General features: G+C 42.7%; 5 protein-coding genes across 7 annotated transcripts; 4 read left to right on the forward strand and 1 right to left on the reverse strand.

Annotated features, from left to right (window-relative positions):
- Positions 1-10,573: 10,573 nt before the first annotated feature.
- Positions 10,574-19,550, forward strand: cnrip1b (cannabinoid receptor interacting protein 1b). The gene is made up of 3 exons (XM_021564642.3): positions 10,574-10,871; positions 12,841-12,985; positions 17,985-19,550. Exons 1-3 carry the CDS (start codon positions 10,699-10,701, stop codon positions 18,147-18,149), a joined length of 483 nt encoding a protein of 160 aa, XP_021420317.1. The 5' UTR covers positions 10,574-10,698; the 3' UTR covers positions 18,150-19,550.
- Positions 19,551-22,343: 2,793 nt separating this feature from the next.
- LOC110491294 (calcineurin subunit B type 1) lies at positions 22,344-61,773 on the forward strand. Of its 3 annotated transcripts, XR_016487108.1 has the most exons (7): positions 22,345-22,580; positions 42,113-42,152; positions 54,841-55,017; positions 56,832-56,891; positions 57,137-57,321; positions 58,983-59,663; positions 59,776-61,773. XR_016487108.1 is itself a non-coding variant. In XM_036946069.2 (6 exons), the coding sequence occupies exons 1-6, from the start codon at positions 22,578-22,580 to the stop codon at positions 59,028-59,030; spliced, it is 513 nt and encodes a 170-aa protein (XP_036801964.1). In that variant the 5' UTR covers positions 22,344-22,577; the 3' UTR covers positions 59,031-61,773. The 3 variants fall into 3 exon arrangements, 2 of the variants coding, with proteins under 2 accessions (XP_036801964.1, XP_036801963.2); XM_036946069.2 differs by having other exon boundaries at positions 22,344-22,580; positions 58,983-61,773; XM_036946068.2 differs by lacking the exons at positions 22,345-22,580; positions 42,113-42,152 and adding an exon at positions 53,493-53,612 and having other exon boundaries at positions 58,983-61,773.
- Positions 61,774-61,856: 83 nt separating this feature from the next.
- Positions 61,857-65,813, reverse strand: pno1 (partner of NOB1 homolog). Its single transcript, XM_021564644.3, has 7 exons — positions 65,526-65,813; positions 65,016-65,165; positions 64,847-64,930; positions 64,250-64,310; positions 63,584-63,701; positions 63,386-63,456; positions 61,857-62,354 (listed from the first exon to the last, which is right to left on the reverse strand). Exons 1-7 carry the CDS (start codon positions 65,724-65,726, stop codon positions 62,287-62,289), a joined length of 753 nt encoding a protein of 250 aa, XP_021420319.3. The 5' UTR covers positions 65,727-65,813; the 3' UTR covers positions 61,857-62,286.
- A 177-nt stretch (positions 65,814-65,990) lies between these two features.
- On the forward strand, positions 65,991-80,457 carry dnaaf10 (dynein axonemal assembly factor 10). Its single transcript, XM_021564643.3, has 8 exons — positions 65,991-66,374; positions 66,788-66,888; positions 68,817-68,947; positions 71,719-71,820; positions 72,072-72,187; positions 75,829-75,963; positions 79,031-79,128; positions 79,456-80,457. Exons 1-8 carry the CDS (start codon positions 66,189-66,191, stop codon positions 79,661-79,663), a joined length of 1,077 nt encoding a protein of 358 aa, XP_021420318.3. The 5' UTR covers positions 65,991-66,188; the 3' UTR covers positions 79,664-80,457.
- Positions 80,458-88,610: 8,153 nt separating this feature from the next.
- c1d (C1D nuclear receptor corepressor) lies at positions 88,611-93,742 on the forward strand. The gene is made up of 5 exons (XM_021564646.3): positions 88,611-88,689; positions 89,397-89,539; positions 91,050-91,116; positions 91,267-91,322; positions 92,685-93,742. The coding sequence occupies exons 2-5, from the start codon at positions 89,402-89,404 to the stop codon at positions 93,078-93,080; spliced, it is 657 nt and encodes a 218-aa protein (XP_021420321.3). The 5' UTR covers positions 88,611-88,689; positions 89,397-89,401; the 3' UTR covers positions 93,081-93,742.
- The last annotated feature ends 11,843 nt before the right edge of the window (positions 93,743-105,585 follow it).

A 105,585-nucleotide genomic window follows, 5' to 3' on the forward strand; every position in this document is an offset into this window, starting at 1 on the left:
GTTTTTTGGCCAAAAAGTTTTTATTTTTATTTTATTTATATATTTTTTTTTGCACACTTTAATCTAATACCTGCAACTTTAGGAGAGTAATGTCAGAATGTGAGAAAGCCAGTAGAAGCGGGCGGAGATCGCCTAGACAGATTACGCTTTTTCTTCTTCTGCTTAACTAGATCTCTGGCTCCGTCTTAACTAATGTGTGTCTTATTTCATCAAACAGTGAGCTTAAAGCATCACACAAGCTCAATGCATATATAGTTGATTTTCTTAAAAGAAAGGTTACATATGGAAAAATACATGTTTCGATTGGTCGAAAGAACAAGACTACTTTCGGTTGGCCAATAATTTGTTTAGTCTAGGACAACCCTACTGTTATTTCTGCTATGATTCAATTAACTTATTTCAGTCATTTGAGTGTTTTTTTGGATAGTTATCTAATGTTGGTGGGGCATATTATTGTGTTTTAATGGTATCACAATGATAAATATAATATCCCTTAACCACTGCGCCACCCGGGAGGCTGTTCATAGACTACTTACAGGGTAAGGAAATCAATTTGTCATTTGGAGGATTTAATACTTTAATCAAACATACCAGTATATCTGCATCTGTACTTAAGAACAAACAGGGCATAAATAATATTTATATCATGAACAACGATAAAGTTGATTGGTACTCACCACTAGTTCTGTTCCTGAGCTATAGCGTTAGTAGAATGAATGATTAGTCTACTGAAGGATGAGAATGAATGATGAATCTACTGAAGGAGGAGAATGAATGATGAGTCTACTGAAGGAGGAGAATGAATGATGAGTCTACTGAAGGAGGAGAATGAATGATGAGTCTACTGAAGGAGGAGAATGAATGATGAGTCTACTGAAGGAGGAGAATGAATGATGAGTCTACTGAAGGATGAGAATGAATGATGAGTCTACTGAAGGATGAGAATGTGTGCTCTTGTCTTTTATACCATCTTTCTGAAACAGGGAGACAACCCTCTTCAACCTATGCAACAACTCCGTTGACGTTGGCTCACATGCTTCAAAAGCATAGATGATAACCAGGACGATAACCAGGACGATAGCCAGGATGATAACCAGGATGATAGCCAGGATGATAGCCAGGATGATAACCAGGACGATAGCCAGGATGATAGCCAGGATGATAACCAGGATGATAACCAGGATGATAGTGGCGAGTGATTACTAAGGCATGTAGTTTCAGGGTCAATACTAGTTAATGGGCCGACTTGCTAGCCGCTATGCTTTTCTTGCTATATTACCCAGGTTGAAGGTCGCTGAATCATACACATTACACAAGTTAATTGGGGGCCACTTGGCACACATCTACAGGTAGAAGAAACGTGGGGGTGGGGGGTGGGGTGGGGGGGGTCATATAAGGCTTGGGAAATCAGTTTGAAGGCCACATTGTGAGCACCACAACATAATTAACATAATTTACGAAATAAACATATGAAGATTTGAAGTAGACTATTTATTTTGCATTCCCCAATTTTTCAGCAGCCACCCAGTACCACATACAACACCCACGGTCACAGACACCACCCAGTACCACAGACACCACCCAGGGTCATAGACACCACCCAGGGGCATAGACACCACCCAGTACCACAGACACCACCCAGTACCACATACAACACCCACGGTCACAGACACCACCCAGTACCACAGACACCACCCAGTACCACAGACACCAACCAGTACCACAGACACCACCCAGTACCACATACACCACCCAGTACCACAGACACCAACCAGTACCACAGACACCAACCAGTACCACAGACACCACCCAGTACCACATACAACACCCACGGTCACAGACACCACCCAGTACCACATACACCACCCAGGGTCATAGACACCACCCAGGGGCATAGACACCACCCAGTACCACAGACACCACCCAGTACCACAGACACCACTCAGTACCACAGACACCACCCAGTACCACAGACACCACCCAGTGTCATAGACACCACCCAGTACCACAGACACCACCCAGTACCACACACACCACCCAGTACCACAGACACCAACCAGTACCACAGACACCAACCAGTACCACAGACACCACCCAGTACCACAGACACCACCCAGTGCCACTTCACCACCCAGGGTCATAGACACCACCCAGTACCACAGACACCAACCAGTACCACAGACACCACCCAGGGTCACAGACACCACCCAGGGTCATAGACACCACCCAGTACCACAGACACCACCCAGGGTCACAGACACCACCCAGGGTCACAGACACCACCCAGGGTCACTCACATACACCACCCAGGGTCACAGACACTACCCACGGTCACAGACACCAACCAGTACCACAGACAACACCCACAGTCACAGACACCACCCAGTAGCACAGACACCACCCAGGGTCACAGCCACCACCCAGTACCACAGACACTTGGTTAGAACAGAAATGTGTTTTTTCTGCCTTCGAAAATGTGTCTTCTATGTTGTGAGCAACAAGGTCAGCCGCTGAATGGAGAGCTATTTTTGGGGTTAAGTGCCTTGCTCAAGAGCACAACGGTAGTGGATGGTGGCAATAACCTGACACCAGCAGCCCTCCAGTAGCCAGTTCAGTCAGGGGTTGGGAAATAGGAATACAGTAGTAGGCTACAACAACATGTAGTTTTAAGAGGGAGTATCCCTCTCAACCAGCATGACCACCGTGTGACAATCTAGTTGCTGCAAGCCTTCCCCTCCCTCAGAAACAACCCATGAAATTGACACTACCCACGGTCACAGACACCAACCAGTACCACAGACAACACCCACAGTCACAGACACCACCCAGTAGCACAGACACCACCCAGGGTCACAGCCACCACCCAGTACCACAGACACTTGGTTAGAACAGAAATGTGTTTTTTCTGCCTTCGAAAATGTGTCTTCTATGTTGTGAGCAACAAGGTCAGCCGCTGAATGGAGAGCTATTTTTGGGGTTAAGTGCCTTGCTCAAGAGCACAACGGTAGTGGATGGTGGCAATAACCTGACACCAGCAGCCCTCCAGTAGCCAGTTCAGTCAGGGGTTGGGAAATAGGAATACAGTAGTAGGCTACAACAACATGTAGTTTTAAGAGGGAGTATCCCTCTCAACCAGCATGACCACCGTGTGACAATCTAGTTGCTGCAAGCCTTCCCCTCCCTCAGAAACAACCCATGAAATTGAAAAAAAAAAACAAGTCTTTCAAGTTGACGACAGTTGGCCTGTTGTTCGAAGAAGGTAGGGCAGGACTTTGGCACAATTAACTCATCAACAATGGTGCAATTAAGTTTTGTTTATTGGAGCTTTCTTTTTTTTCTCCATAAATCAGACGACTATAGCAGGTGGAGACTCCTTTACCCTGATTAGCTTGTGAATGAACAATAGAATTCTAATCTGCCACGGCCACTATGGGCCCAATCCCAGACCTCAGATGTTTTTATCCAAAGCGATTTACAGTAAGTAGTATATGTGCATACATTTTGATATGGGTGGCCTCAGAAAGTAAACCTTACAACCCTGGTGTTGCTAGGTGCCATGCTCTACCAACAAATTTGAATACTACTGAATAGAGATCGAGATTTCCAGGATGTTGTCTGTCTGCCATCCAGCACACCACTGCACCTTCACTGGCCAGTCATCCCAACCGTAACCTGAGAACACCTCTCCCTGCATCCCTGCACCATGAAAGCCAGGGCCTCAGGTGGAGGCAGGAGTACTCTCACATACAGTACACCAGGGGAGAAATATTGAACCCATATATTTTGAACTGCATTAAAAAAAGTAGCACCTTTATGGTGTTTCAATGGGCGAGCCTTTTGGCAACATTTGGGCTGCAATACCGCCTTGATACAATACATTCTGTTATTTAGACATTTCCCCAAACCAGATATACAGAATTGCAAAAAAATTAAAGGATAAATAAATGTGATAAATAAATATATATATATATATTATTTTTATTTTTTTTGTGTGCATTTTTAAAGGATAAATAAATGTGTATATATATATATATATATATATATATATATATATTTGTTTAAATACACAAAAAATATATATTAATTAGATAATTTAAAATACTATAAATTTAAAAAAATAATAGTAATCAAAACAACAACAAAAAACTAAATACTAACAACAACAAAAATATATATATTGGGAATTGCATTCAAAGACACTAGTCATGAATGTGCACTAGATGGCGCAATTGGTCCTAAAATAAATCCTCAGATTAAATCCTCAAGAATTATCAGGACGACTGAAGTACTAGGAACACGGTTTTCCAGTTACAATTGGTGTCATTGTCAAATAGTTTAAAATCACTTTTATTTTAAATCATTTGTTTTATTCCAAAAATATATCCCTCAGAAAAACGATTTCAGTCCCTTTTCTAAAACTTTTGTTGTCGATCTTTTACAACAGTAATTCGGCCTACTCACTCACCAGCAGTACAAGACAGTTTGGATGACAGTTGAGAAAAAACAAAAACAAATCGCTTGCTGCCTGTTTTAAAATATGTCCCACATACAACAATGTTGACCACAGTGCAGTCTGAGCTAAAATTAACCAGGGGGTTACATATTATTATTTGCATTCAAGAGAATTGACTTTCATTTCAAATCAATTCCAATAACGATATACTCTGCAAATAATTAAATATGTCATCTATTGACCACAGAATAAAATAGATGATGGAACATCCTCTATAAAATATATAATAGTTGTAAGAAAGACGGTCCCTTTAAGAGGGAATGATGACGTCACAGCTAGCGCAAAGCTGCAAGTGCAGCTGGCCATTGAACCATTATTTAACTAGGCAAGTAGGTTAAGAACTCATTCTTATTTACAATGACGGTGTACCGGGGAACAGTGGGTTAACTGCCATGTCCAGAACGACAGATTTGTACCTTGTCAACTCGGGGATTCAATCCCTTAGTGCTCTGACCACAAGGCTAGTTTATCTGTTTATAACTGATTGTCGTCATTGTTTCAGCATGTAGCATGCTTTGTATCTCGTTTATATGTTAGCTCTGTACCATTGTTAGCTATATTTTCGCCCATCATTATTAGCTGGCTAGTCTTGTTGTTCCTTAGATACCTGTATTTTTTTCGTTTCAGTCATTTTATTATTATAACAAATAGATGAGAGCTGTATCTCGTTTTGTTATTGCTAAATTAAATGTATTTCATAGTAGTGATGCCATTGTATTCATGTTTAATAGTTCCAGACCACGTCGTGTAGTGATAAATGGGTAGTTCATTGGATAATCATAACTGCACAGAAGTGTGATAATTTGTTAATCTACAATCAACGTTAAAGAACCCCAAATAGAGGAACTGTCTCTCTCACCTTGTCTCTTAATAGTACAATATCTCTGCCTACTCAAACCAGAGTAATAATCTCAGAAGCTTCATCCTCTTAAACAATATTCATTCCCAATGCAATAAGAAAATAACATAGGTATTATATTTAAGGGTCAAGTCAATATAGTTTCCATGCAGTACTGCTGTCTACTATGACCTGTCTGGCCACACAGAATGGAGAAGCTTTGGTGTGTCATGTGTGATGTAGTACACACACGATAGTGTTCATGAACCCAGATCAACTAATCACTTAGTTAAAAGATCTTCTGAAATCCCAGTGCAGAATACTATCATGAGTTACACACGTAACTCAAAACTATTATGGAAATTGCGGATTTTCATGTCAATGAAAGATCTTTTGCAGAACTAATTTTAGGATGACAACATGATGGCCCCTTAATCCCAATGGGCCCGTTTTCACAAAGACTCTCAGAGTACTGTAGAAGTGCTGATCTAGGATCAGTTTTCTCTTCTAATTCATAATGATTTTTGTATTTTTATTAGATTTTTATTTAACCTTTATTTAACTAGGCAAGTCAGTTAAGAACAAATTCTTATTTACAATGACGGCCTACCAAAAGGCCTCCTGCTGGGAAGGGGGCGGGGGCTTGGGATTAAAAATACAAATAAATGTAATAAAAATTCAGGACAAAATACACATCACGACAAGAGAAACAAAACTACATAAAGAGTGACCTAAGATGACAACACAGCATGGCAGCAACACATGACAACACAGCGTGGTAACAACACAACATGACAAAAACATGGTAGCAGCACAACATGACAACACAGCATGACAGCACGACAGCATGACAGCGTCAGGCTAGTCACATTAGAAGGGGTGGGAGATGAGGAAATGTTGGACAGGCAAGGAGGAGTGGCTGAGTCAAATAGGAATCCTGACTTAATGAAGTGGTGATTAAAGAGCTCAGCCATGCGCTTCTTGTCAGTAACAACCACATCATCAATATTAAGGGACATGGGCAGCTGTGAGGAGGAGGTTTTATTCTCCAGGTCTTTAACCGTTTCCACAGAGAGAGAACTGCTCCTTAAAGTGACCAACTTTGGCCTTCCGGACAGCCTGAATGCACTTATTTTTCATTTTCCTGAACGAGAGCCAGTCAGCCTGAGTATGCGTGTGCCGAGCCTTTCACCAAATGCAATTCTTGAGGTGGAGTAACTCTGCAAGATCACAGTCGAACCAGGGGCTGAACCTGTTTTTAATTCTTATGTTCTTTATGGGAGCATGTTTGTTAACAATACCACTGAAAATATCCAAAAAAAGAAGGTCCAAGCGTCTTCGACAGAGGGTATCAAGCTGATTCTATACCATTTTACAGAGGCCAGGTCATGAAGGAAGGCTTGGTCATTACAGTTTTTTAGCAAGCGTCTATGACAAATCAGGACCGGACGTTTCACTGAGCAGCCATTACGAACACAGGCTGTAAAACAGTGACCACTAAGGTCATTACAGAAACCAGCAGATGGATACCTATCAGGAATATTTGAGAGGAAAACAGGAGAGGAGAGCAGCATTTCCTGGGTGTTTGGAGTCATACAGTACCTTGTGGGATTGGTAATAATCTGATAAAGATTTAGGGAGTCCCATTGCTTTAGGATTTGGTCAGGTGGTTTAAGCATTTCCAAGTTTAGGTCACCTAGCAGGACAAATTCAGACTTGGTGTAAGGGGCCAGGAGAGAGCTTAGGGCAGGTAGGGTACAGGCCGGTGCTGATGGAAGACGATACCACCCCGCAACAGTCAACAAAGAGTTATTTGAAAGTTGAATGCTTAAAACCAGCGAATCAAATTGTTTGGGGACAGACTTGGTGGAGACAACCGAGCACTGAAGGTGATCCTTGGTAAAGATTGCCCCTCCCCCACCTTTGGAAGAACTTGACGAAAAAGGTTATAGCCAGAAAGGTTAACATCAGTATTCAAAACACTCTTTATTAACCACATCTCAGTAATGACCAACACATCTGGATTGGAGCTGTGAACCCACACTTTCAATTGATCCATTTTAGGTAATAAGATTCTAGTGTTGACGTGCAGAAAGCCCAGGCTTTTACGAGAGCAGAATAACAGGGGGGACCAGGGGACGTATTTATCAAGCCTTTCAGAGTAGGAGTGCTGATCTAGGATCAGGTCCCATTCGTCCATGTAATCACATTCACAGTGATCTAAAAGTTCTGATCCGAAATAAGGCTTTGGGGATACGGGCTATTTTAAAAATGTAACCTTTATTTAACCAGGAAGGGATCATTGAGATTTGAAATCTCTTTTTTTCAAGAGCCTCCTGGCCAAGATAGGCAGCAACAAGTCATTACACAATTACAGACAGACAACTTGAAAAACTACAAGTTTAAAAACTACAAAACCACAAGCTTTGTGGATACGGGCCCTGGTCTGTCACCATGTTCTCACTATCAAATCAAATCACAGTTTATTTGTCACGTGCGCCGAATACAACAGGTGTAGGTAGACCTTACATGCTTACTTACAGGCTCGAACCAATAGTGCAGAGAAAAAAAGGTATGTGTGTGTGTAGGTAAGTAAAGAAATAAAACAACAGTAAAAAGACATTTGAAAATAAGAGTAGCAAGGCTATATACAGACACCTGTTAATCAGGCTGATTGAGGTAGTATGTACATGTAGGTATGGTTAAAGTGACTATGCATATATGATGAACAGAGAGTAGCAGTAGCGTAAAAAAGAGGGGTGGTGGGACACAATGCAGATAGCCCTGTTAGCCAATGTGCGGGAGCACTGGTTAGTTGGGCCTATTGAGGTAGTATGTACATGAATGTATAGCTAAAGTGACTATGGAGAGAGTAGCAGCAGCGTAAAAGAGGGGTTGGGGTTGGGGGGGGGCACACAATGCAAATAGTCTGGGTAACCATTTGGTTACCTATTCAGGAGTCTTATGGCATGGGGGTAAAAACTGTTGAGAAGCCTTTTTGTCCTAGACTTGGCACTCTGGTACCACTTGCCATGCGGTAGTAGAGAGAACAGTCTATGACTGGGGTGGCTGGGGTCTTTGACCATTTTTAGGGCCTTCCTCTCAGTTGTTGAATCTTATGTTCAGACAAATATTTACATATGTTAAGTTTGCTGCCACTGCGAGGACGATCAGCTGTCTGTCCTGTCTCCCGGTAGCGGCGTCTCACAGTACGGACATTGCAATTTATTTCCATGGCCACATCTGCAGTCCTCATGCCTAAGGCACGGTCAAGCAGATGAGCAGGGACCCTGGGCATCTTTCTTTTGGTGTTTTTCAGAGTCAGTAGAAAGACCTCTTTGGTGTCATAAGTTTTCATAACTGTGACCTTAATTGCCTACCGTCTGTAAGCTGTTAGTGTCTTAACGACCGTTCCACAGGTGCATGTTCATTAATTGTTTATGGTTCATTGAACAAGCATGGGAAACAGTGTTTAAACCCTTTACAATGAAGATCTGTGAAGTTATTTGGATTTTTACAAATTATCTTTGAAAGACAGGGTCCTGAAAAAGGGACATTTCTTTTTTTGCTGAGTTTAGGTCACCTAGCCACCCTGAGTTTTCTAAATAAACTAAATTTGATCAAATTCACATTTTCATCTTTACACAAATAAATAAGCCTATTTTAGGCTATAAATACATAGCTTGGACTATAAATACATGACGTTACTGCTTCGTTTCCCCTGGCCAGAGGGGACCAGAGTGCATAGGCTTCTCTAGGCTCTCTGCAGCTGTGGTTGTATTCATTAGGCTACAGTTGATCAGACTGAAGCGCAGATTAATTGTGCACGAGTTGACAAACCATGAAGCGAATCAAAAGTAATAGGGAAAATGCCAGCTCACCCTGCTGTACCATAAATGGAAATAAATCTTCACATAATGCTACAGATGATAAACATATGCTACAAATTATAAACGTAATGTATGCTACAAATGATAAACATATGCTACAAATTATAAACGTAATGTATGCTACAAATGATAAACATATGCTACAAATTATAAACGTAATGTATGCTACATGAAGAAACGTAACATATGCTACAACTGATAAACACAATGTATTCTGGCTGTCCTCTATTCCACTCTGGTCTCCCAGGGCCTGGTTGTCCTCTTGTCCACTCTGGTCTCCCAAGGCCTGGTTGTCCTCTAGTCCACTCTGGTTTCCCAGGGCCTGGCTGTCCTCTAGTCCACTCTGGTCTCCCAGGGCCTGGCTGTCCTCTAGTCCACTCTGGTCTTCCAAGGCCTGGCTGTCCTCGAGTCCACTCTGGTCTCCCAAGGCCTGGTTGTCCTCTAGTCCACTCTGGTTTCCCAGGGCCTGGCTGTCCTCTAGTCCACTCTGGTCTCCCAGGGCCTGGCTGTCCTCTAGTCCACTCTGGTCTCCCAAGGCCTGGCTGTCCTCTAGTCCACTCTGGTCTTCCAAGGCCTGGCTGTCCTCGAGTCCACTCTGGTCTCCCAGGGCCTGGCTATCCTCTAGTCCAGTCTGGTCTCCCAAGGCTTGGCTGTCCTCTAGTCCACTCTGGTCTCCCAGGGCCTGGCTGTCCTCTAGTCCACTCTGGTCTCCCAGGGCCTGGCTGTCCTCGAGTCCACTCTGGTCTCCCAGGGCCTGGCTGTCCTCGAGTCCACTCTGGTCTCCCAGGGCCTGGCTGTCCTCGAGTCCACTCTGGTCTCCCAGGGCCTGGCTGTCCTCTAGTCCAGTCTGGTCTCCCAAGGCTTGGCTGTCCTCTAGTCCACTCTGGTCTCCCAGGGCCTGGCTGTCCTCGAGTCCACTCTGGTCTCCCAGGGCCTGGCTGTCCTCTAGTCCAGTCTGGTCTCCCAAGGCTTGGCTGTCCTCTAGTCCACTCTGGTCTCCCAGGGCCTGGCTGTCCTCGAGTCCACTCTGGTCTCCCAGGGCCTGGCTGTCCTCTAGTCCAGTCTGGTCTCCCAAGGCTTGGCTGTCCTCTAGTCCACTCTGGTCTCCCAGGGCCTGGCTGTCCTCTAGTGCACTATAACAAAATGCAGGTTTATTTTTTCTCTACAAGGCGTTATTGTTTAGAACGAATCTTTTATCTTTTGTCTCGTTAGATTGCATGTATAGGAGGATTATGTGTGTGTACATGGGATTACGCGCTAGGGCAGTGAAAATTACTTTAGGCTCTGCCTTCTGCCGTGAGTTATGACATTGTAAACCCGTGCTTTCACGTCACAACAATATTCTACATCAATCGTTCTGTTGGAATTCAGCGTGCAGCCGCGGTTTCACATCTGCGCTTCTCTGTTGTTCACTTAGGTAGGATTCTATTTGAGCACAAACGCATACCTCAACAAGAATGGCTATCGCAATCGTCAAGATCGGAATTTCATTGAAAATGCTACCAAATAACAGTGCCGTGTTCTTCAAATCGGACGGTGGGAGATTTGGCCAAACCAGGACGATTAAATTGCTAACGGGGTCAAAGTACAAGATTGAAGTGGTTGTCAAACCTGGGGCTGCAGAGGCAACGTAAGTATGGTTGGGGTGAAATGTTTACAGGCGCTCGCGCATCAGGCAATATAATGTCTATCCACTTCAATAGGTTAAATTGTGACAATTTCTCTGTTGAGGAAAACAATATTTTGTCACTGTCCATCACTGCCTGTTTATGTTTTTTCTCCGTTTTTATTATACTAACTCAGTGTTTCATAGTGTGAATAATATGATTCGGCATATTGTCTTGGCAAAGATCACAACTCGTGGATATTATGTCGCTGCTTTAATCTAATTAAATGTATAGGTTAATTAAATTGGTCATTGAGAACATTGATAAGACACACGCCGTAGGAGGTTGTGATTCGATGTTGGAGTTGTGTGAGAGAGTGCGCGGTTAGAGTTCGTTAGACGTTAGATGTTCAAACTGCAGTCTAAATTGGCAAGGCCTATATCATAGACTACAAATGTATAAGAACAAGAATACGTTTTTGGACTTAATTTAAGGTAAGGGTTATGCATAATGTTAAGCAGTTTGGTTAAGGTTAGGGTTTGGTTTAGGTTTGTGTCCGGAAGGTGCAGGGAGACAGAAGTCGCTGCCAGATTGTGTCAAATCCACTACCGATTCAATTCTAATTTTATTTGTCACATGCCGAATACGTGTAACGTTAAGACTTCACATAGAAATGCTTTACTTACGAGCCATTTCCCAACAATTAAGAGTTAAAGTAAGACCATTTGGCTAAACTAATTTTATGTAATAGTAACACAATAACATAACAATAACAAGGCAATATACAATGAGTACCAGTACCGAGTCAATGTGCAGGGGTACGACGTAATTTAGTTAATTGAAGTAATATCTACATGTATGTAGGGGTGAAAGTGACTCGGCCATCGAGATAGATAATAAACAGATTAGCGGCAGTATGTGTGTGTTGGAGTGTCAGTGTAGTATGTGTGAGTGTGTGGGTATTGATTGAGTCAGTACAACAACAAAAAGTGGGTTATACGCAAATAGTCCAGGTGGCCATTTGATTAACTGTTCAGCAGTCTTATGTCTTGGAGGTAGAAGCTGTTTATGAGCCTTTTGGTCAAATACCTGCCGTGTGGTACCGCTTGCCTCGCGGTAGCAGAGAACAATCTATGACTTGGGTGGCTTGAGTTTGACATTTTTTAGGACGTTCCTTGCTACCCTCTTTAGCGCCTTACGGTCAGATGCCAAGCAGTTGCCATACCAAGCGGTGATGCGGCCAGTGGTTCAGCTGTAGTTTTTGAGGATCTAAGGGCCCATGCCATATCTTTTCAGCCTCTTGAAGGGGGAATATGTGTTCTCCTGCCCTCTACACAACTGTGTTGGTGTGTTTGGAGTGGACCATGATACAGTAGGTCCTTAGCGATGTGGATCATCTAGGAACTTGAATCTCTCGACCCGCTCCACTACAGCCCCGTCGATGTGAATGGGGGCGTGCTCGGCCATCCGTTTCCGGTAGTCCCCGATAAGCTCCTTTATCTTGCTGACGTTGAGGAAGAGGTTGTTGTCCTGGCCTCCAGCATGTGTGACATTAGGCTTCCAGCATGTTTGACAGAGACCAGCATGGTTGAAGGCTATCTAGTTTTTTGTGCATTTTCTACAGTAGTAGGATAAACATGCACTCAAATGTGTTTCTGTATTTGGTTATTCATTCCTGTCTTTGTAATTTATCATTCCATTTATTCTGGAATGATAGATCAGTGTAATTTATCTTTCACCTCTCTATCCACACCCTTTCATCCATCCGTTCCTTTGACTGATTCATCTACAAATAATAAGGAGTAGTTACTTATGATGCAAGGTGATTTGTAGGTCAGTTATTCGACAGTCTCCTGTGCTGTCGGCTACAATGTCAAACAACCCCAGCATCACCAATCCACCCCCCACCCCACCCCCAACCCCTGCCCCAGTCAAGCGGTCACCAAAGTATTGTCTGTGATGTAACTGTTATGGTTCCTGTCCTGTCCTCAGCACTATGAGTGTAGGCGGAGTCATCTTCCCCTTGGAGCAGAAGTCTAGAGACCCCCAGTCTGTAGTCTACACTGGCGTCTACAACACAGAGGGCGTGACTCACACCAAGAGTGGAGACAGACAAGCTGTACAGATCAGCTTGCAGGTAATAAAGGCAAATTATGACATGACGACGGGTGTCGTCTTCCTGGGATAACAGACATAAAGTACTTTTACATATTTTTTTTTTTTATGAACAAGTAGACAAAACAATTGACCCTTCGCTAAGCCCCGCCCACCTTGGTTACTGTTGCTACCTCGAACAACATTTTCCCAGAAAGCCCAATTCCTCATTCAACTACTGGCGAAATCCCCTCACAAAGATCTCAAATTGTGTTTCTAATACACAATGAAATGAAACACAGACTACCCCTTGCTAATAAGGAAACTCTTGGGTGTGTTGTGGTGGACTGTCATTACAATTACTTCACGGGAATCTAGTAAAAAATACGTTTATAGTGTAGGTAGCCACTGAATGGCTCTCAATTCACCATGCCTGCATGTAGTCAAAGCTATAACCACTTTGGAGATAATTAGTGCTCTCAAATCGTATCCTCAAGTCAACAGCAGATGGAAGTTGTATTCATTTTAGCTAGCTAAAATACATTTTGAGAAAACAAGTTATATTAAGTGGCTGGCTAGCTAGCGTTAGCAACGTTTGATGGTCAATGAGACTGAGAGCTAAGCAGTTTAGCTTGCAAACAATGTAACACAAGTATAATTTGGGATTAGAGAACTTCTCTAACAGGCTCAGGAATCACAGTAGCAACTACTCCTGTTAGCAAGTACAGTAGAAAATAATTGAACAAACTGTTAAATTATTTAGCCATTTAAACATTTACTTTTGGAAGAAAACTCTTTAGCCCTCACTGGCTTTCATGCGATTTAATTGTGAGCGTGTTATCCATTGGAGCGCTGTGATTGGTTGCCCAAAATTATGGGGCGGGGCTTAGCGAAGAGTCAATTAACAAGTAGACAAAACAATTAGCAAACAGACAAAACTATTAACTAGTAAACAAAACAATTAACTAGTAAACAAAACAATTAACTAATAGACAAAACAATGAACAAACAGACAAAACTATTAACTAGTAGACAAAACTATTAACTAGTAGACAAAACTATTAACTAGTAGACAAAACTATTAACTAGTAGACAAAACAATTAACTAATAGACAAAACAATGAACTTGTAAACAAAACAAATAACTAGTAGACAAAGCAATTAACTAGTAGACAAGTTAATTCAGAGCAGTTCACCAGTCCCATTACAAATACCTTAAAACTTCAATGACTAGCTTGGGCATTTATTTGCTTAAATCACTGAACACAAAAGCCATTTATTAGAGCTAAACCAGCTTTTTGCTCATTTGCATAGTTAATTGTTTAATTTCAGCATTTACTTCCTGCATTTAAAAAAAAAATTTTTTCATTTCCTGCACTAATGTGTTATCATTTACACACGGTGTCAAAAATGTTTAGTTTGTCTTAGTATGCCTCTATACTGGGAGGCTCATGCACATCCCCGATACTGTATGTCAATATCTGTTCTATGGATGGGTGTGGGTGTGTCTGTGCATATGAATGGGAGTGTGCGGGAGGGTGAATATGACTATTATGTGTAGGAGGCCGGGAGAGAATGGGATGTGTGGATGCATAGGTTATATGTTGTTCTGCATGTGAATGAAGGAGAATGGACGAGTAAGTCCATCGATGTATGAATTGGGTGTAAATGTGTCTGAGAATAAAGGGAGGAGGAGCTTCAAGCCCTATAAAGGCATAGCAATTCACAGGACAAAGAAGTATTTGCTTTGTGTGTTCTCTGTTAAATGTTTGCTCAGCCTACATGTTCACATATTTTATATGTGTAATGTACACAATAACTATGTATTCATACTATGACTATTATCCATGGGATGTCCACCGCCCTCATAAGACATAAGTCTGCATCAGGTTTTTAAACATTTAATTAGATTGCCAGCAGATGTGGTTTTCCTGCAAGAGCTACACTTCAAAAAAAGCAGAAATAGAATATTTAAAGAGGAACTGGGTTGGAGAGGCCTCTGCTGCCACCTACTGTAGTAACAGCAGAGGTGTAGGCGTCCTGATAAATAAGAACACACCCTTTCCCCTTATATCCCAGCACACGGACCAAGAAGGACATGTTCAAATATTTTGATTGTTCCTTAAATAGGGATAAAAAAACACATTGACTCCATTGTATATGCAGGGGTAAACCTTGTGTGTTTTTTTTTAGATATAATTCAAGCTATATTAGATCAAACCCAGACAATATATTTTTTTTTAGCTGGTGACCTAAATCAAGCATTTAGCAAATTAGTCAGACATAGCAATAAAAAAAAGGGAAATTCAGGGAGTCTCCAAAGAGACTGAACAATATAATCTCTACAAATATTTTCCAGGACATCTGGAGATTATTATTCCCAATGACAAAAGACTTACCTCTTTTTTTTTACAGACCCAAACGTTTAAACAATTGCGACAATAAAATAACAAAACCCATAAGCAACAGAATGGTAAAAGTCTTACCAGTCTTGTTACATAATAATCAAACGAGGTTTATTAAAAATAGACACTTACATACAAAAACATGTTTCAGTGTAATACAATTCGCTAAAGTACAAGATGGTAGATTTCTCAATAATTGCTGCTGATGCTGAAAAGGCTATCGACCGGCTTGAGTGGCCTTTTTTATTTATCTTTGGAAGCATTTAACTTTCCAGCTGAAATAATACATTTTATAAAAATAATATATAAATATCCTAAAGCAAAAATATACACAAACAATACACTATCCAGTGAAATAGCTTTAGAAAAGGGCACGGGACAAGGATGTCATCTCTCCCCCCTCCTGTTTGCACTGGCAATTGAACCACTAGCAGAAAGAAATAGACAGGACCCAAACGTAACAGGTATTGGTAAACACGAATGTAAAATAAACTTATTTGCAGACGATATCCTGATATAATAAACTAATATTGAAAACGCAATGTCCACCTTATTAAAAATATTTTCGGAATACTCTAAAATCGCAGGATATAAAATGAACGTGGGAAAAAACAAAATAATGGCAATGGGAAAAAGAATAACTCATGATCCACAGCAATCCTTTAAGTGGACCACAACAAATATTAAATACTTAGGATGCTTAATAAGTGACAACAAACAAATATATAAAGATGACTTTATCCCATTACTCAACAATATGAAAGCAGACCTAATTAAATGGAACAATCTCCCCATAAATCTTACAGGTAGAATAAACCTCTTTAGAATGGCATGGCTCCCATTTAGAATGGCATGGCTCCCATTTAGAATGGCATGGCTCCCATTTAGAATGGCATGGCTCCCATTTAGAATGGCATGGCTCCCATTTATTTTCGGTAATACCAATTACCTCAGCGAAGACATTCTTTAAAAAAGTATATTCGGCCATAACAGACTTCATATGGGCAAATACAATTCATAGAATAAATTGGAAATATGTCCCTAAATCTGAGGGTGGTTTTAACCTTCCAAATTTGGAATTGTGTCAACTCGCCACCCAAGGCTTTTACTTGCGATATATTGTTAAATGCACTAAAGAGGAACAATGGGTAATTTAGCTTTTCAGATTCCACCGATAAATTGGCCCACGTGGAAAAATAAATGCATAGAAACCGTAATTGACATGGTAATAGGAAATGTAATTATTTCCATGACAAGTTGTCCATTGTTTATGTCTATGTATGTTTTTGTTTATTGTAAAAAAAACAAAAAATAAAAAAGACCTACATAAAACATTACAAAAAATTATAAAAAATATGCCTCTAGTAAAAAAAAAAGTTATCCTCTTTGACTGTTATTACATTTGTTACTAGAGGGCGATCGGACGATTTGTTGGGGTCTGTACTCCCGAAGTTGTTGACAGTTTTTTTTGCTTGCCAGCATTCTTAACAGCCAATGGCTAGCAGTTTCTTCCTGGTGATAAAAACGAATGATTGACATAGTTTTTTAGTCATTACTGTATGATTTAACGTTACAAATTAAACCTGGCAAAACAATTCATGATAATTAATGCTGACCCCGTAAACAATTCATTTAGACCCTGCGTTAATTTGAAACCCGGCGTTGATTTGCTGAAATGTGGGCCGTTGCCCGCCTATTAAAAGGGGCAGGTGGCTATTTGAGACTTCATTTCTGTATATCTACATTATATAGCCTGGTCCCAGATCTGTATCAATATAGCCTGGTCCCAGATCTGTTTAATATCTGTATCATATAGCCTGGTCCCGGATCTGTATCATCTAGCCTGGTCCCAGATCTGTTTGATATCTGTATCATATAGCCTGGTCCCAGATCTGTTTAATATCTGTATCATATAGCCTGGTCCCAGATCTGTTTAATGTCTGTATCATATAGCCTGGTCCCAGATCTGCTTGTGTTGTATAGCCAACTCCTATGGGCGTCATCATGCCATGACCATAGGTGTTGGGGCAAGACAGCACAAACAGATCTGGAAACCAGGCTATGCATGATCCATACGAACACATTCACAACAATCCCGATAGCCCATTACACATGTAGGATATTCATTATCAGGCGTCAACTGTTCATGATGCAAATTATGAGGAAAGCTCTGAAGCAGTGCCTGTTTATTATTATTATTATTATTATTATTATTATTATTTGTCTTTTCTTACTAGACATGACTTTGCTTATAGCTAGCTACTTTATTGAGTAGAAATGTACTAACTGTGACTGTGACAAGTGGTTCTCTCACCTAGTTACCTTAAGATGAATGTACTAAATGACTAACATGTAAATGTGTTGTGTTTTTAGGGCTTTTAGGTCACACCTTCTTTAACCTCAATGTCAACTTGTTTTGACATCGTATTTTTTATATTTTTTTATAGTATATCTTTTTTATTATTTTATATATTTATATTTTTGCTGTATAGATTATGTATTTTGGGATGTTTTCAGTGTATTTTGAGCTCTTTCTGACAATCGGAAAATATAAAAAAATGTGTGCACTTAAAATGACAAAACGTTAACTTGCGTTAACTGATTCACTCTGACAGACCTAAATATTTTCCCTCGCAGTTCACAGAGGTGGGCTCTTTTGAAGTGGTGTGGCAGGTGAAGTACTACAACTACAATAAGAGGGACCACTGCCAGGGAGGCAACAGTTTCAACAGCATCGAGTACGAGTGCAAGCCCAACGAGACGCGCAGCCTGATGTGGGTCAACAAGGAGCTGTTCGTCTGATGGACCAACCAACACAGACAGCATCAGGGTTGTGTTCATTAGGCACCAAAACGGAAGTTAACGTAGTGAAACTGGGCGGTACTACCTGAAATTACAAAAGCTGAAGAACATACGCACATCCAGGTGCTTTCCGCAGGTACTGGAGTTGTAGGCAAACTCATGGAAAACAGAAAGGAAAACGCCTCACCCGAAGTTAGCCAATGAAAATACCCGTTACAGTTTTCCGTTGCAAAATGTTTTGCTACGGTGTGCCCTAATGAACACGACCCTGATGTCACTGAAATGAGAGATGGATGACAATCAGCTGCTGTGTGTTTCAGCTGTAGCCAGCCTGTAAACCCCTCAAAGTGGATCATTTGCTGACTACTCGTGAAACTGTTAACCCAAACATCTTTTCCTCAGAGTCTGTTGTGGCATAATGTTCACCCTCAGGTGTATTCTGTTCCATGGAGGGCTTGTGTGTGTGTGTGTTATCTATTTATATGTATGAAGGCTGTGTGTGTGTGTGTGTGTGTGTGTGTGTGTGTGTGTGTGTGTGTGTGTGTGTGTGTGTGTGTGTGTGTGTGTGTGTGTGTGTGTGTGTGAGTGAGATATCTATTTATATGAATGAAGGCAGTGTGTGAGTGTGTGAGTGTGTGTGTGTGTGTGTGTGTGTGTGTGTGTGTGTATCTATGCGTATGCATGAAGGCAGTATGTTAATATGTACACTATGTGCAGATGTTGCGTGTGTTATAGTACTGTAATGAGCAGTCTGTGTTTTTATTTTTATTTTTATTTTTTAATTCGCTTTTTTTGTTCAATTAAAATGTTGTCCCATGTGTCGTTTTCCCATGTGTTGACAGAGTACAAGTAGTATAGGACATCTGTAGAAGTGAGTGTTTACATTTAGAAGATTTTACTAAATATTTTCACTAATTAAATCATTAAAATTATCTTATTTTTGAATTGGGCTGATTTTGACTAATCAAAAATCGATCCTCAGAATATCATATTTCTGTAACAAGTTGTTAGCCAGCACTTGTGTATCTTATTTCTCTCTTTATTTTTGTCAAATTAAAAGTTTTATTATATTAGTTGGGAAAACACTATCAATACTGAACAACAATATATACGCAACATGTAAAGTGTGAGATAGATTTGGGCCAAACTGTAACTCAGTAAAATCTTTGAAATTGTTGCAATGTTGAATTTATTTTGTTGTTCAGCATATATATTTTTTGAAACAATATAACTTACTCTGAGATATGTAGTGAAAATGCAACAAAATGTTGTTTAATTATCAGAGCACTGTGCAATGTTACGACATCTTTATTAGATTGTAGATATGTTGTTAATATAATTCATGGTAGTTTTAACATTTTGTGGAGGTATTTGTAAATATAGTAAATATATTTGGGAAGACATTTGTGTGCTTTTTTTTTGTAATTTGAATGCTAGGAAACAACAAGTAAGTCTTAGGTTATTACTATGTAATTACTATTTTCCCATGTAATTTCTTAATACCTGGACATTTCTATACCCTAGAATATAGTAAAGTTCAACCCAGTTAATTGTGGTTTTGGGTCAGTTGCATCTTATTTTTTATTTAAAAAAAAAAAAAAAAAATCTTCTTAGGTTTTACAGTCCAAGAAAATATGAAAGAAGCGTGCTATGTATCCATCCGTAGCATTCTGGTATGACGTCGGGGACTTGCATGCCTTGGAAATGAAGCATGATAACATTCTGCTGTGATGAATCTTGCATGAAAACGCACTCTTTAAGTAGGTTGATTAATAATGTTGTGGTCCTCTGTGGCTTGCAACACCAGGATTGTGTGTTTGATTCCCACTGGGACCACCCATACAAAGAATACATGCGGCAGGCTAGTGGTTAGAGTGTAGGGGCGGCAGGTAGCCTAGCGGTTAGAGTGTAGGGACGGCAGGTAGCCTAGTGGTTAGAGTGTAGGGGCGGCAGGTAGCCTAGTGGTTAGAGTGTAGGGACGGCAGGTAGCCTAGCGGTTAGAGTGTAGGGACGGCAGGTAGCCTGGTGGTTAGAGTGTAGGGGCGGCAGGTAGCCTAGCGGTTAGAGTGTAGGGACGGCAGGTAGCCTAGTGGTTAGAGTGTAGGGGCGGCAGGTAGCCTAGTGGTTAGAGTGTAGGGACGGCAGGTAGCCTAGTGGTTAGAGTGTAGGGACGGCAGGTAGCCTAGTGGTTAGAGTGTAGGGACGGCAGGTAGCCTAGTGGTTAGAGTGTAGGGACGGCAGGTAGCCTAGTGGTTAGAGTGTAGGGACGGCAGGTAGCCTAGTGGTTAGAGTGTAGGGGCGGCAGGTAGCCTAGTGGTTAGAGTGTAGGGACGGCAGGTAGCCTAGTGGTTAGAGTGTAGGGACGGCAGGTAGCCTAGTGGTTAGAGTGTAGGGACGGCAGGTAGCCTAGTGGTTAGAGTGTAGGGACGGCAGGTAGCCTAGTGGTTAGAGTGTAGGGACGGCAGGTAGCCTAGTGGTTAGAGTGTAGGGACGGCAGGTAGCCTAGTGGTTAGAGTGTAGGGACGGCAGGTAGCCTAGTGGTTAGAGTGTAGGGACGGCAGGTAGCCTAGTGGTTAGAGTGTAGGGACGGCAGGTAGCCTAGTGGTTAGAGTGTAGGGACGGCAGGTAGCCTAGTGGTTAGAGTGTAGGGGCGGCAGGTAGCCTAGTGGTTAGAGTGTAGGGACGGCAGGTAGCCTAGTGGTTAGAGTGTAGGGACGGCAGGTAGCCTAGTGGTTAGAGTGTAGGGACGGCAGGTAGCCTAGTGGTTAGAGTGTAGGGACGGCAGGTAGCCTAGTGGTTAGAGTGTAGGGACGGCAGGTAGCCTAGTGGTTAGAGTGTAGGGACGGCAGGTAGCCTAGTGGTTAGAGTGTAGGGACGGCAGGTAGCCTAGTGGTTAGAGTGTAGGGACGGCAGGTAGCCTAGTGGTTAGTGTTGGGACGGCAGAAGGCCTAGTGGTTAGAGTGTAGGGACGGCAGGAAGCCTGGTGGTTAGCGCGTTGGGCCAGTAACCGAAAGGTTGTTAGATCAAATCCCCGAGCTGACGAGATAAAAATCTGTCTTTCTGCCCCTGAAGGCAGTTAACCCGTTGTGCCGTCATTGTAAATAAGAATTTGTTCTTAACTGACTTGCCTGGTTAAATACATTTACAAACTGCATGTTTTTTTGGGGTTAAATGGCTGATATTATACACAGTGTGTTATGTTAGACACTTTACTGTTGGCTATGTGAGATTAGGCAGGATTTGTAACATCTATTTATCTAGGCAAGTCAGTTAAGAACAAATTCTTATTTTCAATGACGGCCTAGGAACAGCTCGGGGGTTTGAACTTGCAACCTTCCGGTTACTAGTCCAACGCTCTAACCACTAGTCTACCCTGCCACCCCAATACAATGACGGCCTACCGCGGCCAAACCCGGGCGACGCTGGGCCAATTGTGTGGCCGCCCAATGGGACTCCCAATTACAGCCGGATGTGATACAGCCTGGATTCGAACCAGGGACTGTAGTGATGCCTCTTGCACTGAGATGCAGTGCCTTTGATCGCTGTGCCACTCACAAGGATATGTGAGAACTTTAGGGATCAATGCTGGATGATAAAGCCCATAGGACCCCCTGTCGCTAACGAAAGGGATGGGGGGGACTGGACACGACATCCACATGGCCCTTATGGCTCCTGTCAAAACATAGCGGTAGCCCAACAGTAGGTCTGGACAATGAGGATATTCCTGCATGCACTGCACAGTTTCCACCACTGAGTGGTGCACTTGTGCAAACAGACATTGGATGAGAAAAAAATAGACCTGAGTTCCCCGGATGTACTGTAAATCTAGTATTTTACGAGTTTACGAGTTTCCCACGTGTTGTGAACGCAACATTAATCCACAACATGGCGTTGAGGATGTGCTGAGATCTTCAAAATAAAAGTGCTCTGTTTCACATAGCACTGAAGGGAGAGGAGTGTGCATGCGAGCTGTCCTTCCATTGTGCCCTTGAACATTGGCAGAACCCACTCTCTTTTTCTATTTGGGGTAGGCTACATTGGAAGACTGGCAGTGGCTAGACCCAAAGCATGAATTGCAGTCTTTCCTTGTCCATATACTGCTCTAAAGTAAGGAAACAAATAAGTGATGTTGAACTTTCCCTTTAAAACATATGGACTTTTATTTAGAAATGCAGGCTGCATGCTGGCTCCTCTCACCCCCCTCCACACCTACCTTGTCCCTCCTCCTCGTTACTGACCCGCCCTGCGGGTTTCCCTGTGCCACTGCGGTGAAACCAACTGTAAAAGAGGATCTGGTTAAAAAAGTAAACAACAACCTGAATATCACGAGCGCCGTGTTTTGTAATAGCGAGACCCCCAGTTTATATAGTTATTTTTTCTTTTCGTTCACATCTCCGGGTCAACCTATTTCATCATCCAACCGGCAAAATGGTAAGCAAACGGCCGCGACTCTTATTGTTACCCACCAAACGACAGAGAAACGCCACAGTAAATATGGTCAAATGTCTGCAGGTAGAGGGACTATAGTCTACGGGTTTTTTGACAGTTTGTTGTGTTATTACCGTGTTATATGTGTCGCAGAGTGAGACGAAACCATACCGCCCTCCCTCGCAAGGGAAGAGAAACGCTTTCTGTGCCAATTTCGCCTCTGTTTATTGGGCAGTGCTATGGCCGAGATATGCCCTTCCCAGTCGTAACCCTGTCTACGCTGTAAATCCTGCGATATGTTGTTATCCTAAAGTAGATACAAGTCAACACTCTCTATCATAACATGTTGGGGGAAAAAACCATATTGTGCGACACTAGGAGATTTACATGTTCTGCTTTCATGTTGTTTCCCCTGACCGTGAGTGAGTGGCTATCTTGACCGATCTGTAGCCTACCCTAATTTGCTGTAATCTGCTTTATAAATAAGATTACATGGTGTGTACGTTGCATTTAGCAGGCAGGACTAGACATAAACAAATCAAGGAGAGGGGATGAGAAAAGACCGAAGCATGTAGCCTTGGTGTTGCAACACTCAATAACCCCCTTTCATTTCGTCTCGCTACAGTGTGACTTAGTTCTGATCAAGATTACAAGGCAGCTACTGTCGCGCTCTAGCAACTTTATTTAACCTTTATTTAACTAAGAAACACATTCTTATTTACAATGACGGCCTACCAAAAGGAAAAAAGGCCTCATGCGGGAACGGGGGCTGGGATGAAAAATAAAAATATAGGACGAAAGACACATCTTGACAAGAGAGACAACACGACAAAAAGAGAGACCTAAAACAACAGCATAGCATGGCAGTAACACACGACAACACAGCACGGTAGCAACACAACATGACAACAACATGGCAGCAGCACAACATGGACACCTGCTCGTCCAACATCTCATTCCAAAACCATGGGCATTAATATGTTGTTGGTCCCCCCCCCTTTGCTGCTATAACAGTCTCCACTCTTCTGGGAAGGCTTTCCACTAGATGTTGGAACATTGTTGAGGGGACTTGCTTCCATTCAGCCTCGAGCATTAGTGAGGTCGGGCACTGATGTTGGGCGATAAGGCCTGGCTCGCAGTCTCCGTTCAAATTCATCCCAAAGGTGTTTGATGGGGTTGAGGTCAGGGCTCTGTGCAGGCCAGTCAAGTTCTTCCACACAGATCTCAACAAACCCTTTCTGTATGGACCTTGCTTTGTGCACGGTGACATTGTCATACTGAAACAGGAAAGGGCTTTCCTCAAACTGTTGCCACAAAGTTGGAAGCACAGAATCATCTAGAATGTCATTGTATGCTGTAACGTTAAGATTTCCCTTCACTGGATCTAAGGGGCCCGAACCATGAAAAACAGCCACAGACCATTTTTCCTCCTCCATAAAACTTTACAGTTGGCACTATGCATTAGGACAGGTAGCGTTCTCCTGGCATCCGTCAAACCCAGATTAATCTGTCGGACTCCAGATGGCGAAGTGTGATTCACCACTCCAGAGAACACGTTTCCACTGCTCCAGAGTCCATCGCTGGCGAGCTTTTATGCTACTCCAGCCGACGCTTGGCATTGCGTATGGTGATCTTAGGCTTGTTTGCGGCCGCTCGGCCATGGAAACCCATTTCATGATGCTCCAGACAAACAGTTCTTATGATGACGTTGCTTCCAGAGGCAGTTTGGAACTCAGTAGTGAGTGTTGCAACCGAGGACAGGTGATTTTTACGCTCTACGCGCTTCAGTACTCAGTGGTCCCATTCTGTGAGCATGTGTGGCCTACCACTTCGCGGCTGAGCCGTTGTTGCTCCTAGATGTTTCCACTTCACAATAACAGCCCTTACAGTTGACCGGAGCAGCTCTAGTAGGGCAGAGTTTGATGAACTGACTTGTTGCCACATTGAAAGTCACTGAGCTCTGCAGTAAGCCCATTCTGTGGCCAGAGTTTGTCTATGGAGATTGCATGGCTGTGTGCTCGATTTTATACACCTGTCAGCAACGGGCGTGGCTGAAATAGCCGAATCCACTAATTTGAAAGGGTGTCCTCATACTTTTGCATATATAGTGTAGATCATTTTAGGCTAGCCAACAGGCTACCCCATCGATGGGGGCTACACGGCTAGGCTACTCTGGGTTGTGAGTGACTGAGGCGGGGTGCAAGGAGGACGGCGGCACTTGCTTAAGCGTGAATGACCTGATATAGGGACCGTATGCTGCCTAGCAATCGAGCACCACCCACATACATACATATCGACTGAGCGCTAGCCGGGTAGCACTGAACTAAGAGATAAAAGACGTGGCTAATTACCAGCACAAGTCATGATTCATCCTGCCTGGCTGCCTGGAGACGCTCCCTGTGTGGTGCCTGTCAGTGCATGTCTGCCCACTCACACAGGATTTATTAGCATAACTGTTGCATTGCTTCTTAGCACAAGGAGCTAATACAATTGTGAACAGGCCTATATGATCTCATGAGTCCAGGTGAGCTAATGAAACATGCACCTCTGGACAAATCTTGGCTATAGTATGATAACTGTGCATTGAATGGGTTCTAGAACAAGGAGCTAAGGTTGCATTTACACGGGCAGCCTAATTCTGACATTTTGCCACTTAATTGGTCCATCAGATCAGCTCTTCAGTCACTTAATTGATATTTTGACCAATCAGATCAGATCTTTAGCCACTAATTGGGCAAAAGATCAGAATTGAGCTTCCGGGTGTAAACGCAGATCTCTTGAGTCCAGGTAGCCCAATGAAAGGTGTATACACCACCCGTTCTTGGAAATGTGATTTTTTTTTTCAATGAGCTTTGAAGACCTCCTGCCTAAAAGGTATCAAACAGTCCAACGGGCAATCAATCGATCAATCAATCGATCAATCCTGCATCTCAGCTTTTTCACAGTCTGGACAAACATAAGCCAGTATATACCATATAGAGCTAGCTTTTACAGTCACGGTGCCTCGTGTAGGCCTTCTCACCTCTGTGCCTCAGACTTGGACTTTACACTCAGGCAGTTTATTCTTAATACATACCAATTCCCTCTTGACCACCCACCCAAACCCTACCAAATCCACACCATCCACCAACTCTGACAGAAGCATCCAATGGAAGGAGGAAAGTCAGCTGGTTTACAACCTTTCTTCAGGAGTATAGTTTGACACCCTGCCCTAAACACCCACCCACACACACACACACACACACACACACACACACACACACACACACACACACACACACACACCCACACACCCACACACACACACACACACACACACACACACACACACACACACACACACACGAGAGGATTAGCTAGTGAGAGTATTTAGCCTGCTGATATTTAGATTATTATTTTCAGATTAGCACGTAATCCGTCCACATGGTGTTTCTCTAGCTCTCTTCCATTCATGTGGTAGCAGCCAGGAATCATGTTCTGACTGGTGCTGCTACAGACAGTTCATTGAGACAAGAGGGCCAAAATAATAACCTCAAAGATGGCAAATGGTAACTATTCTGTTAAAACAAATCAAGCAGGTTAGTTGTAATCAAATGAGTCATTATAGTAAAGAAAGAATGGTGCTATTTAGCAGACGCTGAAACCAAAATAGTCTCACCAAATCGCTTTGATCCAACAGTAGTCCATGCATACATTTTAGTGTGGCGACCCCGGCGGGAATCGAACCCACTAACCCACGACCGACAGGCAGCCCAACTCTGATCATCTTCAACTAACTGGTCTTTTTACCAAACAGATCAGAGTTTTTTTTTTTTGCCAATATTTGGACATAATATCAGAATTGGGCTGCCTGTGTAATCGCAGACTTAGTTTCAACCTCCACCCCCCCCCCCCCCCCCCCCCAAAGAAGTGCTTGAAAATCAGTCTAATCAATATACATGCTCTCTGCATTAGTTAGTCTAACATATCATCTGTGTAAATACATTTCCCGTGTGTACTGCACAGACCTTTGATGTATGTCGGGCGTCAGGCCAGGTGGTGAGTGCTAATGGTGCCAATTATATATGGAAGTTGGCCCTGCATCTACTTACAATATTATCTTATAATTGGCATGTGTAATATACAATACTATTATGAGATACGGTCAAAACGGGAGATTATTTTGGCGTTCGTTTTGAAGGCCTGATTGTGATTTGGACGACACGACTCCTGCTTGTTTGGACCGGAATAGAAATAACAAGGAGAGTTAGACCAGACACACATCCTCTCCCTATGGGTTCCCTTTATCCAGACAGGTATCTCTTCTAATTAGCTAGGCGTTGTTTGCTGTAGAGATCCATCAGCTGAACCAACAGTGTTGCCAGATTGTTAATCATGAAAAAAATGTGTGTTTTGTGCTGTGTGCTAATTGATTCTGAATGAAACATACATTATTGATGAGAAAACACAGTTGGTGGCTCTCTCTCTTTCTCTGTCTCGATCGCTCTCTCGCTCTATCAATCCCTCTCTCGCTCTCTCTCCAGCTGCCTCTTTCTCTGTCCCCCTCTCCATAACTCTACCCTCTGAGAGGCTTCATTTACATTTTAAGCGGCATATTAAGATATGAGCTTAATTAACACAACTTGTTTATTGATGAGAGGAAAAACAAAACAACCAGCCATGTTATTTCTGACACAACCAACCGTGTAGCCTAGTGGTTAGAGCGTTGGGCCAGTAACTGAAAGGTTGCTAGATTGAATCCCCGAGCTGACAAGGTAAAAATCTGTCGTTCTGCCCCTGAACAAGGCAGTTAACCCACTGTTCCTAGGCCGTCATTGAAAATAAGAATTTGTTCTTAACTTAAATAAAGGTACAATTAAAAATTAAAACAATTCTGACACAGAAGAGGTGTTACTTCTGACACAACCAGCCTCGTTATTTCGTACACAACCAGCCGTGTTATTTCTGACACAACCAGCCTCGTTATTTCTGACACAACCAGCCGCATTATTTCTGACACAGAAGATGTGTTACTTCTGACACAGAAGATGTGTTACTTCTGAAGCAACCAAACGCTAGACAGTTGACCTGAGGCCTAAACTTAGTAACTCTATAATCCTAAACACTCCCAATCTCCTTTCCTGTAGGCCTAAATCCTTACCTCACTCAACCTGCATTTATTTGACCAGTGTGGGCTACATACGCCCAGAGCATTTTTATAAACTGACCTTTATTTAGAAAATAGTTACATCATGCGTTGCCACGTCTTGAAATGAGACTGACCTCACCTCCTCTGGCTAAACTAGTATTCCACATAATTCTATACATCCTAAAAAACAGCTCTCTTTCATTAACAGATGTAAACCTTTATTTTGAAAACAGGCCTAGTTGCATGCGTTGCCACGTCTTGAAATGAGACTGACCTCACCTCCTCTGGCTAAACTAGTATTCCACATAATTCTATACATCCTAAAAAACAGCTCTCTTTCATTAACAGATGTAAACCTTTATTTTGAAAACAGGCCTAGTTGCATGCGTTGCCACGTCTTGGAATGAGACTGACCTCACCTCCTCTGGCTAAACTAGTATTCCACATAATTCTATACATCCTAAAAAACAGCTCTCTTTCATTAACAGATGTAAACCTTTATTTTGAAAACAGGCCTAGTTGCATGCGTTGCCACGTCTTGAAATGAGACTGACCTCACCTCCTCTGGCTAAACTAGTATTCCACATAATTCTATACATCCTAAAAAACAGCTCTCTTTCATTAACAGATGTAAACCTTTATTTTGAAAACAGGCCTAGTTGCATGCGTTGCCACGTCTTGGAATGAGACTGACCTCACCACCTCTGGCTAAACTAGTATTCCACATAATTCTATACATCCTAAAAAACAGCTCTCTTTCATTAACAGATGTAAACCTTTATTTTGAAAACAGGCCTAGTTGCATGCGTTGCCACGTCTTGAAATGAGACTGACCTTACCTCCTCTGGCTAAACTAGTATTCCACATAATTCTATACATCCTAAAAAACAGCTCTCTTTCATTAACAGATGTAAACCTTTATTTTGAAAACAGGCCTAGTTGCATGCGTTGCCACGTCTTGAAATGAGACTGACCTCACCTCCTCTGGCTAAACTAGTATTCCACATAATTCTATACATCCTAAAAAACAGCTCTCTTTCATTAACAGATGTAAACCTTTATTTTGAAAACAGGCCTAGTTGCATGCGTTGCCACGTCTTGAAATGAGACTGACCTCACCTCCTCTGGCTAAACTAGTATTCCACATAATTCTATACATCCTAAAAAACAGCTCTCTTTCATTAACAGATGTAAACCTTTATTTTGAAAACAGGCCTAGTTGCATGCGTTGCCACGTCTTGGAATGAGACTGACCTCACCTCCTCTGGCTAAACTAGTATTCCACATAATTCTATACATCCTAAAAAACAGCTCTCTTTCATTAACAGATGTAAACCTTTATTTTGAAAACAGGCCTAGTTGCATGCGTTGCCACGTCTTGAAATGAGACTGACCTCACCTCTGGCTAAACTAGTATTCCACATAATTCTATACATCCTAAAAAACAGCTCTCTTTCATTAACAGATGTAAACCTTTATTTTGAAAACAGGCCTAGTTGCATGCGTTGCCACGTCTTGGAATGAGACTGACCTCACCTCCTCTGGCTAAACTAGTATTCCACATAATTCTATACATCCTAAAAAACAGCTCTCTTTCATTAACAGATGTAAACCTTTATTTTGAAAACAGGCCTAGTTGCATGCGTTGCCACGTCTTGAAATGAGACTGACCTCACCTCCTCTGGCTAAACTAGTATTCCACATAATTCTATACATCCTAAAAAACAGCTCTCTTTCATTAACAGATGTAAACCTTTATTTTGAAAACAGGCCTAGTTGCATGCGTTGCCACGTCTTGAAATGAGACTGACCTCACCTCCTCTGGCTAAACTAGTATTCCACATAATTCTATACATCCTAAAAAACAGCTCTCTTTCATTAACAGATGTAAACCTTTATTTTGAAAACAGGCCTAGTTGCATGCGTTGCCACGTCTTGAAATGAGACTGACCTTACCTCCTCTGGCTAAACTAGTATTCCACATAATTCTATACATCCTAAAAAACAGCTCTCTTTCATTAACAGATGTAAACCTTTATTTTGAAAACAGGCCTAGTTGCATGCGTTGCCACGTCTTGAAATGAGACTGACCTCACCTCCTCTGGCTAAACTAGTATTCCACATAATTCTATACATCCTAAAAAACAGCTCTCTTTCATTAACAGATGTAAACCTTTATTTTGAAAACAGGCCTAGTTGCATGCGTTGCCACGTCTTGAAATGAGACTGACCTCACCTCCTCTGGCTAAACTAGTATTCCACATAATTCTATACATCCTAAAAAACAGCTCTCTTTCATTAACAGATGTAAACCTTTATTTTGAAAACAGGCCTAGTTGCATGCGTTGCCACGTCTTTCGAATGGGATTGATGCTGTCCGTATGACAAAGAGTAATGTATGTATGTATGTATGTATTAGAGGTCGGCCAATTAATTAGGGACGATTTCAAGTTTTCATAACAATCGTTAATCGGTATTTTTGGACACCGATTTTCCAATTTTTATTTTACTTTATTTAATTAATTAATTATTTATTTTAATTTACACCTTTTATTTAATTAGGCAAGTCAGTTAAGAACACATTCTTATTTTCAATGACGGCCTAGGAACAGTGGGTTAACTGGTCTAGGAACGGTGGGTTAAGTGCCTTGTTCAGGGGGCAGAACGACAGATTTTTACCTTGTCAGCTCGGGGATTTGTTTTTGCAATCTTCCAGTTACTAGTCCAACGCTCTAACCACCTGCCTTACATTGCACTCCACGAGGAGCCTGCGTGGCAGGCTGACTACCTGTTAAGCGAGGGCTGCAAGAAGCCAAGGTAAGTTGCTAGCTAGCATTTAACTTATCTTATAAAAAATAATCAATCTTAACATAATCACTAGTTAACTACACATGGTTGATGATATTACTAGTTTATCTAGCGTGTCCTGCGGTTGCATATAATGGATGCGGTGCCTAACAAGCGCATTTGTGAAAAAAGTACTGTCGTTGCACCAATGTACCTAACCATAAACATCAATGCCTTTCTTTAAAATCAATACACAAGTATATATTTTTAAACTTGCATATTTAGTTAATATTGCCTGCTAACATGAATTTCTTATAACTTGGGAAATTGTGTCACTTCTCTTGTGTTCCGTGCGAGCAGTCAGGGTATATGCAGCAGTTTGGGCCGCCTGGCTCGTTGCGAACTGTGTGAAGTCCATTTATTCCTAACAAAGGCCGTAATTAATTTCCCAGAATTGTACATAATTATAACATAACATTGAAGGTTGTACAATGTAACAACAATATTTAGACTAATGGATGCCACCCGTTAGATAAAATACGTAATGGTTCCTTATTTCACTGAAAGAATAAACGTTTTGTTTTCGAAATGATAGTTTCCGGATTCAACCATTTTAATGACCAAAGGCTCGTATTTCTGTGTGTTATTATGTTATAATTAAGTCTATGATTTGATAGTGCAGTCTGACTGAGCGGTGGTAGGCAGCAGCAGGCTCGTAAGCATTCATTCAAACAGCACTTTCGTGCATTTGCCAGCAGCTCTTCGCAATGCTTCCAGCATTGCGCTGTTTATGACTTCAAGCCTATCAACTCCCGAGATGAGGCTGGTGTAACCGATGAGAAATGGCTAGCTAGTTAGCAGGGTGTGCGCTAATAGCGTTTCAAACGTCACTTGCTCTGAGACTTGGAGTAGTTGTTCCCCTTGCTCTGCATGGGTAACGCTGCTTCGAGGGTGGCTGTTGTCGATGTGTTCCTGGTTCGAGCCTAGGTAGGAGGTAGGAGAGGGACGGAAGCTATACTGTTACACTGGCAATACTAAAGTGCCTATAAGAACATCCAATAGTCAAAGGTATATAAAATACAAATCGTACAGAGAGAAATAGTCCTATAATTCCTATAATAACTGCAACCTAAAATGTCTTACCTGGGAATATTGAAGACTCATGTTAAAAGGAACCACCAACTTTCATATGTTCTCATGTTCTGAGCAAGGAACTTAAACGTTAGCTTTCTTACATGGCACATATTGCACTTTTACTTTCTTCTCCAACACGTTGTTTTTGCATTATTTAAACCAAATTGAACATGTTTCATTATTTATTTGAGGCTAAATTGATTTTATTTAGTTTATTGAGTTCAAATAAGCGTTCATTCAGTATTGTTGTAATTGTCATTACAAATACATTTAAAAAAACGTCCGATTAATCGGTATTGGTTTTTTTTGGTCCTCCAATAATCGGTATCGGCGTTGAAAAATCATAATCGGTCGACCTCTAGTATGTATGTAACACCAGGGAAGTAGCCAAGTTAGCGTTGTGTTGTTCTGAGAAAAGGGAAAGTTAAATTCTAATAGTCTAATCCCATGTATCCCCTTGCTCTTCGCTGCTTAAAATACCTTAGCACGTCTGGACTGGAGGGAACACAGTGTGTGTGTGTGTGTGTGTACGTGTGTACGTGCGTGTGTGTGTGTGTGCAGTCAATTTACATACACTTAAAACAGTGAAAACATTACACTTCACAACACATTATTACACACTACATCTACAATACAAAATCCATAGGTACCTGTGTGTAAAGTGTGTGTGTGTGTCTCCACAGTCCACGCTGTTACATAAGGTCTAGTTTGATATTTTTCTTTAAATCTGATTGTACTGCTTGACTGAGTTACATGATGTGGAGTGGAGTTCCATGTTGTCAAGGCCCTATGTAGCACTGTGTGTTTCCCGTAGTCTGTTCTGGCCTTGGGGACTGTGAAGAGACCTCTGGTGACATGTCTTGTGGGTTATTCATGAGTGTCTGAGCTGTGTGCTAGCAGTTTAAACAGACAGCTTTCAATATGTCAATAGTAGTGATGAAGTCAATCTCTCCTCTACTTTGAGCTAGGAGAGATTGACATGCATATTATTAATGTTAGCTCTCTGTGTACATTGAAGGGTAAACTGTGCTGCTCTGTTCTGGGCCAATTGCAATTTGCCTAGGTCCCTCTTTGTGGCACTTGACCATGTGACTGGACAGTAGTCCAGGTACGACAAAACTAGGGCCTGTAGGGCTTGTTTTGTTGATAGCAGTGTCAAGAAAACAGAGCAGCACTTTTTTACGGCCAGACCTCTCCCTATCTTAGCTACCGTTGCATCTGTATGTTTGACCATGACAGTTTACAATCCAGGGTTACTCCAAGTAGTTTAGTCTCCTCAACTTGCTCAATTGCCACATCATTCATTACAAGATTTAGTTGAGGTTTAGGGTTTAGTTAACAATTTGTCCCAAACACAGTGGTTTTAGTTTTTTAAATATTTAGTACTAGCTTATTTCTTGACACCATTCTGAAACTGACTGCAGCTCTTTGTTAAGGGTTTGCAGTGATTTCAATTGCTGTGGTAGCTGATGTGTGTCGTGTTGAGTCATCAGCATACATAGACACACAGGCTTTAGTCAGTGTCAGTGGCATGACATTTAGTTAAGATTTTAAAGAAGAAAGGGGCCTAGATAGCTGCCCTGGGGAATGCCTGACTCTACCTGGATTATGTTGGAGAGGCTTCCATTAAAGAACACCCTCTGTGTTCTGTTAAGACAGGTAACTCTCATTCCACAATATAACATGGGCTGTAAAGCCATTGCACAAATGTTTGTCCAGCAGCAGATTTTGATTGTTAATGTCAAAAGTTGCACTGAATTCTAACAAAACAGTACTCTTACAATCTTCTCTCAGCCAATCATCAGTAATTTGTGTAAAGCACAGTACATGTTGAATACCCTTCACTATAAGCGTGCTGAAAGTCAGTTTTTTAATTTGTTTATTGTGAAATAGCATTGTATCTGGACAAGCACAATTTTGTCCAAAAATGTTGGTAACACGCTGATTGGTTGGCTGTTTGAGCCAGTAAAGGGTGCTTTGCTGTTCTTAGGTAGTGGAATTACTTTTGCTTCCCTCCAGGCCTGACGGCACACACTTTCCCTGTAGGCTTAGTTTGAAGAGGTGGCTAATAGGAGTGGTGTCATGCCTACTCCTCCTCCTTCCCTCCGGTGCTCGACGTCGCCGGTCTACTAACCACCGGCCCTGTCAAATGTCATTACGTACACCTGTTCACCATCATTACGCACACCTGTTCACCATCATTACGCACACCTGTTCACCACCATTACGCACACCTGTTCCCCATCATTACGCACACCTGTTCACCATCATTGCGCACGCCTGTTCACCATCATTACGCACACCTGTTCACCATCATTACGCACACCTGTTCACCATCATTACGCACACCTGTTCACCATCATTACGCACACCTGTTCACCATCATTACGCACACCTGTTCACCATCACTACTTACACCTGTTCACCATCATTACACACACCTGTTCACCAGCATTACGCACACCTGTTCACCATCACTACGTACACCTGTTCACCATCACTACGTACACTTGGACATCATTATTTCCTTGATTACTCCCCCTTTATTTAGCCCTCAGTAGCCATTAGTCATTAGGTAGTATTGTTTTAATGCACATTCTGCACACGTCTTATGTTTTGTTTATCTGCATTTATTCATTCTTAAACTCACCTTCTGCACCTGCTTCCTGACTCCCGGCGTATACGTAACAAGTGGCTTGTCATTGTTGATAGACAGCACAAATTGTTTTTCACCTCGTTCACATGCACTTTACTGAATATAAATTACAATTCTTGTCTTGTAGGTTTGGATTTTGTTGTTATCATGTCATGCCTAAGTTAGCTAATCTTGCCAATGAAAAAATAATTGAAGTAGTTGGCAATATCAGTGGGTTTTGTGATGAGAGGCATCTGATTCAATGAATGATGGCGACGAGTTCGCCTTTTTACCCAATATTTCATTTAACCAATCAGAGTCTAAGCCCTGTCTAAGCCAGGGGAGGGGGGTTCTACAAAGCTATATGGAATTGTTTTAAGAAGGTACTAAGCTATTTGGAATTGTTTTAAGAAGGTCATACCAAGGATCATTTAGCTCATTTTTTATTTTAAGACCCCTTGAATGCCTTCCTGCTATTAGCCCATTCAAACGCATGGAACAACAGATAATCCCCCCCAAAAAATATCAAAAGGAAGTTTGTTCTGAAGTGTCTCTCCTATATCTTAGAGATATAAGAACGATTGGGAATTTTTATTTTGAAATCTTTTTTGTCTTATTTTTTCCCCCCCACATTTTTGGCATTAAACTGTCCCCATATATACTGTACTTCCATACATTTTTTCAACTGGTACTGGCGGAGCTTCAGACAAGTTTTGTGAGGCCTGTGAGTATCCTAGAGCAAAACATGCACAGTACATGTTCGTGAGAGTCACCGTTGCGCAGAGGGGGGGGGGGGGGTCATATTAGAGTCTAGCCCGGAAAGGTTTGAATGCTACGGAGACACGAGTTTCCTGACACTTGAGGGGGCCATAGAGCAAAACGGAGAACACCATTGTGTTCGTAAGTGTCTCGTCTTTCCATTGAGGGTCGCACTAGGTTGTAGGCTAATAAGTTTGTAGACCGCTTGGACGATACAGACTGATTCTCAGGATGTCACAGGGTCTGACAAACACCTCTCTAGCTCTGTCACCTTTCTCTCCAGATGTGGAAGTGTTACATAGGCTGTGCAGCCGGTCTGATTTGCCATTCCTTTGTTTGTTCTGCCGTTAGTGATAATAGAACGTAGATCGTCTGAATGACTATCTGAGGAATTCTGCCTCACATTGTAACAAACCAGCCTGTTGTGTCTTAAATGGGTGGAATTTACACCAATGAGCAGTTCTGCTGCGTTTGTGACAGATTTCAGACCAGAGGCTCTGCACACACACACACACACACACACACACACACACACACACACACACACACACACACACACACACACACACACACACACACCTCTCTCTTTCTGCTCTGGCTCATTTGCACAGTCCGGCTTTGGTCTATGTCGGAAGTCACTAACATTCAGGCTTTGGTCTATGTCACGCTATGTCATAATCAGGCTTAGGCCCTACGTCACTGCCTTGTTTCAAGCAAGCTAATGCAGAAGTGACCAGACCTGGATTCATACACTATTTAGGGTGACTTACAGACAGTACCAGACCTGGGTTCATATACTATTTAGGGTGACTTGTATATAGTACCAGACCTGGGTTCAAATAGTATTTAGGGTGACTTATATATAGTACCAGACCTGGATTCAAATAGTATTTAGGGTGACTTATATATAGTACCAGACCTGGGTTCAAATAGTATTTAGGGTGACTTATATATAGTACCAGACCTGGATTCAAATAGTATTTAGGGTGACTTATATATAGTACCAGACCTGGGTTCATATACTATTTAGGGTGACTTATAGACAGTACCAGACCTGGGTTCATATACTATTTAGGGTGACTTATATATAGTACCAGACCTGGGTTCAAATAGTATTTAGGGTGACTTATATATAGTACCAGACCTGGGTTCAAATAGTATTTAGGGTGACTTATATATAGTACCAGACCTGGGTTCAAATAGTATTTAGGGTGACTTATATATAGTACCAGACCTGGGTTCAAATAGTATTTAGGGTGTTTCAAAGACATTTGGCATGTATTTAAAACTACTTTTGTATACTTTTGTATACTTTCTAGCCAGTAGTTCTGAAAGTAACGCTCACGAGACAAAAGTGGTCCCCGAAAATGGTGTACTACAATCAGTGTAGATGAACGGGAGGAGGCAGGTTAAAGAAGGATTTTTTAAGCCTTGAAACAGTTGACATGGATTGTGTATGTGAGCCATTCAGAGGGTGAATGGGCAAGACAAAAGATTTAAGTGCCTTTGAACAGGGGTATGGTAGTAAGTGCCAGGCGCTCCAGTTTGTGTGAAGAAATGCAACGCTGCTTGGTTTTTCACGCTCAACCGTTTCCCGTGTGTATCAAAAATGGTCCACCATCCAAAAGACATCTAGTCAAATTGACAACTCTGGGAAGTATTGGGAGTCAACATGCATCCCTGTGGAACGCTTTCGACATCTTGTAGAGTGCGTGCCTTGACGTATTGAGGACAAAAAGGGGCGGGGTCAACTCAATGTTAGAAAGGTGTGTTCCTAATGTTTGGAAAACTCTGTGTATATACAGTAAAAAAGTTTGGACACACCTACTCATTCCAGGTTTTTTATTTATTTTTTACTATTTTCTACATTTTAGAATAACAGTGAAGACATCAAAACTATGAAATAACACACATGGAATCATGTAGTAACCAAAAAAGTATTAAATAAATAAAAATATATTTGAGATTCTTCAAAGTAGCCGCCCTTTGCCTTGATGACAGCTTTGCTCCCTCTTGGCGTTCTCTCAGCCTGCTTCATGGGCCCCTGAGTGGCGCAGCGGTCAAAGGCACTGCATCTCAGTGCTAGAGGGGTCACTACAGACTCTGGTTCATTGGTCTAAGGCACTGCATCTCAGTGCTAGAGGGGTCACTACAGACCCTGGTTCAGCGGTCTAAGGCACTGCATCTCAGTGCTAGAGGGGTCACTACAGACCCTGGTTCAGCGCTCGAAGGCACTGCATCTCAGTGCTAGAGGCATCACTACAGACCCTGGTTCAGCGGTCTAAGGCACTGCATCTCAGTGCTAGAGGCGTCACTACAGACCCTGGTTCAGCGGTCTAAGGCACTGCATCTCAGTGCTAGAGGCGTCACTACAGACGCCTTGGTTCGAATCCAGGCTGTATCACATCCGGCCGTGATTGGGAGTTCCATAGGGCGGCGCTCAATTGGCCCAGCGTCGTTCGGGTTTGGCCGGTGAAGGCCATCATTGTAAACAAGAATTTGTTCTTAACTGACTTACCTAGTTAAATAAAGGTTAAAATAAATAAATAAAATGAGGTAGTCACCTGGAATGCATTTCAATTAACAGTGTATACATATGTCTTTTGTCTTGCCCATTCACCCTCTGAATTATCAAGACAATCCATGTCTCAATTGTCTCAGGTTAAAGAAGGGTTTTCAAGCCTCGTCTCCTCCCCTTCATCTACACTGATTGACATGGATTTAGTGACATCTAGTGACAACAATAGGGGATCACAGCTTTCACCTGGATTCACCTGGTCAGTCTATGTCATGGAAAGAGCCGGTGTCATTAATGTTTTGTACACTCAGTGTATATATTTTCTGGGACCAAGTAAAAAAATAAAAAAATGTAAAAAAAAAATTATACAATTTCGATTCATTTATTCAGTTTATATAACATGTACCCGCGAGCTGCCACTCAAAATAAATCAAAAGTATGAAATACATACAGAGATATTATCATTCGGCTCAAAAAGGGAAAAAAAAAATGATGTAAAGAAAAATAAACAAAAAGAGGCCTATACAGTTGACAAGTCAGAGCATAAACTATACCAGGAAGTTCAAGGAACTGTCCATGCATCCCCGAAGTAGAAGTCTGGGGAAAGGTATAAAACAAGTTCTAGAGTGTTGAAAGTTTCCAAGAGCACGGTGGTCTCCACCATTGGGAAATTGAAAACATATGGAACAACCTAGACTCTGTCTAGAGCTGGCCATCTTGGCACACTGAGCAACGGGGCAAGGAGGGCCTTGGTAAGGGAGGTGACCAAGAACCCAATGACCACTCTCTGACAGAACTACAGAGTTCCTTGGCTGAGATGGGAGAACCTGCCAGAAAGACAAGTGTCTACAACACTTCACCAATCTGGGCTTTTTGGGAGTGGCTAGACGGAAGCCACTCCTGAGAAAAAGTCACATAACAGCACGCCTGGACTTAGCAAAAGTCAATAGTACGCAAGTATAAACACCATGGGACCACGCAGCCGTCATACCGCTCAGGAAGGAGACGCATTCTGTCTCCTAGAGATGCACGTCCTTTGGTGTGAAAAGTGCAAATCTTTTAAGGCACCAGGCAAAAGTTTCTGTGGCATGATAATTTAAAAAAAACTCTTTGGCCAGAATGCAAAGCGCAATGTTTGGAGAAAAGCAGGCACAGCCCATCACCCATCTAACACCATCCCTACTGTGAAGCATGGTGGTGGCAGCATCATGCTATGGGGATTATTTTCAGCGGCAGGGACTGGGAGACTGGTAAGTAAATAAATTGAGCCAAATCCTTAAAGGGAATCTGCTTCAGAGTGCAAACAACCTTAGACTGTGGCAAAAATGTACGTTCCAACAGGACAATGACCCCCAAGCATACAGCTAAAGCAACGCTGGAATTGCTTCAGAACTAGAATGTAAAAGTCCTTTGGTGGCCCAGCCAAAGCCCAGACTTGAATCCCATTGAACATCTGTGGAAAGACTTGAAGATCATCACTGCTCCCCATCTACTTTAACAGATCTTGATCAAATCTGAAAGGAAGAATGGGAGAAAATCCCAAAATCCAGATGTGCAAAGCTGATACTGACATACCTAAGCTGACTCAAAGCTGATACAGACATATCTAAGCTGACTCAATGCTGATACAGACATACCTAAGCTGACTCAATGCTGATACAGACATATCTAAGCTGACTCAATGCTGATACAGACATATCTAAGCTGACTCAATGCTGATACAGACATACCTAAGATGACTCAAAGATGATACAGACATCTCAAAGCTGATACAGACATCTCAAAGCTGATACAGACATACCTAAACTGACTCAAAGCTGATACAGACATACCTAAGATGACTCAAAGCTGATACAGACATACCTAGGCTGACTCAAAGCTGATACTGACATACCTAAGATGACTCAAAGCTGATACAGACATACCTAGGCTGACTCAAAGCTGATACAGACATACCTAAACGGACTCAAAGCTGATACAGACATCTCAAAGCTGATACAGACATCTCAAAGCTGATACAGACATACCTAAACTGACTCAAAGCTGATACAGACATATCTAAGCTGACTCAATGCTGATACAGACATACCTAAACTGACTCAATGCTGATACAGACATACCTAAGCTGACTCAATGCTGATACAGACATACCTAAACTGATTCAATGCTGATACAGACATACCTAAACTGACTCAAAGCTGATACAGACATACCTAAGCTGACTCAATGCTGATACAGACATACCTAAGCTGACTCAATGCTGATACAGACATACCTAAACTGACTCAATGCTGATACAGACATACCTAAACTGACTCAAAGCTGATACAGACATACCTAAGCTGACTCAATGCTGATACAGACATACCTAAGCTGACTCAATGCTGATACAGACATACCTAAGCTGACTCATAGCTGATACAGACATACCTAAGTTGACTCAATGCTGATACAGACATACCTAAGCTGACTCAATGCTGATACAGACATACCTAAACTGACTCAATGCTGATACAGACATATCTAAGCTGACTCAATGCTGATACAGACATAGCTAAGCTGACTCAATGCTGATACAGACAAACCTAAGCTGACTGAAAGCTGTAATCTTTCCGCCAAAGGTGCTTCTACAAAGTATTGCTTCGGGGGTGTGAATACTTATGTAAATCAATCCATTTACAAACGTATATTTAATCAATGTTGAATTCAGGCTGTAACACAACAAAATGTGGAATAAGTCAAGGGGTGTGAATACTTTCTGAAGTTACTGTACATGTATATTTATATTCTGGTCTTAAATGATTTTAAAAACATTTTTTTTTGGGGGGGGGGGGTGGGGATATTACTGCACTGTTGGAGCTAGAAACATAAGAATTTCACTGCACCTGCGATAACATCTGCAATACTATGTACGTGACCTATGAACTTTGATTTGATGGCTCAGTTTGTAGAGTATGGCGCTTGCAATGCCAGGATTTCGGGTTTGATTCCGGGGACCACCCCCATATGTAAAATGTATGCCCAAATGACTTAAGTCACTTTGGATAAGAGCAGCTGCTAAATGGCACGTCATTTATTACTCGCTAGCTTGCCTGTTGTCTTTAGCCCCGTTTTGACCTCCTAAACACAACCAGGAGAGGTTATCCATCTGCCCGAGTCATCCCCGTGTTAACGAGACAGGCCATTGTATGATGTGTAAATGTGGGCCACGTCGAGTGTCATTTGGGTTGTCACTGAGTTGTAGCTGTTGCATATTGATGTGCGTGTGAAGTGAGCTCTGTGGAAATGCTAATATAACGAATGATAAGAAATGCTCATTTTTCATTTTTTTTGTTTTTTGTTGTTGTAAAACTTTTTGCTACCATGTGCCCTTATGAACACGAACACATGTTGTACCTCTAGTCCCTGGGAGGGTTGACCTGCAATTACTAGGATGTGTATTAACCTCCATTTTGAGATAGTAGCACTGGAATAAGCTAGCAGTAGATCCTCTGCAGTACAGTCTGAAAGACCTGACAAGAATACATCATAATGAATGTATCCCAATGGTTTCCTATGTTTTCCTATTTCTGTTTTAATAATGCAAAGGTCTCATCTTTGCCTCATGTATATCTTACCTTTGCCTCCTGTATATCTCACCTTTGCCTCCTGTATATCTCACCTTTGCCTCCTGTATGTCTCACCTTTGCCTCCTGTATGTCTCACCTTTGCCTCCTGTATGTCTCACCTTTGCCTCCCGTATGTCTCACCTTTGCCTCCTGTATGTCTCACCTATTGTCTCCTGTATGTCTCACCTTTGCCTCCTGTATGTCTCACCTTTGCCTCCTGTATATCTCACCTTTGCCTCCCGTATGTCTCACCTTTGCCTCCTGTATGTCTCACCTTTGCCTCCCGTATGTCTCACCTTTGCCTCCTGTATGTCTCACCTAACTGCCTCCTGTATATCTTACCTTTGCCTCCTGTATATCTCACCTTTGCCTCCTGTATATCTCACCTTTGCCTCCCGTATATCTCACCTTTGCCTCCTGTATGTCTCACCTTTGCCTCCTGTATATCTTACCTTTGCCTCCTGTATATCTCACCTTTGCCTCCCGTATATCTCACCTTTGCCTCCTGTATGTCTCACCTTTGCCTCCCGTATATCTCACCTTTGCCTCCCGTATGTCTCACCTTTGCCTCCTGTATGTCTCACCTTTGCCTCCTGTATATCTCACCTTTGCCTCCTGTATGTCTCACCTTTGCCTCCTGTATGTCTCACCTTTGCCTCCTGTATGTCTCACCTTTGCCTCCTGTATATCTCACCTTTGCCTCCTGTATATCTCACCTTTGCCTCCTGTATGTCTCACCTATTGTCTCCTGTATGTCTCACCTTTGCCTCCTGTATGTCTCACCTTTGCCTCCTGTATATCTTACCTTTGCCTCCTGTATATCTCACCTTTGCCTCCCGTATATCTCACCTTTGCCTCCTGTATATCTCACCTTTGCCTCCTGTATGTCTCACCTTTGCCTCCTGTATGTCTCACCTAACTGTCTCCTGTATGTCTCACCTATGGTCTCCTGTTTCTCCTCTTCAGGGAAATGAGGCAAGTTACCCCCTGGAAATGTGCTCGCATTGTAAGTATCTTTGAATTACTAACTAACTGCCTTTGTTTGTCCGGCATCAACATCAGAAAATGAAACTATTCTCACTCCCCTCCGCTCTCTGCTTGTCTGAGCTTGTATTGAGTATTCAACATTATAACAGAGCTTCATATGCTCAAATGCAACCCAACAAAAAGGACAGCATATATAGATTAGACTAACACCACATAGGGGCTTTCTGCTGGAGCCAGGGACACACTCAGAGGAGACTCAGGGACACACTCAGAGGAGACTCAGGGACACACTCAGGGGAGACTCAGGAACACACTCAGGGGAGACTCAGGAAAACACTCAGGAGAGACTCAGGGACACACTCAGGGGAGACTCAGGAACACACTCAGGGGAGACTCAGGAACACACTCAGGGGAGACTCAGGAACACACTCAGGGGAGACTCAGGAACACACTCAGGGGAGACTCAGGGACACACTCAGGGGAGACTCAGGGACACACTCAGAGGAGACTCAGGGACACACAGGGGAAACTCAGGGACACACTCAGGGGAGACTCAGGGACACACTCAGGGGAGACTCAGGAACACACTCAGGGGAGACTCAGGAAAACACTCAGGAGAGACTTAGGGACACACTCAGGGACACACTCAGAGGAGACTCAGGGACACACTCAGGGACACTAAGGGACAAGCAGGCAGCCCAACAGTAGTTGCCGCGGTAGACCGAGGATAAGAAGGTGTGTGACCCTGACCCGTGGCGAGCCGAGACCGAGGAAGGACTTCACCATTCCTGGATATTTCCAGCTTCGCAAGGACCCGCCCCCTCCCACTCCCCACAGCCCATGCTCCACCCCCAATGAAACACACACAAACACGCATAGCACTAGCAACAGCCAGTGCCTGTATGCAGCCTCCCAAAATAACCAAGGCCTGCTTGTTGGAGTTCCTTGTTGCTAGGGGTTTCCCAGAGCCGGAGCAACGGTTGTCGAGGAGAGGGGAGAGGGGGGGGGAGAGATTCCATTACAATGGTTTATAAGGAGGACAGGACACCCACTGCCATAGATTTATGAGCCTAAAGCTATTGTATTAGAACTGTTCTACTGAATGATGTAGCCTGCAGTCCAATGAATGTGGAGATATTACTATCAGTCTGAATGCTGAAAACTTTACGTATAGATTTAATGTAGAGTTTGCTGCACAACAGAATCCCTGTAGGGAGCATTACATGCTGGTGTCCTAGCCATTATCCATCCACTAGCCTTCATTCCATACTGCTGTCCTAGCCATTATCCATCCACTAGCCTTCATTCCATACTATTGTCCTAGCCATTATCCATCCACTAGCCTTCATTACATACGGCTGTCCTAGCCATTATCCATCCACTAGCCTTCATTCCATACTGCTATCCTAGCCATTATCCATCCACTAGCCTTCATTCCATACTGCTGTCCTAGCCATTATCCATCCACTAGCCTTCATTCCATACTGCTGTCCTAGCCATTATCCATCCACTAGCCTTCATTCTGTCAGTTGCACTATAATCCAGAATCCCTCCCCCTCCACACCACACACACAGCCTCATTGGCTCAATAAAAATCCATTATGCTAATAGGGTTGGTGTCATGTGTTGGCCTGGCAGCATAAGTACAAGGCTGCTCATTTAAAAGTACACACACACCCCCACAGACACAGGGGTCTAATGGACAAAACGACGACGTAATCTTTCTGTGTGGTGAGATTAATGTACTGCTACAATGCTCATTTGATTGCCCGTTGCGCAACAGTTTTTTTCTTCTCTGAAAAATGAAAGCCAGGAGCTGTGTGTGTGCCTGCGTACCATGCATACCAGGGTTTTTTCCAGTAATAGCCGGCTTTTGGCCAATACATTTTTTTATATATTTTTTATATATATATTTTTTTTTTGTTGTTGTTGTTGTTGAAAAGCCAATAAATAAAATTGTCTCCCGTCCGGGAGAAGGAGAATGAAAAAAAAATAAAATGAATTTGGGATCTATCATCCCACAGTTTGTTTTGTAATATTTTGATGTTTTAGTCATTTAGCCGACGCTCTTATCCAGAGCAATTAGAATGAAGTGCCTTGCTCAAGGGCACATCGACAGATTTTTCTCCTAGTCGTTTCGGGGATTCAAACCAGTGACCTTTTAAGTTACTGGCCCAACACTCTCAACCACTAGGCTAGCTGCTGCCCCCGACTAATAGAATAGATCAACTTTTTCCTTCTACGGGGGACAGTAGATTGACAGGCTAGTGATTTTGATGTTCGTTACTTGTCTTGTTGTCTGAGAAAAAAAGTTCATGTGGACAGTCCTTCAAACATCTTCAAAGTGCTCATCAGAATTAGCGCACATCGTTGCATCCTAGACTTGCGTGTTCTGTTATTCTGAATTACCATCATCTAAAAGGGGATTTCTGTCATTCTGAGCACCGTGGGTGGACGCCCTAATCAGGTTACTGACCCAACGCATATGGGTCCGGTCAATTTTAAATGCTGTCGGTCAAATGTTCAGCTTATATGTCTATTTATTTATGTCTGTGTGTGTGTGTCTCTGTGTGCTCATGTCTGTGTTTGTTTGTTTGTGTGTGTGTGTGGTTTGGGGTGGCTAGCAGCAGGTTCTTGTTGCCTAGTAACACAGTTAAAAGTGAATCCAGTATTGATGGGCAAATGGTCTCTTACTGCTGTGTGGAGTATCATCATAATTATTTTAGTCACTAAGGAGGACATCCCTCCAAGCAGGACATCATTAGCATGTCTCAACGAGACTAATCAAAATGTCGACTGCATTTCAGTAAGGGCTTCTGATTAGCGATCCTACGTCTTGACCTTGTGTATCAGACATCACAGTATAGTATTGGGATCCCGAGTGGCACAGCGGTCTAAGGCACTGCATTTCAGTGCAAGAGGGGCCACTACAGTCCCTGGTTCAAATCCAGGCTGTATCACATCCAGCCGTGATTGGGAGTCCCATAGGGCGGCGCACAATTGGCCCAGCGTTGGCCGGGGGAAGGCCGTCATTGTAAATTAGAATTAGTTCTTAACACTTGCCTAGTTAAATAAAGGTTAATTATATATATGTTTTTTAAGTTTAGCTTCATCCCCTGTCTCTCACTGTGCTCGATCCATAGGTCCTCTCTCTCTCTCCCTCACTAACACACGTCACCACCCTCTTGGCAACGTCTCTTAGCCAATGACACTATTGAAGAGTAATGATTCTGGAGCATGGGTTGGAGACATTTCAAGCTGGGGAGTGAGGTTACCAAGCCAACTAATACAATATATGCCATTTAGCAGACGCTTTTAGCCAATGCGACTTAGTCGTGCGTGCATACATTTTCATGTGAGTGGTCCCAGCGGGAATCGATCCAACTGTCTTAGCGATGTGCCATGCTCTACCAACTGAGCTACAGAGGACAACAACTCTGTTATGTTTGCTCATACTGATGGCCTCAAATGTTGTCATACTTTAACTGACAATCCAGTCTACTACTCCTAGTACAGACTTTAACCGACAGTCAAACAATCAATCAAATTTATTTATAAAGCCCTTTTTTACATCAGCCGATATCTCAAAGTGCTGTACAGAAACCCAGCCTAAAACCCCAAACAGAAAGCAATGCAGATGTAGAAGCACAGTGGCTAGGAATAACTCCCTAGAAAAGGCAGGAACCTAGGAAGAAACCTAGAGAGGAACCAGGCTCTGGGGGGTGGCCAGTCCTCTTCTGGCTGTGCCGGGTGGAGATTATAACAGAACATGGCCAAGATGTTCAAATGTTCATAGATGTCAAGCAGGGTCAGATAATAATAATCACAGTAGTTGTACAAGGGTGCAACCGGTCAGCACCTCAGAGGTAAATGTCAGTTGGCTTTTCATAGACAATCATTCATAGACAGACAGAAGGTGCGGTGGAGAGGTTCCAAAACAGCAGGTCCGGGACAAGGTGGCACATCCGGTGAATAGATCAGGGTTCCATGGCCGCAGGCAGAACAGTTGAAACTGGAGCAGCAGCACGGCCAGGTGGACTGGGGACTGCAAGGAGGAGTCAGGCCAGGTAGTCCTACTGCAGCATAAATACTGGAGGCTGAGACAGGAGGGGTCGGAAGACACTGTGGCCCCATCCGATGACACCCCCGGACAGGGCCAAACAGGAAGGATATAACCCCACCCACTTTGCCAAAGCACAGCCCCCACACCACTAGAGGGATATTTTCAACCACCAACCTACTACCCTGAGACAAGGCTGAGTATAGCCCACGAAAATCTCCCCCACCGCACAATCCCGAGGGGGGTGCCAACCCGGACAGGAAGATCACGTCAGTGACTCAACCCACTCAAGTGACGCACCCCTCCTAGTAACGGCATGGAAGAGCACCAGTAAGCCAGTGACTCAGCCCCCGTAATAGGGTTAGAGGCAGAGAATACCAGAGGAAAGAGGGGAACCAGCCAGGCAGAGACTGCAAGGGTGGTTCGTCACTCCAGTGCCTTTACGTTCACATTCACACTACTGGGCCAGACTACACACAATCATACGACCCACTGAAGAGATGAGTCTTCAGTAAAGACTTAAAGGTTGAGACCGAGTCTGCGTCTCTCACATGGGTAAGCAGACCGTTCCATAAGTGGAGCTCTATAGGAGAAATCCCTGCCTCCAGCTGTTTGCTTAGAAATTCTAGGGACAATTAGGAGGTCTGCATCTTGTGACTGTAGCGTACATATGTACAGCAGGACCAAATCAGAAAGATAGGTAGGAGCAAGCCCATGTAATGCTTTGTGGTTTAGCAGTAAAACCTTGAAATCAGCCCTTGCCTTAACAGGAAGCCATCCACTTCCTTATGTCTGAAACACAGGCTTCCAGGGAGGGCAATTTTGGGGCTTCACCACATTTCATTGAAAATGTACAGCTGTGTATCATCCGCATAGCAGTGAAAGTTAACATTATGTTTCTGAATTACATCACCAAGCGGTAAAATATACAGTGGAAGTCAGAAGTTTACATACACTTAGGTTTTTCAACCACTCCACAAATGTCTTGTTAACAAACTATAGTTTTGGTAAGTCGGTTAGGACATCTACTTTGTGCACGACACAAGTAATTTTTCCAACAATTGTTTACAGACAAATGATTTCACTGTATTACAATTCCAGTGGGTCAGAAGTCTACATATACTAAGTTGACTGTGAAAATGATGTCAGGGCTTAGAAGCTTCTGATAGGCTAATTGACATTATTTGAGTCAATTGGAGGTGTACCTGTGGATGTATTTCAAGGCCTACTTAGAAAAATGATTATAGACCTCCACAAGTCTGGCTCATCCTTGGGAGCAATTTCCAAATGCCTGAAGGTACCACATTCATCTGTAGAAACAATAGTACGCAAGTATAAACACCATGGGACCACACAGCCGTCATACCGCTTAGGAAGGAGACTCATTCTGTCTCCTAGAGATGAATGTACTTTGGTGCGAAAAGTGCAAATCAATCCCAGAACAACAGCAAAGGACCTTGTGAAGATGCTGGAGGGAACAGGTACAAAAGTATCTACATCCACAGTAAAACGAGTCCAAGACCACAATAAAAAAAGCCAGACTATGGTTTGCAACTGCACATGGGGACAAAGATCGTACTTTTGGGAGAAATGTCCTCTGGTCTGATGAAACGAAAATGCAACTGTTTGGCCATAATGACCATCATTATGTTTGGAGGAAAAGGGGGAGGCTTGCAAGCCAAAGAACACCATCCCAACCGTGAAGCACGGGGGTGGCAGCATCATGTTGTGGGGGTGCTTTGCTGCAGGATGGACTGATGCACTTCACAAAATAGATGACATCATGAGAAAGGAAAATTATGTGGACATATTAAAGCAACATCTCAAGACATCAGTCAGGAAGTTAAAGCTTGGTCGCAAATGGCTCTTCCAAATGGACAATGACCCAAGCATACTCCCAAAGTTGTGGCAAAATGGCTTAAGGACAACAAAGTCAACGTATTGGAGTAGCCATCACAAAACCCTGACCTCAATCCTATATAAAATGTGTGGGCAGAACTGAAAAGGCGTGTGCGAGCAAGTAGTCCTACAAACCTGACTCAGTTACACCAAACAATTTAAAAGCAATGCTGTCAAATACTAATTGAGTGTATGTAAACTTATGACCCACTGGGAATGTGATGAAAGAAATAAAAAGCTGAAATAAATAATTCTCTCTACTATTATTCTGACATTTCACATTCCTAAAATAAAGTGGTGATCCTAACTGAACTAAGACAGGGAATACTTAGTAGGATTAAATGTCAGGAATTGTGAACAACTGAGTTTATTTTGGCTACGGTGTATGTAAACTTCAACTGTATAGTTGAACATGTATATGCATGTACAGTATATCACAAAAGTGAGTACACCCCTCACATTTTTGTCAATATTTGAGTGTGTCTTTTCATGTGACAACACTGAAGAAATGACACTTTGCTACAATGTAAAGTAGTGAGTGTACAGCTTGTATAAGAGTGGAAATTTGCTGTCCCCTCAGAGTAACTCGCACAGCCATTAATGTCTAAACCGCTGGCAACAAAAGTGAAAATGTCCAAATCGGGCCCAAAGTGTCAATATTTTGTGTGGCCACCATCATTTTCCAGCAATGCCTTAACCCTCTTGGGCATGGAGTTCACCAGAGCTTCACAGGTTGCCACTGGAGTCCTCTTCCACTCCTCCATGACGACATCACGGAGCTGGTGGATGTTAGAGACCTTGCACTCCTCCACCTTCCGTTTGAGGATGTCCCACAGATGCTCAATAGGGTTTAGGTCTGGAGACATGCTTGGCCAGTCCATCACCTTTACCCTCAGCTTCTTTAGCAAGGCAGTGGTCATCTTGGAGGTGTGTTTGGGGTCATTATCATGTTGAAATACTGCCCTGCGGCCCAGTCTCCAAAGGGAGGGGATCATGCTCTGCTTCAGTATGTCACAGTACATGTTGGCATTCATGGTTCCCTCAATGAACTGTAGCTCCCCAGTGCCGGCAGCACTCATGCAGGCCCAGACCATGACACTCCCACCACCATGCTTGACTGTAGGCAAGACACACTTGTCTTTGTACTCCTCACCTGGTTGCCACCACATACGCTTGACACCATCTGAACCAAATAAGTTTATCTTGGTCTCATCAGACCACAGGACATGGTTCCAGTAGTCCATGTCCTTGGTCTGCTTGTCTTCAGCAAATTGTTTGTGGGCTTTCTTGTAGCATCATCTTTAGAAGAGGCTTCCTTCTGGGACGACAGCCATGCAGACCAATTTGATGCAGTGTACGGCGTATGGTCTGAGCACTGACAGGCTGACCCCCCCACCCCTTCAACCTCTGCAGCAATGCTGGCAGCACTCATACGTCTGTTTCCCAAAGACAACCTCTGGATATGACGCTGAGCACGTGCACTCAACTTCTTTGGTCGACCATGGCGAGGCCTGTTCTGAGTGGAACCTGTCCAGTTAAACTGCTGTATGGTCTTGGCCACCGTGCTGCAGCTCAGTTTCAGGGTCTTGGCAATCTTCTTATAGCACAGGCCATCTTTATGTAGAGCAACAATTCTTTTTTTCAGATCCTCAGAGAGTTCTTTGCCATGAGGTGCCATGTTGAACTTCCAGTGACCAGTCAGTATGAGGGAGTGTGAGAGCGATGACACCAAATTTAACACACCTGCTCCCCATTCACACCTGAGACCTTGTAACACGAACGAGTCACATGACACCGGGGAGGGAAAATGGCTAATTGGGCCGAATTTGGACATTTTCACTTAGGGGTGTACTTACTTTTGTTGCCAGCAGTTTAGACATTAATGGCTGTGTGTTGAGTTATTTTGAGGGGACAGCAAATGTACACTGTAATACAAGCTGTACACTCACTACTTTACATTGTAGCAAAGTGTCATTTCTTCAGTGTTGTCACACGAAAAGATATACTCAAATATTTACAAAAATGTGAGGGGTGTACTCATTTTTGTGATATACTGTATATATATATATGTATGTATACCTGTATAGTCTACCACTCCTAGTACAGACTTTAACTAACAGTCCAGTGTACAACCTAATAGTGGTGTCAGCCAGACTCAAACACATGATGTCACCTAATAGTGGTGTCAGCCAGACTCAAACACATGATGTCACCTAATAGTGGTGTCAGCCAGACTTAAACACATGATGTCACCTATTAGTGGTGTCAGCCAGACTCAAACACATGATGTCACCTAATAGTGGTGTCAGCCAGACTCAAACACATGATGTCACCTAATAGTGGTGTCAGCCAGACTCAAACACATGATGTCACCTAATAGTGGTGTCAGCCAGACTCAAACACATGATGTCACCTAATAGTGGTGTCAGCCAGACTCAAACACATGATGTCACCTAATAGTGGTGTCAGCCAGACTTAAACACATGATGTCACCTAATAGTGGTGTCAGCCAGACTCAAACACATGATGTCACCTAATAGTGGTGTCAGCCAGACTCAAACACATGATGTCACCTAATAGTGGTGTCAGCCAGACTCAAACACGTCACCTAATAGTGGTGTCAGCCAGACTCAAACACATGATGTCACCTAATAGTGGTGTCAGCCAGACTCAAACACGTCACCTAATAGTGGTGTCAGCCAGACTCAAACACATGATGTCACCTAATAAGTGGTGTCAGCCAGACTCAAACACATGATGTCACCTAATAAGTGGTGTCAGCCAGACTCAAACACATGATGTCACCTAATAGTGGTGTCAGCCAGACTTAAACACATGATGTCACCTAATAGTGGTGTCAGCCAGACTTAAACACATGATGTCACCTAATAGTGGTGTCAGCCAGACTTAAACACATGATGTCACCTAATAGTGGTGTCAGCCAGACTTAAACACATGATGTCACCTAATAGTGGTGTCACCCAGACTCAAACACATGATGTCACCTAATAGTGGTGTCAGCCAGACTCAAACACGTCACCTAATAGTGGTGTCAGCCAGACTCAAACACATGATGTCACCTAATAGTGGTGTCAGCCAGACTCAAACACGTCACCTAATAGTGGTGTCAGCCAGACTCAAACACGTCACCTAATAGTGGTGTCAGCCAGACTCAAACACATGATGTCACCTAATAGTGGTGTCAGCCAGACTCAAACACGTCACCTAATAGTGGTGTCAGCCAGACTCAAATACTCATTTTGGAGGAAGGGACAGTTTACTGTAATTGTGAAGTAGCAAGGCATAAATTAAAGGAAAATTCTCTCCAAAAACTATCTTTTGGTATTTGTTTCATTAATCCATTGTTGACATAGTCCTAAAATGTTTTGCTTTTCAGCAATCAAGTTTAAAAGTTATCTAACTTTTCAAATTTAAGAATCATCCGTGTATGATGTATTTTGCATCATGATGTAAAACACAGCATCGTGTGATGTAAAACACAGCATCGTGTGATGTAAAACACAGCATCGTGTGATGTAAAACACAGCATCATGATGTAAAACACAGCATCATGATGTAAAACACAGCATCATGATGTAAAACACAGCGTCGTGTGATGTAAAACACAGCATCATGATGTAAAACACAGCATCATGATGTAAAACACAGCATCATGATGTAAAACACAGCGTCGTGTGATGTAAAACACAGCATCATGATGTAAAACACAGCATCATGATGTAAAACACAGCATCATGATGTAAAACACAGCATCGTGATGTAAAACACAGCATCGTGTGATGTAAAACACAGCATCATGATGTAAAACACAGCATCATGATGTAAAACACAGCATCATGATGTAAAACACAGCGTCGTGTGATGTAAAACACAGCATCATGATGTAAAACACAGCATCATGATGTAAAACACAGCATCATGATGTAAAACACAGCATCGTGATGTAAAACACAGCGTCGTGTGATGTAAAACACAGCATCGTGATGTAAAACACAGCATCGTGATGTAAAACACAGCATCATGATGTAAAATACAGCATCGTGTGATGTAAAACACAGCGTCGTGTGATGTAAAACACAGCATCGTGTGATGTAAAACACAGCATCATGATGTAAAACACAGCATCATGATGTAAAACACAGCATCATGATGTAAAACACAGCGTCGTGTGATGTAAAACACAGCATCATGATGTAAAACACAGCGTTGTGTGATGTAAAACACAGCATCATGATGTAAAACACAGCATCGTGTGATGTTAAACACAGCATCGTGATGTAAAACACAGCATCATGATGTAAAATACAGCATCATGATGTAAAACACAGCATCATGATGTAAAACACAGCATCATGATGTAAAACACAGCATCATGATGTAAAACACAGCATCATGATGTAAAACACAGCGTTGTGTGATGTAAAACACAGCATCATGATGTAAAACACAGCATCATGATGTAAAACACAGCATCGTGTGATGTAAAACACAGCATCATGATGTAAAACACAGCATCATGATGTAAAACACAGCATCATGATGTAAAACACAGCATCGTGTGATGTAAAACACAGCATCGTACGGAGATGATATCTGTATTTTGAAAAAGTTACATAACTTGAAAAACCACTTAATTATCAGGTAGAACAGGAATATTTGAATAGCCCTGCATTAGGGGATAATCTCAGACATTGGGTTCAGTCCCACACACAGAAATATCATAATCTACTGTATCTGTGTACTACAATCTAGTTAACCACTTTCATTAGGCCTAAACAAATGTCAGTTGGTACATTGTCAATATATCTAAGAAAAAGTAAGAAAAAGTAGTGAGAGACAGATGGCACAAGGCAGATTTGTTCCCCAGAGATCTGGCTATGGAGTGCCTGCAGCAAACTCTGCCTCTATACTCGTATACCACTCACACAGTCATCCCTCTAGCTTCTGTTTAGTCATCAGGCTAATGCATGGTGGCGTCGTCCAACCCAAAATGCACATACACACACACACACACACACAAACACACATCTCCCTCTCCCTTTCTCTCACACTCATTCCATTTCTCTCTGGCTCATAGCTTTCTGCAACAGCTAAGTGTCTCTGTTTTCTCTCCTCTCTCTCTTTCCTACCTACCTTCTCAGTTGAACTCCCCCCTCCTCTCTCTCTCTCCATTCTGTGAGGTTTGTCTAAAGATGAATAGCTATATCTGACTATAAGGTAGGACAGATTAGAGTAGTATTGTGTGGGGAGGGGGGCGGGGGGGCAGTAGACCGGTTCACGTGATCATAGCGTGTCTGAATAAGCTTATACTGTAGTTAGTATCTATGTTATTACAAGGCTTACCCCATGCTACTGTGAGAGGGGACAACAGAAACTAGGTGGGATCAGTACTCTCTGTAATGGCAGGAGCTCACAAGGCACAGGGCAACAAGCTCTCCTCGGGGACTGGGACAGCTAGGGCTGTTTGTACTACCCACATCGACATGGCCAACAACAGATGTAAGTTCACTCAACTGGAAGATTTCAGGCAATGTTTGTGTAGTTAACTTGACCCCCCCCGCCCGCCTGTGTTTTAAAGGCACTGTTGCCGTGTCAGGTCTGTTGGCGTGTTGGGTCGGTGTAGGTGGGGAGGAAGAGAGTAGTCCTCGCCTACATACCGTCATTAGACCACATTATGTGTGTGTGTGTGTGGGTACAGGGTTTGCTGGGTGCCTACCTGCATAGATCTACCCGTGTTAATGTGGTAATGTGTTGTGTGTCCATATTCCAGAAGATCTAGCTAGGTAAGCTGACGGCTACTTTTAACGGCAAAGGTTTTTACTTGCTATGACTGTGATACTGTATGTGGTTGTCTTGCCTACGTTGGTTGAATACACTGACTGGAAGTCGCTCTGGATAAGTGTCAAATAATTACCAAAATGTAACGTCTAATTTTGTTCATGATCCCTCTCTCTTTTTCTCCTGTCTCGCTCTCTCTTTTCTCGCTCTCTCTTTTCTCCTTTCTCTTTTCTCCTTTCTCGCTCTCTCTTTTCTCCTTTCTCGCTCTCTCTCTTTTCTCCCGTCTGTCTGTCGGTCTCTCTTTTCTCCTTTCTCGCTCTCTCTTTTCTCCTGTCTCGCTCTCTCTTTTCTCCTATCTGTCTGTCGCTCTCTCTTTTCTCCTATCTGTCTGTCGCTCTCTCTTTTCTCCTGTCTCGCTCTCTCTTTTCTCCTATCTGTCTGTCGCTCTCTCTTTTCTCCTATCTGTCTGTCGCTCTCTCTTTTCTCCTGTCTCGCTCTCTCTTTTCTCCCGTCTCGGTCTCTCTTTTCTCCCGTCTGTCTGTCGGTCTCTCTTTTCTCCCGTCTGTCTGCCGTCTCTCTTTTCTCCCATCTGTCTGTCGGTCTCTCTTTTCTCCCGTCTGTCTGCCGTCTCTCTTTTCTCCCATCTGTCTGACGGTCTCTCTTTTCTCCCATCTGTCTGCCGGTCTCTCTTTTCTCCCATCTGTCTGCCGGTCTCTCTTTTCTCCCATCTGTCTGTCGGTCTCTCTTTTCTCCCGTCTCTCTTCTCCTGTCTCTCTTTTCTCCCATCTGTCTGTTTTTCTCTTTTCTCATCACTCTCTCTCGTCTCTCGTCTCTCTTCTCCTGTCTCTCTTTTCTCCCATCTGTCTGTTTTTCTCTTTTCTCATCACTCTCTCTCGTCTCTCGTCTCTCTTCTCCTGTCTCTCTTTTCTCGTCTCTCTCTCTACTCCAGTCGATGCTGATGAGATTAAGCGTCTGGGAAAGAGGTTTAAGAAACTGGACCTTGATAACTCTGGGTCCCTTAGTGTGGAGGAGTTCATGTCCCTGCCTGAACTCCAGCAGAACCCGCTGGTCCAGAGGGTCATCGACATCTTCGACACCGATGGAAACGGAGAGGTGGACTTCAAGGGTAAGCCAGAGCGCAAGAGTAGCCTGGTCCCAGATCTGTTGTCTCCTTCTATAGCCTGGTCCCAGATCTGTTGTCTCCTTCTATAGCCTGGTCCCAGATCTGTTGTCTCCTTCTATAGCCTGGTCCCAGATCTGTTGTCTCCTTCTATTGCCTGGTCCCAGATCTGTTGTCTCCTTCTATAGCCTGGTCCCAGATCTGTTGTCTCCTTCTATAGCCTGGTCCCAGATCTGTTGTCTCCTTCTATAGCCTGGTCCCAGATCTGTTGTCTCCTTCTATAGCCTGGTCCCAGATCTGTTGTCTCCTTCTATAGCCTGGTCCCAGATCTGTTGTCTCCTTCTATAGCCTGGTCCCAGATCTGTTGTCTCCTTCTATAGCCTGGTCCCAGATCTGTTTGTGCTTTTGCCTATACCATTGTGTATGACAATTTTGACTAGTGAATAAATGCTTGGGACCGACAATGTCTTTGAATTTAAGTTAATTTGCTGAAATCAAGGTCAATAATATCAGGGACATCAGTGTTGGTTAACGTGTCTATTGTCCTCCTGTCTGAGAATGTCCCAGCACAGTACATGGTGGCCTACACCAGAGGGGTACAATACAAACCAGGATCAATGAGCGGTCCAGAAAATGAATTGTCTCGAATAACTTTTTATTGTTTAGCTAGAAAAGCTTGATATGGGCATTGACTCAACAACCAAACACACACATATCTAAGTTTAGCTTTCTTAATTAACCAGAAGATTATTTCTGTCTGTTCATCGAAGTTAGCTGGCTAACTCATTGATCCTGCTTCCTGATAGTTGTTGGTTAAATATATAATCTACACAGGACCTTCTAATTGTAACGGATGTGAAACGGCTAGCTTAGTTAGCGTGGGCGCTAAATAGCGATTCAATCAGTGACGTCACTCGCTCTGAGACCTTGAAGTAGTAGTTCCCCTTGCTCTGCAAGGGCCGCGGCTTTTGTGGAGCGATGGGTAACGATGCTTCGAGGGTGACTGTTGATGTGTGCAGAAGGTCCCTAGTTCGCGCCCGGGTATGGGCGAGGGGACGGTCTAAAATTATACTGTTACATAATCATCAGGTTTCCATATCACCATGCAGTAAATTCATTAATAGACCAATAACAAAGAGAGTTCTGAACCTAGTTCTCAGATTTCCCCTCCCCACTCAGAACATATCCAGACAGTCCTAGCAAGAATCTTACTTGAGAAATAGCTTTTTTTTTACACAATTTAATGGAAATCATTAGAGTAAGGTACTTAGTTGTTACCCAGAAATAATTTTATATTGATATAAAATGGCTGCATTGGGCCTTTAATCACATTGCATGATTAACAAAAAAGGATCTTGATGACCAGGGAGAGAAGTTGGTACTTTGGCCTGGACTGGGTCAGACTTCCAGTGTTTCTCTCGGTCTACTCTGCCGAACAGATCCTGCAGAAGAAGTAGTAACACTTAACGCAGGACAGTCAGGACTAGATAGCCCGGATTCCATCCGGACATAGCCCGGATTCCATCCGGATACAACACGATTTACATTTTAAAGATAATTTCCGATTGAGCCGACATGTCCCATCGTTTACCGTGAATGCGGTCTCCGCGAAAACATTGCCTATAGAAGTTGCAGAGGAAAAGGGGCGTTCTGATTGGATATAGCCCTGAATATGGATTGTAGTAATTTGCTACTGATATTGATTGAACTTATGAATGCATAAGTAGTGTATTTGATCACTCCGATTTATATAAAATGATTGCGTACAGTATAAGAAGTCAAATAATGTCTGACTCTAAACCATCTATCCCCCCCATCAGAATTCATTGAGGGAGTCTCACAATTCAGTGTCAAGGGGGACAAGGAGTCAAAACTTCGGTGTAAGTAGACAAATCTACTCCATCCTACATCTACACACCTCTCACCACACAAAGTTAAATGATCTGATCTACAAAGACAAAAACCCATCCCCTGTCCCCCCACTTGCCTGGGTAGAAACAGAATGGCTGATCGCAACAATGATGAGGCTTTCTCCAAAATACAAAACCAAAAAGGTCTGTGTTCAGGATTGCTGACTTACCTACACATCCTTCCACGTTTCTCTCCCCCCTGACCCCCCCTCTAGTTGCCTTCCGGATCTACGACATGGACAAGGATGGCTACATCTCCAACGGAGAGCTCTTCCAGGTGCTGAAGATGATGGTAGGAAACAACCTGAAGGACACCCAGCTGCAGCAGATCGTGGACAAGACCATCATCAACGCAGACAAGGACGGAGACGGCAGAATATCCTTCGAAGAGTTCTGCTTAGTAAGTCTGGGGTCGTGGGTGGCTGGGGAACTGGGGTCGTGGGTGGCTGGGGAACTGGGGTCGTGGGTCGCTGGGGAACTGGGGTCGTGGGTGGCTGGGGAACTGGGGTCGTGGGTCGCTGGGGAACTGGGGTCGTGGGTGGCTGGGGAACTGGGGTCGTGGGTGGCTGGGGAACTGGGGTCGTGGGTGGCTGGGGAACTGGGGTCGTGGGTGGCTGGGGAACTGGGGTCGTGGGTGGCAGGCGAACTGGGTGGCTGGGGAACTGGGGTCATGGGTGGCTGGGGAACTGGGGTCGTGGGTGGCTGGCTGGGGAACTGGGGTCGTGGCTGGCTGGGGGGTTAAAAGGATACGGCAAGATGCTACTGTACCTGTAGAGTAGACTTTAGCCAGTTAGCATTGGCTTGCGAAACTACCTCTTAACTTCCTTCATACTGCACGCAGAGGACATTTTCCAGAATTGTGCAACCCCATTGGGGGGTGTAACTCCAGTTCTGGAGGACTGTTACGGTTGATGGCTTCTCCTACCCAGCTCGAACACACCAGATGGCTCATTCAGTGGAGGGTAATGTTATGTATAGAGCATGATTCCAGCCCCATTTCACTAAGAAAGTTCTGTATTCTGTTTCACTCTTCTGAATTAGCTATATTAGGCACATATTTCTCTAAGGCAGCGGTTCCCAAACTTTTCCGTTCCGGGGACCACCAAATCACTGTCAAAAGCTCTCGAGGACCACCATTGGCCACCATTGGCCACCATTGGCAGTAAAAATGTAGCAGTGAATTTAACAAATTAGTCCTATTATTATAAACTATTGGAATTTTGAAAAGTAATGTCAAATTGCTTATAATACAATGAATACTCCCAGCTGTTATTTTCTCTGGAAGAAAAAAATCAATTTGTATTTCATTACATTTATCAAAAATAATTGGCTGAACACAGGTTGGAAAACACTGCTCTAGAGTCTTGAACTGAAACACTGTTCTTGTGGGAGTATTATCTTCAGGACAACTGTTGGAGCGTGGTTATAGTTGGTTTGTGCTGGAGCAGCCCAAGGTTGTTGTGAAGGGATTGTGTGACTTCGTTTGAAGAGACTCATTCATTAAAATAGCTGAGTGTAAGACAGTATTACAGAACATACAACGGGTTAACAGGATACTGTAGTTATACTAGTGTTTAGGGGTTAACAGTGTACTAGTGTTAAGTTGCCTCTCTTAGTTGGAATCATGTTGCATGATTTTGAATTCTGCTAATTTAGCCAATAGCATTGAGAATCAATCTGTTCCAGCCTGCTTTTACTCTAGAATTGGAATTAGAACTACATTTTACTCTAGAATTGGAATTAGAACTACAATTTACTCTAGAATTGGAATTAGAACTACAATTTACTCTAGAATTGGAATTAGAACTACAATTTACTCTAGAATTGGAATTAGAACTACAATTTACTCTAGAATTGGAATTAGAACTACAATTTACTCTAGAATTGGAATTAGAACTACAATTTACTCTAGAATTGGAATTAGAACTACAATTTACTCTAGAATTGGAATTAGAACTACATTTTACTCTAGAATTGGAATTAGAACTACAATTTACTCTAGAATTGGAATTAGAACTACAATAAGAACTATTTGGTTCTGTTCCTCCTCTCTTCCCCTAGGTGGTGGGTGGCCTTGACATACACAAAAAGATGGTGGTAGACGTGTGAGCATGTCCCTCCGCTCCTCTCCCTCCCATCGCTTTCTTCTCCATCGGTCTCTGAAGATCTGCTCAAGACGTCTGGCAAACACTTCGTGTATCAATGGAAGTCTTCTCTCTCCCCGTGAAGCCACTTTTTTCCCCCCCTAAACAAGCCACAAGCTTCGCGAAGCCAATTTAGTTGTGTTATTGAACTCCGATCCTTTCGATAACCTGAAGGACAGCTATTTTTTGTTTGTAAGAGCATCCCAGTTTGAGGGAGGGAGGGGAAAGGTTGGCTTGATTATATTTTGTCAAAAAAAAAAATGTAATGTTATTTTTTTTTAAATATTTATTTTTGTTCTGGTCTCTTTTTTTATAGACAAGTATATCTATAAATGTTTATTTAGTGGGGAAATGTGTCATTATCTGAGGTGTTGCGTTTAAATAATATACTTGATTTGGGTTACAATTCAAAACGTAGGGTATAAAGTGCCAACCAGGACATATGGTATTGTTATTATTAAGTGTCCACCATTGCGGTCAGTGATGGACTGGTCTGTGATGAGTCAAACGCTCGCTGCAAGATCACTAATGGTTAGATGCAAATTTCATTTAAAAAAATAAACAGCAGTTTCTTTTGCACTATTTGACTCCTGAGCAGGTTGGATCAATTAAGACATTTGACTCTTGAGCAGGTTGGATTAGATCAATTAAGCCATTTGACTCCTGAGCAGGTTGGATTAGATCAATTAAGACATTTGACTCTTGAGCAGGTTGGATCAATTAAGACATTTGACTCTTGAGCAGGTTGGATCAATTAAGACATTTGACTCTTGAGCAGGTTGGATCAATTAAGCCATTTGACTCCTGAGCAGGTTGGATCAATTAAGACATTTGACTCTTGAGCAGGTTGGATCAATTAAGCCATTTGACTCCTGAGCAGGTTGGATCAATTAAGACATTTGACTCTTGAGCAGGTTGGATCAATTAAGACATTTGACTCTTGAGCAGGTTGGATTAGGTAAATTAATACATTTGACTCTTGAGCAGGTTGGATTAGGTAAATTAATACATTTGACTCTTGAGCAGGTTGGATTAGGTAAATTAATACATTTGACTCTTGAGCAGGTTGGATTAGGTAAATTAATACATTTGACTCTTGAGCAGGTTGGATTAGGTAAATTAATACATTTGACTCTTGAGCAGGTTGGATTAGGTAAATTAATACATTTGACTCTTGAGCAGGTTGGATTAGGTAAATTAATACATTTGACTCTTGAGCAGGTTGGATTAGGTAAATTAATACATTTGACTCTTGAGCAGGTTGGATTAGGTAAATTAATACATTTGACTCTTGAGCAGGTTGGATTAGGTAAATTAAGCTTCCGATCACATTAAACATACAATACCTGTTGGAAGTTTAGAGTGAAAGGCTGTTTTATTATGTTTATACTTTTGAGATTATTATTCTAAGCGTAGAGATAGATGCCAAGAAAGTGATGTCATACTTATTTGTATTTTTACTTACTTTAACGACACGTTTTTACGTTGAACCATATGACAATCCCACAATGCAAACTAAATGGGCGGCAGGTAGCCTAGCAGTCAGAGGCGAGCCAGCAACCGGAGGGTTGCTAGTTTGAATCCCGGGTGAGACGGGAAAAATCTGAAGGGAAGTGAGCTGGTAACCAGAGGGTTGCTGCTGGTGTCAAATCCTAGATGGCATAACCTGCCGTTGTACCCTTGAGCAAGACCCTTAACCCCTCCCACAGCAACTGCTCCATGGGCACCGTAGTGTGGCAGAGTCCCCTGCTCTAACCTGTGTGTGTGTGTGTCTTGGGATAAAGTCAAATGTTCTGTTGCACCTTGTGTACAATTGAATGAATAAAAGGATCTTGTACAGCTTGATCACTCAAGTTCAAAAAAATAATAATCTCTAACATGGACCATCTATGTATTTGTATTTTATTATATCTTAAACTGAGGAATATCCTAAAATATCGAGATGAGAAAGATTTAATGAATGTCAGTGAGTTATTGAGGGAATATAGAATGTTATGGCATGTTATTGAGACTCAACTGCAGGCAGCATAGTAACTGTATATTAGGTCAATGTTTGCTCATCTTAGTAGAGAGAGAGGCTGAAGCAGCCAATGTCAACCCCCCCCCCCCCCCATCAGTAGTGCATTTACAGTACAGGGTTCTTTCTAACGCAACAACGGAGTTACTCGTAAACGTTTGGCATGATCAATGGACATAAGATCTATTTAAATAAATCCTCGTTAAAACACGTGAACGGTGAGGTCAGTAAAAACGATATTTAATAATCTACTGGGAAACATATTGGATTTTGTCCTAACTTTGTTAAAATGTTCACATTATGGAGCAGTAATCCAAACGAACTGAACTACATGTTAACTTTGTATTCCCCCCCCCCGGATCAGCGCAATGAGGATTCTATTCCTGTAAAAAGCTGGTCCCAAAGTCAACTGCCACTCACTGTACTCGACACGGTTTTGTATAGAATCTTTCCATTCCGTCATCTATATAGTTCAGATTTTTAGTTCTGCAAGTACTACTTTCTCCATTTCCTTTGAAGGGGACTCGGTGCTCTTTTAGTTGTGTGTGGAAACTGAAACGGTTAAGTTTGACTAATAGTTATTCTCCCCTTTCTCTGCATGGTGCATCTGATGCTGTGGGACTGTTGGAAACTTGATATTGTATGAAAATTTAAATAATAATAATAATAATAAAACACTGAAACATTTTAAGTACGAGTTGTGTGTGTGATCACTTTCTTTCCCTGTTGTGTCGTGGGGTTTCTGGATCAATTTGGCACTTTACAGTCTCACACTAGGGTTTCTGCATTTTTATTTACATTAAATCAAATTTTCACTGTATGTGTAACAATTAATTGTTGGCCTCCAAATACTTTTAGGTTCAGATTTTATTTAAATCAAACTGAAATCCAAAAGACAAATTAGGGAAAAGGGGCAAATCATTTACATGCAAATATCCCCTGTGGGAAGAGACAGGCCAGTCCAGATGTCGAAGGCAGGTAGGCACTCCCCAGATCAATATGTCCAGCTTCAACAACAAAAGTCCTGGAAGGTCAGGCAAGGGCCCACATCCAAAAAGCATCTCAGGAGTGCTGATCTAGGACCAGGTCCACCCATCTATATTACCTTAGGTTTAAAAAAAAAAGGCAAAACCGGTCTTCGATCAGAATCTTGGTGAATACCTGACTTTCATCAGGCGACGAGAATATAAATCCACGTGTGACTTTAGAATCTCTCTGCTGTCCTGCTGGCCACGACCCTGATGTTACCGTACACCTTAGAAGGGGGACTTCCTGTATGGGGAAATAGACATGTATAATATCAATAACATAGTACCAGTCAAAAGTTTACACACCTACTCATTCAAGGGGTTTTCTTTATTTTGTACTATTTTCTACATTGTAGATTAATAGTGAAGACATCAAAACTATGTAGTAACGGGAAAAAGTGTTAATACATGGGACTTGGGGGCAATGTTGAGACGTGACTATATGACGAATTCACATGGCCAATAGAGTGTGGTGTGGAGAAGCGCCGCCGATCCTTCGTGTCTGGAAGTAATTTAGTCATTGCCATTTCTGGATGAATCATTATATTAATAAACGTCTTGATTCATTTAACAAATACGATAGTCAGTTTAAAAACAGGTTAAGGGTACAAGACTGTGTACATATCTGGACGAGTTGGCAAAATCACTACCTATCCCATCGAGCCAAGCGGGGAGAGGCTGCACGTTGTCAGTTCCAAGACCAGTAACAAATGTCTAGCTAAGCCGACGCCAATGGATCTCAAAACTGAACTTGTATCTGAGGTAAGTAGCAATGAAAACCTTCGCCACCGTCATCTTACGACACATGTTTCAAACCGTTCAACAAAACAAATCATTTAAGTTTCTTTCCAGAGTTTTGCAGTTGAGGATACGGTATTTATGAAGTTTGGCAATGAGGACGAAAACTAGCATAGTTTAGCTATCCAGCTAGTTTAGCCAGGGAAAACAAACTCGGGCCTCGTTCGCTTGTGAGCCCAGCCGGGTGCACATGCGCACTTAAGCTAATTCAGGAGACAGTTTGTATGCCCTGATATCAGGAGCTGGCGGTGATAAGTTTGATGAAACAATTCAGAGAAACTAATCAGATGACGTATATTTAAAGGTGATCGAATCGATATTCAATCTTGAAATCAGCTGTAACTGTCAACAGTAAAACAAAGCTTAAGAAGACGTATGAGTGAAACCTGAAAATGACGGGCCTCACTTCCGGACACTGTATCCTCCTCCCCTTCCTCACCACCACTCTACCAACTTCCACATCTCTTTCAGTCTTACCTAAGATGAGGTTGCATATCGCTGTCCGTGCCATCTTAATGTTCTGGAAAGATCCTAATATGTGTACTTTTCTGTAAAATATTAAAAGACACCAACAACAAAAAAAGGCCATGATGAAACCATAAATAATAGTCTTTGAATGTAGACCTAGAATTCTAACTATTACATCATAACATGGGGCCATATAGCACTACTCACGAGTCTGCCAGAACAATCCTGGTCTTGGTCACATTTTCAATGGTGAATTTTGTTTTGCCTCCTTTCCCTGCTATCCTCCCAATAGCTCTGGACAAATGGTCTCCTTTCAGTGGTTTTACTGTCAACGAAACATAAAAAAATTAGTACGGTGAGAAGAAATTCACACACTTTAAAAATGCACTTAGTATGGGCAGAGACCGTGCATACTTTATTTATTTGACAGTGATAATGTACATCAATCAAAAGTTATGAAAATGTGCCATATTTAGCCAGCTGGCTAGTTTTCATCTGTTGTCACGGGGCACAAAATATTTAAAAAGGTTGACAATAAGACAGTAAAAACAATTAATTGAAAGAAAGAACCAAGACAGTCAGTGAAAAATGTGCACTTAGTAGTGAAAAGAGCTTGCATACTACAAACAGGGATGAAATTAAGATGACACACTAGCCCAAGGCTAGTACTTTTCAGACCAGGCTAGTAGAAAGTGTGCCTAACTAGCTCGATGACTAGTGAAATGTTGACTTTTCAGATATCGCATGGCACATAATGTCACTGGGGCAAGTACACATTGTGGTTTACAAGCCTGGCTGGCCAGTGCCCATAATCCATTCCCGACTACAAATATTGTAGGGTGTAAAGGTAGAGCCAGGCAGGCCCTTAGTTACCATCTGTGACATCAAAGGTTTCCAGGAAAAGTTCATCCAATCTGATGAGAGCAAGGGCATCCTGGGGAGACAGAGTGTTGTTTAGATTCAACATAACACGGGAGTTGTATTGTCAATAGACGTTAGAGTTAATTAATAGCCTATATTTAGACTAAACTTTAGAGACCTCCCAAGGGAAAGAGAGACAAGGTGTCAGATTCCTTTTACATGATAAACAGTGGGGTTGTATTCTCAATAGACATTAGGCTTTATTTAGGCCAGTAGACTACTGCATGCTAGCGGTTCTGGTAGACTTCCAGGCATTGCGCTAATGCTAGTTAGCAATGGCTCACAAAACTGCCTTAAACTCCACGCAGTGACAAATGGTATCCATGAGTTAATCTGACTCTGGGTACGTAGAAAAACATAACAATAATTTCTACAATCTCTCACTATCCCTTTAAACATATTTGACTTGAAAGAAGGGAGATGGCCTGTAATTCTCACTATATCAATATAGAGCAGAGATAGTAGAGTGCTGTTGGATGACTGGATCCTTCTCATTTCATCACCCCAACAAGATAATGCCTTCCTTTCCCAGAAGGTGCTGCTGCTTACCTCAACCTGGAATCCTAGAACGAAGGCTCGTACGAAGTCTGCAGCTCTCGTGAGAGAGCCAATGTCCTGTGTGTCTTTACATGTCTGCAATGAAAGACACGTTCTTATTAAGGCCTACTTTCTAGACACCAATACAAATAAACATCGCTCAGGTACTCATTGCATTTACTTTAATTTCCACATTTCTGGTTTTGAGGTTGAATCTGACTTGGAGCTGTAGGTTCTCGACGATGGGTGTGAATATCTTCAGCCAGTTCTCCTTCAGAGGGGTATACCTGTGGGCCGGGACAGCAACCTTACGCATCTCATCAGAACCACCCTGAAACAAGGAGACAAAAAAAATATGAGAGTGGAAATGTTAGAACTGTCATCGCAACTTCTCACAGTGGTATGCGCAGATTCATGACATTGTTGTGTAGCCTACAATAGAAGAAAACCCGCACTGGCTGACTAAAATGTAATCTTGTGAGACAGTGCCATTTAATATTTGTGGGGGCTAAAGGCTTCAATTTGGGCAGTGTAAGAATAATCCTAGCAATAGCGTGACATTGCGCATGTGCAAGACCCAGACCTTACACGGTACGAGAAAAATGTTCTACCCTAACAGGCAAAGTTCAAGCTAAGTGTAATAATTCAGTAACATATGTACTAATATATAAACATGTTGGATTTACTTTACCTTAAGTTTGTCGCCTGAAATGGGTGGAAACTGAGGCCGCTTGCATGCTACGGAGTCCTCAGCCTCCATATCGACTCCATCCATCTCGCGTTTTCGCTTCGATGTCTTCTTTGATTTCACCTTGACGAACGCTTCTGTTGTGTCTTCACTGTCTATAGTAGTAGCAGCTACCTCCGTTGTTGGATTATTATCAGTGTCCATAACGAATTTAGTTTTTTAACAGTAAATAGAGCCAAAATGTTAGGAGGGGTACATGAAGTTGTACACGAGGTTGTTCCCGTGTTTTTGAAAGGACCCAAAGTCTGTTCAACATGCGCCTGAGTGAAGTGTTTAATTCTGTATGGATTAAAAAAACACATGTTTATATGGCATTATATATATATTCATGTCTGCTAGGGAATAGTATGTAATGTTTTGGAAAATATAACGACATTCACAAGTATTCAACAAATATATTGTCTTTGCTATTTTTCATCCGGCTAAAATGTAGGCAGCACTTTATGTGGCCTTCCATGTCGTTCGTTTTGCTACAAAATCGTGTTGACAAAGTTGCCGAACCAAAAAACAAGTTTGCTATTATATTAATGTCAGAAAAATCTATATATCTTTCATTATTAGCGCTCATAACGTTTTCATCGTCGTTATTGTCATTCCAGGGAAGAAATGTCGACGCCATTTGAGAAGCCACAAATTATAGCTCACGTTCAGAGAAGTTTAAACTACACAGTGTTTGACAGCAAATGGATTCCTTGTAGTGCAAAGTTTGTCTGTCTGGGAAACTATGCAAGGGGCACCGGAGTGATGCAAATATACGAGGTGGAACATGGAGAGGTTAAACTCATAAAAGAGGTAGCTCATGTTGTATTGTTTTGTGCTTTGTTTTCGAGCTAGTTCAAGCTTTTAGCTAGCCAGCTACGTTAGCTTTCTAGTTTGTTCTAGAAATGTCGTTCGGATACCTTTCGTTACCATAGCAACTAGTAACACAAGGACCCCCTGTCCGTCTGTGATACTGCAGTAGCGATTGTAGCTAGATTGGTTTCTACGGTCACTTGACTGTTGTTAAGAGTGCCATGTCAAAAACAAACATACACGAATAGCAACCATGCATGTTCATGTTGTTATCCGTTGCATTCATTTGGACTCTAGCGATAACTATTTAGACCCTTGTTTCCCAAAGACAAGAGAGTAACTTTTTTTTTGTCAATTCATCTAATGAATTTCAGTTATGGACAAGCATAACAATGTCCTGTTATCTTTCACAGATCGAGAAAGCAAAGCCCATCAAGTGTGGGACATTCGGAGCCAGCTCTCTACAACAAAGACATATAGCAACTGGGGACTTTGACGGAAATCTCAATATATGGTAGCCTATTTATTTACCGACTATCTGAAAAGACACATCACATGTCATGTCATATAGATTTACCCTACCACCAGCATGTTCTGCTATACACCATAAAAGCTATCCCTAATAAGGACATTGGTCCAGACGCCTGGTCCCAGGTCTGTTTGTACTAGCCAACTCCTTTGCGACCACATAGGAGATGGTGGCTATACAGCATTAACAGATCTGGGATCAGGCTATGTGTCTGATAAGTCAAATTAAATGCAGTTTGTCACATGCTTTGTAGACAACATGTATCGACTAACATTGAAATGCTTACTTACGGGTCCTTTTTAACAATAATGAGAGAAAAAAAAAGAGTAACACAAGGAATAAATACACAGTGAATACTGAATACAAATAATATGGCTATATATATATATATGTGTGTGTGTATGTATGAGTAGACAATAATATATATATATATATATATATATATATACACACACACTCACACATACTGGACTCTACCCACACATACTGCCCAGTCACTTTACCCAAACCTATATGTACAATACCCCCTACCTATATGTACAGTACCCCTGCACAACAACTCAGTACTGGTATATATAGGGAGTACCAGTACTAAGTTGTTGTGCAGGGGTACTGTATATATAGGTAGGGGTAAGGTGCCTGGGCAGTATGTGTGAGTAGAGTCCAGGATGTGTGGGTAGAGTCCAGTATGTGTCGGGGTGTGGGTAGAGTCCAGTATGTGTCGGGGTGTGGGTAGAGTCCAGTATGTGTCGGGGTGTGGGTAGAGTCCAGTATGTGTCGGGGTGTGGGTAGAGTCCAGGATGTGTCGGGGTGTGGGTAGAGTCCAGGATGTGTCGGGGTGTGGGTAGAGTCCAGGATGTGTCGGGGTGTGGGTAGAGTCCAGGATGTGTCGGGGTGTGGGTAGAGTCCAGTATGTGTCGGGGTGTGGGTAGAGTCCAGGATGTGTCTGGGTGTGGGTAGAGTCCACAATGTGTCGGTGTGTGGGTAGAGTCCAGTATGTGTCAGTGTGTGGGTAGAGTCCAGTATGTGTGTGGGTAGAGTCCAGTATGTGTCAGTGTGTGGGTAGAGTCCAGTATGTGTCAGTGTGTGGGTAGAGTCCAGTATGTGTCAGTGTGTGGGTAGAGTCCAGTATGTGTGTGGGTAGAGTCCAGTATGTGTCAGTGTGTGGGTAGAGTCCAGGATGTGTCAGTGTGGGTAGAGTCCAGGATGTGTCAGTGTGGGTAGAGTCCAGGATGTGTCAGTGTGTGCGTCCAGTAGAGTCCAGTATGTGTCGGGGTGTGGGTAGAGTCCAGTATGTGTCGGGGTGTGGGTAGAGTCCAGTATGTGTCGGGGTGTGGGTAGAGTCCAGGATGTATCGGGGTGTGGGTAGAGTCCAGGATGTGTCGGGTGTGGGTAGAGTCCACAATGTGTCGGTGTGTGGGTAGAGTCCAGTATGTGTCAGTGTGTGGGTAGAGTCCAGTATGTGTGTGGGTAGAGTCCAGTATGTGTCAGTGTGTGGGTAGAGTCCAGTATGTGTGTGGGTAGAGTCCAGTATGTGTCAGTGTGTGGGTAGAGTCCAGTATGTGTCAGTGTGTGGGTAGAGTCCAGTATGTGTCAGTGTGTGGGTAGAGTCCAGGATGTGTCAGTGTGGGTAGAGTCCAGGATGTGTCAGTGTGGGTAGAGTCCAGGATGTGTCAGTGTGTGCGTCCAGTAGAGTCCAGTATGTGTGGGTTGTGGGTAGAGTCCAGTATGTGTCCATAGAGTCAGTACAAGGGAGTTGGTGGAAAAGGGGTCTGGTAAGCCATTTGATTAGCTATTTACAAGTCTTGTGACTTGGGGGTAGAAGCAGTTCCTGTTGGTTCCAGACTTGGTGCTGTGGTACCGCTTGCCGTGCAGTAGTCCTCTGATCCTGATATCCCCTTGTCTTTCTGTAGGAACCTGGAGGTGCCTGATGTGTCTGTGTACTCTGTGAAGGCCCACAAGGAGATCGTGAACAGCATAGATGGTGTCGGGGGCCTGGGGATCGGTGACGGGGCCCCCGAGATCGTAACTGGGAGCAGAGATGGTAATTATTATATATATATTTTTAAGATGACTTTAATCCTGAGGGTGTGGCTAGGATTCTGAGGCAATCACTCGTAGGATGCTGTAGTAGAAGATAGAATACAGACAGAAGTCATAAATGCAATAACATCAACTGAGTTTTAGTTTCAAGTACACATGGTGTACAGTGTACACCGTCCAACTGAATGCTTTCACGCAGGTTCCTTCTAGACAACCCAACAACAATAATAAATAATACAAGATAAGAATACCAACATATACCAACAAGTAAATGGCTCAGTAGAATGGAATAAACATTTTAGCATAAATATAATACAGGAAGGCACAATTTATAGTACAATATTTACAGAGCCTTCAGAAAGGATTTAATCTCCTTGAATTTTTCCAGATTTTGTTGTTACAAAAAGAGGGATTAAAATTGATTAAATTGTCATTTTTTGGTTGGTCAACGATCTACACAAAATACGTTAATGTCAAACTGGAAGAAAAATCCTAACATTTGAATATTTTTATTTATTTTTTAAATACAAAATAATAATAACTCATCTTGATTAGATAAGTGTTTAACCCCCAGAGTCAATATGTTTTAGAATCACCTTTGGCAGCGATTACGGCTGTGAGTCTTTCTGGGTAAGTCTCTAAGAGCTTTCCACACCTGGATTGTACAATATTTGCACATTATTATTTTTAAAAGTCTTCAAGCTCTGTCAAGTTGGTTGTTGATCATTGCTAGACAGCCATTTTCTAGTCTTGCCATAGATTTTCAAGGCGATTTAAGTCAAAACTGTAACTAGGTTACTCAGGAACACTCTACGTTGTCTTGGTAAACAACTCCAGTGTATATTTGGCCTTGTGTTTTAGGTTATTTTCCTGCTGAAAGGTGAATTTGTCTCCCAGTGTCTGTTGGAAAGCAGACTGAACCAGGTTTTCCTCTAGGATTTAGCCTGTGCTTAGCTCTATATATTGGAAAACCTCCTTAGGTCTTCATGGTTGAATCTGTGTTAGAAATTCACTGCTCGACACAGGGGGACAATTGTATGCGTGGGGTACAGAGATTAGGTAGTTAATGAAAAATCATGTTAAACACAATTATTGCATACAGTGAGTCCATGCAACTTATTATGTGACTTGTTAAATAAAGTTTTACTCCTAAACTTATTTAGGCATTCCATAACAAAGTGGCTGAATACTTATTGACTCAAAACATTTCAGCTTTTAATTTGTAATTAATTTGTAAAAGTTTTGAAAATACACAATTCCACTTTGACATTATGGGGGTATTGTGTGTAGGCCATTTGAAAACACATCTCTCTTTAATCTATTTTAAATTCGGGCTGTAACAACAAAATGTGGGAAAAAAGTCAAGAGGTGTGAATATTTTTGGGGGAATGTTTAAATTGCACAGTATTTAAGTTGTGCAGTGTCTAGCAATAATAAATATGAGTCTTGTAGCAGCAGTTGTGTGTGTGTGGTGTGTGTGTGTGTGTGTGTGTGTGTAGTATTACTGTGTATGGATGAGTGTTTGTCTGTGTGGCTGTGTCCATGAGTGAGTGTATGTGCAGAGAGTCAGTGCAGGTGGTCAGTCCAGTTCAAGTGCAGTCTGATGGCTTGTAGATATAAACTGTGACTGAACCTGTTGGTATCAGACCTCATTCTCTGAAACAGTCTGACGCCTACTCAGCGTCTCACAAAGGCACGGCGGTTGGAACCGAAAATCTTACATTGGACTCATCAGACCAAAGGACAGATTTCCACCGGTCTAATGTCCGTTGTGTTTCTTGGCCCAAGCAAGTCTCTTATTATTGGTGTCCTTTAGTAGTGGTTTCTTTCCAGAAATTCGACCATGAAGGCCTGATTCACTGAGTCTCCTCTGAACAGTTGATGTTGAGATGTGTCTGTTACTTGAACTCTGAAGCATTTATTTGGGCTGCAATTTCTGAGGATGGTAACTCTAATGAACTTATCCTCTGCAGCAGAGGTAACTCTGGGTCTTCCTTTCATGTGGCGGTCCTCATGAGAGCCAGTTTCATTATAGCACGTGATGGTTTTTGCGACTGCACTTGAAGAAACTTTAAAAGTTCTTGAAATTTTCCGGATTGACTTACCTTCATGTCTAAAAGTAATGATGGACTGTCGTTTCTCTTTGCGTGTTTGAGCTGTTCTTGCCATAATATGGACTTGGTCTTTTACCAAATAGGGCTATCTTCTGTATACTACACCTACCTTGTCACAACACAACTGACTGGCTGGAATGCATTAAGAAGGAAAGAAATTCCACAAATGAACTTTTAACAATGCACACCTCATAATTGAAATGCATTCCAGGTGACTACCTCATGAAGCTGGTTGAGAGAATGCCAAGAGTGTGCAAAAAGCTGTCGTCAAGGCAAACGGTGGCTACTTTGAAGAATCTCAAATTTAAAATATATATTTGGTTAATACATGATTCCATATGTGTTAGTTCATAGTTTTGATGTCTTCACTATTATTCTACAATGTAGAAAATAGTAAAAAATAAAGAAAAACCCTGAAATGAGTAGGTGTGTCCAAACTATTGACTGGTACTGTATCTCGCTTCTACTCAAGTGTTTCCTTTATTTTTGTCAGTTGATTGTGTATTCGTCAATGTTGATGGATGAGTCCTGGATGGATGAATATTTTAACATGTTCCAATCTGTAATCTGAAAACAGTCCTGCAAAGCCCGGCATCTTACGTGAGGCATCATAATAGGTTTTTAATGTTATCCCTGCTGTCTGTTTTATGTCTTCCAGGGACAGTGAAGGTGTGGGACCCCAGACAGAAGGACTCACCTGTAGCTAACATGGAGCCAGGGGAAGGGGAGGCCAAGAGAGACTGCTGGACCGTAGCTTTTGGTACGTATGAGAGAGAAATGCTAGCATACTGGTGACCCATGGTTTCCCAAGCTGCGTCGCTCCTGTCACTTCACTCATCTGCGCTCATCTCAAATCTGCATTGGGCCGCAGAATTTATAGATCTCATGTTGTCCTTCGCTTACATAATTTAGCAAAGCATAGGTCCTAAATGGTCAAGTTACAACATTTTAAAATCCCATCATAGTGATCAGTTAACCCGTCTAAGGTCCGTTTGACCATTTCTTTCCCAGGCCACGCCTTCAACGACCAGGACCGCTGTGTGTGTGCTGGATACGACAACGGAGACATCAAGCTCTTTGACCTCAGGAACATGTCTCTCCGGTGGGAAACCAACATTAGAAATGGGGTGAGACCAACTGAAGATACCAATGGCCGGGGTCCTGCACCCAGATTAAAGGGAAAGTGCAAGAGTTTGGCAATTAAACCTTTTCTATTTACCCAAAGTCTGATTAACTGATGGGTACCAATTTTATGTCTAAGCGTGCAGTGTGCTAGCAGTACCTGTAAACCTCCAGTCATTGTGCTAACACTAGTTAGCAACAGCTCACAAAACTACCTACAACCTCCTTCATAGTGGATACAGAGACATAAAAATGTTATCAATTAGTTAATTTGACTCTGGGTAAATAGACATTAGGGCTGGCTTCCTGGACACAGATTAAGCCTTCTTCTCAACTAAAATCTCACACTGTCCCTTTAAACCCAGTTCTATTCAGAAATGCACTTTCAATGGGGATTTTAGTTGAGAAGAATGATTAGGTTCTGTTCTATCCACATCCAGGAAGTTCAGCTTTACAGCGTGATTGAAATTTAAAGGTAATGTTCCCGCTTTAGCGGAGACTGCATTCGGGGTAAACGCTGCATATGTCGGCTCAAATCGGAAATGACCTTCACATCACGGAATCTGTAACGTTTCAGCTTTACCGACTGAATAGAGCCTTTAATCTGTGTCCGGGAAACCAGCCCTTTCTGTCTGTAGAATGATATGGTAGTGGTGGTCTATACCTGCTTTTTGGTCCTATCGATATTGACACAGTAACAACCTAACCCGTCAAATGGTGAACAGCCAACCTTTATATTCATTAAAGGTCCTGTGCAGTCAAAATTCAGTTTTACCTGTGTTTTGTATCATATTGTACAACAGCGGATGAAACTAACGCTGTAAAAGTGTGAAAAACGTCAATCAGTCTTATTTCCTGATAGTTGCTGGTTGAAAATACAATCTACACTGGACCTTCTAATCAGCCTGTTTGAATGGGCGGGAGTTTTGGCCTGTGTAGTAGACCAATAACAATGAGTTCCAAACCTCTCTGCCAATAACAGCTAGTTAAGTTTTCCCCTCTCGGATTTTGCAAGAAGCTAACCACATAGCCAGATAAAACCAAATGTATAACTGCAGCGCATTTAGCACATTTTAGACAGTTCACTTAATAGTTGGCAAACATTTAAGTGTGAATTCCATACAGTAACTAGGTCACCTGGCGCGTGCTGCACAACCGTGAATGACTCACGAGGCTCCGGTCTCTCGTCATTGTAAACAAACATGTGACTTGGGACAACCGGTAAGTTTCAGAATGAAAAATCATGTAACAGGCCAAATGAAGGCAAGCTCATAACCAGTTCACTTAATAGTTGGCATACATTTTAAGTGTGAATTCCATACAGTAACTAGGTCACCTGGCGCGTGCTGCACAACCGTGAATGACTCACGAGGCTCCGGTCTCTCGTCATGTGACTGGGGACAGTTTCAGAATGAAATAATCATGTAACAGGCCAAATGAAGGCAAGCTCATAACCCAGTGCACAAGCTGACTGCGGGTATTGACTTAAAAAGTCAAAATTAACATTTAAAATAAGATAAACATTAAGATAAATCAAAATACCCCAGTATAAGCCTAATTTCTAACCTCTACATTGGACATTTTTAAATGTTTTTCCTGGATAATTGTTGTATATGTAGTGTTTCATGGTCTTATACATCTATCTGTATTCTACAAGGGACAATTTTTTTTCTTCCCCCCTTTCAACACTGAGACCCAAGCGAGGAAAAAGTACATTTTTTTAATATATTACATGTATACTTAAATACACTACAAATGTAACAGAATTTACCTCAGATATGAGATATACTAGTAAAGTACATCTGTACGTATGCTTTACAGATACTATCATTTCACTTCAATACACATATTAAAACTGTACTTTAAATGAATACTATTTTAGCATACTATATGTTCACTATCATTACCCTGCAATACATTGACGCACACAGTAATGGAGAACAATGACCTTCCATGTTGTTGTTGTGTTTTTTTTCTTCCTCGGGGGTAGATCAGCTTTAATATTGTAGATAGCTTCTATCAATGTCATTTTCTTCATAGTTTCCAATTCCCCATACAGTCCATTCAGAAAGTATTCAGACCCCTTGACTTTTCCCACATTTTGTTACGTTACAGCCTTATTCTAAACTGGATGACAAAAAAAAACAAATCCTCATCAAATTGACACACAATACCCCATAATGACAAAGCGAAAACAGGTTTAGACATTTTTGCAAATGTATTAAAAATAAATACCTTATTGACATAAGTATTCAGACCCTTTGCTTTGAGACTCGACATTGAGCTCAGGTGCATCCTGTTTCCATTAATCGTCCTTGAGATGTTTCCACAACTTGATTGGAGTCCACCTGTGGTAAATTCAATTGATTGGACATGATTTGGAAAGGCACACACCTGTCTATATAGGGTCCCACAGTTGACAGTGCATGTCAGAGCAAAAACCAAGCCACGAGGTCGAAGGAATTGTTCTAGAGCTCCGAGACAGGATCTGCGGAAGGGTACCAAAATATTCCTGCGGCATTGAAGGGCCCCAAGAACACAGTGGCCTCCATCATTCTTAAATGGAAGAAGTTTGGAACCACCAAGACTCTTCCTAGAGCTGACCAAACTGAGCAATCGGGGGAGAGGTGACCAAGAACCGCATGGTCACTCTGACAGAGCTCCAGAGTTCCTCTGTGGAGATGGGAGATCCTTCCAGAAGGACAACCATCTCTGCAGCACTCCACCAATCAGGTATTTATGGTAGAGTGGCCAAATGGAAGCCACTCCGCACATGACAGCCCACTTGGAGTTTGCCAAAATCACCTAAAGGACTCCTTTAGATCATGAGAACCAAGATTCTCTGCTCTGATAAAACCAAGATTGAACTCTTTGGCCTGAATGCCAAGAGTCACATCTGGAGGAAACCTGGCACCATCCCTACGATGAAGCATAGTGGTGGCATCATACTGTGGGGATGTTTTTCAGTGGCAAGGACTGGGAGACTAGTCAGGATCAAGGGAAAGATGAACAGAGCAAAGTACAGAGATCCTTGATGAAAACCTGCTCAGGACCTCCGACTGGAGCGAAGGTTCACCTTCCACAGGACAACAACCCTAAGCACACATCCAAGACAACACAGGAGTGGCTTCGGGACAAGTCTCTGAATGTCCTTGATTGGCCCAGCCAGGGCCAGGACTTGAACCTGATCAAACATCTCTGGAGAGACCTGAAAATAGCTGTGCAGCAACACTCCCCATCTAACCTGAAAGAGCTTGAGAGGATCTGCAGAGAAGAATGGGAGAAACTCCCCAAATACAGGTGTGCCAAGCTTGTAGTGTCTTGCCCAAAAACACTTGAGGCTGTAATCACTGCCAGAAGTGTTTCAACAAAGTACTGAGTCTGAATACTTTTATAAATGTGATATTTCCGTTTTTTTATTTTATCTTTTAAATACATTTGCAAACAATTCTAAAACCTGTTTTTCTTTAATTGTGGGGTATTGTGTGTAGATTGATGAGTAAAAGGTTCAGAGGTCATTTGTCTCGGTGCCAGGAGCTGAAGTTAGTTCTACTGAGGTCATTTCTCTAGGATGGCTCGGCTGTCCTGCTGTCCATTCCAGGGACTCAGTGCCTGATTGTTATCTTCTTTTATTACTGTCCTGCAGGTATGCCACGTGGAGTTTGACAGGAAGGATATAAACATGAACAAGCTAGTGGCCACTTCGTTGGAGGGGAAATTCCACGTCTTTGACATGAGGACCCAGCACCCCACCAAGGGCTTCGACTCCGTCTCCGAAAAGGTAATTGGCCGAATTAGAAGGCGGAAAAAAGTGTCAAAGGTTATTTTTCATCCCCTGGTGGCGGTGAGTCAGTTGTGGTTACGGATGGGGGGAGAGAATTATTTGGAATGTTTTCACAACTGGATCTGTGTGGCGGCCATGTTTTTCTTACACGCTCATGTCCATGAAGCTGCCTGCCAAAGATCACATAAGGCCTGTGGAGAGTGTGGCTTTTTAATCGTTCCTCCATGAAATGAAAACACACTTGACAAACTTGCATTAAATCCCTGGGCCCAGATTCACAAAACCTTAAGAAGAAATGTCTTACTGACATTTTTTTTCCTTAAACTAAGTTATAGATGTGTGAAGAAAGTTAAGCAAAGTTGATATTCCTCCGGAGCTGTTGTCCAGGGTTGGAGTAGCCATGAGGAAGGCATGGCCAGCCGTTGAGAAATGCTTATTGAAATGTTCGATTATCATGGATTTATCGATGGTGACAGTGTTTCCTAGCCTCAGTGCAGTGGGCAGCTGGGAGGAGGTGCTCTTGTTCTCCATGGACTTTACAGTTAGAGCTATACAGGATGCAAATTTCTGCTTGAAAAAGCTGGCCTTTGCTTTCCTGACTGACTGCTTGAATTGGTTCCTGACTTCCCTGAGCAGTTGCATATCGCGGGGACTATTCGATGCTATTGCAGTCCGCCACAGGATGTTTTTGTGCTGGTCAAGGGCAGTCAGGTCTGGAGTGAACCAAGGGCTATATCTGTTCTTAGTTCTGAATTTTTTAACTCTTTTTTTTTTTTTTTCTAGCTCTTTTTTGCTGAAGTTTTTATTGCGCATTCCTTGGTTATCCATTTTTGGTTTTGATATAGCTAGTCTGATGGCTATAATGTATGAAAAATAACATTTTGTTTTTGTGTATAAAGGCTTCACAAGCCAACTAAAAAGATATATTCTCGAGACATAAAGCAGATAAATAAATGGAAATATCAACACTATGTTATAGTGGGTCAAATCCTATCATCCCTGTCACTTATGGCAATGCCACATAAGATATTTACAAAGTTCTTAAAAAATATATATATATTTACAAAGTTCCTAAGAACATTTTGAGGAATTGCACTTACGAACTCTTATGAACTTCTTATTTGATTTTTTTCATAAGAGACTTCTTACGAAAAAACGGAAGTCATGTTTTGTGAATCCGGCCCATAGTTGTGTCCCAAATGGCACTCTTTCCACTATATAGTGCACTACTTTTGACCAGAGAGAACCTTTTGACCTCTGTGGGTAGCCTTGCGGTTTGACCAGAGCTCTGTGGGTAGCCTTGCGGTTTGACCAGAGCTCTGTAGGTAGCCTTGCTGTTTGACCAGAGCTCTGTAGGTAGCCTTGCGGTTTGACCAGAGCTCTGTAGGTAGCCTTGCTGTTTGACCAGAGCTCTGTAGGTAGCCTTGCGGTTTGACCAGAGCTCTGTGGGTAGCCTTGCGGTTTGACCAGAGCGCTGTGGGTAGCCTTGCTGTTTGACCAGAGCTCTGTGGGTAGCCTTGTGGTTTGACCAGAGCTCTGTAGGTAGCCTTGCGGTTTGACCAGAGCTCTGTAGGTAGCCTTGTGGTTTGACCAGAGCTCTGTAGGTAGCCTTGCGGTTAGAGCGTTGGGCCTGTAACCGAAAGGTTGCTAGTTCGAATCCAGGACCCGACAAGGTGAAAAATCTGTAGATGTGCGTTTGAGCAAGACACTTAACCCCAATTGCTCCGGGGTCAAACCCTGGCCATGACCCGGCTCTCCAAGGGTGTCTGTCACAGGGAGAGTTGGGATGTGAAATTAAACTTTTTTCTTTACATTTTTTTTTTTTAGAATTTGCATATACACATGCATATTAATACACACTAGCACATGTATGAAATGGGACAAATATAATACAGCCATCAAAGTATTATTTTAACCGGAGCCCTTTGGGCCCTGATCAAAAGTAGTGCTCTTTTAGGGATTAGGGTACTATTTGTGACGCGGCCCCTGGCTCCGTTCGCCTGGTGTTTTGGGGAGATCAGAGAGGACTTTGCCTCTATACCTCTTTAACATATTTGTGTTGTTCATTGAGCGATCAACAGTCTGCACATTAAATATATCTAATCTCATATTGGATGGGATTTGAAGGTTGGAAGTGTTTTTCAATCCACTCCGATTTGTTGAGTTGTTGTTTGTAGTTTCATGCCTCTTTCCCTAATCAAAGTTGTTGGCTTGTACATCTGCCACCGACATGGGATATTACTAACCTTTTGGCTGAATATATGCTACTACTAGACCTTTTGGATTGAACTTGCAATCACATAAATATAATGACCACCCATTAACTTGAATGCAAATCCCATTCTATGAATTATATTTCTCTGCTTGCAATATCCATCTAAAAAATGTTTAATTCTTCGGGAATGGTGTCCGTTCCACGGGATAGTTGAGCTAACATAGGCTAATGCGATTAGCATGAGGTTGTAAGTAACAAGAGAATTTCCCAGGACATAGACATATCTGATATTGGCAGAAAGCTTAAATTCTTGTTAATCTAACTGCACTGTCCATTTTACAGTAGCTATTACAGTAAAATAATACCATGATAGTGTTTCAGGAGAGTGCACAATTTTGAACATAGTTATTAATAAACAAATTAGGCACATTTAGGCAGTCTTGATACAAAATCTTGAACAGAAATGCAATGGTTCATTGGATCAGTCTAAAACTTTGAACATACACTGATGCCATCTAGTGGCCAAAATCTAAATTGCACCTGGGCTGGAATAATGGACTTTCTGATGGTAAAAAAATAAATACAAAATGTTGTTCTTTTTTCTTTGTATTATCTTTTACCAGATCTATTGTGTTATATTCTCCTACATTCCTTTCACATTTCCATACACTTAAAAGTGTTTCCTTTCAAATGGTACCAAGAAAATGCATATCCTTGCTTCAGGGCCTGAGCTACAGGCAGTTAGATTTGGGTATGTCATTTTAGGTGAACATTTTAAGAGGGGGCTAATCCTTAAGAGGATTAGCACATTGTTTTGTATGTAATGGATTCTTTCCATTTCATCCCAAGGCCCATAAATCAACGATCTGGCAAGTGAGACATCTGCCCCAGAACAGAGACATCTTTATGACAGCAGGGGGAGCTGGAAACCTTCATCTATGGAAATAGTAAGTCACTTTATCGATTCTCCACTAACTTGGTCAAATGGATTTCAACCCATAACCTCAGAAACATGTCTCTATAATGGTAAACTAACATCAAACACATGGTTAGGTAAGAGTCAAAATCAATGCTCTTCACTCCTGGTACAGTGTGTGGTCTGAATCCTAACTTGAGATTAACATGCATAATTGGCATCAGTGTATGATGTACTGTATGTGACAGTCTGAGTTATGTGCTTTTATCTCAAGTTACATGTAGGATTTATCCCTGAAGGAGTCTAGACTAGTGTGTAGATGCATCCTTGATTCCCGCTGCCTTTGTCCTGTTAACAGTGAATACCCGGCTCAGAGAAGTAAGAAGGACTCGGATGAGGTGGACATGGGCGTGGCCGGCACTGTCACCCTGCTGCAGAACGTCACTCTGTCCACCCAGCCAATCGCCAGCCTGGACTGGAGCCCCGACAAGCAGGGTCTGTGCGTCTGCTCCGCCTTTGACCAGTCCGTCCGCGTCCTCATCGTGACCAAGCTCAACCGTGTGTGAGGTGTACGGTGGAGTACCCCCTAGACTCTGATCTTGGGTCAGTTTTGTATCCCCCCCCCCCAGATGGTGAAGGGCGTACATCAGAAGCAGATGTATGATTAGCAAAGTAATGTCAGTAAGGAAGAGGTGAACCCCAGCAGGACTGTGACCCAACTGGCTATCTATCTTCAAGGCCTGCTATTCCAAGTTAAAATGACTAACATAATACCCAGTTGGCCTCCACGGATGGCAGTGAGAAACGCTCCTCCTTGTAATTCAGTAGAAGCGCTCTCTCACTCTCTCTAGTGTCCCTCTCTCTATCTCCAGTCCCCCTCCCTCTCTCGTCTCATCAAACAGTTTCTATTGAAGTCACACAGAGGATTTTGTGGAACTCGATATCCTTTGTTTCTCTCTCTTCCAGCCATCCTTTCTCCTGTTCAAACCACATGTAGCCTATGTTTCTAATGGCAGGTTGATACTCTGAACAAAAATGCTTTGCTAACTGAAGTTAGCATATTTTGCTGCTTGAGAAAAAATGCTTGTGGTCATTATCTTTTACTAGGCAGGGTGTGTTTGATTGGCACATGCCTCCAGTTTTGCCTACAAATGTTCTTACTGTGACTTTGTTATAAAACACCCTACTGGGGATGACTCGTTCCAGATTAAAATGGCCTTTTTGAGAACTAGTATTGTCTTATTGCTTTGGACTTTTAATACTCAAGTCTGTGACCTAAATGTACATGTAGAAAGTGTTGTAAAGGTACCGTGTTTTATGGGGCTGAAATAAAAGCTTGCAGAAATGTTCCATACGCAAATTTGTTTACATCCCTGTTGGTGATCATTTGTCATCGGCCAAGATAATCCATCTACCTGACAAGTGTGGCATATGAAGAAGCTGATTCAACAGCATGGTCATTACACAGGTGCAACTTGTGCTGGGGATAATAAAAGGGCACTCCAAAATGTGCAGTTTTGTCACAACACAGTGCTACAGATTAGACTTTGAATGAGTGTGTAATTGGCATGCTGACTGCAGGAATGTCCACTAGAGCTGTTGCCAGAGAATTGAATGTTCATTTCTTGACCATAAGCCGCCTCCAACGTCGGCAGTACGTCCAACCGGCCTCACAAATGCAGACCATGTGTAACCACTCCAACCCAGGACCTTCACATCCAGCTTCTTCACCTGCAAGATCGTCTGAGACCAGCCACCCGGACAGCTGATGAAACTGAGTATCTTTCTGTTATGAAGCTCTGTTGTGGGGAAAAACGAATTCTGATTGGCTGGGCCTGGCTCCCTAGTCGATAGACCTATGCCCACCTGTGGCTCCGCCCCTTCCCAGTTATGTGAAATCCATAGATTATGGCTTAATGAATGTATTTCAATTGACTGATTTCCGTATGAACTGTAACTCAGTAAAATTGTTGAAATTGTTCCATGTTGCATTTATATTTTTGTCTAGAACATATTTTGTTGCTTTCTGGACCAGTGGTCTGTATCGACCTTGTTCTGGGTCCGGACCGCGGCTCGTCTGGTGAGTAGGGGTGTACCACAGTGTGCTGACCTGAGTGAGGGCCGCAGGGCCAGCCCAGTCTGGAGGTGCTGCAATACCTCCCTACGCCTCTTCTGTCGCAGCAGCAGATGCCCCACATGAAGGTTATAGTCCCAGAAGTCTTGGCTCAGCGACCAGGTACCTCAGCAGGGCCCGTTGGATCCAGGCACCCCAGCAGGGTCCGTTGGATCCAGGCACCTCAGCAGGGCCCGTTGGATCCAGGCACCACAGCAGGGCCCGTTGGATCCAGGTACCTCAGCAGGGCCCGTTGGATCCAGGTACCTCAGCAGGGCCCGTTGGATCCAGGTACCTCTGCAGGGCGGGCCCGTTGGCTACAGCTCCCCCCTGATGATTCTGTTCCATGTAATGCATGTGAATGGGGTTGTTCCTCATAGAGCCAGGTCCTGTGATCTCAGTGTCAAGTCTAATCTATCTGTCTAGAATGTCAGTCCCACTGACTAGAAATCATCATGCATGTAGTGTCATTACTTTAACATAAACTCAGCAAAAAAAAGAAAACATCCTCTCACTGTCAACTGCGTTTATTTTCAGCAAACTTAACATGTGTAAATATTTGTATGAACATAAGATTCAACAACTAAGACAATTTCCACAGACTTGACTAACAGAAATGAAATAATGTGTCCCTGAACAAAGGGGGGGTCAAAAGTAACAGTCAGTATCTGGTGTGGCCACCAGCTGCATTAAGTACTGTAGTACATCTCCTCCTCATGGACTGCACCAGATTTGCCAGTTCTTGCTGTGAGAGTTTACCCCACTCTTCCACCAAGGCACCTTCAAGTTCCCGGACATTTCTGGAGGGAATAGCCCTAGCCCGCACCCTCTGATCCAACAGGTCCCAGATATGCTCAATGGGATTGAGATCCGGGCTCTTTGCTGGCCATGGCAGAACACTGACATTCCCTGTCTTGCAGGAAATCACGCACAGAACGAGCAGTATGGCTGGTGGCATTGTCATGCTGGAGGTTCATGTCAGGATGAGCCTGCAGGGAGGGTACCACATGAGGGAGGAGGATGTCTTCCCTGTAACGCACAGCGTTGAGATTGCCTGCAATGACAACAAGCTCAGTCCGATGATGCTGTAACACACCGCTCCAGACCATGACAGATCCTCCACCTCCAAATCGATCCCGCTCCAGAGTACAGGCCTCGGTGTAACGCTCATTCCTTCGACGATAGGCACGAATCCGACCATCACCTCTGAGACAAAACCGCGACTCGTCAGTGGAGCACTTTTTGTCAGTCCTGTCTGGCGATGTTGTTGCCGGTGATGTCTGGTGAGTACCTGCCTTACAACAGGCCTACAAGCCCTCAGTCCAGCCTCTCTCAGCCTATTGTGGACAGTCTGAGCGCTGATGGAGAGATTGTGCAGTCCTGGTGTAACTCTGGCAGTTGTTGTGCAGGTGTTGTTACACGTGGTCTGCCACTGTGAGGACAATCCGCTGTCCGTCCTGTCTCCCTGTAGCGCTGTCTTAGGCGTTTTACAGTACAGACATTGCAGTTTATTGCCCTGACCACATCTGCAGTCCTCATGCCTCCTTGCAGCATGCCTTAGGCACATTCACGAGGATGAGCAGGGACCCTTGGCATCTTTCTTTTGGTGTTTTTTTAGAGTCAGTAGAAAGGCCTCTTTTAGTGTCCTAAGTTTTCATAATTGTGACCTTAATTGCCTACCGTCTGTAAGCTGTTAGTGTCTTAACGACCGTTCCACAGGTGCATGTTCATGAATAGTTTATGGTTCATTGAACAAGCATGGGAAACAGTGTTGAAACCCTTTACAATGAATACCTGTGAAGTTATCTGGATTTTTACGAATTATCTTTGAAAAACAGAATCCTGAAAAAGGGACGTTTCTTTTTTGGCTGAGTTTATGTCTTTGTATGTATGGTGCCTCTGACCTTGCCTGCATTCTTGGAGAGGAAGATGAACAGGGTCTGGATGAAGTCTGCCTTGCCCAACTGACCCTGCTCTTTCAGCTAGTGGTACTCTGTGTCCCGGGCCTGTAGCTGGTTCTCTATGGTAGGCGTGCCAGGATGTCATCCTGACGTGCCGTGGACTTGGCACTGCTCAGGTCCTCACCGTCGCCGTCAGACTGGAAGAGGAAGAAGAAGGGTGGCGGATAGCCTAGCGGGTTAAGAGTTTTGGGCTTGTAACTAAAAGGATTGCCGGTTCAAATCCCCGAACCGACTAGGTGAAAAGTCAGTTGTAATGCCCTTCAGCAAGGTACTTAACCCTACTTGCTCTGGATAAGAGCGTCTGCTAAATGACTCAAATGTAAAAAGAAGAAATGCACTGATTCATATAAATATTCAAATTATGTTCTGGAATAAAAAGGGAATCGTTCAAAACTGCTTTGGATTGCTTATGTCTACAATGATGTACCTTCCTATCGCAGGACCTGCGGTAGATTAGCATCCTATCCAGGGGGTGTGCTTGGTACATCAACCTGCCTCACGCTACAGAATCAGGAGATGGGCTCCTGCTGTTCTAGCTCCTCCATCCATACTTCTCTGCTGAATAGTGTTGCTTCTCCAGGGCCAACTCCAGGAGGAAGTGGAGTCCTGGGTCTTTGGGCTTGAGCTTGATGCCTGAGGTATAGTGGATGGCAGCCTTCTCCAGACCGTCCAGAGGAAACTGACCATCTTCACCTGGTAGTGGTTTCTTTGCAGCAATTCGACCATGAAGGCCTGATTCACGGAGTCTCCTTTGAACAGTTGATGTTGATGTGTCTGTTATTGAACTCTTGTGAAGCATTTATTTGGGCTGCAATCTGAGGTGCAGTTAACACGAATGAACTTATCCTCTGCAGCAGAGGTAACTCTGAGTCTTCCTTTCAAATCACATGCGCCGAATACAACAGGTTTAGACCTTACCGTGAAATGCTTACTTACAAGCCCTTAACCAACAATGCAGTTCAAGAAAAATGTACGTTTTTCAAGTGTTCTACTCCGCTAGCCAGCCCCTCGCCTAAATAGGTGTGCGTTTCTTTCGCCTCTAGATTAAGAAAATATTTACCAAATAAACTAAAGTAAAAAGTTACAATAACGAGGCTATATACTGGGGGTATCGAGTCAATGTGTACAGTTAGTCAATGTAATTGTACATGTAGGTAGGGGTTGTAAAGGGGGTAGAAGCCGTTAAGGAGCCTTTTGGTCCTAGACTTGGCGCTCCGGTACCGCTTGCCATGCTGTATGCACTACCTTCTCTAGCGCCTTACGGTTAGATGCCCAAGCAGTTGCCATACCGGGCGTGATGCAACCGGCCAGGATGCTCTCGATGGTGCAGCTGTAGAACTTTTTTGAATATCTGGGGACCCATGCCAAATCTTTTCAGTCACCTGAGGAGGAAAAGGTGACCTCTTCACGACTGTCTTGGTGTGCTTGGACCATGATAGTTTGTTGGTGATGTGGACACCAAGGAACTCTCGACCTGCTCCACTACCGCCCTGTTGATGATAATTGGGGCCTGTTCGGCCCGTTTTTTTCCTGTAGTTCACGATTAGCTCCTTTGTTTAGTTCACATTGAGGGAGCGGTTGTTGTCCTGGCACCACACTGCCGGGTATCTTACCTCCTCCCTATAGGCTGTCTCATTGTTGTCGGTAATCAGGCCTACCACTGTTGTGTCATCAGCAAACTTAATGATGGTGTTGGAGTCGTGTTTGGCCACGCAGTCGTAGGTGAAAGAGGAGTACAGGAGGGAACTGAGCACGCACCCGAGGGGCCCCAGTGTTGAGAATCAGCGTGGCAGATGTGTTGTTGCCTACCCGTACCTCCTGGGGGCGGCCCATCAGGAAGTCCAGGACCCAGTTGCAGAGGGAGGTGTTTAGTCCCAGAGTCCTTAGCTTAGTGATGAGCTTTGTGGGCACTATAGCGTTGAACGCTGAGCTGTAGTCAATGAACAGCATTCTCACATAAGTGTTCCTTTTGTTCAGGTGGAGAAGGGCAGTGTGGCGTGCGATTAAGATTGTATCATCTGTGGATCTGTTGGGGCGGTATGCGAATTGGAGTGGGTCTAGGGCAGGGCTGCCCAACCCTCTTCCTGGAGATCTACTGTCCTGTAGGTTTTCAGTCCAATCCTAATTTACCATGTCTGATTCAGCTAGTTAAGGTCCTGTTGAGCAGCTAATAAGAATAATCAGGTGTGTTAAATTAGGGTTGGACTGAAAACCCACAGGACGGTAGATCTCCAGGAAGAGGGTTGGGCAGCTCTGGTCTAGGGTATCCAGGATGATGCTGTAGATATGAGCCATGACTGGTCTTTCAAAGCACATCAGGCTACCGACGTGAGTGCTACGGGGTGGTAATCAGGCCTACCACTGTAGGTTACCTTCGCTTCCTTGGGCACTGGGACTATAGTGGTCTGCTTGAAACATGTTGGTATTACAGACTCGGTCAGGGAGAGGTTGAAAATGTCAGTGGAGACACTTGCCTGTTGGTCAGCGCATGCTTTGAGTACATGTCCTGGTAATCCGTCTGGCCCTGCGGCTTTGTGAATGTTGACCTGTTTAAAAGTCTTGCTCACATACTATCCACCACTGCGACCTGTATGCTCTCGTTGGCTGGCCCTCGCTACATATCCATTTCCAAACACACTGGCTCCAGGTCATCTATAAGCCGGGGCTTTACCTAGCAAAGACTTATCTCAACTCACTGGTCACCATAGCAACACCCACCCGTAGCACGCACTCCAGCAGGTATATTTCTCTGGTCATCCCTAAAGCCAACACCTCCTTTGGCTGCCTTTCCTTCCAGTTCTCTGCTGCCAATGACTGGAACGAATTGCAAAAGTCACTGAAGCTTGAGACTTACATCTCCCTCACTAACTATAAGCATCAGCTGTCAGAGCAGCTTACTGATTACTGCACCTGTACACAGCCAGTCTGTAAATAACCCACCTAACTACCTCATCCCCACACATTTTTTTCCTCTTTTGCACCCCAGTATCTCTACTTGCACATCATCATCTGCACATCTATCACTCCAGTGTTAATGCTAAATTGTAATTATTTCGCCACTGTGGCCTATTTATTGCCTTTCTACATTTGCACACACTGCATATAGATTTTTCTGTTGTGTTATTGACTGTATGTTTGTTTATCCCATGTGCATCTCTGTGCTGTTGTTTTTGTCACACTGGTTTGCTTTATCTTGGCCAGGTCACAGTTGTAAATGAGAACTTGTTCTTAACTGGCCTACCTGGTTAAATAAAGGTGAAATAAAAAAATAAAAATCAGCTACCATTATCACACAGTCATCCGGAACAGCTGGTTTTCTCATACATGCTTCAGTGTTGCTTGCCTCGAAGCGAGCATAAAAGGCATTTAGCTCGTCTGGTAGGCTCGCGTCACTGGGTAGCTCGCGGCTGGGTTTGTCTTTGTAGTCCGTAATAGTTTTCAGGCCCTGCCACATCTAACGAGCGTCAGAGCCGGTGTAGTAGGATTCGATCTTAATCCTGTATTGATGCTTTGCCTGTTTGATGGTTCGTCTGAGGGCGTAGCAGGATTTCTTAAAAGTGTCCTTCTCCTTGAAAGCGGCAGCTCTAGCCTTTATCTCAATGCGGATGTAATCCATGACTTCTGGTTGGGATATGTACGTACGGTCAGTGTGGGGACGACGTCGTCAATGTACTTATTGATGAAGCCGATGACTGACTGATGTGGTGTAGTCCTCAATGCCATTGGATGAATCCCGGAACATATTCCAGTCTGTGCTAGCTAAACAGTCCTGTAGCATAGCATTCACGTCATCTGACCACTTCCGTATTGAGCGAGTCACAGTAACTTCCTGGTTTAGTTTTTAATATATACTTGGTATTTTACCAAGTAGGGCTATCTTCTGTATACCAACCCTACCTTGTCACAACACAACTGATTGGCTCAAATGCATTAAGAAGGATAGAAATTCCACAAATTAACTTTTAACAACCTCATTAATCTGGTTGAGAGAATGCCGAGTGTGCAAAGCTGTCATCAAGGCAAAGGGTGGCTACTTTGAAGAATATCTTGCTAGCTAGCAAGCAACATTTAACATTAACTAGCTAGCAATTCAATTATATCTAACACATAGCTACATGACATTAACTCAGAGCTTTCATTTCTAAAACAATTCTTACCTTGGTCAGTCACACTGCATGTTGTGGTGGCAAGCTAAAGACCCTGGCTAGCTAACTAGCTGTGTTAGCGAGCTTGATGAAAACTCTTGCTTGCAGGCTGAAGAATAAAACATCTTCTTCAAATCAATGTATTTATTAAATAATCAAATAAAATGCCATTATTCATTTTTTAATTTTATTTAACTAGGCCAGTCAGTTGACAGCCAACCCCGGCCAAACCCTAACCCGGATGTCGCTGGGCCAATTATGCACCACCCTATGGGACTCCCAATCACGGCCGGTTGTGATACAGCCTGGAATCGAACCAGGGTCTGTAGCGACATCTCTAGCACTGAGAAGCAGTGGATTCCATTATCCATCTGAAGAAAATTCTAAATTGCAATGGGCCTCGGCTGTTCTGTCAGGGTAGGATTAGAATACCCCGGTTTGAAAAGAGACACTCTAATCTATTAGGCCTCATTCAATAGTTGATATCATTATCTAAAGTACAAAGATTTACCAAAGGTTTCCATACACATTTTGCCGATACTGTAGCAGTCTGTGTAATCATCTTACCTGAGAATTGCTCCCATCTGCTGATAAAACCTTGATACTGACAACAGTTTCACCAACATTCAATGGGGAATGTTGGGAATCACTTTCTCCATTCACTGAAACATTCATGTTTTTTTTTTATCAGGAACCTTGGGCATAACATGAGGTACAAAAAAAACCCAGCACATTACATGTCATAGAATAAGTCATTAGAATAGTACTTTAATTTCTTAAGGTTATGGCTATCCTCCTCTCATTTGAGTAGGTAATCATAGATGTTTGGGGAAAATGTAGGTTGTAGTTGACCGTGCAATATTTCATGGAGGTGTCATAATCGGCTACCACCTCAATCGCAACCCCATTCAAACCTTCATTTAGTCTGATGGAATTTGAACTATCACCACACAGCTGAAAAATAAAAATGCATTGATTTGCAAGAAGCATGAAGAACAAATTATGGCTTATGTCCACAGTGTGTAATATTTTACAGCGTTTCCTCCGACGCTCACTGTCTATGTTGGAAACCATCATTTTGCTCTCTGTGCAGCGCTTTGCTAGCGCTCAAACGATGTTAACGGTCCTGTTTATTATGCCATTGCCAACTAAATGAATCACATTCTACTAACTTTAATGTTAAAATAGCCAGGATAGCCCCTCACAATATGCACTTTTAGCGATTGAATATAAATATTGTTTTCTGCAATCCAACACAGTAGAGGGCGCTATTGAGCATCGGTGTAGTGTCGATAGGCGAAACACAAAACATAGAAGAAGAGAATGTTGCCGTCTACGTATTTCCGGTTGGACAACAACGTGTGGAGAAACAGGTAGCTAGCTAGCTTCTCATTATTACATGAACCAGATAATATAATAGATCATATAATAGACAAACTATTCAACAATGAGTAGTTAACGGAGTGTTGCGAGGGGATTTGTCATTGACAGGAATAAAGTGTTCGCTGAGCCGTAGCTTGCATAAACGCTAGCTAGCTAGCTAGCTAGCTAGCAATATGCATGGCTATTTTAGCCACATTATCAATGATATTGCTTCGCCTCTTCCTATTCATCTTGGCTACATCAAAGCGGGTGGTATAGATGGGTTGGTAGTTTAGCAACAAAACCGACGCGTGTAAAACAGACGGATTGGTTTAGATTGTTGTTAACGTGTAAAGTATGTTCGTCTCCAATGTTTTTTGAAAACAAATAAATTACTAATATATATTGAGTGTTACATGAATCCTATCAATTTTGATGCAATCAAATTATATTTAAACAAAATAATGTTGCAGGAATGCTAATCTTTTGTTTCTAACAACCAAAATGATTTCAGAACAATCTGCGATGGTGAGTGTCGAGCCTCTTCTTGTTGAGCTGGAACGACTTATGGTATCATTAGTAGCTAGCTAGCGACCTTGTCTAGTGTCTACAGTACACTCAATACTTTAAGACCCTCTGGATAAGAGCGTCTGCTAAGTGAATAAAATGTAATATGTCTATCTAGCTAATGTTAATTTGTCTTTCTCAATCTCCCCAGACAACATGGCAGAGGACATCCCTGTGGAAGACTACCCTACTGAGATTGAGGAGCAGCTCACAGGGTTTGAGTCATCAGTCGGTGCTGTCAACAACATGGTGCAGACCATCCTATCCATGCCAAGAAATGAGCTGGTGAAAAAAGTATGTTTTCAGACTGACTGGGTAGAAGGACTTAGTATTGAGTTCCTCTGAAGTCCTGCGGTGTATTCAGCTGATTACCGCTTAAGAACCAAACGGAGCACAAACGAAACGAGGAGAGACCTAGCTGAATTTGTCCAATAGAAACTCTACTTTTCGATGCAACACATTTCCCGTTTGTAGTTTAACGGTTTCTGTCGCAAAAAGTTTTGCAACAGTATCGGCGTAATGAATACACCCCTGATTATTGGGAATGTCCCTCTGAGTAGGTCACATATTCAAACGAACAGAACAGCAATATTTAGGCCTCTGCTGTTAAACCCTCACCAATTAAGAGGTTTAATTACACTACTGAACTGGGGTGCACATAGCGCCCTGCTCAAATCTACAGCTCCGGGTCATATTGTCAACAAGGCAGGCAGCTAAAGGCATGCTTCAGAAACAGGCTACAACATGTCTTTTCTATAAAATATATTTGTTTGAATTCTCAAACTATACTGAACAAAGATATCAACGCAACATTTAAAGTGTTGGTTCCATGTTTCATGAGCTGAAATAAAAGATCCCAGAAATGTTCCATACGCACAAAAAGCTTATTTCTCTCCAATGTTGTGTACAAATTTGTTTACATCCCTGTTAGTCAGCATTTCTCCTTTGCCAGGATAATCCATCCACCTGACAGGTGTGGCATATCAAGAAGTTGATTAAATGGCATCATTACACAGGTCCACCTTGTGCTGGGGACAATAAAAGGCCACACTAAAATGTGCAGTTTTGTCACACAACACAATGCCACAGAAGTCTCAAGTTTTGAGGGAGCGTGCAGTTGGCATGCTGACTGCAGGAATGTCTACCAGAGCTGTTGCCAGAGAATGTAATGTTAATTTCTCTACCATAAGCCGCCTCCAACATCATTTTAGAGAATTTGGCGTTCAACCTGCCTCACAACCGCAAACCACGTGTAACCATGCCAGCCCAGGACCTCCACATCCGGCTTCTTCACCTGTAAGATTGTCTGAGACCAGCCACCTGGAAATCTGATGAAACCAAGGAGTATTTCTGTCTGTAATTAAAGCCCTTTAGTGTGGAAAAACTCTGGCTCCCAAGTGGGTGGGCCTATGCCATGGTTCCGCCCCTGCCCAGTTATGTGAAATCCATAGATTAGGGCCTAAGGAATTCATTTCGACTGACTGATTTCCTTATATGAACTGTAACTCAGTAAAATTGTTAATTGTTGCATGTTGTTTATTTTTGTTCAGTATAGTTTTGCTTCAGAAGGCAGATAAATCATGTGTGTTTTCTATCAAACACTTATTAATGTGAAAACAGGGGATACTAACTCATTACTGCTTGCCAATTTCACCAGTGGCTTGAGTGGAGCTCCCAGCTCATGCCCGGGGTGCAGCCTGGTTACAAAATGAATACAAATCACTTTTAACTCTAACTCTGCCTACCTATCGAACTGGGCGAGCTAAAACAAACCCTCTCAATGTGTCTCTTGTTTTCTTAATAGCTGGATCCTCTGGAACAAGCCAAGCTGGACCTAATGTCTGCATATAGCCTCAACTCTCTTTTCTGGAGTAAGTGTGCTTTGTTTTCCTGCAAATCCAAGTTAATATTATAAAATGATATCCACTTTGCACATTTTTTGGGGGGGAGGTGTAAAGATGTTGAAATGATTTGTCACCACAACACTCCCCATGTTAAATTAGTGTCATTCTTGTTTACAGTGTACTTGGTCACACAAGGAATAAACCCGAAAGAACATGCAATCAAACAAGAGTTGGTAAGATATTACATTTTTACCCTGAAGAGAATTCCACTCCTCCCAATCCTATTTTGTTCAGTCAATTGTCAACTTGCATAACCTGCATTCAAAACCCCACATACACAGCGTACAAAACATTAGGACCACCTGCTCTTTCCACGACAGAGCATGTTTACATACACACTAATAATTCACTATTAAATTATGGCGTAACATTAGCCATGTAAACACCTTACTCTGCTTATCTGTCATGGAAACAGCATGCGTTCCTAATGTTTTGTACACTATGTATGGTTATAATGGAAGTAAGCATACGCCGATTTAAACACATTTCTTGGCATTTATCAAATGTCCCCATCAGTAGCCTGATTTCAGGTGTCCATGTAAACATGATTGTTAAGGAAATCGTTCTTCTTGCATAGCATGTAAACATTTTAAACAAGCTATTATATTAAGCTGACTACCCACAATAATCATATTGTTTGCATGTAACGTTGGTCAGGTGAATCCAGGGGTAAGCTATGATCCCTTATTGATGTCACCTGTTAAATCCACTTCAATCAGTGTAGATGAAGGGGAGGAGACGTGGTCAAAGAAGGATTTTTCAGCCTTGAGACAATTGAGACATGGATTGTGTATGTGTCCCATTGAGGGTGAATGAGCAAGACAAAATATTTAAGTGCCTTTGAACGGGGTATGGTAGTAGGTGCCAGGTGCACCGGTTTGTGTCAAGAACTGCAACGCTGCTGGTTTTTCCACGCTCAACAGTTTCCGTGTGTACCAAGAATGATCCACCACACAAAGGACATTCAGCCAACTTGACATAATAGTGGGAAGCACAGGAGTCAACATGGGTCAGCATCCCCGTGGAACGCTTTCGACATCTTGTGGAGTCCATGTCCTGACCTATTGAGGGCAAAAGGGGTGTAACTCAATATTAGGAAGGTGCTCCTAATATTTTGTACACTCGGTGTCTACTGCAGATAGGTGACATATAATATTTGTACACTCGGTGCCTACTGTAGATAGGTGACACATAATATTTTGTACACTCGGTGCCTACTGTAGATAGGTGACATATAATATTTTGTACACTCGGTGCCTACTGTAGATAGGTGACACATAATATTGTGTACACTCGGTGCCTACTGTAGATAGGTGACACATAATATTGTGTACACTCGGTGCCTACTGTAGATAGGTGACACATAATATTGTGTACACTCGGTGCCTACTGTAGATAGGTGACACATAATATTTTGTACACTCGGTGCCTACTGTAGATAGGTGACATAATATTTTGTACACTCGGTGCCTACTGTAGATAGGTGACATATGTTTTTTATTTCTAAATCCTTTATTTTCTTGTCACCTGACTAGGAGAGGATCAGGACGTATATGAACCGTGTGAAGGAGATCACTGACCGGAGGAAAGCAGCCCGTCTGGACAAAGCAGCGGCGTCTCGCTTCCTCAGGAACGCATTGTGGAAACTTGAGGAAGGGAGGTCAAAGGACACGCCGGGTTGTGACCCTCAGGACACGCCGGGACGTGCCCCCCAGCACACACCAGGTCGCGGCCAGCACAGGCCAGATCGGGGCCACCGCACACCAGGTCGCGGCCAGCACAGGCCAGATCGCGGCCAACACACTCCAGGTCGCGGCCAACGCACGCCAGGTCGCGGCCAGCACACGCCAGGTCGCGGCCAACACACGCCAGGTCGTGGCCAGCAGAAAAGCTTTGATGGCCATCAGTCAAAAGGACCCAAACTCAGCTGAGAGGAGGTGGAGCAACACCAGGGGCTGGTTCCTCGCTGGCCTCTACCACGGTTCCTTGGCCCCCTTTTCTATGTGCACCTGTCTGAAAGTACCTGATAGGTACAAGCAGCGCCTTATCACTTGTTACCATGGACACGTGACTCATGAGCCACTGGTGTTTTTGTAATGCACACACACACACACTTTTTTTGTGCAGAAATAGAAGTTCATCAAATTGTTTTAGTTTATTTTCACTCTTCAAACATTTTTAAAGAAGTCATTGTCATAACATCTGACAAAATGTCTGGATGATCTAGATGTTCTACCAGCCCTATTATCTTAGACGAGGACGATACTTTTTATATGCATCTGTATAATTTAGACATCAAAACATTTTTTTTTGCTTCCTGTGATTATGGTATTGGATCCATCTTGTTTCAACTATAAAGTCTTTATTGATGCTGTTCATTGTTCATTCTGGTAACACCCTACATAGCAATCTCCTTTTGTAGGGCCCTACTGTGATTAAAGAATGCCATTCTGGAAACCGTCTCCAACACTTGTGATCATGTCAATTGTAGATCCGACATGTCGCCCGTGTTTAGACAGTATTCCGGTTGGTAAACACTGTCTTGTGTCTGTATTGGATCTATCTTGTTTCAACTATAAAGTATTTTATTGATGCACGGGTACTGTTCATTCTGGTAACACCTTACATAGCATCCTCCTTCTGTAGGGCCCTCTGGGGCATCTTTATCCATCCAAATGGTACCCTTTTCTCGACAGAGTGTAACTTTTTGATCGGAGCCCTATGGGGAAACAGGGTACCATTTTAGACACTACCTCAGTCTTCATTTATTACATTCTGCAACAAATCAGTTTGTCCCTATAATCAAGCTCAGGAAGTAGGGACGGACGTACGCTGGTTCCCCAGGAATGAGGGATCTTACCACATCTTTGCTCTTCTCATCGTCTTTAGTCCAGGGAGGTCTGTTTAGCAGAGTTCTAGATCTCTTTTCCACTGAAGTGTTGATTCTACGCCGTTCAAAGAAGTATCACAGCGGTCTAAGAGGTGCTAGAGGCGTCACTAAAGACCCTGGCATCTGTTATCCATCTGGCGCAGGGGTCTAAGGCACTGCATCTCAGTGCTAGAGGCGTCACTAAAGACCCTGGCATCCGTTATCCATCTGGCGCAGGGGTCTAAGACACTACATCTCAGTGCTAGAGGCGTCACTAAAGACCCTGGCATCTGTTATCCATCTGGCGCAGGGGTCTAAGACACTGCATCTCAGTGCTAGAGGCGTCACTAAAGACCCTGGCATCCGTTATCCATCTGGCGCAGGGGTCTAAGACACTACATCTCAGTGCTAGAGGCGTCACTAAAGACCCTGGCATCTGTTATCCATCTGGCGCAGGGGTCTAAGGCACTGCATCTCAGTGCTAGAGGCGTCACTAAAGACCCTGGCATCCGTTATCCATCTGGCGCAGGGGTCTAAGGCACTGCATCTCAGTGCTAGAGGCGTCACTGAAGACCCTGGCATCCGTTATCCATCCGGCGCAGGGGTCTAAGGCACTACATCTCAGTGCTAGAGGCGTCACTGAAGACCCTGGCATCCGTTATCCATCCGGCGCAGGGGTCTAAGGCACTGCATCTCAGTGCTAGAGGCGTCACTAAAGACCCTGGCATCTGTTATCCATCTGGCGCAGGGGTCTAAGGCACTGCATCTCAGTGCTAGAGGTGTCGCTACAGACTGGTTCGATTCCAGGCTGTATCACAACCGGCCGTGATTGGGAGTCCCATAGGACGGTGCACAAATGTGCCCAGCGTCGTCCGGGTTTGGCCGTAAATAAGAATTTTTTCATAACTGACTGACTTGCCAGAGACATGAGAATGGCTGGCTAGAGTCTATACAGTCAGAGACATGATGAGAATGGCTGGCTAGAGTCTATACAGTCAGAGACATGATGAGAATGGCTGGCTAGAGTCTATACAGTCAGAGACATGATGAGAATGGCTGGCTAGAGTCTATACAGTCAGAGACATGATGAGAATGGCTGGCTAGAGTCTATACAGTCAGAGACATGATGAGAATGGCTGGCTAGAGTCTATACAGTCAGAGACATGGGAATGGCTGGCTAGAGTCTATACAGTCAGAGACATGATGAGAATGGCTGGCTAGAGTCTATACAGTCAGAGACATGAGAATGGCTGGCTAGAGTCTATACAGTATACAGACATGATGATAATGGCTGGCTAGAGTCTATACAGTCAGAGACATGGGAATGGCTGGCTAGAGTCTATACAGTCAGAGACATGAGAATGGCTGGCTAGAGTCCATACAGTTAGAGACATGAGAATGGCTGGCTAGAGTCTATACAGTCAGAGACATGAGAATGGCTGGCTAGAGTCTATACAGTCAGAGACATGAGAATGGCTGGCTAGAGTCTATACAGTCAGAGACATGAGAATGGCTGGCTAGAGTCTATACAGTCAGAGATGATGAGAATGGCTGGCTAGAGTCTATACAGTCAGAGATGATGAGAATGGCTGGCTAGAGTCTATACAGTCAGAGATGATGAGAATGGCTGGCTAGAGTCCATACAGTCAGAGACATGATGAGAATGGCTGGCTAGAGCCTATACAGTCAGAGACATGATGAGAATGGCTGGCTAGAGTCCATACAGTCAGAGACATGGTGTTACGAATCCCTTTTGGCCCGACAGTCTAGGGGGGGATGGTAATGAGACCCGTAACATAACTCATGTAAATTATAATTGTGACAAAGTAAAAGTGTGAACGTAATAACCAGGACAACTGAAATCTACCGTCAAACTCCAGGTTTATTTATAAACACACGGTAATGGGGGGGAGCAGGAAAAGGGGCTGAGCTGGACCCAAGGAAAGAAACAAATATGCAAAAACACCCCTAAGCTAGACTAGCCTACTTTAACAACAGCTAACTAACCAAAAATACAGTGGGTGGTCCGCCCAGTTCTAACTAGTGTTTTTAACTAAGTTTACCTACGGGTAGTGTATGCCCATGGGCGACTTGTCTTGGTTTCCCCCTTTTCCCACCAGCAACAAACAAACACCATAACCAAAACAATACTCACAGGAGCTGAAAGTGATTTGGAGGTGCTCAAACAAAAGAAGAGGTTAATTAATACACAGAGAGCGAGTCAAACACAGAGCTCTACCAACATGGCATTAACAAAGAGATTGAGCTACTGAAATCTATAAAGACCAGCGATCTACCCACATGGCATTAACAAAGAGATTGAGCTACTGAAATCTATGAAGAACAGAGATCTACCAACATGGCATTTACAAAGAGATTGAGAGCTCTAGAGCAAACAAATTATGGGGTTTTTAAACCATGGGGAAGGAACTGTGATAGGGTAGGAAACAGGAGGAGGTGTGTCTTCTGATTGATGGGTTGATTGTTGACTGATTGGGGAGTGATGATTTTCACCTGTGAGGGGAGAAGGAGAGAAAAGAAACACACACACACAGGATACACACACAGGATAACTGTATCCGTAACACATGGGAATGGTTGGCTAGAGTCCATACAGTCAGAGACATGGGAATGGCTGGCTAGAGTCTATACAGTCAGAGACATGGGAATGGCTGGCTAGAGTCTATACAGTCAGAGACATGGGAATGGCTGGCTAGAGTCTATACAGTCAGAGACAGGTTCAGGGCAGGGTACTGGGTGGTAGCCTGTTAGTGACAGGCTAAGGTTCAGGGCAGGGTACTGGGTGGTAGCCTGCTAGTGAAAGTCTAGGGTTCAGGGCAGGGTACTGGGTTGTTGCCTGCTAGTGAGAGGCTACGGTTCAGGGCAGGGTACTGGGTGGTTGCCTGCTAGTGACAGGCTAAGGTGACAGGCTAACGACATTAATTAATTATTTTGTTGATATCACGTTGAATTCATGTTAGTTGACAACTCAACCAAATGTAAATCAAAACTACACGTTGAAGTGATGTCAGTGCCCAGTGGGAAGGGCTGTGATTATCAACAAAGTGACTGATGTACATAGCTGTGATTATCAACAAAGGGACTGATGTACATAGCTGTGATTATCAACAAAGTGACTGATGTACATAGCTGTGATTATCAACAAAGGGACTGATGTACATAGCTGTGATTATCAACAAAGGGACTGATGTACATAGCTGTGATTATCAACAAAGGGACTGATGCAAACCAAGAGGATAAAAAAAAACAAGATTCCTGTGGAGGCCAGGAGAATACGTGTATACAGCAGCCATGTCTGAGTAGACCGGTTAACTGAAGAGTCCTGTCTCCTACAGCCTACTGCTAGAATCCACTGAGATGGTAATATGGACTGGCCAACAGCAAAGGCTTCCCGCAAGTATTATGCACACCTATACATTTAGGCTCTTATGTAAACATTCTGTTTAGATCATTGTTTTACTTTACATACAATTAGGGGCCGGTATGTTATAGCCAAATTGATATTTGTATGAATTAGATTTATTCGTCAGTCATAATTATTCTTCTGTCATAATTATTGTTTGACTGATGTTAATAACCTGTCAGTGTTCATGCCTCCCTCTGCATGGGGTCCAGAGGCCTAATGGGAATGGCTGGCTAGAGTCTGTACAGTCTTTTGACTGTTTTTTTTGTTGTCTCTGTGATATTGTTTGATCCAAGAATGCCCAAGTTGTCACTTGAATATCTTAGAATTATCTTTTTTATTTTGATACATTTGTTTTTGCAACATTTATAACCAATAATTTGAATAAATTGAACTTTTTAAAAAATGTTTATGGCAAACAACATGTGGACATTTGATTTCTGGATTCATGGATTAAATGCATCAGGAACAAATAGTCAGCTCATTTTCCACGGTGGCTATAAGGAAAAGACTTGAGGGTTTTAAAACTGATACCAATAGCACCTCACTTACCCCGCTCTACTCAGCCGGTCTCCCTCTTCCTGGTCTCTACCTCCACCCTGTATGATCCTGACAATGATCCTGTCTTCTGCCTCCTCCATCAGGATGAAGAACAAAAAGAATATGAGAGTAATTTTTTTCTTTCTTGTCTGTGCTTATCAGCATTTTTTTGACTTGGCCCTGTTTCCCCAAAATTGTTAGAACCTTCGTAGGAGCATCGTTAAATCTCAGGGCTGTTTACAAAAACCCTCGTTACTAAAGTTTCTCTTGAAAATAATTGGGTATATCAATAAAATGTCAACTGTATTTATAAACCACTTTGTACATCAGCAGATGTCAAAGTGCTTTTCAGATACCCAGCTGAAAACCCCAAACAGCAAGCAATGCAGACCCAGGACAAACTCCCTAGAAGAAAGGAACCTAGATGACCCGCAGCGTAAGATAATAACCATGAAGGTTATAGTAGAGGGGGTCAGATAATAACCATGAAGTTTATAGTAGAGGGGGTCAGATAATAACCATGACATGTATAGTAGAGGGGGTCAGATAAAAACCACGAAGGTTATAGTAGAGGGGGTCAGATAATAACCACAAAGGTTATAGTAGAGGGGGTCAGATAATACCCATGACGGTTATAGTAGAGAGGGTCAGATAATAACCATGAAGGTTATAGTAGAGGGTCAGATAATAACCATGAAGGTTATATTAGAGGGGGTCAGATAATTAACCATGAAGGTTATATTAGAGGGTCAGATAATAACCATGAAGGTTATAGTAGAGGGGGTCAGATAACAACCATGACATTTTTAGTAGAGGGGGTCAGATAATAACCATGAAGGTTATAGTAGAGGGGGTCAGATAATAACCATGAAGGTTATAGTAGAGAGGGTCAGATAATAACCATGACATTTATAGTAGAGAGGGTCAGATAATAACCACGAAGGTTATAGTAGAGGGGGTCAGATAATAACCATGAAGGTTATAGTAGAGAGGGTCAGATAATAACCATGACGGTTATAGTAGAGGGGGTCAGATAATAACCATGAAGGTTATATTAGAGGGGGTCAGATAATAACCATGAAGGTTATATTAGAGGGTCAGATAATAACCATGGAGGTTATAGTAGAGGGGGTCAGATAATAACCATGACATTTATAGTAGAGAGGGTCAGATAACCATGAAGGTTATAGTAGAGGGGGTCAGATAATAACCATAAAGGTTATAGTAGAGGGGGTCAGATAATAACCATGACATTTATAGTAGAGGGCCAGATAATAACCACGAAGGTTGTAGTAGAGGGGTTCAGATAATAACCATGAAGGTTATAGTAGAGAGGGTCAGATAATAACCATGACATTTATAGTAGAGGGGGTCAGATAATAACCATGACATTTATAGTAGAGGGCCAGATAATAACCACAAAGGTTGTAGTAGAGGGGTTCAGATAATAACCATGAAGGTTCTAGTAGAGGGTCAGATAATAACCATGAAGGTTATAGTAGAGGGGGTCAGATAATATCCATGAAGGTCATAGTAGAGGTTCAGATAATAACCATGAATGTTATAGTAGAGAGGGTCAGATAATAACCATGACGGTTATAGTAGAGGGGGTCAGATAATAACCATGAAGCTTATAGTAGAGGGTCAGATAATAACCATGAAGGTTATAGTAGATGGGGTCAGATAATAACCACGAAGGTTATAGTACAGAGGGTCAGATAATAACCATGAAGGTTATAGTAGAGGGGGTCAGATAATAACCATGACATTTATAGTAGAGGGGGATCAGATAATAACCATGACATTTATAGTAGAGGGGGTCAGATAATAACCTTGCCATTTATAGTAGAGGGGGTCAGATAATAACCATGAAGGTTATAGTAGAGGGTCAGATAATAACCATGAAGGTTATAGTAGAGGGGGTCAGATAATATCCATGAAGGTCATAGTAGAGGTTCAGATAATAACCATGAATGTTATAGTAGAGAGGGTCAGATAATAACCATGACGGTTATAGTAGAGGGGGTCAGAATTTCCATGAAGCTTATAGTAGAGGGTCAGATAATAACCATGAAGGTTATAGTAGAGGGTCAGATAATAACCATGAAGGTTATAGTAGAGGGGGTCAGATATTAACCATAAAGGTTATAGTAGAGAGGGTCAGATAATAACCATGAGGGTTATAGTAGAGGGGGTCAGATAATAACCACGAAGGTTATAGTAGAGGGGGTCAGATAACCATGAAGGTTATAGTAGAGGGTCAGATAATAACCATGAAGGTTATAGTAGAGGGTCAGATAATAACCATGAAGGTTATAGTAGAGGGGGTCAGATAATAACCATGAAGGTTATAGTAGAGGGTCAGATAATAACCATGAAGGTTATAGTAGAGGGTCAGATATCCATAGAGGTTATAGTAGAGGGTCAGATAATAACCATGAAGGTTATAGTAGAGGGTCAGATAATAACCATGAAGGTTATAGTAGAGGGGGTCAGATAATAACCGTGAAGGTTATAGTAGAGGGGGTCAGATAATAACCATGAAGGTTATAGTAGAGGGGGTCAGATAATAACCATAAAGGTTATAGTAGAGGGTCAGATATTAACCATGAAGGTTATATTAGAGGGTCAGAAAATAACCATGAAGGTTATAGTAGAGAGGGTCAGATAATAACCACGAAGGTTATAGTAGAGAGGGTCAGATAATAACCACGAAGGTTATAGTAGAGAGGGTCAGATAATAACCACGAAGGTTATAGTAGTGGGTGCAACACTTCTAGATTCTAATGTCAGATGGCTTTTCATGCATATTATGGATGTAGAAACACATTCACTGTAGAGGATGTGCTACGGAGTGGAAAATATATAACACAGTCATTCAGTAGCAGAGCGCAAATTAGAAGTTGCATATATTATAGTGGCAAGTCACCACCATAGTAAGTGTTGATTGGGCAATTCAGCTTTGGCGTAGGAAAGTTCTTCTTACATTCAATCAAAAGTGTGGACACTTTTAAACAAATCAAACTATATGTTATAGTTGAGATTCTTCAAAGTAGCCACTGTTTGCCTTGATGACAGCTTTGCACACTCTTGGCATTCTCTCAACCAGCTTCATGAGGTAGTCACCTGGAATGCATTTCAATTAACAGGTGTGCCTTGTTAAAAGTTATTTATGGCAATTTTCTTCCTTCTTAATGCGTTTGAGGCACATCAATAGCAGTAGCATGTGTAATAATCTGATTGCTGTTATACTTTAATGAATATGTGAAATTTAGGGTAGGGCTGCCAATTTTGCATTTCCTTTCATTTTTGGGCTGTTGCCAACACTAACTGTCACGTAAAACGTAGGTTCTGCATTTAATATATACAACGACGTGCAGAGATAGTGCGATTAACATACAGTTAATGTACAGTTATAGGATGTTAGTGCACTATCTGGCAATTTAAATTTTGTTTAATTGAACCTTTATTTAACTTGGCAAGTCAGTTAATAGGAACCAATTCTAATTCACAATGACGGCCTACCCACAGCCAAACCCTAACGATGCTGGGCCAATTGTGCGCCGCCCTATGGGACTCCGAATCACGGCCTGTCGTGATACAGCCTGGAATCAAACCAGAGTCTGTAGAGGCGCCTCTTACACTGAGATGCAGTGGCCTTAGACCGCTGCGCCACTCGGGAGCCCAATGTATAGTCCAGAAAAAATAAGATCTGACCAAATTTTTAGAGTGAGTCTTTACTGGTATCCTAGAGAGGCAATATTGAGAATATTAAAGATCATCTGAACCTTGTCTGAACATCTGCTGACCTTTGTGGCCCTGGGTCTAACTAGACGGCAATGTGCTGGATAGAACAGAAGGGGTCCGTCCACCTATTTCTCCACAGACAACGTGGCTCTGTGCTGCGTAGCTTATAGCACCAGATGACAAAGGCTTAGTCAGATAATCCTCGTCGCCATCTGCCCCATGGCCGCCCCACTCAGAACCTCCCAAATTTAAACCTCAAAAACAGGGCACTGGCAACAGATGCTAACATGTGTAACTAGCAGGTGCTTCATTAGGAAAACAGATCGGCGTACACGTGCTGCGGCAGCTGCTCGGGTTGGGTTTTAAACTGTAGCATATACTATTTATCAGGATACGTACAAGTATGATACGTACCGATTTAGATCGGATGTCATTTGTAACATATAGAAATGGTTTGCTGGAGATGGTTGGAACAGAGGGCAACGCTAGATGAGATGGAAAAGCTTCACATGTCCTTATGATTGCTGTGGATATCTGTTGCCGTTACGTTGTTCTGTTTCAGACAGGCTCACCAGTAGTGGGTGCCAGTGTCTTTTCTTGAATCCAAATCAACACATGGCATTCAATACTGTTCATTTGTACTTTTTTGAAGCATCAAAAACATTTGCATACAGTAGATTACATTGTTGTTCTTAAACAGAGAATTGACCATCAAGTGGAGGTGGGCATATAACCTTTTCAAGGATCATGTCTACATAGCCTTAGTCAGGATCAGTGGGGTCTCGAGTGTGATGACTGTTAAGCCAACTTACGTTCCCCAGCCAGAAAATAAATCGTCACTCAAACAGGAAGGGGAACTAACAGAGAATCACTGACAACAACCACAACTAAACAGGTGGGGGGGTTTTAGGAGGGGTTCTGAAATACACTCATGGAGGTGTCCACTGAAAGTTCACTAGCAACAACAACTGCAACCGAAGACAACCACCGCGAGCGACCACGACATTTCCCCAAGAACAGGGAAACAAAAGAAAAACCGACACCAAGGTTAAAAAAACAGGAAACGAACCAAAAAAAAGTAGAGCAAAACTAAACCAGGGAAATCAGATAAAAGGATTGTTTGTGTAGAAAATAGGGCTCACCCACTAAAAGGTGTTAACCATCCACATCTCTCCAGACAACAGGAGGACCGGGCCAGCCACTCTTAAATGTCACCTGGGTCAACACAGGTGAAACACCTTCCCACTAACAAGATGGCAAACCAGCACAGGTGAAACACCTTCCCACTAACAAGATGGCAAACCAGCACAGGTGAAACACCTTCCCACTAACAAGATGGCAAACCAGCACAGGTGTAACACTTGTTGGGAACATTTAAAGTAACGCATAAAACAAAATGAAAGGAAAGTTAATACACCACTGAGTTATAATTTCAGTGTTGAAATATAATACTAAATATCTGTATCCCTTTAATTGACGAAGAAAAAGCTCATGGTAACTGCATATATTTTGGGAAGAACGTTGCAGGTGTCTGACTGGCTGCTTCCTGCGCTCTGTGTGATCGTGTCCTAGAACGTCACATCGTATTTTTAAACGTGTGAAGACAGGAAAGGCACATGACTGCACGTCTGAGTGAGTCTCTACAGTAAATATATATATATATATACAGAGCATTGGGAAAGTATCCAGACCCTTTGACTTTTTCCACAATTTGTGACGTTACAGCTTTATTCTAAAATGGGATTAAATAAATAAAAAATCCTCATTAATCTACATACAATACCCCATAATGACATCACAATACCCCATAATGACATCACAATACCCCATAATGACAAAGCGAAAACAAGTTTTCATAAATTTTTTCAAATGTATTACAAATAAAAAAACAGAAAGACCTTATTGACATAAGTATTCAGACCCTTTGCTTTGAGACTCGACATTGAGCTCAGGTGCATCCTGTTTCCATTAATCGTCCTTGAGATGTTTCTACAACTTGATTGGAGTCCACTGGTGGTAAATTCAATTGATTGGACATGATTTAGAAAGGCACACACCTGTCTATATAAGGTCCCACAGTTGACAGTGAATGTCAGCGCAAAATAGATGGCATGAATGGCATGAATGCCAAGTGTCACATCTGAAGGCAACCAGGCACTGCTCATTACCTGGCCAATACCATCCCAACATTGAAGCATGGTAGTGCCAGCATCATGCTGTGGGGATGTTTTTCAGTGGCATGGACTGGGAGACTAGTCAGGATTGAGGGAAAGATGAACGGAGTACAGAGAGATCCTTGATGAAAACCTGTTTCAGGGCGCTCGGGACCTCAGACTGGGGCGAAGGTTCACCTTCCAACAGGACAACGACCCTACACACACAGCCTAGACAACACAGGAGTGGCTTCAGGCTTCTACCCCGAAGCGATAAGACTCCTGAACATCTAATCAAATGGCTACCCAGACTACTTGCATTGCCCACCCCCCCTTTCTATGCTGCTACTCTCTATTATCTATGCATAGTCACTTTAATAGCTCTACCTACATGTACATATTACCTCGACTAACCGGTGCCCCCGCACATTGACTCTGTACCTGTACCCCCTGTATATAGTCTCCACATTGACTCTGTACCGGTACCCCCTGTATATAGCCTCCACATTGACTCTGTACCGGTACCCCCTGTATATAGCCTTCACATTGACTCTGTACCGGTACCCCCTGTATATAGCCTCCACATTGACTCTGTACCCTCCACATTGACTCTGTAGCCTCCACATTGACTCTGTACCTGTACCCCCTGTATGTAGCCTCCACATTGACTCTGTACCTGTACCCCCTGTATATAGCCTCCACATTGACTCTGTACCGGTACCCCCTGTATATAGCCTCCACATTGACTCTGTACCTGTACCCCCTGTATATAGTCTCCACATTGACTCTGTACCTGTACCCCCTGTATATAGCCTCCACATTGACTCTGTACCGGTACCCCCTGTATATAGCCTCCACGTTGACTCTGTAGCCTCCACATTGACTCTGTACCTGTACCCCCTGTATATAGTCTCCACATTGACTCTGTACCTGTACCCCCTGTATATAGTCTCACTATTGTTATTTTACTGCTGCTCTTTAATTATTTGTTACTTTTCTTTCTTTTTTTGTGTATTTTTCTTAACTGCGTTGTTGGTTAAGGGCTCGTAAGTAAATGTTACACTGTGAAGTCTACATCTGTTGTATTTGGCACGTGACTAATAAGATTTGATTTGACAAGTCTCTTAATGTCCTTGAGTGGCCCAGCCAGAGGCCGGATCGAACATCTCTGGAGAGACCTGAAAATAGCTGTGCAGGAACGCTCCCCATCCAACTTGACAGAGCTTTTATAGGATCTGCAGAGAGGAATGGATTAAACTGCCCAAATACATGTGTGCCAAGCTTGTAGCGTCATACCCAAGAAGACTTGAGGCTGTAATCGTGCCAAAGATGCTTCAACAAAGTTCTGAGTAAAGGGTGTGTGTAAATGTTATATTTCTGTTTGTTTTTGTGTTTTTTTTTAACAAATTTCTAAACCTATTTTTGCGTTGTCATTATTGGGTATTGTGTGTAGATTTATGAAAAACATTACATCTGTTTTAGAATAAGGCTGTAATGTAACAAAATGTGGAAAAAGTGAAGGGGTCTGAATATGTTCCGAATGCACCGTACAGCTCCCTGAGCCTGGGGGTGTAGACTCGCATGGTACCCTATCGCTTACACATGGGCCCTAGTCAAAAGCATTGCACTAAATAGGGAATAGGGTGCCATTTGAACCACACAGCAGTAAGCACCTTAGACTTAAAGCTTCTCTGTGGAGAACA

This window comes from Oncorhynchus mykiss, chromosome 16 (genome assembly GCF_057628025.1).
Source record: "Oncorhynchus mykiss isolate SJ-2025 chromosome 16, ASM5762802v1, whole genome shotgun sequence".
Classification (NCBI taxonomy): Eukaryota; Metazoa; Chordata; class Actinopteri; order Salmoniformes; family Salmonidae; genus Oncorhynchus; species Oncorhynchus mykiss.

Coding starts and splice junctions, on each gene's coding strand:
- cnrip1b (XM_021564642.3), top strand. CDS start 10,699: ATGGCTATCGCAATCGTCAAGATCGGAATTTCATTGAAAATGCTACCA. Junction 10,872..12,840: donor CCTGGGGCTGCAGAGGCAAC/GTAAGTATGGTT, acceptor TCCTGTCCTCAG/CACTATGAGTGTAGGCGGAG. Junction 12,986..17,984: donor CTGTACAGATCAGCTTGCAG/GTAATAAAGGCA, acceptor TTTCCCTCGCAG/TTCACAGAGGTGGGCTCTTT.
- LOC110491294 (XM_036946068.2), top strand. CDS start 53,513: ATGGCAGGAGCTCACAAGGCACAGGGCAACAAGCTCTCCTCGGGGACT. Junction 53,613..54,840: donor CGACATGGCCAACAACAGAT/GTAAGTTCACTC, acceptor TCTCTACTCCAG/TCGATGCTGATGAGATTAAG. Junction 55,018..56,831: donor CGGAGAGGTGGACTTCAAGG/GTAAGCCAGAGC, acceptor CCCCCCCATCAG/AATTCATTGAGGGAGTCTCA.
- pno1 (XM_021564644.3), bottom strand. CDS start 65,726: ATGGACACTGATAATAATCCAACAACGGAGGTAGCTGCTACTACTATA. Junction 63,702..64,249: donor AACCTTTGATGTCACAGATG/GTAACTAAGGGC, acceptor TTTCGTTGACAG/TAAAACCACTGAAAGGAGAC. Junction 63,457..63,583: donor AGGATTGTTCTGGCAGACTC/GTGAGTAGTGCT, acceptor AATATTTTACAG/AAAAGTACACATATTAGGAT.
- dnaaf10 (XM_021564643.3), top strand. CDS start 66,189: ATGTCGACGCCATTTGAGAAGCCACAAATTATAGCTCACGTTCAGAGA. Junction 66,375..66,787: donor AGGTTAAACTCATAAAAGAG/GTAGCTCATGTT, acceptor TATCTTTCACAG/ATCGAGAAAGCAAAGCCCAT. Junction 72,188..75,828: donor AAACCAACATTAGAAATGGG/GTGAGACCAACT, acceptor ACTGTCCTGCAG/GTATGCCACGTGGAGTTTGA.
- c1d (XM_021564646.3), top strand. CDS start 89,402: ATGGCAGAGGACATCCCTGTGGAAGACTACCCTACTGAGATTGAGGAG. Junction 91,117..91,266: donor CCTCAACTCTCTTTTCTGGA/GTAAGTGTGCTT, acceptor TCTTGTTTACAG/TGTACTTGGTCACACAAGGA. Junction 91,323..92,684: donor ATGCAATCAAACAAGAGTTG/GTAAGATATTAC, acceptor TCACCTGACTAG/GAGAGGATCAGGACGTATAT.